We start from the raw sequence: 144,179 nt of genomic DNA on the forward strand, positions 1-144,179 counted from the left end.
GAAGGAAGGTGTTTGATACGGTGACTTTGACTCCTGAGGGTTCTGTTACAGAAAATATGCATTGAATACAGTTTCTTTGTCTTGGTCTTGATTTTCTGTGTCCAAAGACTGTTGGAGACCCTTTGGTAAGGAAGAATTTGTAGTAGAGAACAGTTTTCATGTTGGCCTGAGGTCAATCTCTCAGTTGGCATGTTTGCAGACAGCACCAATAAAAGGTTCTTTATGAAGTTTAAATGACAACAACGTTCTCAATATTAAACAAAACCATAAGTCTGCTCTTTGGTTCTTTCTGAGGATCAATTTTCCGTTTTGAGAACAAGAGCATAAACCCACCAGAGATATCTCTTCTCCTGTATGCAGCAAAGGAAAGGGGCCTATGATGGGCACATGCAGAGAAGCCCTAGGGCCACTTCAAAGTATGCCAACTGGTTACTCCTCCTTTGGCTCTGCAACCATCAGGGGACTGCCAGAGCACAGCAGCTGCCAGATGTTCTACTTTATGACTCTTCTCTTCGTCAATGTATTTGTTACCTTCTGGACTGCAGGCAAATCCAAAACATCTGGGTGCCTCCCAATCAGGGACTTCTCCAGAAGTGACCTAATGTAGATGGGCAAAAGCTTCAATCTCTTTTGCATCATTCAAGTGTCCTACAGAACTGGAGCAGGACTGAGTTTCTGCCCTGAGAATTTTCACTTTTTAAACTGGTAAGGAATTCCACTTTTGGTAGAAGTACTTACAGTGCAGTGCACAAAGCTATGCTAGTTCAGTGCATAATGCTACACTAAAGGGTCTGACAATATACTGTAGTTTGAACACCACTTCCAACATTTTTTTTCCACAAGAAAGAACAAGTCACCTTATTTAGGGAACCATTTTCTGCTGATCTAGAAAGCTTGTCTGAGAAAACACAGCTGGATGCCAACAATGTTTAGCCCAGGATGTGTCTAAAGCAAATGTATGTTGAGATTTAGACGTTTCCATAAAGTATCAGATGGAAGAAAAATCTATATGAGATCCAAATTTTCTGGTTAAAATGTTTTTATATAACTGTAGATGACAAGAACACTCACAATTACATTAGACAGGATGATAGCAAACTTTTTGAAGTTATAACACCACTTAGACACACAACTCTTGGCAAAGACTACGAAGAAACTTCGAACACATTATTCCATGGTTAAACATTAAAATACTCTATGAACCCTCCTCTCAAACCTGGTACTGCCAATCCACAGACCTGGCCTAGATCAGGTCCTGTCTAGCAATTCCCAATTACTTAAGGCAGTATTTAAAAAGAAATCACAGGAAAAAAAAAAACTGGATAGTGCATTTGTACAAAGCAGAAGAACACTAAATATCAGCAACCTCCTGTCATGTTTTTTCAGACAAACATCAGCCATCATCAGAAAATGGAACAAGCTACTGCATTTATGGCAAAACCAACATAGAGATTTAAACTGTGTTCTCAGACTCTTCATTGAGACTCTTGTGCATCCAGCCACTGATCACAATGTGCCAAAAATGTTCCATTACCCTCAGTTCCTCTCTTCACACTTGATTCTTTCTGTAGTCCAAGCAATAATCACTCTCACTTTCTAAAAATATCAGTGTATATCACAAAGCAGACTTAATTAAATACTTAAAAACCAAATTCCAATTAATAACAAATAAGTTATATGAACCACATAAGCTGATTTTCTGAAACACATCTGTTTCATGTCACCAACATCTAAATTTAAGTGTGCTGGTTTTGGCTGGGACAGAGTTAATTTTCTTCACAGTAGCTAGTATGGAGCCTGTTTTGGATTTGTGCTGGAAACAGCGTTGCTAACACAGGGATGTTTTAGTTATTGCTGAGCAGAACTTACACAGAGCCAAGGTCTTTTCTGCTTCTCACCCCACCCCACCAGCGAGTAGGCTGGGGCTGCACAAGAAGTTGGGAGGAGATGCAGCTGGACCCCAACTGACCAAAGCGATATTCCATGCTCTATAATGTTACGCTCGGCATATAAAGCTGGGGGAAGAAGAAGAAAGAGGGTGATGTTCGGGCTCACGGCATTTTTTTCTTCCCAAGTCATCATTAGGCATGATGGAGACCTGCTTTCCTGGAGGTGGCTGAACACCTGTCTGCTGATGGGAAGCAGGGAAAGAATTTCTTGTTTTGCTTTGCTTTGTCTGTGAAGCTTTTGCTTTACCTATTAAACTGTTTTTTTCTCAATCTACGAGTTTTTTCACTTTCACCCTTCTGATTCTCTCCCCCATCCCACCAGGGGAGAGTGAGTGAGCAGCTGAGTGGGGCTTAGTTGCTGGCTGAGGTTAAACCACAACAGCATGCTGGTTTTTAACATTGATGTAAGGTATTTTACATTAATGTCAAAGACACAGCAGTACAACAAATGACTGAGATATTTTAAAATTAAAAGTAAGACAAACTAAAATTCAGCAACTGGTGAGTGCCGGGTGATACAAGAAGAGGTAGTACAAGTTTAGAAAATTTTAAGTAAAAAAATAATAAAAGAATCAGCTCTAACCTTTTTTTTTTTTGGTTGCTAATAATTTTCCTAAATGTATATATTCTGGTATTTCTAAGCCCAGTATTTTTCCAGAAGTAAATTATTCTATTTGACAATCTCCACAAAAATGCACAGAAGCTATCCTATGAATTTCACCAGGGGACACTGAAGCATTTGAGCTACTTCTGAAACATGTTTATTAAGAAGTGAGCCTTTGTGCCTCTGGCACAGGGACAGCCTTGGAGTCTTTACTTCGTCACACACCTCCTTTACATAATTTAAACAAGTTTATAATTCCCATATTTCATGTTCAGTTGTATTTTCTGAGAAAACACCAGAATCTGTCTATAAAATCCTTTCAATTTCTCATTATTTTTGGTCATATTAACAACATATTCTGAAAAATTAAATAAACTCCCAGTTTGTATAACTTGCTGTCCACATAAATTGCAAGCATATAGAGCTTGAAGCAGAGTCCATTACAGATCCTATCTCCAGACTCTGGCACCGTGAACAGACCGCTGAGGGGGGAGAAGGGGCCCAGAAGGGCGTTGGGAGGCATGGACATGCTCTCCGCCTCTCAAAATGAGGGTCTGAATCATTCCCATCTTCTTTACAGCAGTGGCTGGGAAGCAAATCATAGTTTGGCCTGTTCAAATTCAGTCTAGCTACTTTGTCACTGACAACATATAGTTTTAAAGATCTTTACTCAACAAGTGAGCTAGGAAACCCACTAACACACTATGAGGAAGGAACACGTTAAAAGAAAATACTAAGACTGTATTGCTAATTTCAGTCACTATGCAAGTCTATATATTTCCCTTCCGTGCATGTTAACAGCAGAATAGACCTTATTAAGTAATAAATGAGTCAAACAATATAACCGACGCACAACCAGCGGCTTTGAGGGAGTGCATGCGTGTACGCAATTTCGGTAGTCCCACATCTGTATCATGACATGCCAAAATCTATGACAGAGCTTTAGATACGAAATATACAGTGAAAGAAACCTGCTAACACAAGCCTCTACCTTTCCACCGACATCATCTAAGAACTATTTTCTGAATGTGTATCTGTGTAAGGTATGAAGACTTGCTATTTTTGTAGTTTTGATCAGTGCACCGTATCTTTTCTTTCTTTCAAATGTTCTCAGATCAAAAAATCTGCTACTACTGATGAATGTTTACTGGGCAAGTACAAAGTATAATTTAAACTTTATATTCCTGATGAAGATTGGTTTTGATTTGCTAAAGTACAGTCAAGAATTTTGGGTACAGTGCCATGGCATAACAGGCCTTTTATAGCATGCACTTGAGGTAACTAACATAATTTATTAATGGAGGAAAGACAAGATTTGTAATGCTATAAGTTTTCCTGGAATTAGTGTACTTCAGAAAGAAGAGATAATAAAAAAGCAGTTTATCACATTATGAAGCAGATTGTTCTACTGTTGGACACTATTATCAAACGGCCCATAAATTATATGGCTGTGGTAAGTTACAGCAGAAAAACGTTAACAGAATTTGTTTAGTGTAATCTTTGATATCATATCTCACTTTTGACTTTAATAAAAGGATTATCCCTAAAGGATGTTAATGAATGACAAAGTCATACACAAGTGCAATCTAAAACGCAGATGGTAAGATCTCTATTCTTCAGCACATTAAAAATTTTGTGCTAACTACATCTTTTACAGGAAAAAATGACTATAAAACATCTTAAAGAGCTTTTAAAAATGTGAATTGGTCGGATGAAAATTTAACTTTTTACACAATAAAAAGGACGCATTCACATTGTGGAATGTACCATTCCATACGTCTATGAGAGGGAGCTGGAGAAAGAATATTGAAGGACTACATATTTGGGAGTAAGAATGAAAGTTCATTGCATTGTAATTTTCCAAGTTATAATTTTAGCTGGTGCATCACGTTGAAGGCTGCTCAGGTGTGGAATGCTAGAAATAGTCCTGATCATGCTGAAGTTGGTGGTACAAGATAATTCCATGGATCATAAGACTTCACAATTGATGATATGGGTAAGACAATCATTTATGCTGCATTTGCAGCTATTATAAAAAACCCAACGGAACAAACACAGAAAACCTACAGTAAAATGTGTCGATTTTGCAAAGTTCTCCAAAGTCAAGAAATGTAAATCTAACTTGTGGTCAAAAGCACATAGCATTTCTCAAGAAAACAACGGAAAATGTTTCAGTATGAGGAAAACAATACCTTTTAAGTCTACTCTTAAAAGTGTTTAGATGATTTCAAGCATCCAAGGTCTCTTGCTGAGGCACAGCTCTGCCAGATGCAATGACCTGAACTGAGAGTTGCCAGACTCACAGAAAACACAATTTCTGGCCTTCATTTCATGTAATCGATATCTAAAATCTGATCCAAAATTTTCCTGCCTTCAGCACCTTTAATTATTCTTCTCCCTTCTAGAAGACGGCAAGTCAGAATATTATTCATTGAAAGACCTGTGAAATTTTTTCTCATGAGACAATGTTAGTCATGCTGTGGGTTCCTTTTCAGACTTCAACAAGTCACAAGCCTTTTTGCCTACTGATTCTACTGATTATTATTCTTTTACACATTTGACTAAACATAAAAAGATCAATAAAAACGTATTTGTTCTTGCAGTGGCATCTCACAATGGCATAAATAACTCTCTTGTAAGTGAAGTCAGGTGACTGAGTCAAATGCAGCAGATAGAAACACATTCTCTTTTACATTCATAAACACTGTTTTCTGACAATCTTATCCCTTTTGTCCATAACAACTTTGGTCAAAACATCCATTTTATTAATAAATGTTGAGGTAAATTGAGTAATTAATGGTTCTTCTGGCCTGGTTATTGAAATGATTGATTTAGAAAATAAGTCTTGGTTGAAAGACATAAGGTATATGGCAGTACTTGAATTTAAATGTCATTGTTCCTCCACTAGCCTAAGTATTTCTTTCACCTAAGAATACGGAAACTACTCTTATTTTTTTTGTCACAGAAAAATTAGTCAGTCAGAACAGTTAGAAATAAAAACTTAATACCTTCTTTCTTCCTTTCATTAAATTCCCTGTGGATTAAGAACTACCATTGTATCTTGTCTTTAGCTGTTTTATCCTCAAAAAGACTGAGAAAAATCTAGTAGATTATCGATGTTGAGCTGTTTGAAAGAGCAAGAAATACTGTTCTATTATCACAGCAGGAATTTCCAAAGTGATGAGTTCATCATAGGACACAGAGACATTATTCTGGAAGGTAGGATAAAGGCTGTACCTGAAATTCAAAGCCAGTGAATCCCGATATTGAATTGGTGCCAGGTCTTGTTTTGCCAGACAAAGATATTAAAAATGTAATGCCAGCACTAACGAGAGATTTGGCACACAAAACATGAAGAATGTTACAGATTGTGCTGACAGTGTGACACTATGTTTTCCTGGATGTAATCTGGGTATCATGAGAGTAAGCTTGGAGCACTAATGAGAAGAATGATATTGAACTGGAAGAGCTGCTAAATATGCGGTAGCCACAGGGTTCCTGAAGTTAACTGAAACTAAAATGAAAACTGTAGTACCGAAAGTAACAGAGGGTAAACTAGGCAGAAATACAGAAGGAAGAGAATCTCAGCAGGCAGAACTTGTTTCTGGTACCATGCTTGCCAGGACATAAAAAGCTTTTCTAATCATACTCTTTTTACCCTTGAAGTACTGTTAAAGAGGAACATGAAGCTTGAGCTTAAAGGAGCACATATCGTTTCAGGGCATAAATGAGTTTCACAACTGGCGGGAGAAAGAGATGTACAAAAGTTGAACAGAAAACTTCTTCGGGTGCAAGAAGTAAAATACACGTTGAAGACAGAAGGATCACTCCATCTCTTTGAGGCTCCTGTTGTTTTTTTTTCTGTTGTCGTTGTTGATTTTTGTTGGCCTCCTATTTACATCAGCTACAGCTAATGATCCTCACATGAAATGCATATAAATTTCCTTGGCATTGGATTCTTCTTTGACCATCTCTGTTGCAATTCTTGGCATCTGCACTACAGGTCTAGAAATTTACTATCCCTTGCAGGAGACACGCACCCAATTAACTCTGCTAGCCAGCAAAATCTGTGAGTGTTCTGGATATTCACTTATTGAGGCAAAAATCACAAATATATCTAGTAATTGAAAAAGAAACACATTTTTGTCAAGAAAGAACTGCTCTGTTACCATCACTGGAACCCTAAATGGAGTGCAATCTAATTTGTTATCTCTTCAGCATGCCAGTGAATGTCCTCCTATCACAATTCTCAGTTGCTTCCAGTGTTGCCTCTGGTATCCTGGCTCTTGTTAAACAGCTAACATCTTCAATTACCAGGCTATTAACCACTTAGTTTATATATAAAATTAACAACTGAAGTTATATTTAATCGTTTCAATTCTATGAAAGGAAAAGATACAAGAGAAAACAGCAGACAAGCAGTTCTTTGTCTCCGAGAGTATGATAACTGAGGGAAGTTGGACACTAACTCTGAAGCTCCATATCATGACTTTGCCCCAGCTGTCATCTATTTCCAGTGTACTCCAGATTCACATTCTCCATAGGAATGAAGAGAGGAAAGTTTTATGGTGGAGTAGACTTATCCCTTTTCTTTCCCCAGTACAATACAGTTTAAAACTATCAATACTTGGAAATATAGTATATATTATATATATACACTATATATATATAGTATATTATGTACAAGTATATATAATACTTGTACATATAGTACAGGGGAAAAAAAGTAAAGAAAAGTTAATCCATGAAGAAAGAGGTCTACTCCACACAAAGTCCTCCTCTACTCTTTATCTGAGACAAGGAAACACAGTGAAAAAATCATAGAGTTGCTTTTTTTTTTCCTCTCTCTCGAATGTCAAGTAAGGATGCCAAAAATAAAACAACGTGTTCTTCTGAATTCAGAACTACGTCTACTATGTCAAGCAGAAATTACTTCTTGCTTTTAATAACAGGGAACTTATTCTTGGATGTACTTGAAAAACTGACTGCAAATTAAGATTATTTTTTTTTTCTTTAAAGATTAAAATAATGATAGTTGAGTAAATGAATACATCACTGTTTGCCTGTGACTGTGATGTTTTGGAAAACAGCACTGAAAAAAGTAAGTTACCATCCATAGCAACTACTACTATCTGTTTCTCCCTGCTATATTGTATTTAAACCTATTTAATTCAGCCTTTAAAATAAGCACACAAAGGAGCAAATCTAGCCTCCAGTCAGTACAAGGATTAAACCCAGGAAATAATTTAATAAAACTCTACAAGAAAAATGACTTAACCGTTGAGGACAATACAGCACTAATGTGTTTCATAACCAATGTCTTACCGACTGTAAGAGGGTCAGTGCACATGTCACTTCTGTTCTCCTTCCATGCCAGCAGGTACTTGAGGCTGACGGGATCTTCTCTTTCTATATGGCTGTTAAATGCCACCATCAGTTTATGAGCCTTCGCAATGCCACAATAAGTCTTCGTTTCATCCACTAAGGGCAAATCATTTAAAGTTTTTGCTGCCTCAGAAGCTTGACTGAAATATTCAAAAGCTTCATCATAATTCCCCTAGTAAAGAAGAGGAAAAAAAGAAAAGAATGGTAAAAACTACTTGTAGTCATCTGTATTGTACCTTGACATTAGTGCCTGCTCCTCCAGCCCCTCAGAGATGTTGCAGCTGAGAGGCCAGCCCACAGAATGACTCACAGCATGGTATTAAGCAAATCACTCTCCCTTGCTGTTTCCTAACCTCTAAAATCCAGATAATCCTGCTCGTATCTTTCTCGTATCTTTCTATCAGGAACTGAATTGTGTTTCGGTTGTCTTTGTGGTATTTTGAATATACAAATCTAACTGCATCAATGCTAAGTATTAATACTGATTCCAGCCAGGTCATTTAGAAATTATCGCTATTGTTTCATTAAGTTTAACATCTTTGTGGAAGGAAAGGTCCTCATTTACTATTGTGATACTAAATTTTACAAAAGAAATCTTAAAAATGGAAAAAAGAAGATAATGAAATGATGCACCTAAAGAACAGAAATTAAAACCTACAGAATTATGGGGAAGAAGGGGTATACCAAACCCCAGGGATATTCCTAATCACGAAAGGGGAAACAGTAGGAGAAATATAAGCCAGCTGTTGCTAAAAAGAAAACCCCAAAAATTTATCTCTTTATCCTGCAGAATACAGAATTCCAACATTCATGAATCCAGTAAAAAGGAGTATAAACTACAGCAGGTAATACATTCAGAGGAATTTAAAAAAGTATAACAAGAACTATTTTTTATGTGAGATATAGAAAGAAAACTCCTCAACTTCTTCATCAAAGAGGAATAAAGAGAAAACTAGGGAAAATCATGATAGGCTGAAGGATACTGCTGAAAAGCTAAGATACTTCTTGGTACATTTCTTCACCTTTTGCATATTTCTTCTTTGCCATGAAGCTACTTTGAGTTACCATCAGAGACGGAGTAAAAGAAGAGTTGCAGGAGCAAGGATCTAATTTAAAAAGCAGCATACCACCAGACCTAAACAGAGATTTGAAGATTTGAAGATTTGAAGAATTCTAAAGACAAAGAAATTGAATTGCCGGGAAATAAATTACATGACTCATTAAAACTAGGTAGAATAATCCAGGCTTGAAAGGTAGTACATTTTGTGTTGGTATTATACATGGCAGTGTGCAATAACTTTATGCTCTAGTATCAGTATTGTTTAATGTTTAATTATTATAGAAAAAGAATCAGATAACTATTTTGCCAAGATTGTCGAAAAAAGTAAAAAAGGAAGGTTTTTGCAAGGCATTGAAGAATTTCAAAAGGGACCTAATAATACTACCTGAGTGGTTATGTGATAGCAAATGAAATTAATTCTTTAGAAAATGAGAGGTAATTCACAATGCCTGAGCTATTTGTAGCTGTTAGTGGGATCTAATAAACTCAGGCTTTGGAAGGTGGCCTTGAAATAAAATGGCGGCTCTGCAGCGGCTTCTCCTAAACGCAAAACAGCTCTAATATCTCGTAAGGTTAAACAAAATATTAGGATGCATCAAGAATGCAGTGGAGAAAGCTCACAATCAGCGTAAATAAATGGTATATTAATAAAACTGGACAACGTAAATATATGCCAAACAGCAAACATAAACCAGGAATAGACTGAAAATTGCTACCAACTACAATAGAAGAATAAGGATGAATTGGATATAACTGAAGAGCAAGAAATTTGAAATTAATTACAGACAGCTCTCTCCTCTTAATGGATAGTTTATGGTGACAATCTTGATCACAAGCCTACTATGAAGAAAGTTGGACATCCTTGTGAGAAAAAAAAAAATCAACAAAGAAGAAAGCTGGACATCACATTTTTGTGGAGAAAAAAAAAAAATCGACAAACAAGACAAAGCAAAAAAGGTCTTCCTGGGAGCAAGTCATTATGGAACTGGTCATCCTTTACCTTACTTTGAAGGACTTAGTTCTGGCTATTGTTAGAGCTAGACAAACTTCTTGTGGCAGTTTCTATATGTCTACCATTAACACTAATTATAGCCTGCTTGCTTCCTGGAAGGCACTTTCCATTTCTCCCATTGGTGTGGAATTCTACTGCCTTGATGGCACAAAATTCTTGACTGAAAACAGTTTCAGAGCTATCTTATCCTTTCACTCTCAGCTTGATTTAGTAAGATTGACATTCCCTTCTGCATATAGAGACCAGGAGGAGAGACTCTAATTGATACCTGTTGCACTCAATACCACTTTGTGGGATCAAAATTTGTATAACTGCTAAAATGTGCCTGTAATTAAAAAAAGGAGAAAAGAGTAGTAGAAATTCAGGTAGTCTTTAGGCTTTGTTTAATACAGCAGGACAGCAAAATTAGGTCTACGAACACACAGAAACAGATAAAGAATGATAAGCAGTAGGATAATAGATAAAAAGCAGAAACATCTACCTACCATACTCATGAGAGCTATAATAGCTTAAGTGATACAATTGGTGAGAGGAACGCAGCAAATCAGACTAAAAAACTTGAGAAAAGTGAAATGAGAAATGACAGAGTGTGTCACGCTAACTCCATCAGAGTTTGCATATTAAGTAAGCAACCTGCTTAACAAACTGGGAAAAATTAGACCCAGTGCTCACGCATAACACAAACCCAGGCGTTCTGGGAAATGAGAAACGTACGGGTAAAACAATCATGACTAGGAAGCAGAAACTGAGTGTAGAGCATTAAAGACAGACAGGGATGGTGATGGAATAGTGAGATGACAGAACTGTAAAGCTACAACAACTGCACGAACAGAGCTAAGTGAGTTTGGTCAAAGTCACTTTGGGAAGAACAGTAAAAGTTATATCCCTGGTCTACTAAAGGTCCCCAGGGATAGATCTGGATATAAATAGAGATATCTTTAATTCGATGAGAAGGACAGTACTACTGCAAATTGTATCACCAAGGGAAGTACAGAGCTGAATAAAAATACCCTAATAATGACTTAGAGAATACCAGAGATGACAGCTGACACCAAGCAGGCAGTGATCCAAGAGAGGAAATGTTAATTTAGACTCAGTTTTGGTAAACATTGCTGACCTTGCAGAAAAAATGGTCTAGAAAATAGAGAATTGTACTACTTAAAGAGATTTTTTTTTTCTTCGTAGATTTACATTACATATTTTATGTAAGTTAATAAGATTAAGTCACTACATTTCTTTCCTTCTACACCACTATCCCAGTTTAAGGAAGAAAATTTCAAACTGAGAAGGAAAATTTAGTGAGTAACCAAAACCAGGTAAATTCTTAAAATATCACTTCTCATAGAATTATTAGCAATGGTGGCAGAAATGGTGAAATAAAAAAGTAGTTACACAGAATTTAGTTAATTATTTTTCAAATTTGGAGTGGAATAATTAAGCATGGCCATCACACCCTACTTTCTTCTAAGCTTCAGATCCCTTTTAAAGTTACTTCAGCAAGTTCTCAGAGACTTTAAAACTTAGTTTTCAGTAGAAAATTCAGCATTTATGCTAAGAACATATGTAAATAGAAGGCGCTCAGGCTAATTTAGAAATTACAGAGTAAGAAATTTTTTCAGTGCTTATGAAACAAAAATGGGCCACCAACTTTGGTAGTGGGAGTTCTCTGTAAGAGGAATCCAGAAAAAAAAAGGCGTTTGGGGGTAGTGTAAGAGAAAAGGAGCAAGTAGCCTGTTCGATATGATACACATGGAAATGAAATTGTAAGAAAAAAACAGGCAACAGAAGCTAGAAAGGGTGATTTAGAAAGAATATTTCTACTTTTTTTTTTGTTCCTAGTGAAAAGTGCTTCCTAATTTCCACATTGCCCAGTCTGCAGAGTGAATTCTTTTTATTACTTATTGTATCTGAATAATTTCATGTAGCATTTAAGTTCTAAAATAGGTTCAAAGGGCTCAACATGAATCTTTCACTTCTGTGGTAATGATTTTAACCTTTCTGATTTCAAAAAGCAAATGCTACTGCAGCTCAAGTGCTGCATCTCTAGATGTGGTAAGGGACAGAGCAAGCGTGGAAAACACTACCCAGAGAGGCAGCCAACAGAACTGCTGCCTTTGAAGAGTCCACCCCAGAGAAGCAATTCAGAAACGGGCACATGGATCAGAAAGAAGCACCTCGAAAGACCTTAGAAACCATGATAAAGGGAGTTTCTTAGTTACCTCTAGCTTAATATTGCCCATCACTACTCATCTATTGATTTAAACCGGCCAAATCGAAGCCATCAGGCCAGACGGGGACACACAGAAGAGGAAGCTGTCCCACTACCAACACAGACCTTTGCCAAACTATTTGCTGCTAGCATCTATTTCATAAATTTGGCTGAGAGAATGTAGAGAAGAAATCAACCTAAGATTAAAAACTGCTTATTAGTATGCAATATAGTATATATTCATTTTTAAAAAGAACAAATTTCAATGTATAGTACAATAAAATCTCATTTGTGTTAACTGATGACTCATTATTAATTATAATTAATTATGGTGTGAAATTTTCACCTTTCCCAAAAACTTAAGGCACATTTTATTTAGTCACACAGTATCTTCTCCTTTGGTAGCTCTTGTAAGACACAATGCCTAGATCAAATTCTTCTGGGTCATCTCACATGCAAAAACAGATTTTTACCATGAATTAAAACCAAGTGTTTGACATCATTACTACAACCAGTACTTACTCTTTCGTTGTAAATATTCCCAAGTAATACACACGCATCCACCAGGCTTTGGTTTAGATGAGCGTTCTCAGCAGCCTTCATAAACTCTTCCAAGTACTTGATAGTTTCAGCCACTTTTCCCTGACTGAAGCAAAGGACAGGGACAAAATTAAATATTAACCCAGATGACTTCTCCAAATGCTGAATATTTGCCTGCCAGTTCTGAACTAACTTTATTCTGTGATGACTCATCCTTGACTGGACTTTATTTCTAAGATGGTTGTCTAAGCATCACTGTGCCGAGACCAATGAGACTAGTCCACACAGAACCTCTGAGGGCAGAACTGGATCCTTGGAGTGAAAGAAAAAAAAATTCTTCTCAGAATATTACACTGTATTTTAAGGCCAAGAATGAAAATAAAGGTGGTGACATTACAGGAGTTTTGGAGTTTCCATTGTTTTAATATTTTTTCTGCTGTGCAGCTGATAATGTTTTCAATACCGCAGGACCTCACATCCTGACCAAACAGGGGCTGGAGGTAAGAGGCAAGTTCTTGCTCTAGAACCCCGATGGTGCAGCAGCAGCAGCAGATCCATAACAGCGCTGCCTCTAAGTTCTGGGGGTGACAGCCTTTCCCTGAGTGTAACTCTGCACTTTGGCTGGGTAGATCAAAGGTTGCTGGAGTCACACAGGCAAACCTATAAACTGCGGATTGCAGGTGTCACCTCCAAATCCCAGTGAGATTGGAGCAACCTGAGGTCACAGCTGACTCTAAGTTGAAAATTGGTTAATGTACTTTGACAATAACATTTGCAGATTTCCTTTTTTTTTTAATAAAGCCGGTCACACTTACAATATAGGATCTCTGCAGTATGATTACAAGATATAAGATAGACATCTGGGTTTGCTTGTGAGTAAGGCGCTGTGCTCTTTTTCCCTTTAAGGCTCAAGTGTTACTGCAGCTGACCTCAATATTAGCCATGAACTTGAGCCAGTAATGTAGGAGTGTAGCATGCTAAATGTCAAGCGACCAAGCAAGACGGAAAATCCAGTCTTAATTAAGAAACTCACAGAAATAGAAGTTCCTGTAAGTGATAAAGAATTGTGATTTATTTTCTTACCATTTTAAAGCACCTTCAAGTTATATTCCTGCAGCAAACCACTGACTAGGGTTTTTTTTACATTACAGTTTTTATTATAAACTGTATTAGGGATATGTGCTTTCAAAATCTGGCAGAAGTCTCCAATTCCCTGTCTTATGCTATCAGAGTAATTATTACAGGGTAGAGCCTGCCACGGAACAGGAAACACAGCAAAGCATGGCCGCAAATTTACAATATTGCAGTGACTATCTGTATGTGACTGAGATGAGCTAGATTGCTACAAAAGGATGCTAAAACACTGCAAACTAACATGCTTGAAATGTTCAAGTATATGCTACTGTAAAGCTTATTTGTCAATAAGCAGAGTTGGATTTACCAAAGTTTCCTAATTTAAGCATTTTGATATCATGAGAATACTCAATATACTGTACCGTAAATATTTGCCAAATGTCAAAAGGCTTCTAAATTTCAGAATTAGAAATACATTTTTTAAACCTATTTTTTTTTCCTCAGAAGAGAAAATCAAATGTTTCCCCATAGAAATACAGCGTATGATTTATATAAGTTAAAGGACAAGGTTAAAGTGTTAGACAAATATTAATTCCAGTTTTTCTAGTTTTCTATATGCAGTGCACAGGTGCAACTTGAAGAGCATATTATATGGTATAATCATTAAATCCATTCAACCAGACCTTTGAGAGTTAAAAACATATATTCTGAGGAAAAGGACTCCTCGGTCCAAGGAATGAGAATGAAACAGTGCAGAATATTTGTGTATCAAGGTGATTCCAGTTTCCAATTGGGAAAACAGGACTGTTAACACCCACATCCCCTGACAACTGTCCAATTATGTATATCACACTTGGCCTACTGTTTGCAGTAGAAGTAATCAATAAAGGATGTGGTTGAGTGAACATAGATTTTGGTTGAACCAATGCATGAAAACTTAATCATTTACTCAGAGTGGAGAAATCAAATAGAGCAGAGATGAAACAGCCACTAAGGGGTTTGTTGATTGTGCCACCAAGTTTGTGGGCTAGAGGCTGAAAGTAATAAAGCAAATGGAATCAGTGACAGGAGAAAATGTAAAAAGGTTTTCTTAATTTCATGAATTAATAGAAATGTTTTGATGTATTTTTGGCCATTTTTTATATTTCACATAAAAACCTATGCTCCACATACAGAAAATATGAAAATTGCTAGGGCATATAACCTCTTTCAAGCAAACAGAAATCAATTTGATACATATCAGAAAGATATTTCTCACTGTTAGAACTTCACTTATGCCAACTAGCAATCGGTCGGTACAGTTTAACAATTTTTCAAAGGAAGTACTTTTAAAAGCACTACAGCTCGAGATATTTAAAGTATGCTAGGAGGATTACCGAAACACTTTATCCTGCACAAGACCTGATAACATGATAAACAGCTCTTTCCTACTCAAAGGGCTAATATTTTATAGTTCCTTCCAAAATCTACATGTTATTTTATACAGCCATATACTTTCTATCTCTTTAGACATCACCTTCCTAAATGCATAAAATGTAATTTCCTGAAGATGTAGTCATTCATGATCCCACAGAACAGTTATGATGACTTCAGCAGAGATTACATATCTACAGCAACTCATTTTCCAGTTTCATGCTAAAATGCCCTATGAGATTTTTACCCCTATTAGACTTTTATGAAAATATGCACCTTTTATAGGATTGCTCATGTGATTGAATTGGATGTATAAATCATGTGTCCACAAGAAGTCATTACTATGGTGGACACTGGCAGAATAAGTCAAGAACATGATGCTATTATGTCAGATTTTCCCCTGGAAAATGACATGCCTAAATGTACATGATAGAGATTTTTGGTTTCCCATGGTCTGTGGAAACATCTGCAGCAAAGATTCCACAAAAAAATTTCAAAGCCACGGACAAGTTCTGAGTGATTCGGGAGGGCTCAGCCACTTTCTCCAACCTGTCACAAGGCAATCAGTGCAAATTCTCACAGACATTATGATTATAATGAATTCTTTTAGAGAAATAGTAATCTTTACTTTTTAAAGACATTATCCATCAAATTAAAATTATTTACACAAGTCTAGTCTAGATCAGGTAAAAATACAAGTAAAGAAAAAGTGATCAAGCTGAGTATGGAGATTCTGTAACCAACAGTAATTATTCGTGCATTTAGCCAATATTTTCTGAACAGGCTTGCCAGAAATTTTCTTGTTTGCTATACATCAGAGAAGTAAATATCCAAAAGTTTGGTGTGAGAGTAAACAGAAACTTACAATATTTTTTTAATGTCTCTCTTTACATTGTCTTTTCAAACCACTTTTCTATGCCCTTTCCTCCTCCAAGGAAGAACCGGTAGAGCTGGACCATAAAAAATTCTGTTTCTGAATTTCGAAAAGTAGGTTTGTCTGATATATCCATCATACTGGGTTACAGAAAGTGTTCTATTAGAGAGCATTATATGGCAAAAGGGAATTTATGTAGAAGGACTGCTTAAGACAAAGATCACAGAATCACAGTATAGTTACGTTTGGAAGGGATCTCTGGAGATAATCTCCATCCACCTTGCTTAGAGAAGGGCCAGCCTGTGTCCAGTGGAGTTTTGAGTGACTTTTGAAGGATGGACACTCCACAATCTGTTCTAGCATTCACCCTCACAGTATTTTTTTTCTTCTTCTTGTATACAAATGGAATCTCATGTATTTCAGTTTGTGCCTATTGCCTCTTGTCCTGTCACTGAGCACCACTGAGAAGAGCCTGGCTCCCTCTTCTCTACTGCTGCCTAAGTGGTATTGATAAGATCCCTCCTGAGCCTTCTCTTCTGTGGTCTCAACAGTCCCAGCTCCCTCAGCCTCTCCTCCTAGGACAAATACTCCCAGTCCCTTACTCATCTTTGCAGCCCTTTGCTGGACACACTCCATTATGTCCCTCACTTTCTTGTACTGAGGAGACCAGAATTGGACGCAGCACTCCTGGGGTGACCTCTCCAGTGCTGACTAGAGGCAAAGGATCGCCGCCCTTGACTGCTTGCAATGATGCAGCCCAGGATCCCATTGGTCACCTTTGCCATGAGTGTGCATTGCTGGCTCATGGGCAACTTGTCCACCAGGAGACCCAGGTCCTTCTTTGCCAAGCTCCTTTCCATCCAGACAGCCCACAGCCTGGGTTGGTGTATGGGGTTATCCCTCTGCAGGTGCAGCACTTTGCATTTCCCTTTCCTAAACTTCACAAGACTGCCATCAGCCTGCTTCTCCAGCCTGCTGAGATTCCTCTGAATGACAGCACAGCTGCCTACCTGGTAGATCAACCATTTCCCCCCTAATTTTGTGTTGTCTGCAGACACACTGAGAGTGTGCTTGGTCACACCATCCGGGTCGTTAATGAAGATTTAAATCAGTATTGGTGCCAGCATTGATCCCTGAGTACCCCACTAGTGACTGGTCTCCCACTGAACTTCATGCTGCTGCTTACAACCCTTTGAGGCCAGCAGCTCAGCTAGTTTTCAGTCTACCTCACTGTCTATTTGTCTAAGCCATGTTTTATCAGCTTGTGTATGAGGATGTTATGGGAGACAGTGTCAGAAGCCTTGCTAAAATGGAAAGAAACAACATGCACTGCTTTCCCTTCGTCCACCAATCCAGTTGCCTCATCCTAGAAGGCTATCAGGTAGGTGAAGCACGATTTCCCTACTTTAAATCCAATCATTTTCTTGTCCTTAACATGTTTGGAAATTCTTCTCAGGGATTGAGGTGAGGCTGACCAGCCTGAATTTTCCTGGATCCTCTCTCTTCAAGACGGAAGTGATGTTTGCAACCCTTCTGTCCTCAGGAACATCCCACAGTTGCCACAACCTTTCAAAGATAATTGAAAGCAGCCTTGCTTTGGACAGCTCCCTCAACATCCATTTCAAATGTTGCTTATGCTGTTCTCTCATGTCAGAGATACTTTATGGTCTAGCTAGGTATTTTTGCTCTTTGTCATACAGTAAAAGTAAGCATGGAATCTATCAATTTCTACTTAAAACAATGAATAAATGAGTTTTATGGAATGACATCTCCCCACCTGTGAGACCTCCTTACAAAATTGGCCTGTTAAAACAATGGATAAAAACTTCCCAAGTCCCTATGACCCTCAGTCACAGAGTTCACGCATTCACAGATGTAAGGCCCACATACACAAATAGATTTATATATCCTACCTGAGATTTTTTGAAGGTTTTGGAGCATAAATCCAGAACTATGATCCTTTGAATTTTTGGACGACTGAATGTCAGAATTCAGTTCTGACTAAACTCTAGTTGTCATTACTGAAACTTGGTGAGACAAATCCTATGACTGGAGAGTGGCTATCGATGTCTACAGGCTGTTCAGAAGGGACAAGTGAAGAACCCCACATCAAACCATCACATTGGGTTGCCCACTACATCAAGAAATAGAGTGTGAAGAGCTGTCTCTGAAGGATAGCCACTAACAGATAGAAAACTTATGAGTAAGAATCAGACACCAAGGCAACAAAGAAGACCTTGTGGCTGGTGTCTTCTAGAGGCTGCCCAATGAAGGGGAGCCTACTGATGAAGTCACCTTACTCCAGCTACAGGAGACATCATGCTTGCAGGCTCTCATCCTGCTGGGGGACTTCAACCACCCTGATATCTGCTGGAAAAGTAGCATGGTGAGCTGTAGGCAATCCAGGAGACTCTTGGAGTACACTGAGGATACCTTAAGCCAGGTAATAGACAGCCCTACCAGAGGGGATGTGATACTGAACTTGATGGTCACCAATGCAAGTGAGCTAATCAGTGATGTCAAGATTGGAGGCAGCCTGGGCTGCAGTGATCATGCGCTGGTGGAGTTCACAGTCCTGAGGGATATGGGTTAGGCAAAGAGTAAAGTCAGGACCTTGAATTTTAAGAAAGCCGAATTCCAGCTCTTCAAGAAGTTAGTCAACAGGACCTGCTGGGAAACTGCTCTCAGGGACAAGGGAACGAAACAGAGCTGGCAGATCTACAAGGATGCTTTCCATAGAGCACAAAAGCTCTCGATCCCCAGGTGTAAGAAATCTGGAAAGGAAAGCAAGAGACCAGCATGGATGAGTGGCGACCTGCTGGTCAAACTAAAGGGCAAGAAGGAAATGCATAGGCACTGGAAGCAGGGTCAGGTGTCCTTGAAAGAGTATAGGGACGCTGCCTGGCTGTGCAGGAATGGGGTGAGGAAGGCCAAGGCACAGCTGGAGCTAAATGTGGCAAGGGATGCAAAGAATAATAAGGGCAAAGAAATAAGAAGGGTATGTCAGCCAGAAAAGGAAGGCCAAAGAAAGTGTATCTGCCCTGATGAACATGACTGGCAAACTAGTAACAATGAATGAGGAGAAAGCTGAGGTACTCAACAACATTTTTGCCTCAGTCTTCACTGGCAAACCCTCTTCCCACACTCTCGAGTGGATGGGCACTGGGGGAGCCAAGTCCCTCCCACTGTAAGAGAAGATCATGTTTGTGACCACCTGAGGAACCTGAACTTACATAAGCCTGTGGGATCTGATGAGATGCATTTCAGAGTCCTGAGGGAATTGGCTGATGTAGCTGCCAAGTCACTCTCCATGATATCTGAAAAGCCATGGCAGTCAGGTGAAGTACCCAGTGACTGGAAAAAGGGAAATATTGCACTCATTTCTAAAAAGGGTAGAAAGGAGGAACCTGGGAACTGACGACTTGCCAGTCTCACCTCTGTGCCTGGGAATATCATGGAACAGATCCTCCTAGAAGCTATGCTAAGGCACATTAACGACAGGGAGGTGATTTGAGACAGCCCGCATGGCTTCACCAAGGACAAGTCCTGCCTGACTGACCTAGTGATCTTCTACGATAGAGTGACTACATCAGTGGACAAAGAAAGAGCTACAGATGTCATCTATCTGGACTTCTGTAAAGCCTTTGAAACGGTCCCCCCACAACATTCTTCTCTCTAAATGGGAGAGAGATGGATTTCATGAGTGCACCGTTTAGTAGATAAAGAATTGGTTAGATGGTCGTATCCAGAGGCTAGTGGTCAACTGTTCAATGGAGATTGGTGATGAGTGGTGTCCTTCAGGGGTCCCTATTGGGACCAGTACAGTTTAATATCTTCATCAATGACATAGACAGTGGGATCGAGTGCACCCTCAGAAAGTTTGCAGATGACATCAAGCTGCGTGGTGCAGTTGACATGCCTGAGGGATGGGATGCCATCCAGAGGGACCTGGACAAACTCAAGAAATGAGCCTGTGTGAATCTCATGAGGTTCGACAAGGCCAAGTGCAAGATCCCACACATGGGTCAGGACAATCCCCAGTATCAATACAGGCTGGAGGATGAAGGGATTGAGAACAGCCCTGCAGAGAAGGATTTGGAGGTACTAGTGGATAAAAAGCAGGACATGAGCCAGCAATGTGTGCTCGCAGTCCAGAAAACCGACTGTATGCTGGGCTGCATCGAAAGAAGTGTGGCCAGCAAGTTGACGGAGGTGATTTTGCCCCTCTACTCTGTTCTGGTGAGATCCTACCTGGAGTACTGCATCCAGCTCTGGAGTACTCAGCACAAGAAAGACCTGTTGGAGCAGGTCCAGAGGAGTGCCACAAAAATAATCAGAGGGATGGAGCACCTCTCCTATGAAGAAAGGCTAAGAGAGGTGGGGTGGTTCAGTCTGGAGAGGAGAAGGCTTGAGGGAGAACTTATTGCAGCTTCCAATACTTAAAGGGGGTTTATAAGAAAGATGGGGACAAACTTTTTAGCAGGGCCTGTTACGATAGGACAAGGGGTGGTGGTTTTAAACTAAAAGCAGGTAGATTTAGATTAGCTACAAGGAAGAAATTTTTTACAGTAAGGATGGTGTAACAGTTGGCACAGGTTGTCCAGAGAGGTGTTACTGTCCCATCCCTGGAAACATTCAAGGTCAGGTTGGATGGGGCTCTGAGCAACCTGATCTAGCTGAAGATGTCCCTGCTTATTGCAGGGGGGTTGGACTAGATGACCTTTAAAGGTTTCTTCCAACTCAAACTATTCTATGATTCATAGGTGCCCAGACTTTTCTACATAAAATCTCAAAGGGCTGTAAGGTGCTGAGGATCATCATGATATTTTACAGGGCTGAGCAGTTTATGCCTATCACGTACCTAAAGCTCTTCAAAGCCGGCACATGTATAAGGTGTTTAATTTGGTTAACGCTCTCAGGGTATAACTACCAGATGGGTTCTATAAAAAATACCACAGCAGCCATTTTCCAGAGGAAGGGTTTATGGTTGTGTCTTTACCTGTGCAATAGATTAGCAGTTAAATTCCTGATCCTAGACATGAGACCGAATTCCTCCTTCCCTTGAATCAATCAGAATGTTCCCCTCTTAGGACAATGACTTAAATACTGAACTGGGGAGTCTTATTGCTCTTAGTTTCTCCTCTCATTTTTCCTTTCTTACTGGTTTTTCTCTTTTTCAAATTGCAACAACCAGAAAACAGTGAGACTGTCCACTCCCAGATAGAGAATGCTCCCTGAAGGTGTGAAGCATAGATTTAACACAGAAGAAAATCACTAACCACTTTTCTTTAGCTCTGCTTTTAAGAAAAGAATTTGCACTGGCATAGTCTTTCAGATGAAGGGTTTAGCGATCTGACTTCAGAAGGATCTTCAAATCTGTAACTTCTGAGTAAACAAGTGTATGTGCTCTCATTCCAGAATACCTAAATCACAGAGAGAGGAAATTAATATGCATGGTCTTCTAGGAATGTCCTCTTGGCCATCTTAGGCCACCCTCTACTCAGACTCCTGCTTTTTGTGAATACAAGGAACCTATGAACACTACTGAGAGCTCAGACACCTTTGCAATCATTGTGAAGTCACTCGTAACAGTTGGTGTCCTAGCAATTAAATCTTTTTTAGCTGGGCTTAAGACAGTTTTGTAAATGGGACCTGGTATTCTAAGTCTGTTCTGTGGCTCTCTGAACATCTTATCCCATGTGCTTATTTAGGGTGCTGAGAATATGAGTAGCCATGAATTATGTATCAGAGAGGTGAAGAGAACTGTGATTGTTGCTGCTCCCCATATGCTCTGAAAGTCAAGAGACCTGACTCAAACAGGAGAATTTGCTCCACGCACTGAAATAAACTTGGTGACAAGTCCTCTACCATAAGCTATTTGCCAGCCTCTGTCATGCATCATATGCACTGAAGTCCCTAAACACAGGATGAACCAAGGATAAACTGCAATGTTCACTTTAATCTCTAATTTTTCTGCTTCATATGATAATTGTATTAGACTATTTTATGTCAAAATTATTTGTGTAAGAAGTTGAAGGAGTTTCAAACTAATTCACCTGGAAGGAGATTCTAATTCTAGGTGCTGAAATGAAAACATTGAAGATAAGCATCGTATTTGGAACAAATTTTTATCTAGTTACACGTGCACAAACCAGAAATGCCTCCACAGAAGAAATGAGTTGAATAAATGGAAACTTATAGTTCAGAAGAGATTACACTGAGACACTTACCGAAGCTTGCTACATTCTAAAAAAAAAAAAAAGTTTTTCTGTCTTTTTTTAACATGGAAAATATGTCTGGATTTCTGTTTTCCAGTAAAGTCCCTCCCAAAATTGTGAAAAAAAAAAAAAAATTAAAAAAGCCCTCAAAACACAGGAAAAAAAGGACATATTATAGTTTACAGGTAAAGAAAAGCTTAGATCATACACTTTAAAAAACGTGTAGCAGTTTAAAATAACTCTTGATGAATGGGTCACTTACTGCAAGAAGGGCACTGCTTAAAATTTAAGCAGTCAGTAATGGGAAGCGACAGACCTCTAACAATTTAAGTCTTTCACAGTTGGATGAATCTGCACTGACAGTCAGACAAGGATGTGCTAACCTACCTTACCAGGATCTTGGCTACAGCTGCATATGCTCTGCCTAGGCCAGCAGAATCACAAAGTGCTGTGAAGATTTTTACAGAGGTGTTCAAAATCTGTGAAATAAGAAAATAAAACCCAATAAGTACAATATTAAGAATTTCCACTTTTTTTTCAGTCTCTGTATTCATATGAAACACAAAATTAAAGTTTTTCCGTGTGTATATTTCTTCTTTACTTAGCTGTAATGAGACTAGGTTTTTGATCATTACTTATAGTTGTTTGAAACTACTCAATAATTACAAATTAAAAAGATATAACTTGCATTTAAATCCCTATATTTTGGCACTTTGCAAAAACCAAAGAGGTATTACCCAATTCAGAATATAAATATCCTTATCCATAATTTAAAAGATTTTAAAGGTTGTGCTTTTATGAATTTCTGATAATCAATACCTTCAGATGATATCCTTTGCATTCATAATCTTTTAGAATGATAAGCTGAAATATAACTCTTTCTTTAAACTGTCACTATGACAACTTTTCTTAGGACAATTCAGATGCCCAAAAAGTGAATAAATTATAGGTTATACATTTAAACTATGTTGGCTTAAAATATTGTAGATAATGTTGTTATTTCTATGACTAACTGTTCATGCACACAAGCAATTTGTTAACATTCATTCGGAATGTACTCTCTTATCATGACCCCTCCCATAACCAAAGGCTTACAGCTGCTGCATAAAAACATATGATCTTAATTTAATTTAACACTGACATCACCTGTATTGCATAATTTCTCTTTTCATCCATTTTTTTCCCAATGGTGACGATGGGAGAGTGCATATAAAATTAAATCCTATTCTTTCCTCCCTCCTCTCTGTTGCTTGACCCAACCTATTACACACATGAGAAAACAGGAAATCTCCAAAGACTATCTATGGAAATCCTTTTTGCACATTTCCAAGACAGGAGTAGCGAATGTCATTTACAAGCTCTGAAGGGGGAAGGGAGATGCCCAGGGACACACAGTATCTTGCATGCCCCAAGATGCTTATTTATACTGAGGCAAAGATAGGGCATTTTCTATTAAGACCTGTCATTGGCAAACTGCATGGTTCAAAAGAAGACAACCTGTGTGTGCCAATGCTATGGACGTCACCATTTCTATCATCACTTCCACTACTCAGATTTCCTAGTCCTTGAATGAGTTTTACTACATGCAGGAGTATCCCTGGGCAAGGCTCTTAGTTTTCAGTTATGTAAGTTCTATCTGCACAAAAAGTAGCATTTATTAATGTGCACTGCACTATTTATCGCCCCTCAAGTACTTTCTTATCAGTTATGTTCTCATGTACATCAGCGTTGCATCCTGGACTTGAAGGTCGTTGTCAATTGAGTTATCAACGCATAAGATATGACAAAAAGAGTATAAAGGCATCTCAGTTAGGAAGTTGTCACATCAGTTCAGAACTCACCCTAAACTGAACACAAAATTGTCAAGGCCTCCAGAGCGTCCTTCTAAATAATCCAGGATGGTAACAGAAACGCACACAGGTGTCCAAGAAAACAGTTTTTGGGTTTTGTATTTAATTCAGAGGACCTACAATGTTTATTGGAATAATCGTGTCCGTATCAGAAAACCTGCCTTAAGAACATCAGGATGTTTCAAAAATTTTATGTAACGGACTGAAATCACTCCTACTTTAAACTGGCTTCTGCAATATTAAACTAGGACACAGGGCCTCTCGTGGTTACTGTCTAGCACGGAAAGGTTACTTACGCACCTAAGGCTTAGGCTACTGTACTTTTTTTCTACCAAAGATCTCACAAAGCCTAAAAATTACAGATAAAACCAAGGAAAAACCATAGACAGAGCAGCTAAAGTAAAAAGTTGGTTCACTGCATCTCTGCAACAGCTGCTAGAAAGAAGTAAGAAACTAACTAACTAAAGCCACTTGTTCACATTGATGAAAAATGCTCATTTTGGTCCCAGGTTACTACTACTTTACACAAATTGTATGTTTCATTCTAAGCAATGAAGAAATAACAATAATTAAATCATCTACATGAAAGGGAGGAAATCTTGATAAACGACAATAGGAAATATAATCTTGGTGTCTGTATTTCAAATAACTCCTCCAGCTTCAGATGCTATGTAGGGACCCAGAAAGGGACACATTCTGAATGGAAAGGAGCTGTGTAGTGCCCCTGTATACTACAATTGCCCATCCATTTATGTGGAGGATGCGAAGAGGGGCCTCCTCGCCTATGGTGCATGCCTTACCTTCAACATTCAGTATACAAAAAGAGGAGGTAGGGCAGGATAAACCGCTGGATTAACACATAAGCATTAGAGGATTTTACCCAAAGCCTCTTGCACTTAACAGAACACTTCTAATTTTCATTTAAAATGAAAAATTATAAAGCTTGTGTGCTGGCAGATCAAGAGGAATTGACACAGTGATGTCTGCCAGAATCTGTAAGCAGCCTGAAAACAACATATGGACATGAAAAAATTCCTCTTTATTTTCATAGGATATTAACAACCAGTCAATCTAACTGGGTTCCTATGAATACCACGTAAGAGAAGACATGCACGTGGCAAGAGGGTGTTGAGTGGACATGGCTGGGCAAGTCATCTATTAGCTCACTGACAAGTGGATAAATGTTGGGAACACTTATCAGTTGGATCTAATGGAATTTATAAGTGCTCATGAAAGTTTTTCTACCTTTAAACAGAAGTATAGCCACAAACAGGTCTTTTACATATATTTTGGCCAACATGTGCAGAGGACAGTGACATCCAAGGAAGAGGTGGGACATGTCAAGAATTAATACTGAAAACTCCTACACAAACGTGCATTTTTGCTGCTTTTGTGGTCTTAGAGAATACAGCTGTCATGACACAAACAAAAAGGATGGAAATATTGTTTCAGATGACAGAACAAAAGTCTTATGGCAACATGCTTCTCCTTCAGTATTCTACGGCAAATATTGTGCATCAAAACGTCATCTTGGTAATTTTCTTCATTTACATTTCCAGGAAACGTAAATAAAAATAGATAACATTGAGTAAAGAGATTGAATGGGACTACATAAGAATCTATACTGATAACGTACATTAAAAAACTGGGTTTGGGTATTACATGAACGTGGCTGAATTTTGTTCTCAAAACACAGAAGTTTTCAGAGATTTAGAGTTACTGAAAGGGTAAAATATCTCGGTTTTATGTTGCTGTTGTGTGGGTTGTTTTTTTTTAATTTTTGTTTGTTTGTTTTTTAAATTTGCTAATTTAAAATTTTTTTTAATTTGCTCTCTTTGCTCAGAACGAAGAGTTCTGAGGAAGGAAGCTGTTGCAATAGATTTATCCTGATCATGCTAGGCTCCATTATAAATTTTCCATACTGTTTCAAAGAGAGTTTGAAACTCCTAGCAACTAGTGGAAAAAGATCATTGTATATGCAGTTGAACAGATTAGAATAACATACAATTCTTTCTACCTCTGAAAAGAAAATGTAAGGTAAGTTTAACAAAATAAAAAGTATAAAATCTGCACTGAATCTGATCACAAATTGTTTTTTGGCACTATATGACCAAACACACTGACTGTCTCAAACTTCCTACTTCTTTGGTTCCACAGTAGAAACATTGGTTAAAAAAACCCAAATAAAATGAAAATCAAAGTCTAATACAGAAATGAACAGTGGGTTTCAATCACTTGTTCTCATTTGTGCAGGATGTGGAAAGGTGGCAGAGTGAAGACTTCGTCTTCCACATTGCTGACAACTGTCCCACATGCCATCCACTGTTGTTTTGGTGTATGCAGGAAAAAAAAAAAAAGTTGGTTTTATGGTTCCAAAATAGAAATTAAAAAATTCCAGATGCATTATACGATTTCCCTTATTAGACTCAGGTGCACCTGGAAGGAGGATAGCTACCTCGGGAACATTACAAAATCAACTCTATTCCTGGGTCTTTGAAAGTCTGTTGTGGCTACAATTAATTACAGTGTGAAAATAAAGTAACAAGCTCTGATTAAATCCTCAAACCAGAGCCTGTTTGGGGTATAGCTCTTGCACTAATTCTCTAGCTAGTGGTGAATCTCATGTTTACCTCCTTTGCCAACAAAAATACCAATGAGATCTCAGGCCCAGATTTGCTTCTCAGTTGTCTCAGCATTATGTCAGCGTGACCCTCCTGGGGTTATTTCATTTATATTACACAGATACACCAGCTCCCCCCCTGCAAGACTCCCCCCTCCCAAAATCTCACCCTTTATTTTTTGTTGTTGTCACACCTGTGTATCTCTCCTATGCATATAAAAACATGCACACTCCTCATTGGTGTACACTGAGGACTCAGAGAACAGGACATAGGCTGTGCTAAACATTGATACATGTGGCGATAATGGACAAAAGAGTAAAAATCAAATGTATGAATTTATGTTGAATAAAGAGTGTCTATCCAACTCAACACAAGATTAATGGTACTAGCGGTATTTCATTATTTTGGTAAAATACATTACTCTGACAAAAACGTGATGGGGTAATATTGATTTATAATACTGTAACTTTAAAAAACACAAAAGCATAGTTCTGCTCTCAGCTTTGCACTTGATATTGTTGTCAAACTTTATTGGAAATACATTTATTTTGATTTCGGGAAATCTAGCTGCGTTTAGCCATTTCACAGCTGGTGAGCAGTAAAGATGCTTCTGCCTCATTTACAGATCTTGAACATGAATCAGACAATCAACTGGAACATTAGTCAAAGAGATCACCAGCTAATGATTTCTGACAGGCGCACCGGTAACAGGCTAAGGCCCAGCCTGGCTAGCAGCATCTGACAATATTTTTCTGGAGCCAACAATAGGTGTTGGTAGACAGACAATGCAATCGAGTGAGACTGCTTGCCTCATACCACTTAAGTACCTCTTAAATACTTTCAGAAAAAACACATAGCTCTGACAGTTGCTAAATAATCACTTCCATACAATTCAGTGAAAATAAAAGACAACAGAACCGTATGCATAAGCATTTTGCAGTTCAGTGAACTCTACGCCATAGCTCCCCAAAAAATGTGTATTTAAAAATACCTAAACAGTGCAGTCTTTTTTACCATAATTTCAGTGGTTACATGCCTGTGGCCATTTGAGTAAGGTCAAAAAAAGAGTTTCATAATACAAACCCAGATGTATTCTTATTTTGGCCAAAACACAGTGTGAGAGAGGTTGGACAGCAATAAGAAAATGGTATTGTTCATGTAATGTATTGATTACAATGAGCAGAGCTCATTGATCCCAGGAAAATAATACATCAATATCAACTGAATAGCAGGCTGCACCTTGCTAAATGCTAAACAATATTTAGGCATAGTGAGCACCCAGGATAGAAGCAGTACAGCATTATGTACAAGCATCCCTTAATTGTGAGCGTGCAGAAAGTGAGTGCCACGCTGAGTAAAGAGGGAGTAGTCCTTGATTTGCCAGAACTGTTAGTTCTCCCTCTTTTCCCATAACTGAAATTCATTGACTCAAATTCTGTAAATGTGAATGCTAACTTCTTGCTCTTAGCCACATCCAATTACACTAGCCTGCACTGATTTGACAAATAAATGGAAAAAAATAACCCAGAAATGTACAAATTTTGTCACTGTTTCTACAGAGTCAGAAAGAATGTCTGGAATTGGCCAATCTGGTCTGGTCCAGAACTGCTATTCCAGAGACTTCAATGTGGGAATCTGGATAGCGCATAGCATAAGCAGGCATCTTGGAGCAAGGGAATCAGGGGATGAGTAGGGATGTAGAAGAATCCATCCACAAGTCTGGTCAAGTCAGACATCAAAGTGAAACACCCTTGTTCAAGACCTTCCACAGCCTCTTGCCAGGACACGGCTCTCGCTAAGGCGTTGCTTGGTTGACACTCCCTGAGGGGTAACTGCTCCATCCAGTTCACAGTTTCCCCTCTCCTGTTGTACTTGGCTGCCAAGTGCAATGTTTACTTTGAGGCTCTCTAAACTTGCATGGCAATACATGCTTCAGGTTACTCATATCTGCATCGCTTTGAAGGATTAGAGAAGGGAAGACAAACAATTCCCTCTTTCCTTAACAATCTATCAAGAAGATAGAGTTCTTTGCCTGTATCAAGTCTTACTTGTATGCTTTGCATAATAGAGTATGTATATTTTGCTTTGGTTCTGAATGGATGATATGTAAATACAAGTAATTTATTGAAAAAGTTCCTTTCCCCAGAGTAATTTCAAACTTCTGTTGGCTTCCACAAGGTCAGGAGTTCACCCCGTATGCTTCATTTTGCTGCACAGGAACCTCAAAAGAGATGAAATGTATAGGTGGTTGAGTAAACATTAACTTTTGTTCCCATCCTTCTTATTTCTTCTGTATTAAGCTTCTGTATTACTGTTCTTAATTCCAGCCTTCTGTGCCACTAACAATCTATTAATTTTGATTCTTCACACCTATAGCTTTGTAGGAATGCAGTCATCATTTTATTATTTACTATGCCTAATAAAGAGTTTTATTCAAATAATAAATTAAAAAAATCAGCCTGGTCCTTTGGAGCAAAAACCTATGCAAACATCAAAACCAGGTATTTTAGTTTGTTATTATTGTACAATTTGAAATCTTTACTGCAAGAGGCATTACTGTACTAAAGGTCATTGCAATCATTATTTAGTACAGGAATATAATGTTTTCCAAACCAGCCATTGTTGACATATTTCTTCAAAATAAAGCATGGCTTAACAGTCTGGAGTGAAGAAGCTTCATCTGTTACCCTTTAACAGCAATATAAGAGGAAAAAACAGTTTATGTATCCTTTCCATCCTGACAGATGTGACAATAGCTGGAAACACTGTGCCTGCCAAGAGCTTTTATCAAGTATGTTATAACAACTAGTAATAAGTGTAAATAATAAATGGCTACGATCTTATGGGAAACGGTGGCAATACTAAACAATTTTTGGTGCTTGCTGATGGGAGTCTGCTAGTCTTGGAATTCCCTGGCTTCCCAGTAGAGTTTTGGCCTGACAATAAACAACAGTTTAATACTTTATCTAATCCCAGCCAGGAGGTAAGTTCAACAGCAAGCTTTTGCAGATGTTCACATCCAATAATCTATCCATAATTGATGAAACAGGGAGGTCAGATGTAATGGTTGCTACTATTCCAGCAACAAATAAATGGTTATTGACAAAACAAGGCAGTGTGGCGCTGAGTGCTGAGCAGCGACAAGCATGAAACAGTGCTGAGACAGAAGTAGTGATGTGAATACAGCCCTTCATCTTGAGAATTCCTCGATGTGATGTGTGGCACAAGGGCCACTCTGACACATAAGCAGATGGAGGTGACTTGTAAAGGAAAAATGAGATTCCACAAGTACATAAAAGACAAAGGCAGAGGTGGAGAAAGAAACAAGGAGAAAGGGGCGGACAAGACTGGAAATTTGGGTAAGTGTAATAACGTGAATTGTTCGTAAATGTTTTTGAATAGCAGCACTGTGATCCAGATGTCTGGACTGCTTTTATCATGCTGTTGTGTCTACATGAATGTACCTGGCTGTCAGATTGCTGTAGCCTTGTAAGACATTAATATCATACTATATGCATGTGCACGCTTAAATGCCCATTACTTCTTAGACAAAGCACCTATAGATATTCTGCTTCATGCTTATTAATATCTTTAGTCCACCCATTAACTGATATTTTTAATTATGCAAAGTTTTCCTAGCTAAAAACAAACCAGCCAACCCTTAAATTTGCATAACACAATGGAAAAAAATGCAGAGATAAACTAGGAAGGTACACAAAAAATTTAAGTCAGTTAAAACCTGCACACCTATATAGAAGTTAAGGAAAAGTTCTCATTCAGCTGAAAAACTCATATTCTTTAAGTTTTAACCCATGTAAGAAATGTAGTAAAAGGATTAATAGACTGTTTTTATTGACTGAATAAAACTTGAGTCATTTACATGCAAATAGACACTTGAAATCTTTTGCATCCATTTCAGTGCTAAAAGATAGTATTTTTACAATGTTTACTGTGTAATATTCTAATATGAAAAACAGCAGAATGAAATGGTAGCCATTATTGCTCTATGTAGTCATAAAAAGATTTCAGACAGAAATATTTTAAATATTAATATTACTAAAATCACTTAAAGCACCAAGGAATGTTAAATCGATTTATTTAGAAGTACAATTTATTTCACACTTTGCTACCAATTCTTTTGATCAGCTCTGAAATAATACATAAGCTGAAAGCAAAACAGCAAAACAAATTGCTTCTAGCAATGAAGCAGCAAGCTCTAGGTTTTATACTGGCACGCTTCAGTGTTTTAACTTCTCAGGTTATTTATCTATCAAAGAATAAATTTTAAATTCCTTAATATCTGATGTCTGAATCAAGACCTCCTGTTCTCCAATCTAGCCATCGATGGTTCTGATCAAGCAAAGCCATTAAGCATTTGCTTACACCTGAATATATGAGTTGTCCTCTTGAAGTCAATGGGAATAACTAAATTGAAATTTAAACATGTATTTAATAAGTAAATTGCTGTAGCTTGAACTATACCAATTTGAGAAACCAATCTAATTTTAAAAGCCTTACTTCACAGAAATTTTTAAAAGCCTGTTCATTTGAACTAAACTATACAAAGGAAAACAAAACCTCCCTGATTATGAATATATTTGCATTTAAGTACTGAAATTCCTGAGTTTGTACTGCATGGGTAGAAATGTTTCATTTCTCAAAACACATAAAAAGTCTGACTTCTGTAAGTATATTATCTAACAGAATTAGAAAATTACTTATATGATTTTTCAGCCGTTTCCTATGGCCCTGGGTGTAATACGTGCAGTTTCACTAACGGACATACTACTGACAATTCTTAAGATCTTTCACACTATTGTTTCTCAGATAATATGAGCTATGAGCTTAGACATGCTGTAATCATCTCTTTCCCTCAGTTATATACAGCATTTAGGTTCCAAAGTTTAGCACACACAAGCTAGAAATCCAATATAGTCTATATGAAATAAATAACCTCTATAACATACAGCTGTACTGCTTTGTCTTTTTTGTTCCTAGCCTGTGGGAATGAAATGAGTGGAAATTTGTATATTTGCAGTTATTTAAATAAATAAATATTTTTATTAGCTACTCTACAAAAAAATTTCAATACAGTAAGTAGAAAACGTCTGCCTCATCACATCTTCTAACTGACAGAAGACAGTTGTCAGAGTTTTAGAAACCTCAGTCAGGGCCAGTGGACTAGTTGTAACCTTCTATCCCATCAAACACGCACTGTATAGCTATGGTCACAATCTGGCTCCTACCTTGCCTGCAAAAGCAGAAGGAAGAGTTGTCTCCACTGGCCATACCCAGCAGAGAACAATCAGAAAATAGCAGAGACTGTTGCATCCCATCAGCTATATCAAAAGGCAGGACCAGAGCGAAGGCTCCATGATCACCAACTGCTCTGCCCTCCACTCCTTGGTAAAAAATAGATACACAGATATTTTCATTCCCTTCCTGAGTAGTTTAAGGAGTTTGTATGGCTTTGTCCTCAATGCTTCAACATATTAGAGCTAAGCAAACCTCCAGTAAGGGACAATTTGCTTCTTTTGAGTTCAAACATAACAGCTAGAAACAATTTCATGGAAATGACTCAGTCATACAATAAATTATCTTGATCTTAGGATATCTATTGTTATTGCTAATGCATAAGCATGTAAATATTATTAATGTTGCACGGCAGCTCCCTCCAGTTCCTTTGCAAACTCATACAGAGAGAGTGTGTGTGTATATGTGCAAGTGCATGTGTGTACAAGGTAATAACAAAACTTGTCGTTTTGTAATAGATATCCTGAGTCAAAATCTTACAAACCCAAAAGAATCTGAAGTTTAAGAAACCACATTTGATATGTTAAATCTTAGGACTTCTAAATTCAGGATGTTTAATATATATATTTTAAGTAAGGCTACATAAACCTTATAAATATATATAAACCCAGCAACTTTCTTACTGTTTGGAAACTAAAAACAAACATGCAAATAAAACAATGCCCTCCATGCGTAGCCCCCAAAAATGGGCTTTTAAACTTTTTGTCACCTACTCATATTCAGAAGCCCGAGAACACCAGTGGTCAGATAGTCTTAAAATTCTGAAAAGGTACTATAGATTTGTCCAATGGAACACATAATCAAATCTGCAGTGCACTGTAGTTGTCTTGCTCTTTTGGGATGCATGAATGATTAAATTTAAAATTGTAATGGATGAGATGAAAGTCCACCCATTTATGGTGTTTTCGTAGCCTCTCTTATGGAACATGAGACTCCTGAATGGTAAAGTTGATATCAACAAGTTATTAGTGCATTTATTTTCATTGTTGCTATGGGAAAACACGGAAATCTGATAATCTGATTTGCTTGTCATAAAGGAATAGATTTTTTACATATTTAATATTTTTTGTTTCTGATGGTCTATTATTTTTGTATAACCTGACTACTGTAATTCTGCACCAGTATTGCATTTAAGAGTGTTTTATTACAAAGGGTATTCTTGTGGTACATTTATCTTGACAAAAATCCAGTTTACTGAGGAGAGTTATGCTGACGCCATTAACCAAACCAAACGCAGTTTGAACCACAGACTCAAAAGGAAAATGATACCATGTTCCAAGGCAATTATAGCAGACACTGTGTCACTAAGGCGCAAATTTGTATGGCATATAGAAAAGTACTGAAGCAAAATAGCATCATTACATCTTAGGGCTACTCAGAACATTTTTCCTGTGTTCCTTCAGTTTTCAAGAAACTGGCTAAGACAGGAAAATGATTATCTAAATTAAACCAACAGAAGAAATCCTTCTGTCACTAAGAGACTGTTAACTTTCATATCCAAATAAAAAGTTAGATCTTTCTTTCACTTTAAGGATCAAGTGCTAAAGTAACAAGAAAAATGATCAGACATTCACCTCTTTCCTGAAGTTTCAGGTCTTGTTTAAGATTCCCACCACAAATAATGTCTTAATTCCACCAGGATTTGTGTCAGTATATTTTGTTAGGGCAAAGTTCACTACCAGTACTAATTGTTCTCACATAATTTTGTTTGTATTATCCTCACCAATGCCAAGCAGCAGGGAAATCTTTCAGAAATATGAAATTTAATCAGTTTCGGAATTGGCTCACTAATTCTAGATCTTCAAGAAGAAAATCTTTCTCTGTACGTAAACCATTGTCAGTGTCAAGATCAATCAGAAGTGCCTACCTTCAAAGATGACTCACAGTTTCGTCCTTTTTTTATTCCTTAAACATAAAAATACAAAATTTCTATATGAATACAGTTTTAAGAACAATTTCAAGATCACTTCAATAAAAGTGAAGCCTCTAGGAATGATGAGACCTTATCTTAAACTGGTATGCTAAAATTTTTTTTTTTAATCATGTGGAAACATTCGCTAAGCTGAAAATGTTACACTTCATTACTACTGGCTAAATATCACTTGTAGATTAATAAAGCACTATCTGTCTGATTTAAAAGAAGAAAGTTTGAAATAATTTCTATTGTATAGTATCTTTTGATGTGTTTTGCAAGTCTCCATGTAAGTGTTTCTTTTTGTAGTAACAGTAATAAAAGCTCAACCCTAAACTCAATGTTCTACCCAGACACCATTGACAGAAACGTGTCTTGAAGTTCAACCTTCCAGCAAAGCACTAGAACAGTAAGCAAATCTCAAAGGAATAATGCTCGTTCTTCTCAACTACCTTTCAGTGTTTGGGAGAAAAGAGGATAACATTCAGTCTACATTTTGGAGTTCTTTTACATGACAAGATCCTCGACTCACCAAATTCATACATACATATGGGCATAATCTATATAATTAGATATAATAGATATAATTAGCTAAAATACACTGTGCATACTAACCTCAGAATATCTGCATCCCAGATACATTTACTTATATTCTGTAGCTGCATTTGTTCAGATAAAATTTTCAGTTGTTTTGATGCAGACTTTTTCACAAATTAACTTTATGGTCATAAATCACCTCTGATTACTTTAATAGGGTCAATTTAAATGTGAAGATGTCTTTGTAAGTTCATAAATTTTCTTGATGATTTTATGCCTGTGGCCTGTATATCGTAATTCTGACAATTCATGCACATAGCATTATGTCATAAATTACCACGTTTATTTTGGCATGAGTCTCAGTACTCATGAATACTGCCTCTATTATTTAAATATGTAGCATTTCTGAAACACAGGATTCAATATCCAAAAATAAAGGAATACTTACAAAAAAACTTTAAGTGCAGACAAGGGATGAGGTCTGGAATTTTACTAATGATTTGAGGTGCAACTCTAATTGAAAGAAAAAAAATCCATGATATCCAACTCTTTGAAGCATTCTTCAAAGTCCAGTTTAAAAGAAAATTCCCATATGAAGGACTAGATTACGCCACCTTATGCAAGATTTCTAATGACACAGAAGTGTTTCACTTAATACTTAGCTTGTTATACAAGCCTGAAGAAAAACAAGTAAACAGTAACTTTTACTTTAAAATTAGCCTAGACAAAGACCTCTCCCTTACAAAATCTACAATGTTTAAGATAAAATCTATGTAGTGTGAACTACTAATATTTTGTGTCATATTTTGTGAAAAAGTCATTAGGCTTGATTATAAACCAGATGATATGAAAAATATTACAAACATACCACACTGATATTGAACATAATTAGTTCTCAGGCTTTTGAACTTGCACACGCTTATCTTTTTACACCTGAGTGGGTCCACTGAAATCAATCATATATATCAAATAAAATTAAATTTATACAATTTATACAGGGTATATACCAAATCAAATTATGTTAGATTAAACATCAAGTGCCTAGCAAATAAAAAAACACCTTCTCTAATAAAACCATCCCATTCGATACAAAGTGACTGCATATTTTTGATATAATAGGCTGCAGCTTAATCATTTCAACCTTTAATTACTGCATCAGATAATGAATATTTTGAACATATGCTTCTCCACTCTGCTAGAAGACATGAATGAAAGAGAAACAAGTTTATATGCATGCAACTGTGTGTGCACGTTGGGGGAGGGAGTTGCAGGCTAAACAGCAAAAGGAACCAAGTGGCAACAATTGGAGGAAATGGTATCTGTAACAGCTGCTCCTTTCAGATTCCCCTAGAAGGAGACTGCCTGAGGTGGACCACAGCACAAAAGGATAAAGAAGATGAAAACTGATGCAAAGCAGGAAAATAACTGCTGAGACCCCTGAGTCTACATCCGAATAGTCCCAAGCTGTGTGGCAAGACCTCTTTAGCATGCTACAGAAGCTGGTGATGAACTACATATTACCATGAGGCAAACTGGCTCCTAGCAGTATTGTCTGCACGTTATGTGTAATGATAACCAGTAGTCCTCTGGGAACAGGATGCAATGATTTCATCTCTGTAAGCATCTGAGCTCCCCTTGGATACAGAGACCATTAAACTCAGAACAGAAGGGTAAATTTTAGGCAATGATTTCTAATTGGAGAGCGAAGACAACTTGTGCTCAACAGTACTGTCAACCGCTGATGTTTTACTGCCGTCTATATTGATCACTGTTAAGGACAAAAGGAACTAAAATTTTACCCCTTTTTCTTAGTCCCATAACACACACTGTATTTTCTGAATGAAAGTACTTCATAGTTTCTTACGCAATATTATCGGAAATGCTGTTATATTAGGAAATGCCACTATACTATAATATTATACTATTTACACTGAAAAGTATTAGTATTTTCATTACTGTTAAAATAACATTTTATACTCTTAACATAACATATCGTTCATGTTTTGTACTACAGAGACTTTCTTTGCCTTTTAACAAAAATGCACATTGCTCTTCTTACCTGTCAGGTGTTTTTGTAAGATTAAAACTGACAGACATAACCTATTATGCATATATTTTAAATTAACAGTAGGGCATTACAACATCCAAAGTTTTGGAATCTTCCTTAAAAATAATAATTCTACACCTGACAAAAAGAAATGGAACTTTCCAATGATTGCAGTAACTTTTTGGCAGGTGGCACGGGGGAGCAATGAAGGGAAAGGAGAAGCTATAAAACGTAAGCAAAACGGATCCTGAGGAAGCAAGGCCAGGACCTCTAATATTTTTGTCACTTGCAAGGGTAGTTTGACCCTTTGTATATCACGGAGACTGTGCAGTCTTGTTCATTAATTAATTTCTCCTGCGATGGAGAGATTGAATATGCATGCAGATATTTAGCACATTTGTTTATCGTGCTGTTCTTCATCATTCACACAGTTTATTGTGACTCTCACAAATTTAACAGGAAAGTTCATCAGGTAAGAATGCTGGCACACTTGTTAGTCAAAAACAACACAAAAACTTCAGTATAAAAAAATTCTAGTCTAATCTGTCATACTTTATTCTTGGAAGAGATTAAATATCCTCTTCTCATTGCTGTTGCAACTATTAGATATAATCTTATAACATTATATGTAGCTTTTTAATTTTGAAATATTTTCACGTTCAGCTACAGACTTTGACTGCAACTGATGTGAGAACAGTCTCCCACTTTCCAGCATTTGGCTGATTTATACAGAAGATAGACCTATCAGCAGTGAAGAATTATGTATAAAGACGGTCAATAACTTTTGGAAAAATCATATCACAAATCATTAAAAGCATATAAGAGGATATTTCAAGACAGGAATCTAGAACCACTCCTACACTGCAGAAGCCAAGCAAACAATATTGAAACCCACGCTGATTTCACTCTGTGATTTCCATTGGTCTATTTTCAAAAAAAATAAACAACCACAATGAATAATCACAAAGCATGACCTCTATGAAATATGTTCATTAATAAAATACTGAGTCGTTCTGCAGTTAAAGAAACAAACAGAAATTGAAATAGTAAATATCCAGCTGATTAATCACAATAATCATGGACAAAATATTCAAACAAATTAATTTTCCACACAACAATTTTAAGATGACCATATAGGACTGTGAATTCTCTGATGACTGGCACAGACAAATCAAGTTGCTGTTGATCCTCCCTCTCACATTGACCTATGATGAACTAGAGGAACTCTCCTTCCAGACTAGAATTCCACATGTAGAATTCTCATTGTCTTAGAATTATTACGTACGGGAGGCTCAAGAAAAACACGAGAAGAGGAGCTTGAACTCGACTATCAACAGAAGGGATTGCGCATCAGCATTACAGCTTTTCATATCAAAAGCAATTCGTATTTCTTCTAAATTCCTGATGTTCTGAAAAGCTCAATACATGAATGCATAAATTTTAAATTGTTGCTCACAAATATGCTGCATCAAACCAGTTTGCAAAACTGGTGTTTTATAGAAAAATCTAACCAAATAAAAACTGTTTTATACATGTATGAATACAGGAAAACTAAAGCTTGTCACATATAACCTTAATTGTCAATTTATATTATTTCTACAGATTCAAGCACAGAAACCTGGACTCCATCCGTTCTGAAATGATTGGAATTGTAATTGCTTAAACCACATTAATTCCTGTGTACACAAATAGGTATAGTTATAAAAGATCTGTGAGCTGAGTCTCTCTGAGTCTTTTCCACTCTGCAAAATGCCTAAGATGCCAAGAGGGCAGAGAAAGGTATTGGGAAAGCTAAAGCAACTTTAAGATAAACTTACTGATAATGCGGTCTGTTGTTCTCCAGCAAAATGATATGCTAAACTTAAGCAATAAGCAGCTTCTCCTTCCATCTTCATACTACCTCCTAAAGAAAGGATTAAAGTTAGTTACCAGTGTAATCGGAAGAAAACTACACTAGTACAGACAATTATAGAATCATAGAATGGTTTGGGTTGGAAGGGACCTCAAAGATCATCTAGTTCCAAGCCCCCTGCCATGAGCAGGGACATCCTCGACTACACCACGTTGCTTAATGCCTCATAAAACCTTGCCTTGAACACTTCCATAAATGGGGCATCCACAACTTCTCTGGGCAACCTGTTCCAGTACCTCACCACGCTCAAAGTGCAAAATTTCTTTCTTATATCTAATTGAAGTCTACCCTCTTTCAGTTTAAAGCCATTGCCCCTTGTGTTATCACTATATACCCTTCTAAAAAGCCCCTTTCTTGCGGGTTCTTAAATAACACACAGATGTTTAAATATCGTAGTACGCTTTTTCTTCTCCTTATCCTTGCCATTTATCTCTTTCCAAAAATATATAGTGGTAAGTAAAAATAGAGTCTACGGATTTAAACAAAATTCAACAAGAAAGTTCAACAAAGTCAGAGAAAATATCTTCCGGTAAGTAATAGAGTACAATCAATTTAACATGCTGTAATGTTCCCTGTCATGAATTGTTTAATAATACTCATGGTGTCTTCGCATTAGAAAGTCATAGTAGCCTCTCTCTATATATTAATACATAAAATAAAAGTAGCTACAAATACGTAATACACTCCAACATACAAACACAAAATACATGGACTCATACACTTTGCTAATGTGAATCTTAGTGGAACACCAAAAGAGAACTATTAGAAGACCAGGTTCACATCTCTTATTCTCATGGTTATTTTGTAAGCTACTGTAGGCTAGAATAGCTAAAAAAAGGATAACTTTTACTTGCAAGCAGAAGTCATAGAAAATTCTGCACAGGCAGTTGCTAACTAAGGTACATCACACTTTTCCATACCAGGTTTTATTTCACTAATATTGATCTAACAAACACTGCTTGCTAGTCTTTTTATATTGCTCCCTCAAAAGAAAATCATCTAGTCAATACTGAAATTTATATAAATTAATTATATAGATGCTTACTGTATCACACTATAGTCAAAAATTTCCCTCCAGAAATGAGTATCCATTTAAAAAACCGTAGATTAAATCATATTAAAAATAGCCCAAAATCCAGTTTTTCTATTGCTCAATATCCATATGCTCCAACACAACAAAGAGTGGAAAATCAACCTAAAGTGTAATTGCATATTGGGATATTTTGTAAAATGCATAAATAAAAATAGTGGCAATAAACTCAGAGATTATCTACTTACAATTATCAGGCTAGTAAATTCTTTATGTCCAAACACACAGAAACCTACATCTATTCTGAAACTCTGAGTCTTATAATTGCTGAGGCCATAGCAATGCTTTATCTATAGCACTTAATATGCTACTTAAAATTAGGAAAAGTCTGTTACTGAAAAACCTCATGTTCTCTTCCAATATTCAATAATCCCTTAAAAGGCTTAATGAGGCAAAAGGATACAGAAATAGTGTTTCACAGAGGAATAATAAGTGAAAAGTTGCTAGGGATATAAAAAACTACCTTCCTCACTTAAGAACAGTCTGAGAGTCTGAAATGGATACTGAAATGGATACTATCTAATCCTAATTCATAAAATACATAAACACAGATGACGGTCCAGAAGGACAGAATGGATATTACAAATGGCAGCCAGAGCTAGTATGGGTTTAACAAAATTGTTAAAAATGGGCTTCATAGGTCAAGGCTATGGTTCTGGAAAGGGGACTGAGGAATACATCCATAAGAGGCTTCTAAAGCTTAAATTTAAAGAGAAAAATGAGAAGTATGCTGTGCATAGTAATATTTACTAGGTGTCTCAGGAAGCTATGAAAGTGATTGATTTGAAGTAACGGCATTGGAATATCTGCCTGGTCAAAGTAACTTTTGGAAAGGCATCAGATCTATTTTGACAATCTTTTCATTTCCAGCAGTTTTCCCTAGCCACAGGAAGAAATTGATGGGAAACTTCATCAGCAGCCCTTCTAGTTACTACAGCAAGTATTAGTAGCAGCAGTTTTACCGTAGATGTGACTTAAGCATGTATTATAGACAACAGCTGTAGAAAAAGCTAAAAGCTTGTATTTGATCAACAGATGCAGCTAGAAAAAACGGAGAAATTTTTGGGTACACGTCTTTCTTCAGCTGACTAATTGCATTTGTATTCTCAGTATTAAGATACCTACTACCAAGAGAAAAGATCTAGACAAGCAACTCACAAAACAGATCTACTAATATAAATTGTAGATAAAACCAAAATAGGTTACTTAGTGATTTAATTAAAAGAAAAAAAATAGCCAATACAATCATATACACTCACAAATTAAGCATTTGGAAAGAAAATAATTGAATTCTTTCCCCTAAAGTCCTGTTTGGTTTCTTCCCCCAAAATTGCCACATAAAAGCACTTAGATTTCAAATGTGTTTTAAACTATTACTCTTCATGAGATTAGGTAAGATGAGAAATTCTGGTTCTTTAGAATTAATAAAACTCAAAGACAACATAATAAAAAACTTGAAATAGAAATACTTGGCTAGTACTTTTAAAAATAATAAACAGCAAAGTTCACATGGGCTTAGATGCCTGTAAGCTTGTTCAGTTTTTTCAAGAGTATCTGCGGGTCTAAGAGATATGCCTTGGCTTCACTGAATACATTTTATATTTTTTTATAGATTGCTATGTTATACTATCTTCCCAAATAGTTATACATTTATTTGTGGCAAAACTTATTTTAAAAACTGGATTATTTTTTTTTCCATTTTTGATAGTTTAATTCTATCTATCCCAACTACTATTCAAAGACTGGCTAACAGATTAATGTTGGGCATATATTATTAAATTTAAAAAACCTAACGTATCTAGTGATAAATATTGAATTAATATTATATATTAATTGTATGTGCAATTCATATGCAAAATATGCCCCTTAAGGAATACCATGAAAGGCTCTTGAATTGCTGTGCATGGAAAAAGATGATTATTTGAGACCTTCTATTTCACTTCTGAGAAGCACTCCAATAATCATCTAGGAAAAGTAGGCCTGTAGAAGTGGACATTTAACAGCATCTTTTGAGAAACAACTGTTATTAAGATTTCTGAAAAATCTGGGAAGTCATAGGTATTTTCATAAAGCCAACTTGTAAGCTTTGCCTTCTCTTTTCTGTTCCCTCTCACGTGTAAGAAATGCTCCAGAGCGTGGTATTTCTAGCTGATCAACATCTCGTGTTATATATTACATTCAAATACTACTGTAATTTCACCCAATTTTATATTCACACACAGACAAAGCTTTGTACAGTCATTATCTACAACAGAAAGGCAATCAGGATTAGTCAGCATGGATTTAAGACAGGAAATTCAAGCTTCATCACCCTGATAGCCTTCTAGGATGAGGCGACTGGATTGGTGGACGAAGGGAAAGCAGTGCATGTTGTTTCTTTCCATTTTAGCAAGGCTTCTGACACTGCCTCCCATAACATCGTCATACACAAGCTGATGAAACATGGCTTAGACAAATAGACAGTGAGGTAGACTGAAAACTAGCTGAGCTGCTGGCCTCAAAGGGCTGTAAGCAGCAGCATGAAGTTCAGTGGGAGGCCAGTCACTAGTGGGGTACTCAGGGATCACTACTGGCACCAACACTTATATCTTCATTAACGACCCGGATGGTGTGACCAAGCACACTCTCAGTGTGTCTGCAGACAACACAAAATTGGGGGGGAATGGTTGATCTACGAGGTAGGCAGCTGTGCTGTCATTCAGAGGAACCTCAGCAGGCTGGAGAACCAGGCTGATGGCAGTCTTGTGAAGTTTAGGAAAGAGAAATGCAAAGTGCTGCACCTGCAGAGGGATAACCCCATACACCAACCCAGGCTGTGGGCTGTCTGGATGGAAAGAAGCTTGGCAGAGAAGGACCTGGGTCTCCTGGTGGACAGCAAGTTGCCCATGAGCCAGCAATGCACACTCATGGCAAAGGTGACCAATGGGATCCTGGGCTGCATCATTGCAAGCAGTCAAGGGCGGCGATCCTTTGCCTCTAGTCAGCACTGGAGAGGTCACCCCAGGAGTGCTGCGTCCAATTCTGGGCTCCTCAGTACAAGAGAGTGAGGGACATAATGGAGTGTGTCCAGCAAAGGGCTGCAAAGATGAGTAAGGGACTGGGAGCATGTGTCCTAGGAGGAGAGGCTGAGGGAGCTGGGACTGTTGAGACCACAGAAGAGAAGGCTCAGGGAGGATTTAATCAATATGCCCAAATTTCTAATGATAGGGTGTAAGAGGAGGAAGCCAGGCTCTTCTCAGTGGTGCTCAGTGACAGGACAAGAGGCAATAGGCACAAACTGAAATTCCACCTGAACTCAACAAAATATTTCTTTATTATGAAGGTGTTTGAACAGCAGAAAATGTTTTCCAGAATGGTTATGGAGTCTCCACCTGTGAAGACCGTAAAAACTTGACTGGGCAGCCTGCTCTAGCTGATCCTGATCATCTCTAAAGATCTTTCTTCCTACCTCAGCTATTCTGCAATTCAGTATTTTTTTTTTACTTCAGATTTAAATGTATTTACATGTATTAAGATATAAGGAAGAAATCTTATTTGATATGACAGAATACTGTTTTTTTGCAAGTACTAAATAACTATGTAGAGTGAAAAGGTAGTGTCCAGCAGATAATATCACTGAAAATCCACAGTGACTAGCCAATCAAAATCAGTGAGCTGAGCTTCCATCAGTGACCGCCCTTTCTTATTATTGGTTCACTGTTTTATACTATTATTCTCACAAGGTTGTTTTTTTGGACATAAAGCTTTCAGGAGTCTAAAAAGATTCTTTGTTGTCAGCAAGAAGGCATTTCTGCTTTAGCGAGATCTGGAAGTGTATTGATAGCATTTGTCTTTGAATTTCATAGGAAATAATCACCCAGTCAAACACTTGACAATTTTCACTTTACTCTTGGGAAAATCATGGCATGCACATCAAAAAGGAATGTGAAAGCATTACTTTCCACCTACCTTCTTTTGCTGTTTTTAAAGCTTTTATTAGCGTTTTGATGGCCTGTTGGTGTTCTTTATTTTCTAGCATTTTGTCTGCTAGTAATGTATAAATTCTCCAGAGATGCTCACATGCCAGTGAATTGTAAGTGTGGCCTGTCTCATCCTTCCATGTCGAACCCTCTGTTAGGTGATAAAACGCTTCATAATGCTCAGCGGCTTCCCTGACATGACCTGAAAAACATCATTCATAATTACAATCTGTGTAATCAACAAAATTTTTAAAAGTTATTGAATTTCTCTTTAGACAGTAAGTTGCAGCCAATCATTTCACAGATTTTTTCAAGAATCTTCAACATGTAACTTACAGGTCACTGGAAAATACTGCCAAATTTCAATTACCAGTAATGCTGCAACTTAAACTTACACATTTTAAAGTAGCTTTCCTTTGTAGATTCACGGTTATGGGAGGTCACGATCCCAAGGATGTCAAGTCAAAATTTTATAGAAAATACATCTATTATAGATTCATGAGATCCAAAAAGGCAATATTCATATTTCAAAATCACATCTATACATAAATAATCACAAAAAAATATTGCAAAACCTGTGCTGAAAGATTTGAAATGTGGAAGATAGTATCAAAACCGTGTGGGGGAAAAAAATATTTATTCAAGTAAATTAATTGATAAAAAAATAATTATCATGCAAAGGAATTTATTCAACAGTTATTACGAGGCCAACTCTGGTGAGTTTATGTAGTAAATTTACTGGAAAAGTATTAACCACTGATAGATTAATTTGTGAGCCTGAAGTAATACACTTAAAGATGTCTGAGTAACTTACATTTGAAGACCTTTAAGGCAAAGGAAAGTTTGAAGATAAAGTTCATTTCATTTGAACATGAGAGTAGTTCCTCCCTCCCCCTCTACCTTTAGCTAGATTTATCTCTGTGTATACATGTAATCTAGGAGTTTTCCACACTTTTTGAACAATAGAAATTCAAAGCCCCTTGAAAGAACAGAAAAGCTTTTCCTTATACATAAGAAAAACTGCTGGGAAGCAGGTAAGATGAGACAATTTACATTAAAAAAATAAAACAGTACCTTGTTTTTACCAATGTTCTACAGCAAGGAGAACCATGAAAGTGACCTTTCCTTCATAACTTTGTGTGTGTGTGTGTGATGAAGGAATCTTGTCCCATAGATCATCAATATATCAATTGCTATTTCTATTAAAAGCTGAAACAAACCATAACCTAAGTTTGTTTAGATGTGTTTGCAGTTTATATCTCTTCTGAAACATGATTTGTAGGGAACGATTACTGTTTTGCAGACTGTTTTTACAGTGCTGCATTCAAGTTACAAAAAGAACCAGGAAGAAGAGTTATTTCCCAATTGTAGGAAAGGAATGGAAAGAAGTTTGACAAGGACCTCCTTTAAGCATTCCAAGAGAAAATGCGGATAGCTCCCCAGGCCTCCAGCCAACCTAGAGGCAGGCAGAACAGCTATGACAGATTCCTTTTATTAACTAAATTTAGATTTGTCTTTTGCATATGTTACCCTTTCATAAGGATGCTTTCAACTTTGCAATGTAAAACATAACCCTTATCTTTATTAGAATTAAATTTATTTTCATATTAAGCTTCTCTGATGATTAAAATGAGTTCAACTAAAACTGACAAGCACAAGAAACGTCTCTTTCAAAGCAGCAGCTAATTAAATGAGACAAATCATTTTAAGGCTCTACAACCTGCGATTCATGTCAGAGTCCCAGAGGGCACAACAAAGTGCTGAAGAGTAAAGTGCCAGGTGAGAGGGGAGACAGTAGGTTTTATTCAGTTCCGCTCTAGCTAGGGACGGGTATCGGAGATGGCCTAAAACACTGAAAAAAGTCTTATTGCCAGAGTAGCTATCAGACCCTGTAAAAAGACAGGAAAAGATCTATTTATTCTTTCCAAACTATCACATTCTTGACATCAGACTGAACAAACAGAAACGTAAAATGAAGTTACCATGACCAGTACAAGCTGTTGAAGGATTCACTGACAGTATATGTAACAGGAAACAGAGATGCAGACTTGCTAAACTCAAATGAAAATTCTTGTCCGTTCTAAAGAGGCTTCCAATTTGAATTTGAGTTTCTGCCTATTCAGTCCAGCTAACTTCTTAGGGAAACTTCAACTCAGAAGTCAACAGAATTCCAGTTATTCAAGTTGCTAAAAGCAGATTTAAGATATTAATTGAAGAAGCTGGTGTTGGCTTTGTGACAAATGACAAAGTTGAGTTGAAATTTAGTATTAGTAGTTAGATCTAGCCTTTTATTCACTTGGATACTCATAAGCACATACTGACTGCTTCTCAGAATCTCCCTAAAGTTTATTAATCAACTGATTGTCCTTTTGAAAGAATATTGACATACATTTAAGTCATTTAGTTTCACTACATATGTAATGTATTTTTTAGAATAATAGATTTTTAACTCATGCGTAACTCAAAAACTTCTAGTAAGAATAGGAAGCAGCAAACAAATGAATTATCACCTGGATACATAATTTGAAGCTGAACACAGTGTCTGAGTTTCTCCTAAGACTTTCTAATAATCTCTTAACAGGATGCATAATTTAGGTAAGTAATACCTGCAACCTTCAGAACTATTGTTTAGATTGTTAGAACTATCAGGTATGGTAATTTTTACCCATGCTTCCTCACTTGCAGTATCCCCTTGAGAAAGTTTCTGTCAGACTAGAAATTGAACTCATATATTCCATGGACCCCATAGTTCTTAAGAGTTGACCTAACCATAAGAGCTGTGACCTGACATTCCTTTTGCCAGATCTCAGTGAAACCTCTTTAGAGACAATCCATCTACATCAAGCTTCAAAATACAAAAGTAATACAATCTTTTTTGAAGTATTCAAGTGGAACTAAATTACATTTGGCTTCACTGAACTACCAAGAAAGATTATGAAGTAAAAAGTAATAAAATCTTCTCACAGAAATACCAAAAAGATGACACTAAGCAAAAAAATAAAATACCTGTTCATTTCCTAAGTGAGGGAGAGATGGAATCCCTGACCTGAAAGCCGTTACATGGCTGGGAGTTTACTTGAAAGAGTCTTCAGTAGGCAGTACTAGCTACTTGTAGACCCCTCAAATTCACGGAAGGTAAAACATTTTAGATTTTGGAATTCATTCTTCTATCAAAATAATCTGACGTCCCTTGTTCCCATTGGCAAATGACATATTGACCTATCTCTTTAATCCATTATGTTTATGCGAACCTCAAACACTGTGGAAAAATAATGTTTTCCAGGGGTAGCAAGTTTATTCACTGACATGAGTCTGTTCAGCTGGAATTGATCTGGCCAGTGCATTCCAATTTTTAAACACTGAACTACTGCAACTGTTAGGCACAGACATAGGTATATGCTGTCTGAAAATCTTGAAAAACATTAAAAGAAAGTAATAAGCCAATTACAGAACATTTCTGAGAGTATTTTCATCTCACCTGAGCAGTGACAAGGCAGAGTCTTAAATGACTTTTATTATCAACTGAAAGAAAAGAAAGGGAGGAAAAAAAGCTAAACAAGAGAAAAAGCAATCAGTAGGAAAATGGCTTAGAATAGTTTGTAGAAATGTATCTTTTATATCTCTAGGAATTCAAAGAGAAAATGCAGAAGGTGTTTCTAGGAAATCTATATTTGAAAGATCTATTTGCAAAATGTTACAGAAAGCAGTATAGCTATTTTCAGTTGGCAACATTAACAGCAATTGCATATTTCTTTTCTCACTGCCATGCAGAAATTAGCTCTGTGTATACTAACTGGAGTTGGAGAATCTCTGATATCTCTTACGTGTTTATAAAAAATCAAAAAACAGGAAACTCTTACAACATATACACTACCACTACTAAAACGTTATAGTTTAATTTAGCTCAGGGCATAACAAAAGAAACCCCATCAGCAATAGTTTAATCTTAAATATGGGAGATAAATATTGTCACAATGTGATTTTGGGAGTAAAGAATCAGTTATAAACAATTATATGAACGTAAGACATTACTCTGCCACTAACAATATCAAATTTTAGAAACTACTCTTATTTTCATAGCAACTATATGTGTATGCACAAAGATTTGTGCTACAGTTTTCACTGAGTTGCTTAGAAGTGAAAAAAACAAATCTATTCATTCAAACAAAAGATCTCAATGTAATTTCGTAAATACTGAAGAGAAACGTTTTTACATTATCTAAAACTTCCTTTATAATTCCCCTTCCTAAAACCCACTCCAAAAGTATACACTTGTTATATCAAAATAGATATCAAACCAAAAAGGGTATATATGGAGACTCCTATTTTGCCTTTTTTTTTAAGTAGAAAGATTGACTAGATATTAACACAAATGGGTTTAAATGTGAAGCTGCCATAAAAGTAGGCACATAAATGTAATTCTCCCAGCCGCTATTTTGATGCACATTTTTGATTCCATGAATATTTTATGAAATGGCCCAAACTAAAGCCATATAACATTCCTGCATTACTGATGCTTGCGCCCGTAAGCTACAAACATTAGAGGCATGATTGAGTGCATTAAAATGAACTCATTCAGCAGTGCATTGATTACTTGAAGGAGGAAAAAAAAGTTACTCCCACTTAAGAAAACAGCACACAAATCTGAAGTTTTCAATACTGAAATTAAAGATAGCAAATTTGAATAATGTAGTATTTAATAAAGGCAGTGCAAACCTATCTAGAATTCTCTATACACAGACCTGACATTAATTAGGTGAGATGTTAATTAGGTCCACAGATTGCTTCCAGTAGTGTACAGGTAATTTAAAATGTCACAATCTGCAAAATGCAGTGACTGACCTGTTCTAGCTCCATGCCTCAGCAATACTGAGAACACATAATGATTTCCTTTTCTATCAGCTCCTACATTTACCAACGAAAATAATGACACAGAAACAATTGCAGAAGAAAGTGACAGGTCTGTTAGGTACATTTCTTCAGCAGCACTAGTATAAGCAGAAAGCACATTTAATTCTAAATTGTAAACAGTTGTTGAGGACTTGAGAAAACATTCCACTTCAGCTTAAAACAACAACCTAAAGGAATACTTTACGTATACTATAGTATATTTTAATCTAGAACTAGAACATCTTTTGTTATCAGTTATTTCACTGTACAACATGGACATAAAATCTGCTCGAAGCAACAGTTAATGGTAGTGAAAAAATAAAAATGTTATTGCTATTTTAAAAGATATAAGCTGACATTTCAGCCGAACTGCTTGAGCTCTTTGTATTATTTTTAGTTTCCCATGTTCAATTACAATAATTATGGTAGCGCTATTCATGCTGAAATAGCTAAGAACCATAGAATGGTTAGGGTTGGAAGGGACCTCAAAGATCATCTAGTTCCAAACCCCCCTGCCATGGGCAGGGAAACCCTCCACTACACCAGGTTGCCCAAAGCCTCATCCAACCTGGCCTTGAACACTTCCAGGGATGGGGCAAAGAATCTGTCACCGTTTCCAATATGAGCCACTATCTACCAAGGTAGTTATAAGTCTTTAACAGATGTGTTGGGAGGTGGAACAAAAAGCTCACAAGAACCACAAACCAAGGCTCTCATTCAGTAAATAGTTGAAGCACTCTGGACTCCTGAGATAAAATGAATTGTACAAATGTCATTGGGATTGATTTCACATGCAAGAACCTGAGGTTATATGCCATCTGCAAAAGCAAGACAAAAATTGTGGAAGAGAAATATTTAAGATAAAATTTCATGATTCTGTAACTTAAAGATTCCTCTAAAACACAACCACTCATTAGAAAACAATCAAGGTGAGTATTTTTAAGATAAAGAATTATTTTAATTCGCTATACAGGAGCTGATAATATTTTTCAGAAAGATTCCATGAGGAATTTTAACAAAGTGACATAGACAGTTCATAAGAATATTGTAATGAACATGCTGGCTCATCATGGAGTATTCTGACAATTTCCCCAATTTGACAATACACCAGTAGGTCTCTCCCTAGAGTCTAAGCTGCTCAAGGTCAACTGAAAGCATGCCTGAGAAGTAGAAGGCTTGAGGACATAAAGGAGAAGGAAGGAGATAAAAGGAAAGTTGAGCATCACACAAGCTGCAATATGGCATTGGTGGACTGAGATTGCAGTGCAAAAAGATGGTATTTTAGGTTCCCTTGACTGAGCCAAGAACTGCTAGGCTAATCCTTGGTATTGCAGTTTAGAGAATGATTTATTATTTCTGCTGACGTTAGTTAAGCAAGTATCTGTTGTCTGAAAAGAAAAGCATAACTGTAGAAATCCAATGAGCTTTAGATCACATATAGTTTTGTCCTCTGGGGACCTAAATTACTGCCTTGAAGCTCAAATACTCAAAACATTATGCATACAAACCTAAAGAGCAGTGCACATTACAATATGACCTATTACAACAGGACCCACACTAGGACTGTTCACAGTATGTCATGTTGCATTGTCATCACATCATGATACTAAAAATGCTCTAAAATGATGTTGCTTAAAGGGTTCTTTAAGGTACACCTTACAAGCTAGGGATAATACTAGTTTCTCTGGTCACTTACCTGTCTGATCCCTAATCCCTTCCCCTGCTGCTGCCAACACTACTGAATTGCAAAGAAGGAAAGGTTTTCCACAGGCAGCTGAAACGACAGCTGCTTTGGGGATAGTTTACTGTGGACCAGCAAGAGAAAAAAAACTGTAATTAACTGAAAAGCATGTTACCAGAAGAGAAACTGCTGTGAAAAATCTTCTTGTTTTTGCAAGAAAGTATGAAGAAGAGGTATAGGAGAAACGGGAACTGTTGTAGGGGACATTAGAACAAATATCCTACTCTTGCCTTTCTTTCAGTTACTGCACTGTACCCTCAAAATTCTGGGTTAGCTCCAGCCCTTCTGGCTCCATATAAAACCTCTCAGATCTTCTGTAAGAGACATACAGCTACTCTTTAAACTGATTGCAACTACTCAAAGTAACTCTACAAAGAAAATCTGGTATCAATTATAAAATTCCACCCCCCTCCCAGTTATATGCACACAGACCTCATATTTTACAAAGAGTGGTACAAAATAACATATAGACATACATGAACGACAATAACAAATCAAAGAGTGACCTCATGCTAAGTGTAACCCTTCACTCTGAAAGTTAGCAAGACAGTAATTACAGGGATGTTTCTATCTGAACTATATTGTATCACCAATTTTTCCCTTTACTTTAGACATAACTGTGGAAAAAACATTCATATTTCAGGCATTTTCACAGAAGTTTAGGTCTGAGGTAGGATTTAGAATCTCTGAAGGCTTTGCAACACTGTAATTGCACAAACTGGTTTAGCAGCATTTTGCCCATATGCAAACTAGAACAAAAAAATGTGTTCTTCCAAGATCAGTGTCCAACTTCAGGGGAAAAAAAAAATAAAATCTGACAACTGAACAGGTCCCATATGAAAATTCCACTAATTTGTCCGTCCTACATTCATATTAAAGTGAACCAACTCAGAAAATTTTGGTTTACCATTAAAATTCCTTTATCTTTTCAGGTTAACATATTTTATGAAAGCAACGTGTCAGATGCTTTCTTGATTTGCTTGATTATATATAAACAAAAACTTTTTGATATATGTCAATTTTAACGTAGAGGAGAACATTGCAAACAATGTTGAACACTAGCTGAATGACATCACAACCATTTTAAAGAGAACAGGATTCTTGCTTCATGATAACATTCAAACCTTCTCCTTTCATGTCTGTAAACCATTCAAGTGCTTTCTATACGTAAAGGCTCCCAAAGATGCAAAATGTATTCAAGAAGCTCACAACGTAAGGCTCCAGGCTCTGAATAAGAGCAGGCCCGTACTCAGTGGGATGTTTACACTTCAGGTCTCCCAAATATTTCAGTGTTTATAGGCAGATATCCAAATGCAGAGAGGTGAGGGAAGTGAAAATGCAGTGATGAATAGCGAAGAACAGTACACGCTTTGCAGTTCTGTTTTTCAGGGCTTGAGGGTCTTTTTAGCTCAATAGAACCAAATGAAAGCAAGTTATATTACTATTTAATCTCAGAGAGTAATATGATCATTATCTTCTAAATACAGAAAGTGACACTGAAGCAGATTAGTTGCACTAAATTACTTTTTTCACTAACTCATGTCTAACGCTTGCCTGAGTTTAAATAATTTTTTTTATAGTGATTACATTTTATTCAGATTCTATCCCATTCCCCTTACTTTTCACAGCTTCCAATAATAAACTTAATACTGGATGCAACATTCCAGCACTGGAGCTGTTCTGTTGTGCAGATAGCCTACTTCAGAAGGATGCTTTGAGTAGCAGGTTGGACTACTAGCCTACTGAGGTCCTTTCCAACTTCAATTATCCTATGATCCTCTGAAGAGTAAGATATATTTTTATTATTCACTTCATAATATTTGTTTTACCTATGACTCCTACAGATTATTGATAACGGCTGAGGACATGCAACCCCATCAGCTCTCAGTCTCACTGAGAAGGCACCTCTGGAAACAGTACCTCCTTTATCAAATACTAAAAGGAAACACTGCCTCCAGAAAAGTTTATGACAACTGCCAGTTCAGCTGCAGTAGTCCAAGATCTTGCAAAGCTTTGAAGCAAAAAAAATCTGTTAGTGAGCGGGCAGCTTTGAATGAAGCTTCATCTCAGTACTACTCATTAAGCAGTAAATAATTAAAATACCCTGGAAAAGACAGGTAAAATACAAGCAGCAATGTCAGTAACAGACATGAAAGAGAGAGAAAAAGAATTTAAAAAAGCAAAGAAATAATTCATTTGAAGTTTTAATAAAGTTTCATTTGCAGTCTTGTTTAAAGATATATCAGACTTTAGGGATGTAACCTAATTACATTTTTATTCTAAGTTCTATTCAAAGACCTTGGACTTTGAATCTTTAACACAGATCAAACATAGTATAATTTACTCATGGCTATCAATACTTTAAAAAGATCTCTTCATTAAATGTCATAGTCTTATGAACAAGCACATAAGGCAAACAGAGCAACATTTGATACCAAAAACATTACGAATATTATTTTTACAAAAGTGTGTATATAAACAGTTCACTTGAGTGCTACACATTATATTCAAGTGTACATAAAATGTTTTTTCTAGAATATTTCCAATATGATCTTTTTCATAGTTCAATGTAAACAACAGCAATACTTTTTCAGTAGTTTCATGGCATATTTGAAAGTGAACTTTACAGTCACCGAATACCTAAGAACATAAGCTATTTTTTTTTTGCATATGTTGCAACTTTTAAGTAAAATGCAAATTACAAGGTTTAGAATTAGCACTGCTAATTCACTGCTGTGAATATTTTTGAAGAGCTTCTCATGACAAAGTAAGAATATAGACCTCTCCCAGGTGTTATATCAGAACTGAAAGATTCTCCATTTGAAGAACTAGGCTAGGAAAGCAGCAGTGATGATGAAAGGATTAAGAAGGCTTTTGGCAAACCTGTTTACTTTTTCCTAGTGTAAAGAATATTATTGCTTCCCTGTGCTTAATAATAAACCTTGATTTAAATCAACTGAAGGAAAAGCATGAAGAAAGGTTTTCATTTTCACAGTATTTATTTTCAGAAGTGAAAATAAGAATCCCACAGAATTCTTCCCAACTTCTCTTACTCAAAACATCTTTGTCATCTACCAAGACTTTTTGAAAGATAAGAATAAAAGTAATTATATGTAGAATATTTTTTTTTTTTTTATGAACCCAACAGGCCCTTTTTGCTTTCATGTTTCATGTTCAGAAGCTTCTTTCAGACTTTCTTAACAATGTACTAATTTGAACTGAAAACATACCTAATTTCTGTAACATCGATTCAATACAGTACCTGCTACTTCAATACCAGGAACAGCCCTGTAATAATATGTCATTTATTTGGGAACTATATTCTGCACTTGCATGAGGATGAGCTCAATTATTTAATAAACCTTTTAAATCTGTCCTCCCCAAGAACCTATCTGGATTTACGGCTGCTCCTGTCTGCCGCTGACTGACAGAGAAAAGCATCATATCTGAAAACTTTCTCTCCTAGCAATTTACTCCTTAAACTTTTTAAATCATGCTCTAAAATCAAGTTTTTTTCTGAGCTAATTTATGTATTTAATTCTCAAGCAACCAGAAAAAAAAACCAACAACATGACTGCTTTGTGAAATAGTGTAAGTGCACAAGAACAAAGAAGAGTGAGCTTCAGTTGATATGATTAAAAAAAAAATAAAAAAATCAATGACTGGAAGTGTTTTAAAATGTCAAAATCAATATGCAGAATTCCATGTTCCATTAAGGAAAGGCTTCTTTCTGTACTTTAAAGTTCCGTGATGTGGAGACTCTTTAAGTATATGTCTCTACATGAACTTAAAGACAAAATTTAGCAACAGGTACATGTAGCCAAAACCACAGATTTGGAGAAACTTAAGTTTTCACGTTTGAACTATTTCTACACACATTTTTCTGAAAAAGTTGTTTGGAATAAATAATCAGAACTAGGAAAAAAAATCTTAAAAGTTAGCAATCTGGGGTGAGGGGGGGATCTCATGATAAATAAATGGTATTTGGTTACTACCGGATAGAGTCTGTTATATAAAGAAAAACTAAGAGAATCAAATGAAACATGCTACGTGTTTTCTCCAAACAATGAATAGTACAAAAAGACATTTTTAAGTTAGCCTCCAAAGGAAACAAGCCTATGTGATCATCCTGGCCTCCAACTAGATTCAGAGTGAACTTCAAGCACATTTGGCAAGAAGTGGTAAGAAGTCCATAGAACAATAAGTTCCCACCAATTTTTTTCAAAATGAGTAGCTTGAGAATAGATATTGATCCAAATTCTGAAGAGACAGACAGAACTCTGCTGTATGTATTGTGGAGGGCAGCACACTGCTTGACCAGCCAGCAACTAAGCGCTGGTCAGCCAGCAGCATGTTCACATCTAACTTTCAGTTTATCTCAGCACACACTAAACCTTAGCAAGTACAAGCGTTATAGAAGCATACAGGAAATGGTATTGTATAAACACAGAAGAAGATGGTAGTTCCTGCCTCAAAGGATATATAGTCTCTAAGTCTCTAGAACTGTGACTCTTATAGATCACAGTCATATCTTGACTAGCATTCAGGCTTCCTATGAAAAAATTACCCTGGCATTTAGATCTTTAAATCCCTTTTGTCTCTCATCCACACTATGAAAAGTCCCAGGATAAAACGAAATTACGAGCACAATCTTTTATAAAAAAAAAAAAAAAAATCACAAACTTATCAGGGTATAATTTTAAACCAAAGGAAGTTGCTTACAAAAAGGAATCTCTAACAGGCACAAGATAGACAAAACCAGAAAGGCCTCAAGCAGTTATTAGCTGGTAATTTGAGTTGCTTTTGCTCCTGAAGAGAGAGATGGGACCCATTTTAGCTTGCCTTCTTCCAGTGTCAGACTTGCGCTTGTGAATACAACAGTATGGAGACCTCTAGATACTGGCTATACACCTTATGGTGGAAACACAACAACATTAAATAGGCAGGTTGGATAGTTCAAATGCAGCAATACTGTTATCAGTAATTGTTCTGCATGAAATCTATCACTCTTCGCAAATGTTGTCCCACTGGTTTGTTTTATTTACCAGTTGTTTCTAATTTTGCTGTCAGATTGCAAAGCAGCCATTTTCATTTCTACATAATACAGTGCAATGAGGATTTGCTACTTAAGTGGGCCTGGCAGACTTACAACAGAGATAACAATATGAAGTTTTATTAATGTTGAAGGTGCATATGGGCCATCCATCCTATAGGTGAATTTTATTCTGGCTGTACTTAGGAATCTCCTAACAAAAGACACTACATGTTTATGTAATTAAAGTTGCAAAATGTGCACACACAAAAGCATAAGAAATTTCATAAGCAGTTTTAACTTTTGCCTTTTTAAACCTTTTTAGTACTTCATTTTGCAATATTAACAGTTTTTTTTTACTGTGAATATAAATTATTTCTGCCTGAAGGCAAACCAATTGGGGAAATTCTGCTTAAACGTGCATATTTCCTCTGCATAGATACTGATGAAATGTATGCTGAGTTTCTCTCAATTATTTATACATCACAGTTTTTAATTGAAAAACACTTGCCATAAACAATCCAAAATACGAAATCAATGATTTCTTAGCAATGAATTAAATAGGACCTGCTAAGAACAAGAAAATAATTAGTTTTGACTTTTTACGTTCCCAAACAAAAAGATGATGTTATGAACTGTCTTTAAGTTGTTGTTTATCAAATATATCTACTAATTAATACTTAAGCTTCAGAAGCTTGAATCAAATGCCTATTAAACTCAATAGGAATCTTTCCACCAACTTCTATAATGTCTTGATTAAAAACGTTAATTTCAACAATATGGTAAAATGATAGGTATAATCCTACTCCTTGGTTTTAGTCCAGATTGTCAAAGTCTATAAGAATTCTGTGGGTTTTTTTTTGTTTGGTCTGTGTTTTTTTTTTCCCCCCCAAACAAATTAATAAATTTTATTTACAAGTCCCTTGTGTTCAGTAGGCCTTTCAACCAGAAAAGTCTATGTCAAATTCTAACATATAAAATAGACTGTATTTTATCCATGATTACAGATAGAACAATTATACCTCTCTCATAAATTAGGCTTGATTTATTAATATTTTTGGGGTGGGTGCAGAGGGATCAGAAGTGATCAACTGTGTCATAACGTTGCTATGACTGAAAAGCAACAAGAACTTAACATTACTTATAATCAAGACAGAACAGGATTAGGACTAAACACTTAAAACCCCTCCATTAATTTCCAGAATATGGCAGATTTTCTGAAATGTCTGAGTTTATTTTAGAAAGCACTACGGAGATTAAGAATTCTTTAAGACTTGCAATCTAAAAAACACACAAAGACAGACAAAACTGAGTTTATGGATTAGTTGTACGTTATAGGAATTGGCACTGACACGGCTATTTGCTTTGTGTTCTCTCCCTTTCTCTTACTAGTTCTGCCTGCCTTTAGTCTTTCTGGTCCGTAAGCATTTCAGAAAAAGTATTACCTCCACTTTTGTTGATCCTTATGTGCTTGCAGAATATAAATCTGATGACTAATTCAAAGCGTTAATCTCACTGCATTGAGATTAACAACATAATTTTCACACATCTCACAGATTTCATACCAGGGGATATGCAGCTTCTAGCATGGCACTGATTTACATTTGGAACTCATTGTGAAAGTTTTATTCATTGAACTCTATTGTGATACTTCTATGCTTTCTGAAAACTAGTTATTTAAATGCATCCAGAAAAGTTTCTAAGCACTGCAACCAACAGGTGTGGAAAGGTGCGTCTATCCTAGCCAAATCCCTCATCCTTCAAAAAAAAAAGTGTGGCTGCTTGCAAACTGTCTGTTAGTTAAAGTCCCTGTAACACTCCTAATTAACAAACGGTGCCCATGAATAATTGCAGGGCAGGAAAGTCCAAGCTAGGACAAGTTAAAAGCATGTGCAGGACTACTAACACCATTTTAGCACTAGCCTGTGCACCAAGGCTCATAGACATCCCTGCGCACTGCTTAATTTACTGATGCAGGAAAGCAACCATGGCCTGTGAATATCTACCTTTGCTGCTAACATCTGGAAGGTAAGCATTAAGATCTTTGCATCATTCGAGGGTGGGAGGATAGATATTTTTATAAGGTTGCAGTGATAATGTTTTCGTTGCTTCCTCCAGAGTTCTCAATGCCATTCTTTCTGCTCCAGTCTCGCACACAATGTACCACTAACTTATCATTTTGTAAGGGTGTGCCTTAAGGAAAGAACTGTCGTGTATCTGTGTTAGAAAAAACCCACCAGATATGTTAATTACTTATCTTTAAGCTTCTCTCACAAATGCAGAATTGCTTGACATTAAGATTGAAATGTTGGTATCTGAAGTACTGCCTTTAAAGCACTGGCTATATTTGAAGGTGTGTGTACACATATATGCATATACGTGTCTTATACAGATGTGTATGTATCTATCCATGTACATACATACACACACATCTATATACAAACATATTTATACAAACACCTGTTATACTTGCAATGGCCTTGATGGCTGCTTTTAGAACAAGTACATTTTCAGGTATCTGTTTTCACTATGCTTTTGAGTAATATAGAAATATATTCTGTCTAATTTGGTTATAACCTACTCGAAGCAAATAGCTCCTACAAGTACAAACTCCTTGTATCCCCTGGACCGCTTTTGTTACTGGCGTAAGTTATCTGAAACTTTGGGATGCATATATTTAAGGTCTACATCATTTAATGCATGATAGATGTTAACCATTTGATACAAAACAGAAAGCACTCAAATATTGTAATGATGAGTGCTGGCAGTGTAAGAATCTATACAAACTTGCACTAGTCATTATGTTTATCAAAACTCTCAAACTTTGTTTCTTCTGCAAGATATAACAGTATAAACCTGAAGTTAGTAATTAACTTCGGCAGAATTTACACTAATGTAATAGAACTCTCACAGACTATGATAATGATCTTATTCTCTGATATGCAGAAAAATACATACCTTTATCATGACTGATATTACTTCTAAAAACACATTAAAAGCAAAGAAATAAAAATGTTTTTTAAAATTAACTTTTCTTAACTGAGATTCTGTCACAAAGCTTGTGCTTACTTGGATGACAAGTAACACAAGTAACACTGGATTTAATGTGAGAAAAAAATACTAAAACATGATTTGCTTTTTCAATGCGTATAAAGTGACATCGGCATGTTGAATAGCTGTAGGAGAAAATGACTAGTAACTTAACTAATAAAACAATTTATTATCAGTGCCTTGAGGAAAGACAAAGGGGATATTACAGATAATTGAACAGGATCATAACCTGAACACTCCTACAATAATCAATAAGTAGCATCTCATTTGGGTAACTTGAAAACAGAGACCTTATGTTACAAGAGTTTTTTTAAAGAGGAGGTTAAAATCTCATTCTGCAAAGAACTGGCACTAAAATCATGTTTGCTCCAAGCAGAATGTTCCATTTGTGTTTGTAGCAGGCTACTCAGTTATTATTATTTTCTTTTCCTCACGTACTCACAGCCACTCATCGCCTGCATCCAAATATCCTGACTGAAGTCTACATTGCCAACACCTCAAATATTTAACTTTGAAGATTAATGAACATCAGATTATATCCAGCCTTTAGGACAGGGACAAGGTTGAAAGTCAACGAACTTTAGATTTGATTACACAAAAATTACCCAGCAAATTTATTGATTTGCTTCCAAGGCAAACAACAATCTTTACAAGTACACATTTAACTTTATACTTTCAAGCAATCAGTCCTAAGCATATATAGACAGCTTCCATTCACAAGTAATAAAAAATACATTATTGGGTGAGAGAACTGAAAAGAACCGATACAAGATATTTACATTTACACATGAATGTCTGTAAGACTAGCTTCTCATTCTTGTAAACTCTCCTATCTTCCTGGCTGCACTATTAATCAATGCAGTTAATATAGATACGATGATTTAAATCAGATTAAAGTATCATGTAAATGTTAGGCATCGTTCACATACCTACACACAGTCCTCTATTTATATAGGTACAGATACATATTCCTAGATGTATGCATTAATGCACACATACATGTGTATCTATTCCTGTATCTATCCCCATAGGAAGTGGGCATCTGACTCATTCAGTTCACAAACAAATCAGATTACAGCATTATGAATAACTGAACAAAAAAAGACAACTTAATTTACAAGTTATATCTATCTGTTCTAACATCAAAAATAGCATGTTTAGAATTTTACTTCTAACACCACTAATTCCCCTGCAATTTTATACAATGCCAACTAAACATCTGCTCTTACACTTTTTCTGCAATCAGAACTTGTGATCTAATTTTTCACCTCCTGAAAATAAAAAGTGCACGGAATACATCTGCTGTCTTTTTCTCAGTGGTCCTTCAAAGCAAATCTTAAGCTTACTCACTCAGCTTCTTCATTTTTTCACCTCTCTCTATAGAAATAAAATATTTGAAAAAGACAGACCTTACAGATTTGGTGGAGCTTTACTCTGGCCAGTGAAAATGCACCTTGCTTTATCTCTCATTACAAATGTCAATAAGAAGCCTCTCCTCTCGAAGTTTCTATTTTACAGCAGGAAAATGAAGTTTCCTCTCATTTGAGCATCTCAAAGTATACTTCATAACCTTATTTATGTGCTTTTGTGAAGAGCTTAAAGGTATTCAAGTATTCAACAACTTTTGCTTAATAAAAAAACTCCAATGACTTCAATAATTTCATTGTACTGAGTATCAGAAAGATAACCTAATTAAGCATTTTTCATTCAAAAAGAAAATGACTTGGTTGTGACTGGCTGGGCTTTAAGTAAGTACTATCTTATCTACGGGGAATCTGGATTTAGCTTAACTTCAGTTCCTAGAACAATACTGGAATAAATAAATAGTCAAACAGATTATTCTCAAGCATTTAGAGAAAACATGAAAACATTATAGTCAACACCAATACATCAAGAGCGTATGTCATGAAACCAATCTTCTATTTAAGTTAGTACATTCTTTCTCACTGTCATATGACTTTCTTGTAAAGCATTAGGGAAGCATAGCTCCCCTGCAACTATCGTTAGGTGAGTGCAAATTGGTCAGGAAATCCTATATAGACATTAGTTATCAGTAGTTCACTGTCAGGATGGAAAAAGCTACTCAGTGAGGTTCCACAAGTGCCTGTTCTAGGTCCAATTTACTACTTAGTATTTTAATTAAGGATCTGAACTTCAAGATAGAAAAATGCTTTTTAAATGTTCAAATAATACCAAACTAGGAAGAAGGAAAGCCTGTTGAAAGACAACTTCAGAATTATAAACAATCTTGACAGTTTCTAGAAACCTCCTACAAAACACAGGATGTTAGTAAGTACAAAAAGAAAGCAACATTTACATTTAGGCAGAACTAACCAGTGATCCCAGAATAGGGAAAAGAATAGCGCGTTAACAGTTCTTCAGAAAAGAATTTAGAAGTTACTGAACATCATGCACTGAATACAAGTATGCAGTTTATGCTGAAACAAAGAATATAGATGTCATACCTAAAAACACAAATAAAAAGACAACTTCTAAGAAGAGTAATCCATCCATTTTATTGATAATTGGTCTGAACACAAATTTTAGAACAAAATCCATCTCTAGGCATTGTAGGCAAGAAAGATATGGCAACAGTTCAGAGGAAAACAGCATGAATGACCAGAAGTCTAGAAAACATGAGGAAATATCGAAAAAGGTGTGATGTTTCAGTTTTAAGAGAACATGGGGAAAAACTAGGACAATAACCTTTCAATTAAAGAAAAAAGCTGCAGGTTTTATGTTTCATATCCAGTTTTTTTTTTTTTCTGGTAAATTAGGCCATCTTTCAAAACACACCCATTCTGTCAGTTACTGGAATTACACTATTTCACAGAATCATAAAATGGTTAGGGTTGGAAGGGACCTCAAAGATCATCTGACATCATCTACCTGGACTTATCCAAAGCATCTGATACTGTCCCACACGACATCCTTGTCTCTAAACTGGAAAGACATGGTTTTGATGGATGGACCACTCGGCAGATAAGGAATTGGCTGGATGCACTCAGAGTTGTGGTGAACGGTTCAATGTGCAAGTGGAGGCTTGTGATGAGTGGTGTTCCTCAGGGGTCAGTACTGGGACCAGTGCTATTTAACATCTTTGTTGGAGACATGGACAGTGGGATCGAGTGCACCCTCAGCAAGTCTGCAGATGACACCAAGTTGTGTGGTATTGTGGACATGCTGGAGGGAAGGGATGCCATCCAGAGGGACCTCCACAGGCTGGAGAGGTGGGCCTGTGTGAACTTCATGAAGTTCAACAAGGCCAAGTGCAAGGTCCTGCACATGGGTCGGGGCAATCCCAAGCACAAGTACAGGCTGGGCAGAGAATGGATTGAGAGCAGCCCTGAGGAAAAGGACTTGGGAGTGCTGGTGGATGAGAAGCTCAACATGAGCCGGCAATGTGCACTGGCAGCCCAGAAAGCAAATCGTATCCTGGGCTGTATCAAAAGAAGTGTGGCCAGCAGGTCGAGGGAAGTGATTCTGCCCCTCTATTCTGCTCTCGTGAGACCCCACCTGGAATACTGTGTTCAGCTCTGGAGTCCCGAACACAAGAAGAACATGGAGCTACTGGAGCGAGTCCAGAGGAGGGTCACGAAGACAATCCGAGGGCTGGAGCACCTCTGCTATGAAGACAGGCTGAGAGAGTTGGGGCTGTTCAGCCTGGAGAAGAGAAGGCTCCGGGGTGATCTTATAGCAGCTTTCCAGTACCTAAAGGGGGCCTAAGGAAAGCTGGAGAGGGACTTTTTACACGGGCGTGTGGTGATAGGACAAGGGGCAATGGAATCAAACAGAAAGAGGGGAGATTTTGATTAGATCTAAGGATGAAATTTTTTACATTGAGGGTGGTGAGGCACTGCAACAGGTTGCCCAGAGAAGTTGTGGCTGCCCCATCCCTGGAAGTGTTCAAGGCCAGGTTGGATGAGGCTTTGGGGCAACCTGGTGTAGTGGAGGATTTCTCCGCCCATGGCAGGGGGGTTGGAACTAGATGATCTTTAAGGTCCCTTCCAACCCTAACCATTCTATGATTCTATCTAGTTCCAATATCCCTGCCATGGGCAGGGACACTCTCCACTACACCAGGTTGCCCAAAGCCTCATCAAATCTGGCATTGAACCCTTCCAGGGATGGGGCAGCCACAACTTCTCTGGGTAACCTGTTCAAAAAATTTGGCCTCTCCTTCAAACCGGAATCAAACCAGCGACCTAAGGATTCCTGTGGGGCAGTGCCTCCACAATCCTTCACTCTACCACAAAATATTTCAATTTCTGTGAATCTTCTTTTTCTGAGAAAAGCCTTTCTGTTTGAGAAGCCAGCCACAAGCTGAGCTCACAGTTGGAATGGTTTCAATCTGCAAAGTCAAACTTAAAACCAAAAACATAATTACTATACAAATCACATTTTGAAGCAACGGTTAAGCATCCGGTACACTTAGGAATTAGAACTGGAACATAAGGTTTTATTCAACTACTTGAGGCTCACCCATCACTTGTCTTCCCACAACATGAAAGGATTTTATACAAACATAAGAAACCACTTTTTTTTTTTTACACCCAGATTGCTACACACGCACAAACTCCTTTGCTATGAAAGGTAGTGTATGTTTTTAAATATAGAAACAAGGTTCATCTTGATATAAGAAAGTAATATTTTTTGCAGTGAGAACAATCATTCACTGGAACAGCCTCCTCAGGGATGTGGTAGAGTCCCCGTCATTGGAGGTTTTCAAGATGCGATTGGACAGGGTGCTAAAATAGTCTAATCTAGGCTCCCTTTCCCATGAAAGGTTGGACCAGATAATGTTTCAAGTTCCTGGGCTGTTCCATGCTTCTAATTACTTCTATTAATATCTTCTCTAATTTCAGACACTCACAGTTTGAGGACACAGATACATGAACAGAGAAATGGAGCTTATGGTAAGATAAGTCTGAAGCAAACACCAATGAGACTGTCACATACAAACAAACAGGGTGTCATTTTCAGTCAAGAGAACCAGAAGGTAGTTTTTAAAAAGAACACGAAAATATAGGCTGTTTTATCCAAGTGTAAATGGGAGGATTAAACTGAACTATGTGTTTATATCTCTTCTAAATCAACCCAGTTTGTGTAACTACAGATGCCATCCTATTCAAACACCTGTGGCCTGAGGCAGCATTACCAGTCTCTTGTCAAAAACAAGCAAAAAGAAATAAGGTCAAACCCAAAGAATCTTTGTGCTAAACAAATGGTTCCTTTAAACTTATGTTTTGTTTTTCATCTGACTGAGTACTTTCAACCGTAGATGGAATGTCAACAGCGGAAACAGGTCTGTGAATAACTGTAGACTTCCTTGTCTTCCTATTTGCTGCTCCAAAAATTAAAATTGCAACAGTTTTAAGACTTATTTTAAATTATGGTTGCAAATCAATTTTACATTGAAATACTGTGCCCTCAGATGAAACACAAATTGCCAAATAGGACTGGCTCAATGCCAATTAATATAGCTTTATAATCTCAGTGACTTACCTTGTTCCTCATTGATGATGCCCATATTTGCATGTGCTTGTGCTTGTCTTCTCCCACCATCAATTTTTATTAGTTGAGCAGTGTTAAAGCATTGCTCATAGAAGTAATTACTCAACCATTTGTCCTCAGGGTCATTGAAACCGCAGGCCAAGTTAAGCTGGTTATCGTACACCTCCTCATAGTGCCCTTTAAAAACGAAAATTACAATCAAAATGTTAGATGATCAACAGCTTTCAGAAGTCTTACATATTATAGCAGTTACCATATAAATAGCTCTTCATTTTCCTTATATTTCCACTACTCAAATACCACCAAGTTCTCCTACAAGTCCACTCAAAGAAATATGGTAAGGGGAAAACGATAACCTCACAAATTAGGTAGAATTGTAAACTTATTTCAGCAAAACCACAATAAATTGCTCTAATTTCTGTATGTAAAAATCAAAATTCATTTCAATAAAACATGCAAAACCTGGATAAGATATTGGCTAGTCAAAAAGAGAGAAGCTAGAGTGAGCAAAAAAAGCACACAGTCACTGCTGGAGAAGCATTTGTCGGTCACTGAGAGCTTTCAAAATAGGTGTAAGGTAGCAACTGTGGTGATGGAGACAAAGAACCAAACAGAACATTCTGCAGACACAATCCATTAGTTCATATAATTTTAAATGTTCAAAGTAAGACTAACAAAAAAGGCTTTGATTTTTCATGTATATTCCCATTTTTAGTACCTCACTCTTGGAAATTAAGGACAAATTGAAATTTTACACCTTGCCCTGAAAAAGACAGTTCAGCAAGGTATTGCCCTCAGAACAAATACGGAAAGCAGGGGAGACTCAAAGTCAAAGTCACAGATCTCCTTCATGATCTGAAGAAAGAACACTCACGTTTAGTTCCCACTCTTATCTCAGACAGCTGAATGTACACACATTATCCCTAAAATTTAAAGGTATTGCAAGTCCCCAATCTAAGTAGCATTACAAAATTATCAACAAATAGATTATTCATAATTTTAAATTACAGAATGAGAGCTTCTATGGAATTAGATTTATTTCTCTCAGAAAAGCATATTTAAAAAAAATCCATGAAAAAAATCTGGTTTGGATTATTCCAAAACTGTATTAATTTTGAATAGAGATCTAAAACTTACCTAACAAATCTTATCATACTGCTTCTCCCTAAGAGAGGTTTGAAATGTATAATCCCTACATGATGCTGAAGAATCTATGAGATAATAAAGCACAGCATGAACCTATATGTTTCACAGTTAAATTTATTGCTAGCTAAACTAAATGAATTTTCTTTCCAAATTCCGCTTATGTGAGATGTGAATAGGAATAATTAGCTAAAATTCCATTGCAGTTTTGCAGGTTGGCTACTTACTATGCTTGTGGCTGTTAAATAAGCCAAACAGCCAGTTCTTAAAAGAATTTTCATGTAGTTGGATAAAGGAGGAGTTGAGAACCACAAGTCTTGCAGCAGGTAAGAGACTGTTTGGTTAAGGCAGATGTGTGAACAGAACTGCTTTGCTTTTAGGAGTTTTGCAATTTGTAGGTTTTGCTCAACAAAGAGAGAAGAGGGGGAAACAAAAGAAAAAAAAGACCCTGATAGGAAGCACCACACAGAAATCAACTGGGGAAAAAGTCCGATTTCAATACAGGCAAGATCTCACTCAAAGTCCAGATCTTTTCAAGTGTTTTAAACCTATGATACCATATCAAAACACTTTATTCAAAAGATGCAGTTAGATTGTCTTCTTTTGTTATCTGCAGGAAGAAATGGTGAAAATTCAGCTTTCAAAAAGGACTAATTTATGGACTGTAAATTCTATCATCTATGTAAGTCACTTGCATTGTTTGGAACAAACAGCGGCAATTACTCAAAAAAGCACTTTGAATGCATCACTAAACCACACAAGAGAGTCTTTCCTCAGACTCATCTTTAGTATGTTCTGTCTCAAAATTAAAAATGACAAATTTTGTATGGCCTAACAGTAAGTAACCTAAATTTCTCATTCTTTCTCTTGCCATGACTAAGTTCCTTGACTTCAGAACATCTTGAGAAAGCTCTTCAATGTATTGCACAACATAGTAAGAACTTTATTCTGTCTTCTGAAAGAATCCTGTTACACCTAATCCTGTCACTCAGTCCTCAGAAGGTTTACCTAGTGTTTGTTTCTCTTCCCCCCCCCCCCCCCCCCCCCCCCCCCCCACCGCCCCATCTTGGCCATTTTGGAGACTATTATTTGACTCTTCCCTGCTTAAAATTTTCTGAAATCAAGCTTAAATGTCTTTTCCTCCATTCTTGAACACACTTTGGGTTTGTCTTTTGATTTATAAATTCATTCTTCCTCTTTAACGGTAACCAGTACTTTTTTTCTGTTGGTTTTGCTTTACTTATTATTTCGCTTTCCTATTTATTTTCTTTTTTCCTGCATGAAGTGGTACCTCATATTTCTACCTTTTTAACAATTCCCATTAAAATATGTAAAATTACAATTTTTTGAACCAGTTTTACATACATTTCCATTTCTAATATTTTAAATAACATCCTTTAGAAGAAATGATAGTGTTTCACAATCTCTTTAGAATCACCAAAATAGAAATATCCCAGAAATTACAGCTAGATTATCATGTCATCATTTGTATCTAAGGTTTGATACCAAAACATGCCAAAGCATCAGCTTAAGTTTAGAAATTTGATTTTGAGAGGAACAATTGTCAATATATAGACTTCATGTGTTCCTAATCAGAACGTTCTTCATGGCTGTGAGTTTTCATGCCTCTTGTTCTCCCTCAAGGCTGAAAAAGGACCTCTTAGGTGCCTCCTCTTCAGAATATCCAGAAGCGTACATCATATAAGACTTACTCATACATTAGAAATTAAGACTATTTTAGTACAACAGCCTGATAAAAACCTCTGCAAACAATACTGGAATGGAAGTAACAGAACTGGTTTGGGCTCAACATACATATATCTATCTGTATGTGTACGCGCATATAGATGTGTATATATATAAGCACATCTATACATATGTATAGATAAAAAAGAGAAGACATAGTTTGGACTCATACAAACTAACAAATTCAGATATAAATACGATTTACCTAGGATCCATTTACTCTCAAGGAAGAAAAGCAGATCCTTCTTGGCTACAATTTATCTTATTCCAACTTAAACATCTATTGCAGCACAAGGGAACACTTTTAAAGATTATATCAAAAGTAAAAGGCAGAGGTACATAAGCAAATTAACATATGAACACACAAACAGAGTACAAAACCTAATTATAACCACTAACATAAAGATAAAAGTACACATTATATATGGATTATAGCTAAATGAAAATGAACTTAGAAGATACCAGAGGATACATACAAATGGTTACAATAACACAGTAAGGAGAAAGATAATTGGATTGTCATTGGGGTAGAACACTAGACACAGATTTGTTGCCTTGAAATCTTTGCTACAAAGTATCAAGGCACTAATGCTACATAAAATTACGCAAATAACTTCAGGTAGTGCCCTACAAATCTCAAGAGATGGAACTGACCTGAGGCGGACTATTGCTACTGCCACAGCTTTGATTGAATGAACTTTAATGTGACCCTCTGATGACTATCCTGCCAGTGAATAACAATGAGAAGTGCACAAAGACGACCATTTCTCTGTAATTGTCTTGGACAGTCACTGACTCGATGCTGGTCATAAAATAACCCACAAAAGACAGACTTTTAAAAGCCATATTGTCTTCTGGATTCAAAGTCGGACTTACAAATCAATATATTCATTGACAGTATTCCGACAGTGGTAAAGCTAGTTTGACAAACTTAATAAAAGTTAACTTTTACCTCCCCAGGAGAAGAAAAAAAAATATTAAACCAGGTAAATACTCTCTTCTATAAAATCTCCTGTAGGTAGTTCAGTCATTAAAGCTTTGACACCTCTGATTTTTTATAGTAAGTTCTCTACAGCTGATAACAGAATACATGTAGATGAGTCATTTTTATGTATCTGTTGATACAAAAAGAATAATTATCTGTCACTTATTAGAGAGGGAATGACTGCACTGGAATGCGATATCGAATGAACCGGAAGAGAAGTTCTAATCACACAAACAGTTTTAAAATGGTTCCTGCAAGACAAATACTTGTTTTTAAATAAGAAACAATTAAGAAAGCACATAGGATAAAGGTTCAAAGGCTGATTCCAGTAATCTTTCAAAAATTACATGAATTTCATAAAACATTGGAAGCTAAATTCAGGTCTTCCAGAATATTTCTGTCACAGGACTGTGAGAACACTGTAAAGATGAACACCTACCCAAAATGGCAGTTACATAGAACCAACAGAACTTGATGGAGCAGATGGTGAGGCCTGATAGTTCACAGTTTTGGACTTAACTGAAGATCTGAAGCAGGGTTAAGAACATCTTTTACGGGCAATTATCCAACAGAACACATTTTCGATGCCAAATAACCAAGTTGAAGGCAGCAATATTTCACAAAAATTAAGCAGAAAAGTTAAAAGTCATTCCATGTTTCAGTATTTGTTTATCAATATTTTAATATTTTTATAGTTTTGTCACAGAACATAAATTACAGAAAACGGACTTCTTTCATTTTGTTTGATCCGACCTTTTCAAAATATTTTTTCACTGTCCTTTGCAAGGAAAAACAACTTTGAAATTGGGTGTCTATGCACAAAAGGCAAGTACCTCTATTAAACCTTGCTGAGATCTTCTTGTTGAACAAAGAATAAAAAAAATATCTAAACATGAAATCCCATATATTAAACACATACAGTATTCCCTGCTCCGCCTCAGGATCTCTCCAGGTGCACCTCAACTGTCAAGAAGGATCTCTCACTGTTATGCTCAAGTCATACTCCCCGAGAAGAGCCCAGAAACAAAGATACTGTTCAGTGGGCCAAACAGGAACTGTTCCCTTGGCAAGCAAAGGCAAGCATGGAACAGAGGATCATTCAAACCCATGATCCGCATGTTTGCGGTGTTCAGCTAGAGAACTACTAAGTAGTGCAACACACAGGGATAGTGAGGTGGAGTTTGAGAATGACAATCCCAACAGAGCTGAGAGAAAAGAAAAATATAGAAGATCTGCAAGCTATACTACTGCAATTTAAATACAAGTGCTGTCACTTCTTTATGATCACCTTCATGATGGGATACAGTGGAAGAAAGGAAAAGTAGTACAGAAATGGTCATTAGAGAACAGTTGAAAACATCACGAAGATATCATGGCTTGGTATTTTCCTTGAAGGAGAAAAGACTCAGGCTGTCGTTCTTGTTAAAGGAAAATAGAACTCGTACTCATTTTTAAAATACAGGTATCAAAGAAATTTTTCAACATCCATTTATGGCTCAATATTTTCCACTCAAAAAAACACTAGTCAGTCATTTGTTCCTGCCAGATGAAGGCCATATGGAAACTTTTCAACAGCTACTAACGCTCATCTTCCAGTTCACTTAGTTGTTTTTAGTGAGTATGACTTTATTATAAGTGACCATTCACTCTTGAAGACATATAAGGCAGCGGCCTAAGATCAATTAAGTCACCAGGAGTCATTTTTGACGTCAGAATGAGACACTTCGTGCTGGAAATTTCATTTTTTTTTCACTCTCAGAGAGATCAATACCAGTGACTTAGTAGCAAGACAGTTGATGATGTGAAGAATTCACACACAGAAAGATCCAGGATGGAGGCTGTTGGGCCAAAAAGAAGCATGAATAGCAATAGAATATGGTGCTGCAGTCAGTTTATTTCCACCTGGACTGCAAAGAATCAGTCCCATTTGCTTGCTCAGGACAATCATGCCTCTACACCTACAGGTAGAGGACCACCCAATCATTCCTTTTTGCAGAAAGCTTATCCATAAAATAAACTCATATACAAATGAAGAAATGTTGTTGTGAGTTAGCACGCTGACACCATCAAGGTCCAGGCAGAGCCACTGTTTCCTAAACATCAGGAGGCAGAGTGTACACAGAGCACACTCCCTCCGACACTGCTAGGTACACAAGTGGAATATATTCCATAAAAGTACAACCTATACAAAGATGCTAAGGAAACGGTCAGGATAGAGTTTTGCCAAGTAAGGATAAAGCCTATCTAATGATAATGATCTAAGGCAATCAGTTGGATCTGATTAGCATCTGGGATGCTAAAAGAGTACTCCAAGCCACTGCAATGAAAATACGCTATTGAAATTTTCTAAGAATCATAGAAATATAGAATGGTTAGGGCTGGAAGGGACCTTCAAAGGTCATCTAGTCCAACCCCCCTGCAAGGAACAGGGATATCTCCAACTAGATCAGGTTGCTCAGGGCCTCGTCCAACCTGGCCTTGAACGTCTCCAGGGATGGAGCATCCACCACCTCTCTGGGCAACCTGTTCCAGTGTTCTACAACTCTCATGGTAAAAAATTTTTTCCTAATATCCAACCTGAATCTACCTCCCTCTATTTTAAAACCATTACCCCTTGTCCTATCACAACAGGCCCTCCTGAACAGCCTCTCCCCATCTTTCTTGTAGGCCCCCTTGAGGTACTGGAAGACCGCTATAAGGTCACCCTGGAGCCTCCTCTTCTCCAGGCTGAACAGCCCCAACTCTTTCAGCCTGTCCTCATAGGAAAGGTGCTCCAGCCCTCTTATCATCTTCGTGGCCCTCCTCTGGACCCTCTTCAACTGGTCCATGCCCTTCTTATGCGCTGCTTCTGTTGAAGTCAATTATAGTTCTACAATTGGCTATATTTTGAGAAGGTCTGGCTTCTTTCCTGGGCAAAGTCACTTCACTTTTTGTAAGATAATCACAAAAATAATTAACTCCTCCATTGATCTCTAGCAACTGCTGCATTTTTTCCTGTAAAACAACATTAAGTAGAGGACAACAAACCTGCTTAAAAAATAAAACCATGTTCCTTTCCACATCCCCTCAAAACCAAACAAAACTACGCGTCCTTCAAGCAAGTATTAAAAGAGGGTTTAGTTTGTTTATCCTTTTTCTTTAATGTATAACCTCTTTCCATTTTTTTTTCCCAAAATAGCATGGGTAATATGGTTATTGCAATGTTTCTAGCCCAGCCTAAGGCGTAAGTGTGAAATCTTACAGAAAAGCTCTCCACTGTAAAATGTTAAACTCTCTTTTCAGTCTCAAGTACTTCAGACAAAGAAAGATTTTCCAGTGCAAACACATCAAATACTCATGTTTGCTTCATATGCTTTATGAAAAGTCATCTTTTACAACAACAACAAATGATAACTCATACTGTCCAAAGGTTTTCTGCACTGAAGTGAGGAAAAAAGAGCCAACTTAGCACTTCCTTCTAATTCTGTGTCTCTGATATTCTCTAGAACAAAGCTCAGCAGCATGTAGCACAAGCACAGATTCAGCATTTAGCATACAGCACACCACAAAGGTTGCATGGGGTCGGGAACCAGGAGCAGATGGAATCTGAGAAAGGCAGCGGCTTCCAGGTCTGAACTCCTACTCCCCACCAGCTGCCCCAGTGATGAACTGATAAGAACATCTTGCCCCTTTGAAAGCATGGTCATATCCAAGTACAGGCTTTAGCACAGTGAACACAGTGATCTGCCACTATAGTGCTGACTGCTCAATACACGTTGCAGCCACCGAACTGTGACACTTTCCAGGGTTTTGCTCCCCTTCTCTGGCAAAGTAGAGCCCAAGGCTGAGACATCCCTCCCTTTAATGGTTCTTGAGCTTTAACTTGCCTTGCATTCCCTTCAACTTGCACAATACAAGTAAACCAGCTCCCTCTAGCAAGCACCAATCTTACAAGCACTTCAAGGCCTCTGCTTGTCGTAGGTAAGGATTCAGTTAGGGTTCAAGCCTACATTTAATATGTAATTCAGACATAATATCAAGAGCAACACTTTTCAAGCCCTTCTGAAATAATACTGGGAGAGGTGACCTCTAATTTGACAAAAAACAGACTTGGCACACTATCACTGAGAGGCTGGCATCAGTCTAAAACACACAATTGATGCTTCACAGTATAATCTGCATATTATCAATCATTCTTCTGGTAGGTTCAGTGCTAACTAACCAAATAAAAGTAGTTATGCAATACTTCGGCAAGATGATTCAAAGAAGTCGCTTAGACTAATGATCATACAGAATCAAGAAGAAAATTAGCAATGCATTTTAAAACAATAAGACTGTATCAGCCAAGCAGTGATTTAAAGAGTCAGTTACATTCATATGGTAAAAGCTGTGTAAATATCAGCTTAAAGGTTTTAATTTCACTTTTAAACATTTTTATCTGAGGAACAGTAATATTATCATTACAATAAATCGTTCTCCCAGGCACACATTACACAGAGCTGTTAGAAAATTCCAAAATACAAGTACAAGACTTCTTAGTTGGATTTCCTTTGCTCCTACTTCTTCCTCATGACCCACACGAACACAAAGAGATACAGAGTCAAATTTTATCCAGGTCTTAGACGGACAAAAAGAATTCTATTCAGTTGGCACGCCTCTGTAGGGTACAGTCATCATTTGTTCACAAGGTACCAGCAGCCAAAGGATATTTAGTTAGCAACCCTCTATGTCAGACAAGGACAGACTGCGGCTTCAAACTCACAGAACAGTACTGAGTAGGTGCTAGGGAGCTATGGCTCTTCAAAGGGATTGCAACAACAACCTGCCGGCACTGTATTACACCTTCTAAGGACAATTATACCTCTCAGTGAAATTACTCTGAGCAGTACAATCAAGCAGGCAATTGGGCAGGTCAGTCCATGGCCTCTAAATAACTTTCATTTTGAAAAAAAAAAAAACCCCAATATTTTCATACATGTGCCATGAAATAACTGTAATACATCAAACGCTGAGCTATGTATATATATTGCTTTGGCATTTATCCTGCATTCTTCTGTTAAAAACCCCTACAACTATACGTATTTAAACAGCTAAACTACCTCCTTTTGGTTTTTTAAGCTATCGAGACCAGAACTAGTAAAAAGAGATTAGTCCATGATAATGAAGGAAGATCAAGGAATAATTAGAAACAACTCAATTTTTAAGTCAGAAGGGTATAGACTATTTGCATCATAAAAGACTAAAAAGGAATGCAGTCAAGTATCACCAATATTTCTGCCACTGTTTTGGGGATAATGCTGTACCTAGGGCAAAATAACTCTGTCAGCTATTTTTCTGAGAAGCTGCAAGGATTAATGCTAACTCTATTTTTAAATACTTGGGAGGTATTCAAATACAATAGCAATGACATTCAGTTGGACAGAAAAAAAGATTTTTTCTTTGTACACAGTGTAATATCAGTAACAGCCAATTAAAAACAGAAAAGGCAAAAAAAAAGGCTCCAGTATGATTTGAAGTTCAGTCAAAATGTTCCACTAAAAACGAAATCAGAGAGAACAGTCACTGGTGCATGTAAAGGTAAACAGTCTGTACAATGTAACTTTGGTAAACAACACTTCACTATTTTCAAACTCAGCAGCAAAGAAAATTTCTCTTTCACATCAGTCTCCACATTGTGATAGATGGCACTGATCCTGTTCAAGTGAACAATTTATGTCCATCATTATACTGTCCTATAACTACAAACTATCAAAAAAAAGAAAACATTAACATTGTCCAGCAATAAACATGGAAAGTGAATGAGTACCTAGCTTTCTCTATACACTATGGTAACAACCATAAAACTCTAAAGGTAGGAGGAGCAGTTCTAAGTTATATTCATAATTAAGACAGCAACACTTCTAAACACAAAAATCATAAAGTGAGAAAAAATAAATAACAAATAAAATTATTTGCTGACATGGTAAGTGAAGTTTTGTTCTCCACTTACCACTTCAGGTTCAAAACCAATTTCTTCATAAAGTTTAAATGCATCAAAAAACTTGCAAGTCATGACAATTGTTTTTCATAATTTACCTGCTATCTCTTCAACACAAACGTTAACTCGGGACAGCATGCGTGAGACAGGTAAACTTTCAGCAAGCCTAATATTAGTAACATCAGCCACACTGTGAAACTCTCACAGTCTGCAGCCCCAAATATTACTTTCAGCCTTTTAAGCTTGAACTGTGGCAGCTGAAGAGCAAACGCAGGTCAGCTGCTGTTGTGACTGTTACATCATGTTAAGTTCCAGCTGAGGTGAACTGCTGAACACTTCTTAAATGGTGTCAACTAGAGTGTCAGGAGATCATAAGCCAGAGCCCCAAGCAATTTCATTAGAATCAGAGAGTAACTGAATTAGATGAACTACTGAATTAGTATTTGAGGAGCTGTATAATTCATATGTTACCTTCACGGCTCGACTGGCTCTAACACCTGCAACATGAATTAGCGTCCACTCCTTCATGTGCCAGGTGACTCAAGCCTCACTTAATACAAACAAGAGATTTGTGCAAAAGTTTGCATTGAAACCGGTGAAAAAAATCAAAACTAACTATACCTTGATCTAGCAATTCAGTGAAGATGCTTGCCAGCTCTATTGGCACGTTCTCATTTTATCTTCTTTTGTTTTAAACAACTTTAGCAGGCAAAGTTGGGAGATATTCTCTCCTAGAGTCAGGCAGTGGGTGGTATCTTGTCTCTGTGAGAGGTGAAAGACTTACAGAGCCCAGCACACAATGAATGTTGGGTTCAGGAGAGGAAGAGCCCCTGCCTTTCCTAGGGGCAGGAACTCCACAGTCAGCAGTGTCTTGACTCTCTGGGAACGTGTTTGCCAGCTCCACTGTCACATTTGTTTTCAGTTTGTAACACTGAAAAATATCATGCACTAAAGGAAGGCAAAATGGTCTCCTCAAGCAGCTGCAGGAAGCAGGCCCACCAAGAAAAGCATATCTATTACTTTTTGAACATCAAAGTGTTGGCAGTATGCTTCTGAAAGGGAAGTCTTGGAGCAAAACTTCTCTTGTACTCCTGTAAGCTACAGGGGTGACTGTTCAGGTTTTAGTCATACTCCAGACAAATCTGAAGATTCCTTCCAATCATGGGCTGGCTAGACTTCCTGCCTAGAATTATAGGGAATTACATGAAGAAACATAACTTTTGGCTTTCATAGCAAACTTAAAATAAACATTTTAAATGAACATTTTTTAAGTGTGGAAAGGGTTTTTTTTTTGTTATTCCTTTTTTAAATGAAGTTGTCTGTTTCTAAATTTCAGTCAAAAAGCTCAGGTTCCAAACTCACAAGCTTTACTGTAGATTTTCGTATTTGTAATGATCAAAATGTAACTTGAAACAAGCCAACTATAGTGAAATCAGCTCAGCCATGAAACAGGACTGGAGTTAGGGCTTTATCTGCCTCCATCCCTACAATTATTTCAAAGGAGAAAGACAGACTAAGTTATGCTACTATTTATAGTAAAAGGAAATGATAAATACGAGCACTTAGTAAATAGTAGGCAATAGAGAAAATACAGTAATTTGGAGTTATGTCTTCACTAATATCTAGTAATTCACAGGTGGCATGTTACATCTGTGTGCTCTATTTTATTTGACATGTTCACAATCCTTTTTAAGTCAGTCACAAATCCAAACACAGTTAGCAGACAGGGTATTTAATAAAATCAGATTTATAAAACTATTACTGTGTGAAACAGCATTTCACCTATTAAATTTTTCTAATACAAAACCAGCTACTCAAATCAATAGAGAAAGAAAAGCAATAAATAATGGAACTATGAGAAAATAATTGAGATGTTATCAAAGCTCTAAATACATCAAACATTTCTGATGATATCATAAGGCACTCTACCTGTTTTGCTCTATATTTTTTCCCCTTCACAAAACCTCTCCCGATATCTGCAGTTTCTAATCATATATTCCATAAATACAGCTTAGTTGACTACGGCTGAAATGTGCTAAGATGCAGTAACGTTTCAAATTCACACATGAAACAATTTGGAAGCTTCCCTCAGGCATTGGCGGCTGCGGCTCCCGCTGCTCTGCTACCCACAATCCCCCCATTTACCTGCTCGCTGGGCTGCCTCAGCCCTGGTCAGGAAGTGGTAAAGCTGATCCAGCTTATCAGGCTGCTCCTCCAGGGACTTCTGCTGCCATATGGCTGACCCAGGCCCTGCGGCCTCCCTCAAGGCATTCCACTTCTGTATCAGAGTGAAGAGCTCGGAGAAGGACTTGTGATAACCCTGTCGCAGCATGTCTATGCAGATGTTCTTCTTGTATGAATTCCTGTTCCTGGGAATAAGAAAGGGAGATTTTAAGCCTTTAAACCTGTATTCTGTTCTCCACCTTACCAAATAAGCACAGATAACTAAAACAGCTTTCAAGAAGAGACCTCTGCAGTTCAGCAACAGGGAAGGGGTAATTTTTTCCCCTGCTCAAAAAGTGTTCTGCTAAAATATGATTATGAATGTCATACCCTAGGGAAGTAAATATGGCAATAATGAAAAAATACTTCTATACATATATCAAAAACATGTTTAAAATACACTAGTACTCTTTAGCTAGTATTGGTAAAAAAAGCTGACTTATGAGAAAAAAAAACATGTTTACATTAGTTCACGAAACCATAATGAACTCTTAGTTTTCTGTAAAACAGTGCACACGGAAAAATGAGGCACATTCCACATGTCAAAACAATGTACATATTAAATAGTTTTGCTGTAGGATATGATGGCTTGGTCTAAAACGTCAAACAAATGCTATGCCAGAAACATTATCATTAGATATTATTTTGCTTCTGTTTAGTGTATAACTTCAGCTGGGACTGGTTTACTGATACAAAAGTTTGATAATTTCTCCCTAATTTTAAAATCAAATGATGCAATGATGAACTTATATCAAAATTACCTCATTCATAAACTCTGATAAGAGTTTAATATAATATAATAATATACATCAAGAAGTTGTAATAAAATATTCTCAAGAGGTAATATATCTTTTGAGGTATTATTTACAGAAAAAATCAAAATATTTCTTTTACGTGGCATGAAACAATCATTGTCTCCTATCCTGGAGAAAGCTATGAGTCCAATGGGACTGCCTGCAATGCTAAAGTACAGATGTAAAGGTTTGCAGGCGTAAGTATCTAGTGTGAGAAAAGAAACCTTTGTCCCAGTAAAATGGCACGGACCCAGATGTTTTAATTTTATTTTGTATATTCCATTAAGTTTCCAAACTGTTTTCAAGACTGTCTTTTTAGATGAAAATCCATTTAACTCCAAATTCTCAGCAGCTTTACAATAAATATGGAATTCTGAAAACTGAGATTTATATAGCATATGTAATAAATTCAGATGACTTCATGCTAAACAATAGTCTAACAAGACTAATACTTCTAGCCTAAAAAGAGCTATTGCTGTTCTTTAACAACCCTAATAAGACAGAAATGATGTAAAAAATTTAGCTAGATGTCAATAAAACAAACAGAAATGCAAGAGATAAGAAGTAAATAACCTGCAGTATTTTGTATTTCATATGATTACAATAAAATCTACTAATCACTACATATATGTACCTTAATCCTTCATACGTATTTTTTACATTTCTGTTGCAGAAATGAACACAAAAATATTACAAAATCCTGATACAATTTAGACTAGACAGTACTGAATATTTGTTTAACATACAAATAGGTGGGTTTTGAGCTTGAAGAGCACACAATGTTCACAGACAAGGAAAAATATTTAACTATTCTGTACCAAAAAACATCTGCAACATTTATTCTAGAAAAGTAAATGAGAAATATCTTTAAACATTTAAATATTTATTTGCCAGAATACGCTATATTTTTCATATATCAGATCCACAGTATATAGATTAAAAATACTGTAAATATATTATGTTAATACAGTACAATGTGTTCTCTACTCTGTATATAGAATACTTTATTTTTTCTGTTTTAAAATTTTATGTAACTAAATAAAAATTGAAGAATATAGGTAAAAAATTCGTACCAACTTCCAAAGGCCTAGGACTGAATCCTAAGGAAATAGAGCAGTGGAGTAACAATCTGTACAGCAGACACACATATATGCATATTTATTTATATAATGTGATCTATATATGTGTATATGTGTCCATGCATTAGGTCAATAGATGTATTGGAAGTAAGCAAGAAAATACTGCTAAAAGATCTTAACAGTGACCAAATGAAATGTCATTCAGTTAATTTTTAACACTCACTGCGTACTCACTGAGCACAGTACCAATATTCGTATAAATAGAAAAAAAACGTGTCCGTGCAACATGTTATTTCCTGTAGACTGATGCATTTTGCTTGAAGTCAAAGCACATTTTTCCCACAAGACAGCATTATTAGCAAACCAATACAGGAAAGCAAAACATACAGTAAAATGGAGCAGTTAAAAAAATTAGCGTCAATATTCTTTTAATAAATCCCAGTTCATAAAGAAAGTGAAATAATGCTGAAGTAATCATATGATTCAGAGCATGTGTTTTTCTTAGGCAAAGATAACTGATTTTAACTCACAAGCAATGAAGCTATCTACTATATAACCATTCAAATTTTAGAGGCATAAAGAGAAAAGTTATCTCCCAGTTATACTTAGAAAATACACACAGTGCAAAACAATACTACTATTATTTCCTTAAGTTTCTGCAATATATAAGCCACAAGTGACTGATCACATCCAAACAATAAAATAGGGCTAGAAATGAATAATATTACGGGGATGAACGGTATTTGTGACACCTGAGAGAGCTTGACACTGCAATGAAATCTGAAACTGTTTCAGTTATCAAAGTGGTTCCAGATGAAAACGCCAGTGTCTTCTTCTTTTCCTACAAACAGTGCTTTCGAACAGAGGAGCAGCATAGGTGACGGAAGTAAACTTTTCCTGATATCTTGAGATAAACTATAAACCCTTAATCTTCAAAACCCTTTTCATACTGCTTTTTGTGATGTCACGCAGCATGTAAAATGAGAGGTTAAACAGGACATCTCATGTTTGCCATAGCAGAAGATGACTTGATTTCTAATATCAAAATCAAAACCTGATACCTAACTAAATGTGCACGACTTATTTTATAAAATCCAACTATTTTAACAACAGTATGTTTCTCCTGCATCAATAAACTAGCTCACACTACACCTTTTGAACCTTGCTACCTAATAAATTATGATACATTATTAACCAAGCAAGTTTGTTTTCCCGCATTGCGCGCACGCCGATTCGAGGTTTCCCTTGAACAATTATGTTACTTCAAGAAGCAAAATGAACAAGGACTGGCCTGGCGTGTCGTTGAAGCGGCGACGTTCCAGAGGTTTAATGGTCTCTGGGGGCATCTACTGGAAATCTGGAAAACTGCAGCCGGCACGTGTGTATCGGGCAGCTGTCAGCGCAGCGAGGCCCGGCCGCGGAACAAAGGAAGGAAGCAGCCGGGATTCACGGCAGGGCGCGCAGCACCGCGGGGCCGCGCTTCTTGCGCTGCCGCGCTTCTTGCGCTGCCGCTGCCCGACCGGAGTCGGCGCCGCAAAAAGCCGAGTGCCCAAACAAACCAGGCGGACATTGCCTGCAGAGGTGCCTGCAAGCAATTAAACTGGGCGAATCGGAACGAGCGGGCAGCGCTGTAATGCTGGCTGTGTTCAATTTTAAAATTGAACCGTGATGTGAATACCAACCTCAAGTCCTCGTCCCCCTTTGAATGATCATACGTGCTTGCTAGGAGAAAAAGATTTCAGGTCTATTTTTAAAAACGTATTGGTTTTTAATGAAATCCAGAGCATATCTATGCATTTATGGTCAAAACAAAAAGACCAATTAATCCGTTCTTAATTTAAAGAAGATTTGTTTTTTTATTCTTTAATCCATGAAATTCAAGAGATGAAAACCACAATACTTAACACAAACACAGACGATGCTGAGAATCCGCTGTCCTCTGACTGTAGGCTCATCTCCGTCATTACTGAAACCCTGCGGACGTTGCCGGAGGTTTGTTTACACAAGCTGGGTGAAACAGTGAAATGAAGTCCACTTCATGGATCTGGTTGGGTATCCCTCAACTCTTCTACATCAGCAGCTACTGTGATGCAGTATTTTATACATGAGGTGTCGAAAAATTCTGTCTGCTTCTGTGTGCGTGTGGCGGTGGGGAGGGTGTGGGGGCACGAGTCAGAAGAATTTTCAGTACCAGATAAATAATCACCAGAAGTTAAAGTTACCATTTTAGTAGCACTATGTTACAGATGGTGGTTTCATGTAGTATAATATGACACAGGTGGAAGTGGCTACTCATTGAATACGGGTCCGCGAGCTTGAAAAGGCACTGCTATTGTTAACACTGTGCTTTAAGCGTACCTGGATATTGCTACAGGCATTTTACTTAAATTCTACAGCTACTTATATAATTTTCTTATATGGATTTATTTTATTATTATCATTGCTATTCTAAAACTATCTAGAGTCATGCTGAGGAATCACAGAAACCGCATTCTAATCTGCTGTTACCAGTGCAGAAATCATAAACCCTAATCTTCAGTGGGGCTAATGAAATTACGCTGTCGTTGCAATATCAAGGACTTCCCTAAGTTATGGTATTGTACTTTTACAAGACTCTTAAGCAATGCTGGGAGATCAGGACAGTACTTTTCTACCTTTCCTATAATTTAAAAGCCTGCACAGCAAGGCTATTTGTATTCTACCTTTACACTGAAAGAGAGGAAAGAAAAAAAGAAATTCAGAGGCCAAGAGGCAGGTGCTAGAAATAATCAAAATAGTCAGCATAACATAACAGAATTATTTATCATGACCTTAATTCTCCATGCCTCCTGTCTGGTCAGGAGGTCAGATATACAAAATAAGTGCGAAAGTCTATGACTTTCAAATGACGGATTTTAATTTTTTTTTTTGTATCAGAGTTCATATCTTTAGATTTTGTAGGATTTAATCAGCACTACGGGTTAATGCCAGCTGCTGATTACAATACAAGTGTACTGTAGCAATCCCATTTTGTAAAGCACAAAATGGCATGGATTAAACAACAATAGTATATAAAATATTAAAGTGTACTTCCAGTGTAAAGTAATTACTCTACCAATTATTATAATGTTTAAAAACTGTATTCAAATAGGTTCCATCCACTTGGGATTTCCTTCTGCAGTTGGCAAGTCAATGACTGATATAAACGCCTTAGATAAGGAACACAAAATTATGAAAAAATAATCAAGATATTTGTGCTTAAGTTTATTTAAATAAATACATTTTACTTTGGCCCCCCACATTTCCTGTCTATGAATCTAAAATAAAATTAAAATTACATCAAGTTTGTGAATACTTAGCTACTTTGTTTTTAACCTATATGCAAGCAAACACAGCATAAAAAAGGAGACACCAGAATTTCCTCAGTAATATTTGAAAAATATATGCATTAAGTAAAACCAAATATACTATGCAAACCACTAAGATGCCAAGCATGCTGTGAGAGTTTATAACTTCAGGCTGCTCTGCCTAAGAATCGAAAGAGGTATTATGATTTAGTTATTGCTGGACAGCCACATAGCAGTTTTGCAGCACTGTTAGTGACCCACACCTAAAATACAGTTAAAACTTCTGCAGGGCTTTGTGAACACAAAAAGCACTTATGCAAATACTTATTAAATACGGAAGCTGAAGATTTGCCTATCGCATTGAGCGATGCTACGATCCAGGTTACAATGGCATAAAGCCATGTACTCACACTGTTGAAATCGACATTGTGATGTGTCTGGGCTGCAACCCACTGAAGTCAGGCACAGAGCTAATTTGAAAACATATCCGAGGCGTCTGAGTATCCACGTTCAGTGTGAAAATTTATATATGTAAGTACTTTTGTGAGTCAAGCCCTCAGCTGATGAAGGTATTCAGCACATTTTCACCGCATACTGCTACTGATACAAAGCTATTTAGCACAGCCCTCTTTAATCCTAGTTTAAAGACTGTCCGTTTAAATATTTTTCTTTTAATTAAATATTTACTGGATGGTAATATGTTAAATTGTAGACTACAGTAATCTCATTCAAGAAAGATATGAAAGTATAGTAAATGCCCTTAAGTAGTAATAGATGGTTAGCTTACACATCAGAAATTTTGATTACTAAGGCTGAGAATTAAATCATATTGGTGTGGGGTCCATGTTTTTTAATTCCAAAAGATAAAGCTGAAATAGCTAATGTCCTAATACAAAAGGCATAATATCCATCAAACCCCCAAATGTTATAAAAATAATTCCTTACTCTAAATAGTAAATAAAAAATATTGCATGACAATTTGTACATATCACGAGAGGAAGAACATCTACTTGAAATTGACTTTTGTGACATATCAGATTTTTTTTAAAGAAGAAAAGGTTCATGGAGCTATGTATTCAGAACTATTAATAGAAAGATGAAAACAAAGCATATCAGAAAATAAATATATAGGTACTTTATACCATATATATACAGGTACAACAACTTTCAGCATAAGTAATGCAGTATTTTTCATCTACTGCCTCACAGTCTCCGACTGTTGTCAAACCACACTTTAACCTAAATCATGCAATCAAAGGTGGATGCACAACCTGTCAGTGGGATCCCGCAAAGAACACGTATACTGAACTCACTTCCTTTTGTTCAAAGCTGCACTGCCACTTTAATACTACACAAAATGAAAAATTAATCAATTATCAACATCAAAGGATGACACAGAAAAAGTATTTTAAAATGAATGGAAGTACTGTAATAATTAAGAATCCTCATTAACACAGAAAATGGAAATATAAATTTAGAAACGAACTTTTGGAACATTCTGTCCCTAAACATAACTGCAAAGAAAGCACTAAAAATAAAGATAAAAGTGCTACCCTTATAAAAATGTTCTTCATACAAGAACACACACACCTGTGATTATTTCAAGCATAATCAGAAAAAAACTCACATTATCTTCATTAATCTTTCTGCTTTCCTTTCTAAATTAATTATGTTCATTAACAAAAGTAATTCCAGCCATATTTTATGGACTATTATTTATCAAAATGAAGTATTTCTCAACTTTCCTCTTTTATTTCAGAGCTGACCTAATGGACTGAGAGCTAGAATCATCTGAGTTTGGAACTCTTTCGATTTGACTTGCATGACATCACAGAAGTCATTAAATTTCTCTGCAAGTTTCTTCCACAGTGTGCAAAATTATCTTTAGAAAAAGGTAATCATAATTATTTACTTTTGGTATCTTCTCAAGCTGATGCTATGAATTACCATAAAACCCTCTGCAAGGCTATGCATTTATTATACCATTGCTATGAACAATTCCCACAGTATTTTTGCTTTTGTTTATGATATCTCATTCAAGTCCCCGACAGAACTTACTCAGTAGTCTAAGGACAAACAGACCACACAGAGATTAAGAGGAAAAGAAAAGAGAGGATTTTACACAATTCAGAAGGATTCACTGTGAGAAATACTAGCAAGTCATGATCGTAACAAGGCAAATTAAACTGACTTTCTTTATTTCAGACTCTTTTTTGTATGTTAGAGATGCTTCACCTTTACAGAGTGTTTCAAAAATAGAATTCAGTTGTGTATTGCTTGTACATTATCTTCAGTATTAAATATTGTTGAACTATTGAGAAATGAAAGCACTAGAAAACCATAAGACCAAACTTAGTAAAAACAACAAGTTACATAAAAAAAGAAAAACTTCAGCTCACTGTGTTCTTCTTTATTAAAGTATGTCATGCATTTTATCTTTGCAAGAGTTTGATGAGTTTTTGCAAGTAAAATTCTGTTTCCTCTATACTTGCTAATAGTCATGAGAATCTGTAGCTTGCACCTTCCCATTAAAAATGTATTGTATTTTTTGAAATTATTCACCCCGCCTTTTATCCAGATCATGTCTTTGAAAGGAGGAAGTAGATAATAAATGGAATAATTCATGATTTCCCATTAAATATGAAACTTTCTTTTGCAGAGTTTAGAAAATGAAGTTCTACATAATGTACAGAAGTTGATTAGAACTTTTTTTAACCTTTTCAAGAGAAACCTTTCACATTACACAAACGCATAGAGAAGTTTCTTTAGGAAAGGAAAATCTTTCACTTCCCACACAGTTCTGTTCTTTAGATCACTGCCTAATTACACTAAATAATACGTTTGTCAGGCCCAAAATTCGCTGAGATCATTCATTTGACCAAAGAGAATGTGTGTCTCTAAGTGCTAAAATCTCTTTTTGAAAGTTGTTTAATAAACATTGAATCCTGGTCACGGCAAGCAAGATTGTTAGGAATTATTCAGACAGAAAAAAATACATATTTAAATAATATTGTGAAACAAATTTAAAATTTATCGTCTAGCTCAATAAGTAAGTGACTTGTGCCATCTCCCTTTCCACAATCAGCAGGGAGTTTGGGATAGAGTGCCTTAATTTAAAATTTCTTTTACTGTGAAAAGATACATTTCTTTGGTTCTGATATATCTTTTCCTATATTTTTTAGTATTTAAAAGTAAAGAAATATCCTCATAAAATGTAAATGAGTTGACACAACATTTCAACAGTTCTCAACCAGAGTAATGTGAACAAAGGGAGTGCTCACAGGTCATATCCAAAGATTCACATCAGCAAGAACAGTAAAATCTTGCTAGGACCTGAACATGAAAGGGAAAGAACAGTTTATTGTTTTCTCCTTTGGCTGCTATGTTCTTCTTTAGCTGCCTTGAGCTCTCCTCTCTCCCTCTGTCCTCACAGCGTTATACACAGAAGAAACAGAAGCAGATCAAATCAGTACATCAGTAGAACACAGCACTGTGCAATCAAGGACTGAAATACAAGGGAAAAGCAGAATCTGCACCTACGCGTTACCTGTCTGTGTCTGAAATCATCTTTTGGAAGCTTTCTAGTAATAGCAGCTGCCCCTCCTCCTTCCTTGTCATAACCCCACATCAACAAGGTGTTTTCCTAACTCTTATTCTTGGCAGTGCCCCTCCTTTGTCCCTTGACAGCCTCACTCTGTAACACAGAAATGGTCAAATCCACCTCAGAAGGCAAAATTCCCAAGACTAAATTATACATGTTCAAACTGGGAAGCCCCAGTAAAGATTTCAGGTTGTGAAAAAGAGAACATGGCAATATGATAAGCTGTCAATGAAAAAAGGTCCCAATCTATTTGTTGAGTAAAAGATTTCCCAGGTCACCTATGAAGTCACCTTACTAATTTATTTGGTAGAGGTGACAGCTACTAAAAGGTCTGGATTAATCAAAACTCCAATCAGCTATTTGTGTTCAGCTTTCTTAAAGAACTGGTTCATCAATGCAAAAGACTAGAACAAGGGCAAATAGAAAAGCAAATCTAAAACTGAGGATCAAAACTCTCATGATTTAAATAACTTACAAACAGGTGACAAGATTAGAAGCAGCCCAGTCTACTAGTAGGGCTTACTAGTCTGCCATGGCTATGATGAAAATAAAGAATAAAACACCTTTCAAGCTATGTCTTCTCCTCTCCATCAGCCCACAAACCCCATTCTTCTCCCTCAGTGGACTCTCCAGGTCCTTCTGGCCTCTAACCAGGTGAGAAAGTTTTTTCCTCTTTAGTCTCGGAGGACAGATGGGGTTGAATATTCAGAAACCAACTGATAGAAGAAGTAAGGATGTAGGAAAGAAATCTTTTATTTCCTTCCACAAACCAATTTTGAGCAGTAACACTTAATGCCTCATTAATTTTCTGACGTCTTCCTAGCTGATACTGTCACTGAAAACAGCATAAAATTGGCAGGGAGGGTAGTAAATAATTTGACCCTTTTAATTCTCTTACTGAAGAATGGAAAAACGTTCTTCTATCAGATGGCACTAACAGAAGATTTAAAATGGATGCCAGGTCACTCTTGTTCAGGACTCGCCAGCTTCTTGTAGAAATGCTGCCTCAAGAATTAGAGAATGTAACTCTCTAAGACTTCTACCTGATACTTTTCACAGCTTTCAAAATTCAATAGTTCTCCAGGGTGGGATTCAGTGGTAAACGTACATGTCTACATCTGAACTGGTCACCCTAAGCTATCCATATAAGCAAAGAAGAGAAACAAATGCTTCAAAAGTATAATTCACCTTATTCTAAAGCAGTTGTCTGAATCCTAAAAGATCGGGCTCAACTAATCAAATTACTTATTCCTAATTATTTCCATTGTTTGTGTGGGGTGATTAACCCAGTCTTCTGGATTAGTTAAACTTAGGTGAAAACCCCTTTGCTCTTTTTGCAGGGAATGAGAAAGGTTTATGGAAGCAAAAGTTTGCGACTACATTCACCAGTCATCACTCCTAGAGCAAAAATACTGTATTCCAGTTTGCAGTACACAATGCAAAGCAGTTTAATGATTGATCTTCCCAGTTTTAGCTGAGATAGCTGACAATTGCTCTGGGTGTCACGGCCCACCTGACAATGAAAACCTTTGCCTTTTTGTGTTCCAGATAATCCTAAGTAGATCGGCCTTCTGGCGAATTCTAAGCAGAACAACCCACTGTATCTCAAAAACACCTGATTGTCTGCGTATAAGATAATCTTGTCCCCTGCCTGAAAAACTCCTATCAGAGCACGCCTTTACTGACACAAATGTATGAAGGCAAGCTTTCCATAACACACTGATCCACCACTTACAAGACAGAAAACACAAATACAAATTGTCTGCATATCTATGTCGGTCTGAACCATCACTGTATAATAATTGAGATGTCATCTGTCTACCAATGAGTCTTGAGTGAGGACACTGGAATTCCATCATCTGATTCACAGAAATACATCTAGTAAAATTGCTAATGTAATTTTTTTTGTTGTTACTACTAAACAAAGCTGTTCCTCTCATCAGAAAGTTTTCAAAGTCTCTCTTTCTAGTCTTTAACACTTTTCTTGATGATATGGTTTTCTTCAGACAATTTTCATTTGTATGAAGAGGAGAGAACCGTTACTTGATCTTTCTGGCCTTGACAAAAAGCTCAGGAAACAGGAATGACAATATCAAATTCTGGTCCATTTTATGCTCCAAACTCATTTGAAGATTCGACCCTGGTATAAATCTTATGCCTTATTTCACAGTTCATCATGAACTTTTCGACTCTCAGATTAGACATAAGGACAATTTTTAATTTTTACTGCAGCCCGATTCTGAGCCATTAATGATTTGATGAGTCAAGACCAAGAAGAGAAAGTATCAGGGAAAGCAGACTGAAGGCCAGTGGAGTCAGCCAGTCTCCTCATAAGATTATAAAAGCCTAATTCTGTGGCAAGAAAGCACTCACATTCTACATTGATGGAAACCTTTACTTTTTTTCCATTTCCACCTTCTTACACCACATTCACTTATTATTTCAAGTTAAAGTCTTAGAGAAGGAAACAAAATAAAATCAATGAAAAAACCCAAAGCAATATCCTGTTTTAATATAATTAAAGTACTATCTATCTTAAGCACTGTTTTTCCTTCCTCTTCTATCATATCACCCTGGGACAAAAAATTATTACAAAGAAAAAAAAAAAAGAAAAAATCTCCACATTTTTCCACAGAAAAACGAGATTATAACATCAGCACACTTAACAGAATTCTTTTCATTTGCTGAAGTTTGGAACCGAGTACAATACCATATAACAGAAGGATAACTGCAACCTTTTTTCCTTTAACTATGAAGAAACTAGCTTATCTTAATTTTAAAGAATATTATGAAGGATACAATTTTAGGGAACAGTTTTAAAGAATGTTGCTTGTTTCCATAAATGTGATACTACTCATACATTCCTTTATTTAGGAGGTAATAAATTTGTTATCTGCCTAAAATGCACCAAAAAAAAAAAAAAGGATATTTAATATTAAGCAGGAGTGTGGCTAGAAGAATTTGTCTTGACAAAATAAAGACTGACTTATTAAATTAACCTCCATATTAAAAAAAACTACAGATATTTAGGTGGCAAAAAAACGATATCCTGTCCTTTTATAAAGAAGTGCAATAACCTACTTCTGGAATGGAAACAATATTTTAAAAATCACACAGCATATTATAAGCCACTTCTCACATACTTTTTTTAATAAAAACATCTGTTGTCTGCTGAGACATACAAAGCATAACTTTCATTTCAGTAAGATCATTTACATTTATGGCATTGCCTTATTTTGTAAATTGGTTTAAAATTACAGTTGATGCATTTAGTTTTTTATTTCTAGATTAGCATAGTACTAATATAACTGTGTAGCTGCTAGTTTGTTACCATTTATTTGCTCTCAAATGATTGTATCAGGTTTATGGAACATCATTAGTAAATTACATACTATAGAAATTTCGTAACTGCTGAACTATTATCAAAAGATAAAATTAATAATTAAATACACAGAACATGAATGTAATCTTTTAAAAGACCTGCTTTAAAAATCTCCATAGAAATAAAACAGAATATATATGATATTTCAGTTTCATCTTCTAAGAGCCTTTGATAACTTTGAAAAACAGCATATTACAAAACAGTAAAGAAACACCCCACTTTGTGTAAGTATCACAGAACAAATGATAAAATTCTCACTTCATTGTGGATTTCCTTGCTCATTTCCTTTTCCACAACCTCCTGACTCAAAGTTTGGATATAAAATGAAAAATTGTATAGGAGGGCTTTTTGGGTTGTGTTTTTTTATTTTGTTTGTGGTGTGTTTTTTTTTTTTTTAAGAGCAGTAAAAGGCTGACCTGATCAAATCAGAGCTGCAAAATGCACTTTCAAGCACCCAGACCTTCGTAAAACAGCAGTGACATCTCATGTAGTCACAGAGGGAACACTTCTGTCCCCAGCATGGCGTTGAGTACTGCAGAAATCCACTGGGGCTGAAGACTGAAACAGCTCACTGGGAAGGCAAGTCAGCCTGCGACAATTGTTGTAGCTTAACGACGACAGCAGCAGTGTGTAGCTGGTACGGAACGAGGGTGATAGTAAGTGAATGTGCTTATTTCTGTGCTTGCTCCCCGAGGTCAGACACTTCTTCCTCCCTCACAGAGCAACTACGCTACCCTTAATTCAGGGGACAGGACCTCTGTCAACACAGCATTTGCTCGGGAAGGATCTGTTCCTTATGTTGGTCCAGCTCATGCAGAACCTGACCGAGTCACAGACCAATCTTGATTTCCTTCTCTTTAAGCAGGGAATATTTAAACCAGCCCTGACACCTAGCACAATTAGTATGACAGTGTGATCAAAGGTAACTGTCCCACATCAACCAGGTGTACTCACAGAGCAGTAACATGGCACTTCCCACTGCCTCCCCTAACTCACTTTCCTGTCACTCTCCTACAGACTGTGACCATGATAAAAGAGACTTTCCTGCAGAAACAAGGGAACAAATCAAACTTCCAAACCCTAGGATGACATATTGAGAAAGTCCTGCCCAGTCCCATCATTGAGCTAATCTTTAGTCCATCATCTCTGAACCTAACCTTAATTCAAATAAAAGAAGTGGAGTGTGAGTTTGCTTTAAACAGATTGCTCTCCTAGATCATCAGACCAGATAGATTACAATTTTTGTACTGACAGTTGGAACACTTACTAGCTTTATCATGTTGCCATTGTAAAAAATAAAGGCGAATCAGACATATGTCACAGGAAAGGAAAGTGTGTCTCTGAGTATTACGTGATAAGGCTTTAGGACACTGCTGAAGTTATTACCCCTCAACTCAAATTTAGTAATTTTCCAGATTTCATTTAAAAGTTTCTAGGGAAGGTCTGCAGGTACATTCTTAGGCTAGGAAGGAGAAAAGAAGCATATTTTGCAAGAGACGAGCTGGTTGAATTCCTGTCTGATTGATAGAATGTTTTTATGCTGCAAGGGTGATCTTGAAATATTCATTGTTAAGCCGCCTAGAGCCCTTGTATATCCCTCTTTTTGTCATTTAAATATTGAAATAAATAAATAATCTTACTTAAGCAACCAGCAATTCGGATTTGTTCGAATTCTTTCATTAATTTTGATGGTGCTGAACCCCGGATCTGTTAAAAGACTCCAGAAGAATAAGTCAGTAGTAGTCTCTTGTAACTTCTAAATGTAAATATCTCAGCTGTAAGAAATCAAAAGTTATCTAGATTCCTTTCATTCATCAGGTTTTTAAATAACTAATGGTGTAGTAAATGCTTCACTGCAGAAGTCAGCACTTGGGCTTGGCTAAATAATAATTCAAAATTACAAGAACGTGTATGTCGGTATACTAAGCTTCCACCCCAGAGGAGATATTTCACAGAGGCTCGGAAAAAAACCAAGCAAACAGAAAACAAACAAAGAAAACCCACACGAAGCACAATTTCAAATACGATTACTGACACAATCCTAATAATAATGTTAGAAATGTGATATAATACTTTGGTAAATACACAAATTAGTAAAACCAAGGAATTAAATGCTTTGATATATTTAAGATCAGGAGAAATGAACCATCATTATTTAATATCCACTTCAATTTTTAAATGCCAAGTTCCACTAAAAAGGGTAGGGCCTAGGGAACTTTAAATTTAAATGATTATGATGACTAGAAACAAAGGAAACAATAAACTTATGGATGTTAAAATGCCTCAAAAAAGCCAACTTACGCAGCAGCTTCTTGTTTTGACAACCCTTTGATATTCTTCGCCAAATAATCATCTATGCCATCTTTGTCTTTGATCAAATGAATCCTAAATTTAAATGAAAAAAATTAAAAGAAACACTGTGAGGTGCTAACACAGACTTCTGCAGCATGTATAATATATTAGAATTGCCAAGTAGAGCTAAATACTGAAATATTGACAAAGTAATATATCAGACATTTTGTAAACACATACAAATATCTTTTTAATTTTTTGGTCTGTAGTTATTTCATATCTTTATTTCCGGAAGAAAACAGAGGTGGTATTAGCTTTCAAGGACCTGGTTATCTGATGTTTCTGTCTAAACTAGAAGAAATTGTGTATTAGCTAAATCAATAACAATTGATTAAGAGATCCATATCTAAACTGTTTTCTAAACCAGAACCATTACATTTTTGCATTATCAGCATGGCCCAGAGAGGTCCAATCTATTTTCTATTTAATTTTTTCAAAATTAAAAAAAAAGAAAATCAACAGAAAAATTCCCAAACCCAACTCAAAATGTTTCCTTTAGTGCAATGTAGACTTTTAATAGTGCTCTCTGTTTTCCACAGTTTGAGCAGCATATTGCAAAAGGTGGTCCACTAAGGGGGTAATCCAAAGGGCCTTAAAATAAACAGCAAATTTCGGGATGCATGGATCTAATTTTAAAATTTGAATGGTACGTCATTTCACCTTTCACTTGAGCCATCATCTCTTTGCATCTCCACTCTGATACACAAGAGATGCCTTGAATTTTAAAGGATAATATGCACTTACTGACCATAAAGTGTATTTAAATAGATTCTGATATCCCAACTGCAGAGAATGTTATCTTTATAAAAGTAATGCAAATTTATTTTTATTCTTCTTTAATAGAGCATAAAGATTGTCTGGTTAATCACACAAAGATAAAAGAAATTCAACATCAGTGTTCCACATAAATCTATTACTTCCCTCTTTCTCTGTCTGTATTACCCTGCTGTCTTTCATTACAGGGATGAGAGTAAATTCTTTTCAAAATGCTAGCTAATATAAGCGTCATGCTCCTTATTGCTCTGAGAATACCACAGACACTTCATGAAGTTCATTTAAATGATAACAAAACAGCTAAGCAACGTAGAGATATTTTGACATGTCTGTATTTAAAACAATGTAATAGTGAAAACTTCTGGCACAAATAGGGCATTTAAATTTGTTCCAGAATTTACTACTACTGAGCTGCACCAACAGAGGCTTACGCTTTCAAATGGTACATAACACAATCCATATGAGTTGCTGCTGACCATGTGAAATGTACACGTTATGGATATTGCCATAAAAATTCAGCTATAATCAATACACAAATTTAACCCATATCAAAAATTTCACACCAAAATAGTAACAATTTAGGAAGACACATAATTTCATTAGGACAATGAAGATAAAGTAATTACTATATATTTTAAACTGATGTAAAACATATTTCAAGATACACTAGGTCTACATGACATAATAGAAAAATTGAAAAATAGTATATCGGGGTAATTAAATATGAAGTATTCAGTAGACAACACAAAAAACTCTGACTGACCTTTGTACTTTAAGACTCTAATCTGCACATCAGTAGCCCATAGAGAGCAAAGTAGTTATGGGGAAGGGGAGGTGGGGGGGACTGGGGAGAGTCCAAACCCCCAAACTGAAACAGTCAAGTACAACAAGCAAATTCCTAGGCATCACTATCAGCTTGCTGCAATATAATTTACACTGCAGTCAAAAATCATCTTAAACTGGAACAAAAGAAAGCCTGATCCCTTTTCATTATCTTCTCAAAGATATTTTAACTAAAAAAAATCAGGGGAAAAGCCTCTAGAATCATACACAATTTAAAATGTCACCTGCCCTATAGTCAAGGTATAAATTTCTGAGTTCTGTTTGGTAACACCCTCTAACTCACAGTCACCTACAGCCAAGGGAAAAAAAAACACAAAAGCAAAACCTTGCAAACAAATTACTGTGTACCTAAGTTCTGCAACACCCTGTATTGGACTGATGCAACTACACACACAGTCATCCATCACAGAGAATTTAAGTCACTGAAAATAATAAATACTTACCTCATCCTGGCTGTTATTATCAAGGATTTTAATGTAGCAATAACACAGAAAAGACAGGCAGATGATACATAAGAAAAAATACATAGCAGAAAATAACACCAACTCAAAAAAATCATTATTTTAAATGGCTTTTTATATGCAATGAGAATTAAAACCAATAAAAGTAATTAATGTGAATAACTGAGTCTGAGACTTGGAATGGGCATTGTTTCTTAACGGAGAAATGAGGTGAGGATGGCACCGGGTAAGGGATGTTGATGGTTGTCACTTGCTTTTTCCAAACTGTTTTTGCCTTATTTTTCCAGTGTTTCCATGATGACTCACTATATTTCACAAATAGTTTATAAAACAAAAGTCTACTTCACCTGTAAATTGGCTCCTATTTAATTTTAAATCACTCACTTATTAAAGACAAATATATTTTAATCCAATGGACATCTATCCCAGAGTTAGCATTTTATACCATGCGTTCCTGCAACTATTTCTGTTACCAGTCCACACAGCAAAAAAATAGCTACTGATTTTTTCCCAGATATAAACTTCATGACAAATACACCTGGCTTTTTAATCAAACAACAGAAATAAGGTGTGTAAAGGAGCAAACCAATTCTCACATAACTTGCTATCCCCACTGCCTATTCTGTTAGCTCAGACCCCAGTTTTCTCAAAATTTCCTATTGAAGAAATGGCAGAGCTTGTCTTGCTCTCGTCACTAGGCATCTACAGGTCTACACGGAATCACACATGTCTTTTCTGCAGATAGGCACAACTTCTATAGGACTGCTGCAGAATGATCTTGAACGTGAGTGAGTGAATACCTATCAGCATAAGCCCCTCAGAAAGACTGGGCCCAAGGATACCAGGTTTCTGGATCCTTACTGCTTTTAGACATGGACATGTAGCTGCTGAACTCTGAGATGTCCCAGACCTTTCAGCCAAAGGGCTAAAAGGAATGCCAGGATTGGGGCAAAAAAAGAAAAAAAAAAAAAAGAAAAAAGGAAGAAGAGGAAGAAGAAAATAGCCAAATTCTTTCTGAAATGGAGGCAATTCCAGGAAGAAGAGCACAGTGGGGCAGAGTAGTAACTGAGAGACCAGTACTCACTGAGGGAGACAAAATGTATGGATACAAGCAACTAAGGAGAAATGAGTGCAATGGAATGGAAAGCCATGTAGGCATGTGCAGGAAGAAGATGGCTTGAAAGTATTATGGCACTGTTGTTAATTTCCTCAGTTATTAAGTACAGGATAATGCTTTTCAAGCCAGTTTTACGCATTACATTTTCGGACACACAAAACGATTTTGTGTCTGAAGGAAAAAAAAAAACACAACTTTGTTTTTCATCCAAGTAAGTACCTTTTCAATGACCTACATTCGTATCAATGCAAGACAATGTCTGCTAATTGGAATTAACTTCTTGTGGCTCTTGAAGGGGTTTTGAAAAATTGGGATGAAATATCTACCTTAAACGGAACACATTTCCTGTTTCTTTTTTTTTTCCCCTTTTAATTATGAAACTCTCCTAAAAGAGACTTTGCTTTTCCTCTGATTTTTGCAGTTTTAAATATTGCAAAAAAGCAAACATAACTGTCACCTCAGCAAAGCTGATGGAAGCTATTCACAGTAAAAAGGACACTCTGAAAGAAAAGAGGTACATACCTTGCAAAGTCTAATGAGGGGCAAACAGTCTGCTCTATGAACCTAGGATGCTCCTGTGGGCTTTGCAGGATTGCTTGAGGCAACACATTCATTTTAACTAAAACAAACAAACAAAACCAATGTTACTTGAAACAATGTCTTCAATGTCTTCACAGTGATGCAGTTTCTTATCCTTCTTGTGCTGCTTCCCAGGCAACTCTCTTTTATTTCCAGTGCACTACTGTAAAACTGGACTCCAGTTCCACACAAATCTCTTCAGGCCTCAGCATTACTTCAGTAGGACATAACGCATAGGAATGGTCATGGTCTTACTTTCAACTGTTTTCTGTCTTTTGTTGGAGTGCTTTTGATTTGCACAGGGGCAACTGATTCAGGAATCTTAATTGCATGCGATTTCCTGTGCTTTCTCAAGCTACCTAAGTCCAGGTGTTAATAATATTTTAAGTTAATACATAAGGTGGACAAAAGATTCAACATTTAGCGTGCAATGCAATGACAGGCACTGTATTAAGGTTCAAAATAATACATAATCATAATAGTAACAATCCTTTGAATAAAAAATGTAAGTAGTGTTATAGTTACAACTCAGGGTTTGACTTAAAACAAAAGCTGAAAGCCCCACAGTTATGTAGAATCGTCTAGCTCGTCATTTTGAAGTACATAAATGCTAATAGGACTTTTTTGTCATATAGAGCTACTATGTTTTTTCCCCAAGTATTCAGTCTACACTTCCTACCATTAAACTTTCAGCTGCCAGTTCCTTCATTTTGCATGTCTGTGATCTGAGGACGTTAGCAGCAGGAGCACCCTTACTTTTAAATTTGGTTTAATGTAGGTATTGCATGCCCTGCTGGTAGGCCTCAAGGCACAAACTTTTAATAGGGATGAGAAAACAGAATATAATAGGAGGGGGGGAAGAATTTAACTATTTGCTACGTTTGGTGAAAGGAAATTTATTTTATGGGAAATAAATGTTAGATATGAATCAACTTGATACTGAATGATCAGCATCAGACTAGCAGATATTTTATGTATCAGCCCTTCTGGGATCAAAAGCCATTTCATTGATGCAATGTTTTGCTACAGTTACAGTGAAGTAATTTTTAAAATTGTGTTACTTAGAATGTAATAACAAAGACAATTATAGACTGAAAAGATGACAGGATATGATGTTTCCCCTAAGTCATTCTTTTAGGGCTTAGCACTAACGATAAGATTTGTTACAGAAAGAAAAAAAATATTATTTATAAATAAATTAATCAGAGAAGAATCAGAGGCAGCAACATTTTACACAAGTACGTCATGGAAAAAAAAATAAATCAATAGAATAAAAACATATGGGTAATTCATCACTATAAAAGATTATACCTCTTACAGAGAATGACAGGTTTGTATCCAGAAGCAATATAGGAAAGAAAATCTCTTTTTAGGAAGATGCTATTCAGTGAGAAATAGTAATTAAAGTTTGGAACAGCAATATCGAAGCCCAGAGAAGACGCAAAGCTTCTACAAGCCTCTTCATTTTGAAGCATTAGGTGAGAAAAAGCAAACAGACCATGTCTTAATGGCATCTGTCAAATTTGGCAAGGCAGGAGAGCTGACCTTCTGCAGCAATGGGGCAGAAAAGGCAGGGGTAAACAGCTGAATGGAGGCCCTGAAAGCCCTGGTAGAGCTGCTGCAACCATGAAAAGCTATCGATGAGTAGGTGTACTTTGTGGCATGCCACAGGTCTCTGGCTCCAGGTTGCACAACATCTCCTTGCTGGCCCACATGCTCCAGGTTCCCACCTCACAGAAATCAAGTATGGGATAAGGTCTCACGCTAACATGGGGCCCATATGCAGACATTTTTCTGCATCTATTACTGCCTCACAAGGATTAAAACTATTGCCTTGACTTCTAGTTCAAACTCAAAAGCTTGGCAATGAAAACAAGAAAATGTGCTTCATAATAATGTCAATTTAATTTTTATTTTAGAGGTGGGAGGTTGCTTTCACCATGAAATAGAAGGTGGTTTTCCCCGTATTTTCAAGGTACCTGTAATCCTTACAGGTAAATTACAACCAGAGAGACATATGACAGAATGTATCAGCAACACGTTCTTCTGAAATGTGTGCTATTACATTCACATAAATTTATTTGCTGATCCTTGAAGGACTGCTGACCCCTTTACATCTCACTCCTGTATTATAAGGCCCAAGCCACATCTCATTTACTTAAACAAACACCCGCAGAATTCAGCGACAGACAAGGCAGTGCAGCTGGTTTCTAATGAAGCGCTACATTTAATCCCATAACCAAGGGAACCTCCCCACAGGCTGGAATTGCTCCAACGTGCATCGAAGATGAAGGCAAAACGCCAACTCATTGCAATGGCCTTTCCCGGCACATTTCATGAAACCTGTTTGCTGCCACATAGCTCTTCCTGACATTTCCCGAGGCATGCACACACCTGAGCGGAGGCCGAGGGTTTCCCAGAAAGGTAAATAGCCCAGGAAGAGTCACAGCTGCATCCAGCTGCCTTTGTGGATGTATTTCCTGCTACCTGCCACCTCAGAAAATAAAAGGATGCCAGAGCATGACAGGACAGACTCACAGCCGCATCACTTTATTACACCGAAAGTGCTGATAAAAAAAAAAAAAAATTTTAAAATCTATAGCCAGCATGATAGATGTAATTTGTTCCCAGTAACCTGGCTGAGGTCACGGCCCCAACCAGCACTTGACCCATATTCTGAACCTCCTCCGGCCTTGTGGCTGTCCAGCCCCGGCTGCGGGAAGACAGGGTTGGCCTTCCCGGAGCACCAGCCAGGTATGCTTTATTTTGTCCCCTTCACCTGTAAACCACCCCCATACCCTACATACCCTCTACCCTTCACTCCGGCACTGTCTCAGCCTCTTAAAAAGACATAAATATACATATATATAAAATATTAGTTGAACTTTCCATAGGAACGGACCTTTACTCATGGCACGGCGGCAGGACGAGCTCTTCACCAGCGCGCCCGCCGCACCCGGCGCCTAACAGCTCCGCTGCTCCCTCCCCCGCCGCCCGAGGCCAGACGGCGGGCGAGCCCCGCGCGGGGCGGGCGGCAGAAGGCGGCCGCCAGCGATCGCGGCGTTCGCGGCCCCGTTCCCCGCGGCGGCTCGGCCCCCGTGCCGCCGCCTGCAGCCGAGCCGAGCCGAGCCGAGCCGAGCCGAGCCGAGCCGAGCAGGGCCGCTCCGCGGGACGCCCAGGGGCTCGCCATGGCGACGGGGGCGGGCGGCGCGGCGGGCCCGCTTCCTTCCCGCCCCGCCGCCTGCCCCCGGCCCGCGCTGCGGGCCCCGCCGCCCCCTCGCGGCCGCCACGCGCCGCGGGGCTGCTGTGAGGCGGTCGCTCGGCGGCGTGTGAGGAACGAGGGAGCGGTTCGCTCCCGGCAGGGGCCCGCGGGCGGCTAAGCCGCAGAGTCCGGGTTAGAGCATGGAAAATGCGGAGAAATCAGCACAGCTCGAGGTGCTGAGCCTTAACGGGTACTCCAGCTGACAGAAAGCGCTCGTTTGCTTTCTTGGAGCTCAGGTGAGCTCCAAATGAGCTTATCTCAAACGGGAGCACCTCTCAGAGCTAAGTGTCTGAGGTTAGCAAGCAAAGAATCAGTGACAACATCATGTCGATACTTAAAGGAAAGTTTGTGGGCAGTCTCTTGGATCATAGATGAACACTTGCAGTGAGCAGGCTTACTTTTTCGGGACCTCTGATCTTCTCCGTCGTCCTTCAGGACTTTAGAGCAATGGAAAAGAGCAAGTAGAAAAGACTAGACTCAATCTCTAAGTGAGTGACATAACATGAAGGCTTTTGGTTTGTGGAAAATTATGTCACTTTCTGTTGATGAGAGCCTGCTGCTTAATTTCCTCTAACAAAGGAACTGTTCTTCTAAGGGACTGACGGCCTAGGGAGTCTGGAAGCTTATAAGAAATGGAAAGAGTGAGAAGGAATCAATGGACTTTTGGTAAGTGCAAATGAAAATGGTAAAAGAAACCATAATCGAGATGCTAAAGAATAGAAAGAGCAGAGATTTTTCAGTAGCCTCCTTTTATTGTTGGAAACTTGACACCAGCAGAAGAGGTCATTTTTTAGCACGGATTTGACCTAGTTTTTATTGCTAAAACCGGTTGGAAAACTGGAATGTCAAAATCAATTGTTGTAATCTATTTTGGAAGGATCAAGTGGACAGAAAGCACTTCAAAAATGGCATTGCCTGTGTCTGAGTTGATGGCAATCGGAAGCAAATGATCTTGAATGTTTACAGGTCAGTGTTCTAACGGATAAATCAGAAGTTGACAGGGTACTTAGCTGATATCAAATCAAACTAGAGAACAGCGTGACCTACGCCTTAGCCACCTACAACGTATAGGGAAAACACTGTTGTACTGCAGTGAATTTCAATCTGAGTGACATATGCTGGAGGTCTCATGCTGCCAGTGTTAAAATGTACTTCTAATTTCAAAATATTTTAAATGTCAATTTCCTAACTCAAAAAGCATTGCATCCAACACGGGGGAATTTTATATTAGACCTCATCTTGTCAGATGAAAAGGAATTGATCACACAACTAAAAATTAGCCATAGCTTAGGTGTAACTGATAATGATTTGATCACATTTGTTATGTGCAAACAGAATTAAGTCCAAACCAATAATATGTATACTTAATGCTGTGAAAGGGCTAATTTTATAAAGGTGAAAACTATCATAAGGTAAGTCTGTTGGGAGAAAGAATTTAATCTGAAACGGGAGAATGATAACTGACAACCATTTAAGGATGTTAGCCCAGATATCTGGAAAGCCATAATCCCACAACTAAGGAATACACTTGCTGAAAAGCCGGGGTGGTTTACAAGGAAAACATCTATGAAACAGAAGAAGGAATGTGGTATCATACATGTACACTGGAAGGTAGGAATTGTAGAAAATTACTGTGGGAAGTAATAGGTTATAAGGGAAATATTCATATGATCAGCAGAGTTAAAAGGAGAAAAATGAAAGGGGTTTTTTTAAGTATATAGAAAATGATCTGAATAGTGAGACGATCCTATTAAGGGATGAAGATGTCAGCTTTAACCATAATTAGTGACAAACTTGGAATGTTAAAACATATACACGTTTCTTCTGTACAATTAGGAGGATGACAGCTGACGTAGTTACGTTGTATGGTATTGAAGAGTTGTTTTCTATTCAAATGATAATGTAGGAGGACGGTTCAACTTCAGTTACTGAAAGAAAACTGGCATTAGAGAGTTTTGAATGAACATGTCAGGAAGTTGTAGGCACTATCAATGTTCACACCCAGAAGGTCTTGGAACATTAAGGCATTTACATAAAGAGGGTAAAGCTAGTATTGTTCTAATACGTTAAAAGAATAATTGGGATAATAGTTTATCTATGTGACATTCGTCACAGGCAAAATACAGAATAGCCATATAAAACTCAGTTAACAAAGAATTTAAAAGAAGACAGATAATTCCAATTAACAAGGGCTTCTGCTAAAAATATATATATATATATATATCCTAGCATAAAAATAGAGCCTGGCAAACAGAGTTTGTTTTCTTCATGAGGCTGCAGGTTTCACATATCAATGTAATTTAATTAGATTTCAGTGAAGCATTTGTCTTATTATGGCTATTTGGATGAAGCACTTCTATGACACAATTATTTGTATCCTATACGGAAACTTATAAAGAAAACTTGTAAAAACTGAGAAGATAAAACAGCAGATTTAATATCATTGGTAATATTCTGGAATGATATCTGAAGTACTTCACAAGCAGCCATTTTACACCATGGCTACATCTTCTGTGTTAAGCATATATAATTCATTTGACTTGGAAGCAGAGTGAGAATTTTTTTATGGAGAGGTGTTCAAAGGCTCCTGCATGCCAAAAAATGCATAACTTAGAGAGGACACTCTTTAGCAAAGAATCAAAGGCAGTTTACATCTGTATAGTAATATCAAGAGGCAGTAGCCTTTCTGTGGTTAAGGATGAAACCAACTCCTATTACAATGCTGTATTGTAGCACCAATATCATTGGTCTAGAAATGTTTGGCCCGCAAGTCCTGAAGGGAACTTTTCCTGTCTGTCGATGGAAAAAAAAAAAAAAATTCACCTGCTAACACTTTTTGTTCCTATCATTGAAGTAGGTTGTCTTCCAATTCTGTATTGTTTTTCATACCAAGTGAAATACACAAAAACTAAGAAAACCAGAGAATTTCTGGAGACAGATCCTGTGAGATTTTGCAGTCAATACTTCTAACCTCAGTTTTCAGTGTTTTGTGTGAACTTTCTTTAGTCAAATAATAGGAAACCTATCATCTCTCAAAATGGATTGTCCTTCTGTAAAATTATTCATTTTGCCTTATACATGTGAGAGGTAAACAGCACGTCTACTTTTCTGATGTTCCCATGTTAGCGAAACGTGTGACGTGCTGTTCTAGGTTATCATAGGCCAAGTACCACCAGAAATAGTTTTCTTTTATATACACACAGGACACTTCCCCAGGTACATTATAATGTTTTTCTTTCACAGCAGACTCTTCAAACCCATATTTAAGTACCTTAATTGTAATCACTCTCTGTACGTGATATTCCTTGGGTTTCTTTAGAGGTGAGCACTAGGAGTTTGTGGACCAATCTGCTAGTATGGAGCCCAGTTCTGTCATGTGTTGATCAGCTGCTTCGTTGGTAGGTACTGGTGATGCTGCAAAACTTCCTGGTCAGGTACCAGCATGACGCTAGCACATGAAGCAAGCTGGGTAAATACAGAGCCCTCTCAAATAGAGTCCTGGTACAAGTAGTAATTAGCCAAGGAAGGCTATGCCAGGCAAGACCTGGTACTGCTCTTTTTGACAGCAATAAAATATTATAGAATATAAAAGTTACTTTTTCCTACAAGAGCCATCTCTTTTAATTTCAGAAGCAGTTGGAATACACACCTAAATTGGAGGATTTGCCTCTGATATTTTCTTTATGGCAAACACATATTTAGATCTGAATAAGTAGTATCATACTGACTAAAGATTTCCACTGTTTTTCTAATGCACCACTTCCATCCCATTTAACCAACCTCAGCAATGTCTCTACATCATGTATCTCCTTGTTGAGCTTTCTATTTGAGTGATGAGATGGAGACAGCAGTGCTGATGAAAATCAAACAAACTTACAGTGTAAAATTTACTATGAGGATCTCTAGTCCTGCTATTCATTATACACATATTATGCATCGATATACTAGATCTTGTCAAGTTCCGTTGCTGGAATAATAGGCCCAGGAAAGAGCCAAATATTTGACAGAGAACACAAGTCTACAAAATCTTTACTTAACGTTTCTTGTCATGTTTCATCTTGCTGTAGCTTGTAGCTGGTATTTAGATGGAAGTGTTCCACAGCAGCATTAGAGCAAAAGGATTAGGCACCATAAGCTTTAGTTTTATCAGGATTTCCATTTCTCTGCTTATGCCAGTTTAAACACTGTAATGGGAAACTAAGCAAAACAGGACCACGTTAACACTACTCTAACGTGCTGACGAGCATTTATTTACATAAGTTGTTCCCTTCACTTCAAATGGAACCACTCGTACGTCTAAAAACTTGCTAACATAAGTAGCAACTCTTCCCAGTTTAGCTCTGAGCAAATAGGTCTAAGGATTGATATAGTTAAAAGGAGGATAAACACAATTATGGTTCACTAAAACAAGCTATGGTTATTTCAGTAACAATCTAGTCTGAGTGTTTATGATAGAAATAGGTACTAGGGAAGAGGATATGCCAGAAAAAATGAGAAAAGACATTTATTTATTTATTTTTTACAAAAGTAACATTTCCTCAGCCATTGTAATAAGGGCTAAAATGGACAAAAAATTCTCCTCTTCAGGCCATATTGTTCTGCATGCCTAGAAATTTGAGTTTTGCATTGCTAAAAAGAGGGTAGCAACATTCATTTGTGGTCCTGAAAGGTCCAGAGATACTGCACTTCAATTCTCTGGCTATTAGAAATGATAACTGGATTCAAGGTAACCTAACACATCTCAGGAATGTCTAAATCAGTATTTCTTTAAACTAAGAGACATGCATAGGACATGAAACAAAGGTGGTATTGTACGAAGGTTTTATTGGTGTTCATCTGAGATCACCTAATAAACTTATTCATGAATGGAATGGAGTCACAAGTACTACTACTTTCCAAAACTCAGTTGTTAAGCCTTTTCTATCATGCCATTGTAGGCCCTTTATTCTATATGCATTACAGAGAAAACTGCCCCAGCATGCACTTCATATGTTTTCTCCAGCTCCTTTGCTCCTTTTCCCACTCCATCTCTTTGCAATAAACTGAAATTTATCCCATTAATACTCCTCCTGGTTTTGTGGTAATGTTTACTTAGTTCAGGTATTAGTACTCATAGATTTATAGGTCTGCGCCAGATAGATTTTCACCTGCTGAAACATTTGGAACATTATCAACTTATTTGTTTTGCCTGCTTTTGAAAGCTGTCTAGAAAGATTTATATAAAAAGTTAATCAAACTACATCACTGACTCGGCTCATCGGTACAACTTTTTCATCACCATAACAATATCTATGTGACATCTAGCTTATCATCATGAATTATGGGGGAAAGGATAAACAACCTATTAAGAAATTAAAGGCCCACAAAGGTGAAGTTTGATAAAGGATAAAAAAAACCCACGGGGTACGTATAATAAGATCTCTCTCCCCTGAAGAGTGATTGTTATCTTTCTTTCATGAGCGTCAAAGACCTGGAGCTTCTCAGTGCCTCAGGCAAGTGAGTTTGAAGGTCTCCTTCATGACTGAACGGAAAATAGTAATCAGAATTAGGTTAAGACTGTTTATTCTATAGAGCATTTTTTAAATTGTTTTCATGTGTAGAACTGATATTAGTAACTGATAGAAACAGCTACTGTAATCACAGTTAGAAAACTTTACTGTGTTTTGTGTAGTCAGTGTGTCATTGTTTATTCTGGTATATGTTGGGACAAGCTTTGTTTCATGGAGAACTGAGCTAAATAACTAATACATTAATTTGTATAGTCTTCACTCTATAATAAATGGAAGCTTGTGTAAAAGAGCTGGGACTTACAGATAAAGATGTCTTTACAACCCCAAGAGAAATAAGTTATTCTTAAATAAGTTTTCATTTCCTGAGCCAAAATATACAGCCAATATCCTCACTGTACTGTAATTAATTATGCCTTTATACTAGTAGAAGACGGTAGTATTTAGAGTCTTTCAGAATCCTCTGAGTCAATTTCATGATTCTGTAAGCAGTAAGACTTGTGGCTGAACGAGAATCTATCTAAATCAAAGGCGGTGCAATCAAAATGAATGACTTAAAGCATGACAATAGAATTATGCTGTATAGTTCTCTTCCTTGTCTGGTAGATTATGCTTAAATCGGTGAAAAAATCATTTGAGATAATCAGAAAGACTGCCAGCAAAAAGTGCGCTGATGGATAATTTTTTTCCCCAGTTATTTGAAACTGTAAAGTTTTGCACTTGGTCCCTAAAGATTGTTTATTCCTAATTGCTGTTAAACTCTTCTTCCATTATTGTTTTCTAGTTCTGGTCATGCCCATTGACTGCCTCTCATCTTAAACACTGATACGGACAAGTAACTACGTATAATTTACAGATAACATGTCATGATGGAGCCTAGCCCTGAGACCTTTGTGCACCACCGCAGTGTAAATGATAAATAACAACATGTTAACTACGTAGAACAGATGTCTTTTGAGGTCAGGAGATCTGAAATTCTCTTTCTAGCTGACTTCTGGAATACCATCAGTGACAGCCAGCATTGCCTTTGGCCTCTTCTCTGTTAGCCCGTGATTTATAGTATATATTCAGGTGGGAGAACACCTAGCAGAGGCTTATCTACATATTAAATGCTTACCTATTGAGGATTATAACTTAAAGGTAAAAAAGGCATGGAAACGCCTAGGAAAATAGTGTGTTGCTGTTACATAGTCCTAAAACAACATTTAGCGTATCATGCCAGTGATAGTTCAAATCCTTTGGGTTCAGTATGTCTGGTGATTAATGGACGTCTTTGCTTTGCTGTGTAAACTCTTTTGTATCCATACGGCTAAGAAGTGTTGCTCTTTTTAGGTATAGCGGATGTTTAAATGGAACTTTGGAAACTCTGGGGATGAAAAGCACTTTGTAGGCATACACTTCCACCTTAAGTACTCCTAGGCACTTGGTACTCCTCCAAACTGAACTTAAAATTACACATTGTGATAAAAACATTGCATTATATTAATATAATTTTTATCTTAGTGTCCTTACCAAATTATTTTGTACAAGTTTCTGATACATTAGATTGTTGTTATCAACCAGCCACAAAAGTGATACTGAAATTCTAATGGAGGCCATTTTAACATTCCCTATCAGTGACATGAATATAGGCTTCATTTATTAATTGTAGCTGATTAGCCACAAGGCAAACATTTAATTAAACCTTGAGAGACAATAACATTGCACATAAATTATCCATTTAAGAGCACATAGGTCTCTATATTTCATTAAAAATTGTTTAACCAATAACCACACATCTTAAGCTCAATCTGTATTTGCACAGATTTGAAGTCAGAAAATCCCCTAGTGCATTACAGTTTTTTTCAGACATTTATTTCTTGATGCATTTTGATTTGTATTTACTTACCACTTGTTCGTGCTACTTTCCCGATTAGTGGGACTGCCACTCAAATAATAGATTAACAATTGATTAAAAAGTCCTATCAAATTATTTACTGTTAAAATTATTTCAAAATAGTCTAAAAGATACATTAGGTGCTCCTGGGACTCAGAAAAGCAAAAATCAAAACAAATAAAATGTTATATTGCTATATATCGAAGGCTTCTGCTTTGAATTATTTTTGTTCCTATGCAGCTATTTTCTGTTCTTCTAGTACTAAGATTTTTTTTTTTCCTAAAAGAATATATGCTTATTGTTTTATATGTTTTTCTGAACACCAGCATGATATTAAATGCATGTTTGAGCATGAAATGCAGATGCAAGCAGCACGATGACTGCTTAAAAAAATACTATATGGGTCTCAATACCCAGTTTTCCCTAAAAGCCCCCATGCTTTCCATGAGTTTGAACAGATCATTATGTGCTCTGTGAAGTAACTTTAAGAAGTGGGAACACCCTTAAAACACTTGTGGTCAGCCATGAGCTTTGTGGGCATGTAATTTTTCTTCAGTGTATGTTTTCTACCCACTGCATTTTCTGAATAATGTAGACTGAGGCAAAGACATCTGACAAGTAGGTGAGGAAAAAAATTACCTGATAAAAAGAAAGATGGTTTTGATAATGTAGTGTGCTAATTCTTGTTTGTCTTGATTTTAAGACTTACAGCCCAATCTCAAAGTTACAAGAATTTGATCCTAAATTCTATTGCACTACCCTGCGATACTGTATAAGGAGCATAGGGAAGCACAATGTGAGGTGTACTTGATTTTCTTTCAGTGTATTTATATTTATGTAAAAAAAATACACAAGTATCCAACACATTTCTGTATATCGGACATTGCAAATATTTTCTAAAAATAAGTCAGAGGAGATTCACACAAATGTCAATGCCAGTCCATATGCCTGCTGCCTTCTTTACCTGGCTTTTGTCTATGTAGGCAATACTCTTAGAGCAGGGATCTTGCCTCTCTGTTTTCAAACTGTCTTATTTTTAGGAGTACTGGGAAAACAGCTTCTACTTAATTGTGGGATGAAAGCACTTCTGAAAATCAGTCTAGTGGGCTACTACCAAAGCTTTGCGAATAATTGTTGCTACTACTAAGACATTAAAACCAGACAAGTTACTCTTTCTTGTAATAGACATTTTTAAATGAAATTGCTGAGCTTAAGTACATGAACTCTACCCAGGGAACCAGTATGACTAAACCTCTTAGGGCAGATGTGCCCTCTAATATCCCAAGCTAGCCTCTTTCCCTTCGGGTTTAGGGATAGGCTTTGTGACTCCTTTCCTAACCTTTTTTTCCCCCCCTTTTCCCATTTTATTTTTGTTTTAGAAAGCAGAGGAAAAAACAGCTAGAAATCAATTATCAAATAAAAGCAAGCAGGCAAAAAACGCTCAAAACCCAAAAGCTGAAATACAGTAGATTTGCACAACTCTCTGTGAAGTTAAATGTAGGTTACCCCATTCATGTACAAAGATATTTAGATGGCAAATGGAAACTAGCTGCTGTGAAGCACATCACATTCATATATAATTGAAGCACCCGAGAGTAAAATACTGAGGCACAATAGGTGACAACTGATAAAAACAAGAGAAGAAGTATAAAACAGGATATAAAACTCTGGGGAGTACAGAGAATATCTAACGCAGGCTGAAGAACCTACAATAACTGTATCTAAATTACCAGATAATACAAAAACAATAACTGAACTAATGAAGCCAGAGAATTCAGTGAAGTACTGTCACGGCACAGAGCTTCTGTTGGAACGATACATTACTGGAATCAGTAACATTTGCCTGATTTTCTTGGCTACTGTGCACAGAGAAGGAAGATTTTTAACTTTTTGCAAGATGGCCAGACACAGGGAAGCAGGAATCCCCCGGCATAAGCCACTGTCCCTATGTCCCTGGAAGAACAGCTTCACTTATTTTGGATCTTCCCCAAAACAAAGTGTTTGGAGATGGAGATGACATTTATTGTCCCTCAGTCTGCAGGGACGTCTAACTGTAACCCGAGGCAATACTGGTCCAGTCTAGCCTTACCTTGCCTATCTGGTCAAAGTAACATCTTTTGGAAAACAAAATTGAAAACAGTGGCTGGCAATGACAGTTCAGGACCATAAATCCTGAAAAAGACATATTGCTATGGTAACAGCTGAACTTGGATCTAGTAGGCTTTGACGTAAACGCCTTTGTCTTGTGGCAGCCACATGGCCAAAACTGTTGAGTCACATTCTTTTCTAAATGTGAAACAGAAGTTTGTGTTAGACAATTTCTTACGAATTAGGCTTTGGGAGAGCACGCTTTTTATTGAAAATGGATGTTCTTGGCATTGATTCTTCTGCGGACAAACTTCATGCCATTGTAGCTGAAGTACACATATACGTAGCAGTTTCTACACCACTGTTTCCTCAGATGCAAAGAATTAAGGCATATTGTCTACCTTGCTCTATCCTGACCATCATTTTCCACAAATATACAGGCATTCTGAATTTTAAATCTCTCAACCTCAGAAAGAAGAGGGGAAGATAGTAAGAGCTCCTTTTCTTGGGACTTGATTGTGAATTCAAAACCTTTGTAACAATTTGTTACTTTTATGTCATAACAACATTAGTCTTTAGCTTTGCCTTAAATATTGCCAGATGTATGTTCTTACAGGGTGATTAATGATAATTTGTCTGAACAATATTATTTAAACAGTTTCAGCTAAGTACCTAGTATTTCTGTCTCGAAACAAGCTGAACTGAAATTGTAGTTTAGTAACATGGCTCAGCTGGGAGATAGATTATGGCAGTATTCAAGAAAATGAGTTTACTGCAAGAAAGATTAGAAGCTAACATCCATAATGAAATTCAACGTTATCTCCTGCTGGATGATACACTGTGATGTCAGCGCCCATCTGCCTTTGATCTTGGATTTGTTGAGAGGAATTTCTGGTCTCCAGAATCCAGTATAGAGGATTCAGCCAGGACGTGCCTATGCCTCTGCTCATTGAAGGTCAGTAGCAGCTGGTAAAGCCATAGGACAACATCCAAGAAAATGGAGTCTCTCATTGCTGGGGACAGAATGGAAAGAGCTAGCTAGAGATGCTCAGTCTGATGCGGGAGATGCATATTTGGAACTGGCAGCAGCATGACTGCATTGCTGAACCAAAGCTAACCAAAGAGGAAGGAGAAAACGGTAGAATTGGCTTAGGACAGTGGTGTTGGGTAACAAGTTTAGAAATCAACAAAATTTCCCCTATCTTTTTTGCAGAACCAGCCTTTTCTGCTCTAACACCTTGAAAAGGTCAGGGTTAAGAATCTTGCATAATGTAGGTTTATAATCACCTACACTGTGATTTCATAATGACCTATTTTGGTAATTTTAACTGCCACCTTCTTGTCTACCCTGTAAACTTTGCATCTGAACTCTCACAAAGGCCTCTTAGTGAACCCTCGTCCTTTTCAGCCTGGGCAGAGTTTAGGCACTGCCTTTCGGTCTCCGTATACAGTCCTAGCATGCAGTTTCCCTGTCACGCACACTCCTGAAAGCTGAGTCCTGCTATTCAACCAAGGAGGACTCGTGACTCAAGAGCCTTCAGGAATTTAGTATTTCTCTTCTCAGTTGCGAATTAAGTGGCACAGGTTCTTAAAGTACCATAGCAGAGAAATGTGAGGACTGAAGTGTGTGAAATACTGGCATTGCAGAGATCCTATGCTTGATTGTTTTTAATTTTAACAACATACTGAGCTGGGCAAAAATGTGTGACATACAGATTGTTATCTGTCTTGTTTTCAAGTCTTTGCAGAGTATCTGCTTCATTTATAAGTGAAGAAGCTCTAATCAAACCTGCCATTGAGTCTTAAAAGATTCCACTGTTAGTAGAAAAAATCTTGTGTTTATTTTAAAAGATGGAGTAATCCCTCACTATTATAAGGCCAGTAAGTGGCAGGTTAGAAAAGCAGTCAACTAAGTCTTTAGAAAAATTCACTTTCTGTTTATCTTTTTGACGCTGTCAGCTGTATTTTCACTGATTGATAATAGTGTATCCCAGAATAAATAGAAGTGCTACACTTTTATATGTTTGCATAGTTGAAGCAGAAGATAAATGGAGCTCATAATTGTATGTATGATTTGAAAGTTAAACTATTGTTAATTTTCCTGTGCATTAAAACAGTTTTGGGAATGCAAATTATATCTACCTGCACAAATCAAGCATTTCTCCTCTTTTCTAAAATATTACTACAGGATTTCTGTAGCAATGATTTAAGACATATGAGTAACAATAGCAATACTACAGTTTGCTGTAATTACTGTAAAAGAATATCTTTTATAAAGGTGACACTTCTTTCACTCAGTAAAACTCAGTTTTTCATGTTTTAAAATTAATGTGCTAAAAACCAAACATGTAAATATTCAAGTGCACAGTTACTGTTATGCAGATAGAGAAACAAGTGTGAAACCCTAGACTTTTATGTCTATGTTTATATATAATCTGCACACAGTAGCAATTCTGAGAAATAGAAATGTATACAGGTAAGAATATGCAGATCCAAACTGCTATATGAAAACATCCAGTAGAGCATTACGGAGTAGTTTTATTCTTTGATAGACATCTGAGTTACAATCCAGAATTAGTAATTATCAATCTAATTACTTTTGAATGGCTCACAAACACACATAATGCACAGCTTTCTATGCTTCCCCTGTTATTTTTACTTGCTATTACAACCATTGTTGCAGTGAAAGTTGTGTTGCTAGCAGCCAAGTTACTTCATATAGGGATAGATTTTTCAAATGCCATTCTGGGAATAATACGCTGGCCTCACTGCATATTTTCCCTCCCAAGATTAGCTGATGTTTGTTCAAATCCAAATCTAAAATGAGAAATGCGTGTTCTGATTGTGAGTTGGACTTGGTCATAATCTTTACAGAAGATAAAGCGCTTGACTGCTTTAATGTTTCTTGATGTACCTGATTGTTTGCATCTTCAAAGTAAATCAGGTAGTAAAGACTGCAGCCGTGACTCACTTTTGAGTGCATGTGACACGATTTAAGTTATCTTACCATCAGAGTTAATGTTATGGACTGTAAGTTTGTGTAAAATAGTGTCCTGGATGTCTTTATAGCTAAGAGGTTTGTATGTTGATGAGAGAATTCTTGAACACACATTGCTTGCTTTTCCATGCAATTTTTTGTACTTTAAATCATTCTCCATCTTTCCTGCACATATATCCATAGTATTTTAGTCCTTATTTTCTTTTCAAGCATTAGCATCATAAGTGGAATAAAGAGCCAATGTCAGGTGTCAGCTTGCATATCCTTTTCGGATGCCAGTCTTGTGCTCTGATTCAGGCATTCCCACTGCTTATTCCAGTTACATCTTTTGAACTTCCTGTTACCATATAGATAATTGGGTATCTTGCACGGTCTTTTTCTATACAGAGTGAAAATGCCACTTCTGGGTTTTAAGTACAATCTATGGTCAGTTCTTATGCAGTATTTATGCATGTCTTTCCAGAAAGATTATTTTGATGCTAATTTAGGCCACTGAAGAGCAGTGAGCCATCACTAGTAAATTAAAACCTGTAGACAAATCAGATCTGTTATTTCCTATTTTTCAAAATGATGACAACAACTAAATGATGTGTGACTAACACATCTATCTCCCTCCCTCCACAAATCTATCTATCTCTCTCCTTCTCAAATCCTGTCAGTGACACAGAAGTTTGCAATTTTTATGGTTTCATTTCTGTGAACTTTCCCAGGGTTCGACTATTTATGAAGTGGCAGGTAGTTCTGGAAAGTAGGAGTTAATGTAAAATGTAAGAGTAAGAGAAAAGATCTTGAGACAGACAACTTTTTCCACTTTGTTTGCCAGAAACATGCAGACACAGCTTGTAGAAAATCTGAAGCGTTATTGATTAAATATATTATTTGGCAAACGCTATTGTGTGTAATATTTCAAAATTGCTTCAACATTATGGACCAAAATATAATTTAGAATCATCCCATAATCAGAAACTGTTCATGATACTATTACTGCAGCACTAGTAAAAGGAAGCAAACTGTGGCCGTGTCATAGAATGTTAAAGTTCTGGGTTTGTTTGTTTTCTAAGGACATCACTGATACAGCAATGCAAATAACTCCAGTAATGTGGCCATGCAAACCTCTCAATTTGTTTTACTTTTTTTTTTATAGTTATGTATTATTCATGTTGCATTAGTATATGCACTGTTTATTTCCCTAATTGTAACAAGCACTTAATTAATTACACTATAACCTCTTGAATCTATAGGCCAACTGTTGCTTCTTTAGTTAATATTTTAAAGTCTCATCTTTTTCCGTTTTTCCTTGTGTCTTTGATGTTTTGTTTCTTACCCTTCTTGTTTGGGTTCTCTGTGGAATAGTCTCAGAATAATCCTGCAGTTCTCTTTTATGACTGAAACTTTGCATTTTAACAGTTGTCTGGAGATAGTTTCTTCCTTGTGAAATATCAGTTTTAATAACAAGAAAAGAAAAATGCCATAAATCTGCACTAACTACATAAAGCTGAAGTCTCTGAGAGACTGATTAACATTGAGACTCTACACAGGTTTTTCAATAATTAGAGGATGTGCTTGCATGGAGCCATGACTGCTCTGGCCTTGATGCCAGTTCCCAGGGCAGACAGCAATTATTACAGCCCACAGTAAATTTCCTACATTCTCTGCCTCCAGCCACTGAAGATCTTTTTGGAGTAAAGGTCTCCTAATTTTCTACGCTCTCGTCATCAGCTTGAATTAGCAACATGTTCTACTTGTTTTCTTCAGTTGGTTTAGAAACAATTGACAGCTGCTTTTCTGCTGTAGTATTTTCTTTGCACCTGAGGTGGGAGAGATCGTGATTGTAGCTGTGATTGTATTAACATAGCAGGTAACAGTCCTGGTATTTTCAGCAGAGCAGCTAGAACCAAACTGTTTCCACTGTCTTTGAGCTCAAGTGAGTACCCTCCCACTCAGCACTCCCAACCTTTTGTGGTGTAGATTATATTTATTTATTATTCTCAGATTTTTATCTCCTCCATGGTTCACAAACGCATTATTCATTGAGGTAGAGGGCTCTTTCTTCTGTGATACAGTGTCTTCACCTTGTATATAGGTTCAATGGTTATTTTGACTAGAACTATCTTGTATTACCAAAACACAAACTAGGAAACTGACTCACCAAATTTAACATTAAAACCCAAAATATATAGTCATGGCTAGTAAATGTTAAGTGGTTAAATTTAGAGTGTTTATATTGCTCTTTAATTATACAGGTGAGATCCTGCTAGTTAATTAGTAGAGAGAAAATGTCCAGATTGCTTTTTGTAATATAACGTTGGATCTGTGTAAGAAATGGGGCCGTTGCTATATCCTGCAGAGCTCGGACCTGACCAGAATAATGGGCAGATTTGTGTATTATGCCTTTATGGGTAGGCAGTTTCACCCCTTGTCACCTGGCATACTTCATAATTCACCTCCATATACTTTCAGAGCAAATTTGTATACGTTCATCAATGTTTTGAGCTGGCGTGAAACTCATCATGAGGTAGACAAAAAAAAATGTGGAAAGTGAGAGTCCTTGGCATCTCTTAGTTGTTTTTTTTTTTTATTTGTTCCCAGCTGAGTCACAGCATGTAAACATACATAAACAGCTATGTAAAACAAAGCTCTAGCTCTCCCTGGTGCAACTACAGAAGTAGAGGCCTGGCTCCTGGCTGCTTTATGCCTCTTGGACTTCTTTAGCAAACATGAAGATGTTTTACATGTGGATGCAAGGAGCATTAGGGTTCTTATTGCTACTTGGATGTCATCAACACGTATGCATAGGTTTGCCCTGAACAACTAATAGCTGCTGGGTGGCTCAGTGCAGGCTGGGTGTAATGCAGACAGACAGTAAGAACAACTGAACAATGAAGAATAATCTCCAAAAAGAAGGAACATAACTTTATGGATTAGCAAACTGGTTAGAAATCCTTTGGAAAAGGAAGTATGTGGAAACCAAGAATGACTTTTCAGAAAAAGATAAAGATTGAAATAAATATTGAAATTAAGATACAGATTGAAAGAGGCGGAAAGGAAGAATAAACTTTTAACATGAAACAGGTAATTCAAAGAAATACAAATGGCTAGTGAAGAAATATGAAGAGGAAATATGTGTGGAGGAGGATGAAAGATTTAAAGATAGTTAGAATGTGAAGAAAAGAAGGCATAATTAATGCTAGTGGAAGAGGGTAAGTTCTGAAAAACATGTTGAATAATCTTCTGGAGGAAAAATAGAGGAAAAAACACTGTCAGGCCAGGTACTGGCTGAGAAAAAAAAGAGTTAAAATGCAGCTAAATACAACTGGATATCCAATAGACTTGACAGCAGTGTTGCCACGTAGCGTGCCTGGTAGTTTTGAAGAAAAGATGAGATGTCCAGGGCAGATTTAACAGATAAACAGACTTTTCATTCTCAGATAGTTTCAGTAGGACACGTTTGAGTTATGCAGGGAATATCAGTACGTTCTTAGTTCTCTATGTTAATGAGATCTTCAGTCAGGCACCATTTAAACAGAGCAACAATTTTCTCTCCTGTTTCTCTTAAGGGAGGGGAACATAAAGTATCCTTTTAGCATACCATCTCAACTGCAAAAAACATTAATAGTGATGGCTTTGATTTACATATTTGGGTAGTACAGAAATGGTGCTGTGTTAGAAGCTGCTTCTTCCTTTTCTAAATAAAAATGGAAGAAGCAGACTCTGAAATGGAGAAGAGTGCACTTTCTAAGCCACTTCAGAAAGAAGAGAAACTAGCACTGTTACATGCAACAGAGATGAGAAAAGAGATCCAGTACTAGATAAAGAGAAGGCCACAAAGTAGTGCTGCTTAGAGCTGACCTTTACTATACAGCATTGCAATAGCTGAGATAAGGGAGTGACTGATGCTCGAAGAAGAATTTCTATCTGAGAAGGAAATTCCAGAAGAGCAGACAGACTTTAAAGGAGAAGAGAGGATTTCTGTTTAAGAATCCCCATGTAAGATTTCGGTGTGACAAATATTTTTCTAAAATACCTCATACTGATGATGTTTCTAATAGGTTATTTGCTATAGAATACTATCAGTTATGGCTGGTAGAGGAATTAAGCAGAAAAATTAAAATTATGACACCAATAAAGAATATTTCAGCAAACACTCAAACCCAGTAGCCAGATCTGTAGCTGCAAAGCAGTGGCTGCTCAGCCTGGTTCTTCAAACCTGTTTTGCCAGGTCAAAGCAAGCCCTACAAATCTCATGGCATTAGCTGGCAGAGCATGGCATTAGCTGCCATGGCATCAAAGGAAATCTGACAAGCTAGCAAATGCAGAGGTAACCTGTTTCTTCCTGCTAGAGATGAGATTAGCAGAGCTGAAGGTGACTTAGAAAAGCGGAAATAATGTGACACTGATAAATCCTTTCTAGTCCAAGACCTGGAATGAGATTCCAGTCAGAACCCTGTTCCAAGTGGAAGGAACTTGTGCTCCTGCACCACATGCCCTGGACTTAATGCCTCCAACGTTGTCACTAAAAGTGTCATTACCATGTACTGCAACTTCTTTCTCCACGCTTTAGATATTTACGTAACAATAATTCTGAAAATTCAAGCCACTCAGGAGTTTAACTTGATATTGCAGAAACATTCTCCACATTTAGTCTCTAAATATGTTATTTCGTATTCTGTACTTCTAAATTTCATGCCATTGAAATCAGTCCAATCTTCAGAGTGATTTTCTTCTCTGGATATTTGGATCCTTCTCTGTGTTTAAAACTTCATCTCAGCTTTGACTCATTTATTCCTAATTGCCAAGACCATTTTTGAATGTATTACATGTGATTTATACCCTCACCATTACTTTACGAATCCTATACATAGCCTCTTTTTAGCTTGGCTATTTCTTCTTCAACGTAGTACGTCGCCATCTTCTCTTCAGTGAATTCCCTACATACTTTCTTGTATAAATTCCACTGTAAAAGCTACTCTCATGTAGCATTGTATTAGGCTCCGTTCTAAAGCACAGATAGGAAATTCCTAGAAGGAATTCTGGCTAGAAGGAATGTTGATTAACTTAGCAAAGACTAATGTTAGGTATTAGTCTGACATTCATTTCTGTAATTACAGGCAGCATGCTTCACAGCTTTCTGTGTATATATTCCGAATTGCATTGGCTCTTACTTTTTAATCTAAAAATATGTTTTAAAATAGTAAATGAGTAATGTTTAGAAATGTGGGGCTAGATTCTCAGCTAGCATAAAGCATTTCTGTTAGCTATGTCATTTTTTGCCAACTGAGAACATGACCTATGACTTCCTTTCACTTATTTTATCATGTGATGGAAATAGAAACAAATGAAATTAATGAGATTTTCAGACTTAGTCTCTAAATAAGTAAAGTCAGGAAAACAGATGTTTCAGAGTTTATGCTTGTTATAGAATATTTTTAAGAAATAAAATATTTTTACTTTCAGAATAGTTCATAGTACATTGCTTTTTAGTTGTTTTGTAATTGTTGAGATTGTAATTAATAATACATTCCCTAAATAAGGAATGTTCTAAATGGATTAGCATATATAAATATATATGTGGTTTTATATGCACATAATAATTCTAGCAGCTCATCACTGTACTGTGTTCCCGATTTTAATAGAAGTTTAAAAGGGAATAGACATTTTCATTTAGGGCGCAACAAATAGTAAATTAACAACAAAAAAAAAAGCTTAGTATTCCACCATAGAACTCTATCTGGCTTTGAACAGGGGTAGAGACTTCTTATAACTGTTTCAGAGCGTAAACCAGGAGTAAGCGGAAGCATGAGAAGGAAACATCCAAACGCAGAAAACGGTGGCATAATTCTGCACTGAGATGTCATATGCTTTTTTGTAGGTCAGAGAGATGTTATCGCAAACAGAAGACACCTGTTTCTGCCTGATTTGGCAGGTCTTATGTTGTGCTCTTATGAGGATAAATAAGTGATATTACAGAAACTGTGCAGAAAATGTCTTAGTAAAAAATTATGATACTGCAATGTGGTATTTTGGGATAAAAATAATTATTAACAAAGTATTTGACCATACCCACATCTCCTGCTTTTGTTTCAGGATAGTGAGTGGGATCCACACAGTGGCAGGGACAGTGCATGAATTAAATACAATTAGGAATAAAGAAGTTTTCAGACTAGAATACTGAATAAAGCCCTCGGGAAAGTGTAGTTCCTCAATTTTACATGGTCAGATCAAGCGCTGTGCTGGCCTTCCACAACCAAAGCACAACGTTTCCAAGGGTCTTGGGAAAAGGACCCTATGGACCTCAGCCTCACAAAGCTCATGCTGCACCCTTCTTTGTGGGCTATTGTTTTCAGTGCTAGCTGGGATTATCTAACCAGGGATGCTGGCACACAATAATGAAGTTATGTCTTTATTTTACTCGGCAGACAGCTGCTCTGAAGTTAGGATGATATGGGATTCAAGGAATATTTTTTTTTTTTAAGGCAAAACAGGTAATGATAGAGTTTGATGTTAAAATTGATGAAACAGACTATCTAAATAGACTTGTTCAGAAATATGGGCAGGAAAGAAAACAATACACTGGGGTAAAGCAGCACTCAAGACAGATTGATCAGAGGGAGAAGAAAAAGATATAGTTAGAACTGAAGAGAAGACTGAATAAATTCTCAAGCTGTTTAGTATTATTCTTGAAAAGTATGGCTGATTGTGACAAGAGTGTTCTGAAGACTTAACAGAAGTAGGGGTGATCAAGGTCGCATTTGAGACACTAGAAAAATATTACATTGAAAGTAGTTGAGTTTTTGCCAACAGGAGGAGCAGATAGAAAGACAAAAAAAAAAAAAAGGTGGCGGAGAGGGAGAGATATCATTTCACAGAAACAGGCTAGTTATATTTTTCAAATTTGAGTTAAATTTTGAATTTACCTCAAAATGTACACAGACAATTTAAAAATTATGAATAAAAGTTAATGGAAAAATATGTTAAATTTCTTCTACACTAAGACATGCACTCTCTCAAAAATTTAACATCTAAAAGTATAGTTTCTGTAGATGTTTTTCTCTGTAACTTCTATACTGTGTTTGCTCAGTTTACCAGCCAAAATAAGTTTGTGATCTTTTCAACATTGTAGATCTTATCTAACAGATGCAAAGCTATTTTCTCTTGGTTTCAGAAATAATTTTCAACAATAAAGAACAAAATTCAGATCCAAGAATGCCTTTTCTTTTTTTCTTTTTTTTTTTTTTTTCCTTTTTTTAACTGATGCTGCCAAAAGCACAAAGAATGCAGTCAGCCTCTTGAAAGCAAAGTAACTCCCAGGGCACTGCTAGTCAACACTCTTCATAGCATTCTCTTCTGTGGATTTTCAGACACCTAGGTCTGGCTGTCCATTATTGACAGTGCTGTCATTGCTCTGGAGCAGAGGAACTACTGGGAGTGTGCATCACACACACTTGGACCTTTGCTAACTGCACGTAAGTAACTTGCAGTGTCTTCTGCTTTACTTGTTTTTGTGACCAAAGTTACCCTTGCAATTACAAGCAGCACTTTTGTTGCTCATCTCTGCAGAGATTGCTCTTTATGTCAGACTCACATAACCTTTGCAGAACATACACTTTGAAGCACTTTTCTGAGCTGTCTAAAACGGTCTGGACATGCTCATGATTGGTGCATGAGGGGTTTTAATCCCTACTAATGCCAATTCGTATGTTTTGAAAAAAAAATCAGGTTATAAATACATTTACATAATTTCCAGAATTCTTTCAGGATGTTGATAAAATAACAAATTAAGAAGAAACAATTTACAATTTAATACAACTTCTAAAATGCGCTCTCTAAAGTCCTTAATGTTAGGATAGAATAAGAACACTCTTAGGATGGCGAAGAGTAGCAGTATGTAAAGAAATGGGTTGAAAATATAATCAAACTTCTTTAAAAAACAAAACATCCCTACTTAGAATGCAATAGTCATATCTGAAAAGCAGATTTGAGGAGGATACACAAGATAAAGAGGGACTCTTTGGAAGGCTGAGAAAATTATGTCTTATTGCTTTATTGTTCCCTGCTGTAGCATCTAAACCCCTTCAAATTATTTAAAACTGAGACTATCGCTCATCATCTGTAGAAAAAGAGCTTATTTTTTCTCCCTTAGATAGGCTTTGTGTTTCTAATTCTGTTGCTAATTCCCAGAGTAGTATTGAGTGTCATTTGTGTTTTCTTGTTAAATATACTAAGGAGTAAATATGAAAGTATCTGAAGTTTAAATTTTATTAATTTTATTAAGTTAAACAAATAATTTTATTTTAAAATTCTTAGCTGTATGAAAGGTTTTTCTCCAAGACTCCTTTCTTGGACTTTTATGACTGTGGTAATTTTACAGCTTTACTGAAGGTAGGGTCTCCAACTTCATGCTTTCAAAAAAAAAAAATCACCCTTGAAAATGTTGTTGACAGCTTGCTAAAGAAACAAAAGGGCAAATAGCAAGAGGCTGTAATGATATGTATGTGTTAATATTTATGTATATATAATTATAGTTTTAACAAAGTATTTCTCTATGGCTTAGATTTATGATGCTGTGTTTATGATAGAGGCTTTTTCTAAAGGAACGCTCCAACAGAAAGGAGAAGAATCATTTTACTGAATCCAGTGAGATTCAGTATTTATTTCTGTTGCTTGTGACATTAATTTTGTAACATATCTGAGTATATGTGGTGGGGACTCAACCCTTTCTTTTGGTTAAGAGCTCCATAATTTTAAGAGTAACAGTTATCGGTGAGATTATTATCATAGAAAAAATGAGATTTTTCGTAGAAGCTATAGCCATTCACATGAAGCTGAGCTCCGTTTCAGGATATGGCAGCCTCCACTATTTAGATAAATGCCACTTGGCCACCTGCAGGCTTGTTTGAAATTATTGGAAATTTATTATTTCAAAATATTATTTATTATTTCATAATCTTATTTCTTTATTTCAAATAAATTTGAAATAAATAACACTAAGCTTCTTATAATACACTAGCTTCTGTCAATAGCTGCTGTACAATTACTTGCTTTCTAGTTTCCAGACTACTAGGACTCTTACTTCTAACTGGCCATCCATGTCACACATCTTTTTGTTCCCTGAGTGGATGAGTGTAATCTCTTGAACTGGCTATCTTTGATTCTGTTCTCTGCTCTAAGCTTAAATTAGATTGTTTTTAAGATAGTTAAAAGAATGTTTCTTCTTTTTGGTTTTGGTATCAGAAACATTCTGAACCTTCACCGTTAAAACAATATCTGAAGAAAAATCCCTTTACGAGATTACTGTAATTTGTCTTGCTAAAAAAAATTGCAGAGTCTCTGTAATGTGTCATACTGTGCTTTAGTTTCTGGACCAGTATGTTTATGAAACTTCGCAATTTTATATCCCTAAGAGCAGGACAGACATCCTGGGCGTTCATCATTTTTCAGGAGACTAGTACCGTATATACAGTTCTCCTGTTCTCTGTGACATTCCCCCTGAAAGTCCATCCTTGGACCCATGCATAATCTAGACAATTGAGGGTAGAGAATAGTTTCTGTAAGAGAAAGGCTTACATAAACTAGAAAGGGTTGACTAAAAGAAGAATAGAAGAAGGCCTGTACAGTCATTACTAGTAAGAAGAAAGTGGTCAAGGAATGATTGCTCATTGTCTTTTTCAGAACAAAAATTAGGGAAAGAAGAATTTCTTTCGAACATTAGATGTAATCTAATCTGCTAAAAAGATATAGAAATCACCCTCATTCATTTTAAAACATCTCATAAATTTGGGGATATTTTCTGAACTTTCCTTTTTAGCCCTACTGCTGTCCCCATACAGAAATTTGTTTTGAAAGGATCCATGAAGATGACCCCGACAGATTCCATTGCACTCATCACTGTATGTTGTTCCATAGCACAGTATCACATTAATTTCTTTTTTTTTTCCTGCATTATTTGACTGATAAGAATATAAAGCGTGCATAAAATCAGTACCATCTTTCTTAAGGGAATCATGTACACATAAATATTATGTGCACTTTTTCTCTGCTATTTCTGGAGCATCCCAACTTTATATGAGCTTAATTGCGTTATTTTATTATTTGCATTCTATTTTGTTATTTAGTAAGCTTCTAGTTGGCATGAGAAATAATGAGAAGGCTTTCAGAATGCACATTAATGCAAGAGTTTTTTTTCTCTGGCTGACATTTCCTATAGACCTACTGTACAAGTGTCATTTGGGAAAATGATATTTGTCACAAATGTATTAGCATGAGGAGTAAAGTAGAAAAAGATTTTAAACAAAACCAAGTTTGTGTTTCTCTGTGTTTTGTTTGTTTGTTTTGTTGTGGGTTTTTGTTTTGTTTTTTTTTTTTTTAATGGAAGAGCTGTATTTCTCACACCATTGCTAATCTTGCAGAAATCATGGTAGAGATGACTTCATTACTGGCCACTTGGGCAGTATGTTGCCAAAGCTTTGACAGTACAGTCAGTGCAAAGGGTCACATAATACTATGCAATTCTGTTTGAGCTTGGAGATTTGAAAGGAGCATCTGCCATGAAATAGGAGGTCTTTTCCCGTGCTCCATCATCTCACTGAGACTTAAATAAAACATTGGGAAGTGAAACAAGTTGAGAGTTCTTTGGAGAATGTAAGGAACAAACCAAGTAAGCAAAGAATCGCTGCTTTGGCACCAGCCAAGCACTTGCCTGCCAGTCTTTCTGAGCAAAAAATTTCCTGCAAAACAACTGGTAGGCAATACAGTCATCCTTATGGCAAAATAGTCTTAAGAAGTAACTTTAAAATGTTTATTTTTGTACCTGGCTGTTTGTATATCTCTGTAAATTGCCCTAAAACTGTCAAACACTAAATCCACCAGTTAAAATTTCTTCAAATTCCCACTTCAGTCATTAGCTGTTGCTCTGTCATCAGTGGAAGAAAACTGTTTACAAATCAAATCACTATCGCCAGTCCAGCTCTTTCTACGGAGGCTATCAGAGGTAGGAACTTTTCCTACATCACATCTTCTGTGCTGTATCTGATGCAAGTTGTCAGCTTAGTGCGAAACAAATACTGCTGCATCCAAAGTCATAGCACAATCAGGATTTTACAATTATTAATATTTCTACAGCCAAAAGAGAAGCGCCCCAGCTTCCGGGTGTCTTTCTATTCAAAATGAACACAAATTGATTTATTTCAAACAGAGATGATCCAAACTGCACAGAAGTAATTCTGCTTTCAAAACATCCAAATCAGACACCACTGAGTCAGCTCTGTTGTCAAGAAAATACCTTTCTTCTCTCTCATCTCTTTCTCTTGCTTTTACTCCACTGTCTTTTCCTTCCTCTGCTCAGCTCGTGATCCGAGAGTCCCTCAGCTCAAAGGAACTTGCCTTCAGTTTGATGTTTTGAAACCTTGCCTGGCCTCAGACAAGTGAATGTAACAGCTCAGCCCCTCGTAGAGGTTGGAGATGAAACAATGTCCAGTGGAGCCCAGATTTCCTCCAATCCCCTTCTATCCAAACAGAGCGCTTAACCTATACAGTCACCTGAATGACGAGGCCCTTTATGTTTAGCACTTTCTCTGGATAGTTTAATATGAAGTAATTCCATTAATGTTTCATACTCTTGTTTCATTAATTTTTTGAAGGAAGAATGTATTATTAAATGCTCAGTCCCTTCTCTCTTATCAGTTCAATTAAGGTACAGGAGGTACATCCACAAAGATGTCCTCCAGCAAAACCAGAATTAACATCTGCTAGTTCGAGGATTAAGAAGGGTAGGAAATCCACAAATACCAAAAGGTTTTCAAGCTCCTTTTATATATAGCATACAAAGGAAAAAAACGTGCAGTTACTCTTATTAAAGAAAAATGTTTCAACTTGTAATTGTAAATTGTGTGACACGAGATCCCCTCTTTAAGTAGCTTTCTTGATTAAGGCCTTTCCCAAGGATATCCAGCTTTTGCATCCCATGAAAACCTTTGTCTCTGCTCTCAAAGCATAAGCTCTTCTCTCCAGTTCTTGCTAGTGTTCTTCGTCCCCTTCTTGTTTCCACTTAACTATATCAAAATTCCAGTGTTGCTATCTAATTGTTCCATTACAATCATTTTTAATGCTGCTTATTACCACTATTTACTTCAGGCATTTTATGACTGACTTAACTGCATGAACAATGTGTTTCCAACACCATGTCCATTTATTTCTAAATTTTTGTGTGCGACATAGTTCATTCTACTCGCCATAATTAAATTGACTTTATAGTTAGATGATACAGTTAGAATTAAGAGCCCACCTCAGTACCACAATGCAGTTTTAAAACATTGATAGTTCTGTAAAATGATAGTCTACTGCACATGGTAGTTATGGTAGATCCAAAATTGCTGGGAATAGGATTCTTCCTGTGGTGGGTGGTAGAGAGACCAACTGCTCGAGTGTCTCACACAGGCTGTGCCCGTCCTGCCAAACCCTCGTATCAGCCTCCTGCACAAAAGTAACTTCCCTTGGGATTGTGCCATCTCTAACCTTTCACCAAAGCTGTAAGGCAGGTTGTCAGAGTTCCCCAGAATGGGTTCTTTTTTTGTGCCAGGACTCCAGAAACCTCAAATTCTCTCCAGTCACCCCCACTTCTCTACACGTTATGCATGGTTCTTGTCTCTATCATTCCTTCATCCTATATTGCGCAAGCAAAGATGTATTTTGTTTTGGGTTTTTCTAATATGCTGTGCCTAATGAGACCTTAATTCCTGTGTGTATGTTACAGAGTGTTCTGTGTAATGCCAATCATTCCTTTGACTTCATTGCCAGGCTCAGGAAAAAGTTTCTGATTAATGAGTCTTTTTACCCAGGCGAGCAAAAAACGAAGAGATACCATTTAAAGTCAAGTGAGTTGTGGAGGCAGGCAGAGGAATCAGCATAGTGTTGTTTATGTGTCTGAGTGACTTACAGCTTGTTACACAACTAAAATTGTGAAGGAATATTCTTGCTTTACCTTTTAATAGAGCACTGTGCTGTACAATATTTTCATCCGCTGCAAATGTTTTTTAGAAAGTATAGATAAACCATGTATATTTAAAAAAAAAATCCCACTTGCCTAAGCCTGTACGTCAATGACATAGTTGGAAGCACTTTATGAAACAATGTATTAACTCAGTAAAATACAAATGAAAACCGTATATTAATTGTTTTATATGCCGTCCTGTACTCATGTTTTATTAACTTTTTAATATTACTAGGTATCACGCTAGCATGTGATATTCTTCCAAATAAGGTACTATTTTTACTTGGTTTATGAAAATAAATGAGCATTTCAGATTAGCATTTTGATTTTGCATGAAAGCACATACTGTTTTTTCTTGTATTCCCTGACTGATTCAAGGGCATTGTATCATACCACGAAGCTGAAGACTCTTTCATCTTTCTTCAGATAAAGGTGCTAATTACTTTTAATTTTACATGATATTTAAAGACTTTAAAATTTATTATTACTATCAGTACCAAATCCTAACATCATTTGGAGTAGTAAGACACTCAATAACTTTTTTTTTTAATGTTTCTGTTACAGAGTACAGTGCTGACATACTCCACCGCCGCCTCATTCCCTTCCCTGACTAGAATTTTATCAGAGTACAACTGCTAGGAAGCTCAATGAAAATACAGTTTAATGCAGCCAGTTAAATTGCCTGAGAGGAAACAGTGAATACAGCTTTTTTAAAGCCTTTCCCCTCAGGCCATTAACTAAGAAACTGGTCACTAACTGCTGGTAACAAACCATTTTGGAAGGATTATTGCTATAGCCAGTATTCAGTGGTTTATGGCTACATTTTGTTAAAGACTTTAGGAACTGTAACATGGATGGGCCTACAGTATTGGAAATATCATTCTTTTCCCTTGTGATTAACAACAGTGTTTCTTCCAGTCTAGATGTCTTGAATAGTGGGTTCATTATTTGTCATATCTCTCAATGCTGTAAAAAAGACTTTTCATTATGGCCAGGATTCAAATGAAAAGAGTGAAACTAGAATACCGACTTCTGGGAAAGTATGAATCATGTAGAAACCACCACACGTAGACTAGATTTCAACTATTTCCAAGAATTTTAGCTGCCACTGAGAACTGCTTGACAGAACAATATACAGTAGCTTTCCCCTCCTGTGATCAGCTGTTTTTTGGTGAAGGCATCAGCACTGCTGAAGAAATAAATAAGGTTATATATTCATTTTATATAACGATGTAGTGTGAGTTTAGACATAAGAAAAGAGTTTTGATCAGTATGTTTCTAGCACTCTACAGTTAGTTCCGTTTCCTAATTATTACAACTTACCTAATCTATAGTATTAGTCAAGATGGGTCAGCCTTAGGTGTAATGGAAAGTGCAGAATCGTAGAAAGTTCAGTGCTTAATAAGGAAATGTTCTGTGGAGGTCCAAAAATCTATCTTTTATTCTTTTTTTAAGGAGCTCTATCTAAGAAGATGTTTTGACAGCTTAGTTGTATAAATGATATTGTTGAGTTAGAATACACACACATTATTTGCATGGGAAATGTGTTTTTTCCACTCTATTCTATCCCCCTCCATCTTTTAAATTTTTTTTAAAAAACATAGATCAGAACATATCATTAGTTATGCTTCTTAGTGAACCTGACTTTTCTTGAGAAATTTACATCTTTCTCTCATTTTCTGTTAAGGTTTCTTACCCTGTTTTCTCACCTAAAGAATTATAATGAGGTAGAGTGAATGAGATCTATGGGGAAAGCAGTGGACCTAGAGACTAAAGGTAAAAGGATGATTGATGGTATGAAATTACCATAAAAGTACAATCAGGATCAGATTTTAAAATGAATTTTTAAGCAGCCTAAGAGATACTCTTTGATTTGTAGTCTGGTGGAATGGATAATGTCTCATTCAGTGGATAAAGTTTCTCACTGTGTGACTTGAGCTTTTTCTGATCTTTCTGACTGGGAGTAAAGTGGAACCAAAGCATAAAGTGGTTTTTAATGCTGAAAATATCAAACACAATATTCCTAATGTCAAAACCTAGGTGTAGCAGGTGAGAAAAGAAAAATAAATATAAGAAAATGATAGTGTTGGTATTATTGTGTTAGATAAAGACACTGTCTTCTTAAGCACCCTCTTGATCTATAAAAATATTTTAAACGTGAGGAAAGGGTCAGATCTTTATGTTGATATGAAAAACCCCTGAATCTGTAAACAGCTTAAGATTTAAGTAGTTTTGAATTTGTTAAAAAAATAAATCAGTAAAGCCTACCAAAATATTCAAATACAAGACAAATACTATAATTTATGTCTGTTTGAGAAAGGCGTGATGTAAGTCTTGTGATCTCGATATAACTCACAACAATTTACAGTGCATTCAGTGGGTCAATTAAAACAGAGCTTAGAGGATATTTAAGAGTGTAAACTATTCTGTGAAATTATTCCTATATAATTGCATCAAATATTAAATTTAGGAAAGTTTTAGTTTGAAATTAGGATATTTTTATCTTTCCAATTTAGTACATTCATTTGAATCAACTAATTGACTTTGTAGGATTGATGTTAGAAATGACTATGTTGTCCACAAGATTTTTCATTAAACAAAATTCTTGCAACTGTGAATTCTTGTTTTTTCTCCCCCCACTCTATAGCTTTATTTACTTAATTTAGAGGATTTAAATACGATGGCAACGTTTTAAAATAAGGATTCTTTCTTGTAAGCTAATTCACTCTTCCTTCATGTAAAAGGCAATTTATGATTAATTTCCTTTCTACTATACATGTAATAAAGAAGGATGTGTATATCATTTATGGTATAACCTCAAAGTATTTCTTTTATTATATGGATCCTTATTCTATGGCTGGATATTGTGATATTAAAATTACAGACAATATTTTAAAATAGTTTAGCATTATAAAAAAATTCTAAGATTTCCAACAGTTGCTTCTTATGACAGTTTTCATTTTTTTTCCTCCTACTGACAGTTCCTATAATGACTTTAATCATATAGTCTGGAAATGGAGCAGGTTACTGAACAGCAACAAACTCACTGGTCAATGTCGGTGTCACTTTTCTGGGAGCAGGACTTTTTGAGCATCAAGGAACTAATTTTAACAGCCTGCTGGAAAAGTGTTAAGTGCATTAACTCCCTGTCAATCACATTTTAGCATGCTGGCCAAATTATTATTATTTGGCTCGAGACATTCTATTGAAACTTATTTGTATGGTATTCTTATCTGTGTACCTTATGTGACTAATGATGATTGTTTATGGAGAGGTGCCTGTCCAATTATTTTTGAAGGAACACAAGAATGCAGAATGACTGGAAGCATCAGGTTTTTGCCAGAGAATGCCTCAGGTAAGAGGAGAATGGCTAGAGGCTATAAGGAATCACAAGAGACAAGTCAGAGTCGTAAATTGGGAAACTGACATATCTCATCTAATATACTTGCTAACTAGGCCTTTAAAAACCTTGACATTTAACTAAGTTTGTGGAAAAGTTATAGATTTTGTCCTTTTCTATTGGCTATAACTCATTAATATGATGAACTGAGGTGTTTATAATCATTACCAGCATTAGCAGACTAGCATATGGGATCATTTAGAGATCCAGTTAAGCACCTAACAACGGCTCAGTTGTTTATGTAGGTTGTGCCTTTTTCAAAGTCAAGTCAGTCAAAAATGATACTGCAAGTTATTTACCCTTTTGGTACTTCAGTGTGTGAAATGGGATGAAAGAATGCTGGTATTCAGCTGAGGCATTTAAAAAATGCTTTGGAAGTCCTGGCCTGCTTAGAACAGACTGCAATCTTTACTGTAAAACAGAAATTTCTGGTGGTTTCAAGGAAAAAAAGGTAGTATAAAAACAAACTTTGCAGTGAATGCTGCCTATTAACTCAAATAGATTTAAATACATTAGGGACTTAAGTTGGTTTTTTTTTTTTGTGAAAATAAACTTTGTCTTTACCTATTAACATTTCAAGGATACTGTGTAATTAAATACATACCCTGCCCTGATTCTGATTCTGTGTGTACAGATTTTTATGTGGTTAAAAAAAAAATAAAATCTAACTTCTGAGTAAAAAATAAACCAACAAAAAGTCAAGCCATAGAATTCTGTGAAATGAACAACAAAAGGAACTCACTGCATTATGAAAAGTGGAGATGATCACAAAAAAAAGCAGGAGGAGGCACTGTAGCACAATAGCTAGAAAACAGTACGGTTTAATTTCTGAATAGCTTTCTTGTCTGAAAAATTAATTTAAAACAATATATTTTGCGAGCAAGCATTTTTATGCTTAGGAATTGCTATAATTATTGCAAAAAGTAGGGAAAATGTGAAAGGAGCTGGTCAATGGGGGCGGGGGGAAGCTATTAGGGATTGTTTTCCCAGGGTAGGAAACTGAAATTCAGTAGGAAATGGCATTTTGACATGCACTTTGTATTTCCAACCGAAATGTAATCTTGCTCATTTAGTGAAACTGGAAAACAGTTAATTGAGGCAAAACTTGAACCTTAATCTTACATGTGAGAAACTGTATTGAATTTTATAGGATTTAAGTTAACTCTTCCAGCGCTAAGAATTCATTACTTTTACCTAATGTACTTTGGAACATGAATAAATTATACTGTAACATATTACAGTAGGAGAGAAAATGATTACTACAGTTCAGGTGGTGTGACGTTTTCCATGCTACCCCCATTTTCAGCAGCTCATAACTTTCTGAAAACTTCTGGTTGCCGGGTGAAATTTTCGTTGTTTAGGTCTCTGTTGGATGAAAATTATTTTTTGAAAGTTTGAGGGACTCGTTCCATTATTTCTGGGTACACTTGAATAAAAACATACAGAATGTCAGACAAACATTCTTATTTCTTCTGCACTATCCTGTCATCCAAACGGAGAGTGAAAAAGAGATCATTTTATGTGAATTTGTGGACTGCAAATGAATCATAGAATCATAGAATCATAGAATCGTTAGGGCTGGAAGGGACCTTCAAAGGTCATCTAGTCCAACCCCCCTGCAAGGAACAATTGCACCTCTGCATTTGAGTAGCCTAGTTACCTTTGAAAATAATGAAAATCTTGGAGGAATTTCCGTATTTGTCCAATGTGCTGCTGATCTCCCTAAACTTTTTGTCCTCAGCACATTTTTCATGTGATAATCACACAAACTGTTAATATAAGTGTTCTTTAACTGGTCGTTTATGATTAACGATCACTTGGCGGTATTTTGACTGGTCTGAGATTGCTGAAGCCTGTATGTTGGGTTATACTCAAGTAACACTTCAGATGTAGTGAAATGAAATCTCAATGTTCCAGTAGGTGTAAGTGCCTTGAAATGCTACATTCCGTGATGAATCTATTATTAGAGCAACATGTTCAGATAGGGTGTTAATTTTCTTCGAGTTACACTGGAAGGCATTATCTAATTAGTTAAAGAAATAAGTATAAGCAACTTTGAAAAGATATTTATGCTTGCAAAAAATAAAATCTGACTGTTTCAAGTGTTTGTCCCACCCTCTTCAGATGAGGAACTCAGTTCCACAGGTGTTCCGGTAGGAACTTTCACAGAGGTCACAGAGTCCTAAATATTAGTATTTACACCAGAAACTTGGCTACAAATTATTTGCAGCCAGTGAAGAAATAGTAAGCACATGATCTCACTCAACGTCCACAGAAAAAAGGAAATATTTTAACAAACTGCCTGCAGGTAATCTACAGGACAAGGATGACTGTAAAAATGATTTGGTATATAAGCGCTTTAGGTAAGAAAAGAAATAACTTCTGTCTCAAGAGGCTGCAAATTAGGGAAGCAGTCAAGGCAAAAGACACACGAACATATACATATAAGTGTGTGTCTGTGCTACTGTTCCCTGTAAATTTCCCTTACCTTTTTTGTGAACAGAACATGCGAGGTGTGTGAGGACAACTGTGAAACCTTCAGGCAATACATTCTCCAACCTACGGATATCGTGTTAAAAGAAGAAGAATTTTACTCTGAAGAGCAATATATAGCAGTAAATAGACAATATATAGGCCTCTTATTTCTGCTGTACTCGTCTCTGTCACTGAATACTCTGAAAAGACCTTGGCAGATCTCACAACTTGTTCCTACTTTCTTCTGTCAGAACATGTTTTCCTGTTACTAGTAACTCAATATGAGGAACTCTTAGTTCTTGTTCCACATAATTCCTTCTTTTTCTCCTAGGATATGTGGGCAGGAGAAGACAGGAAATGACTGGTATCCCAAACGTACTTTGCTGTGCTGTTTCCATCATTATATCATCATCCTTCACAGACCTCCTCTAATTCTTGATTAGATCTTCTCCAGACATCATTCTCATTAGCCTGAAATTAATCTATCTATTCTATTTTGGTGTCATTCAGTTGGTGTTTTACTTATCCTTCCTAGTAAGATCTTCTGGTGTCATTTCCATATAAATCAGCAGGTATTATAAAGTGGTGTTAGCACCGTCTTTTGGTAGATTTTCCGAATCAAAAATCTCTCTGAAAACAAAAGGTCTAAGCATCATCACTCCATCTGCCACGATCTTCTTTTTCTCATCGGTAAAATAATTTTCTTTGCCAGTAGAGACGTGACTGTCACAATCAGCCCCTCTCCGAGAACCTTTAGATCATGCAGATACCACCAATATTCTTGGAGGGAGCTCTAACAGATAACCTATGGCAAATTTGGACTGTGGTGGGCTGCCCTATCTTGTTCTTTTAGCTTTCTGCGCTTGGTTTAATACCTCGGCAAATGGGTAGCAGAATAGAATATTTTGGTGGGCATCAGTTCACAGGTCAACGTCTTAGCATAAACATTTTCACGTCAGTCTTTTAAGATAATGTGCTAGTCTAGGAAACTAGGCCACTGAAAAACAGACTCAGAACTTGATCTGCTGCCCCAGCAAGGTGTGCGACTGAACAAAGGGATGAAATGCTGCAAATTGCACCAGAGCTTGTAGGATAAGTGACATACGCTTGGGCTTTCTTAGTTCCAAGTGCAGCAAGGCTGCTTTATCCTACCAACTTAATGACACTTACTCTGGAGATGGGATCATTAATTTAAATAAGATGACTAAATAAAGGTGTGTAAGGGAAATATCGACTACAATCACTAGAAATAAGCCCTTCTGAAGAGACAACCTGGAAGGAAGGATATCTCCCCTCCAGAATGAAAAAAAAAAGATGAGGAAGAGTTGCTTGCTTTCCTCCTTAACAGAATTAAGCATCTTAACAGATGATGCTTAATTGGTAAAATTGGACAAGAGATTGGGAAAATTGTTTCTTGGGAAATTTGTTTATTTTAAAATTCTATATGTATTCTCCCTTTCTGCATTTACAAAGCAAATGTATAAAGAGAAAAGAGGAAAAAGAATATTCCAGTTCCTGTCAATTCTTTGTGTTTGGATTAATTTTGTAAAATACATCTCCATAAATGAGAACGGATTGTTACATCTTTCCCTGGGAAGTCATGTGAACCACACTATGCCAAGTTTTTTATGCTGGGTCTAAACTTGTAGTTAGCCTTTTCTTTAATGCTGTAGACTAAAATGTCAGTCCTCAACTTGACCAAAATTCTAGCTGCGGTCCCAAGCTTCATTGCTTAAATAACATATCTTGCTTCTGTATTATTTTGTTGCTCTTATATCCTGCTTTCTGTTGGTTAATTGATAGGAATAAGTGAGTAGAAGTTAATTATTTGAAGTAATAGCAGCAGTAATTTAAAAGAGAGATATGAGATGTTTTTGCTTCAGTATGAGGTCTGTTATCGTGAAGGTCAGTGAAGTTAGCAAAGAAAGTTAATACAAGACAAATACAGTATATTAGCTAAATTTTTAAGAGCATTTTCTGGAAAGGTCTATGTACAAGTGTTCCAGTAGAAAGTATTGTTAATAAAACAGCAGCTCGCTACATTCGAACCCTGCGAGTGTCTAAGTGCTCTGAATGCGTTGGGCTGCCTGTGTTGTTTTCAGATTGGCTGTTCCATTCGGCATGCAGGCGTCGTGCTGTGCGTCTGACCGCTGCTGACTTCAGCGGGGCCTTTAATCCTACACAGGAGTGTAACTCCTTCTGCTTTACAATTCCAAAATTTATTTAATCAGATCTGAGACATGCGCATCACTGGACATGAATGGAATGATTATAGAGAAGGGACAGGAACATTCGTATTTTTAGCAAAACAACACTTGAGGATACACTTTACTACTTACACTTACATTTTCTTGTCTTACTAGGGTGTATGAGAAATGAACAACAGAGCATAACCCGTTCTCTCTAAGTGTTTCGTAATTCTGTCATATATGAACGTTTAAGAGTGAGGAATGGAGGATCAGCAGCCATGGCCCGCCTTGTGGCATTGTGACTGCCTCTCCAACGTCCATGCATCGGTAGAGCTGTGGGTTGGTGGTGTGACATGGGAGAATGAAGAGACAGTGCTGGAAGCTGGGATTAAGCTCTATGCCTCCCATCTCCTTTCCCAACAATGCCTTTTTTGTACCACTGCGCTATGTCTTTCAGTATTTCGGGTAGGGAAAGAGGGAGAGTCCTGTGGAGCCTCAGAACTTTGAATATGGTGCAGGGAGAAGCATATGAAGGCACAGACAGGAGGATGGAACTAGAGGTGAGATGGAGAGTGAGAAGTGAAGACAATGAGAAAGACAAAACCTTTGCATCTGCTAACAAAAAGAAAAAAGAACTTCTTTTGTAGTAAAGGGTTATAACCAGGAAAGAGGCAATGGATAATCTAATATACCTTTCCCCATAGAAAATTTCTTGATCTGAGGTTCCAGACAGTTTGTTTTGATAAAATACATGTTACTATTATACAGTTTGATCTTGACTCACTTCAGTCAGTGAGCATTTTTGCTCACTTTTGTTCTATATATCTAAAACTAGCATTTGTGTTAAGCAGCTAATCCCATACATTAAAAAAAAAAAGTGACAGTCCTTGCCCAAGGGGATTCAACATGGCGGAGGGGGAGTAGTATCAAGTTTGCTTCCATTCCTGACTCTGGTGGACTCTGTCACTAGCTTGCAGGACAAATTTATTCTAATCACATAACATTAAATATCTTAGTTTCCTCATCTGTAAGACTTGGATAGTAACTTTCATTTTATTTGTAAATATATAAGACAACTTTAGAAAAATAGATGTTATTATTTTTATTTGAATCGATTATGCCTGAATCCCAAGGTATTTACTAAGTCTAGGCAACACTTTTCACTGGATGAATGAGGCCACCAGGCTAGACCGAACATGTAAGTCCACGTGAATGGAATCGTTAATTCAATCTACTTATTTTTATCTTTTATTCTTCCTTCTCCTATAATGGTACACCTGGTACTATTGTGCTCAAGAAATCTAGGCTTGGCCTTTTAAAGTAACTATGTTACTTTAAATTGTAAATTTAATTTAAAAGTAAATTGTTTATATGCACAGAAGCATCTTTGCAGTATCCAAGACGAGAAACATCCAACTTCCCTTATTTTGTTCCGGTCAGTTCTTTATCTCAGTGCATTCTTGGCACACGTGCAAGTAATCTGTCTGCTTTACAAGAGGGTACATTGGTACATTGTCCAATTTTATTGGTGAAAATAGTTTTAATAGTCTTTCCTTCTGAAAATAACTCTGAAACTCTGACATCTCCATTAGATTCATGTCCATTTTACTGAACTGATGTTCTTCCAACAGCCTGTTATGTTGTCCTTCCTTTTGTTCAGTTATTGCTAATAAAGCAGCCCCAAGAGTCATTTTAGCCATGTCCCAAATTATCTTTAGTTGCATCCACAGTATTATTTAGATCAGAGTAATACTTAATTACTTGCGCAATTTTATTTTTATCAATGCTTAAGTGATTCTTTAAAAGGCAGTTGTTACATCTTCAAAACTTTCCATCAGCATTTCTGTCTGCAGTCTTTGAGATACCATTGCCTGATACTCGGTATACCTGGCTGTAGGAGGTAGCATTTATTTTCACTATTGATTAAAAGTAAATGATTTCTGAGAAAAGAATTACAAGGAGCATACATCACTTTTTTCTCCTAGCAGGGGTTGCTTGCAGCAGCATCAGGGACAGGGTAGCATTTACTGTCTTTAAAAACTGCATATCCCTTGCAGGTTTAATTGCAACAATCTTCTGGTAATTGAAACCCTCTCTTATAGCTAACTTAATTCAGATAGGTTGAATAGTTATAGCTAACTTAATTCAGATAGGTTAGGATAAATTGCTCAGACCAATGTGTAGCTGATATTAAAAAGCACAGACTAATTTTAGGAAAGCAGCTGTCCTCAGTTTTCCTTTAAATGGTCGTATTTACCATTCACTCTTTATTAACTATTGTTTTCATAATTCTTATTTGCAGCTTAGAATCTCCCCTGTCCCCTAGTTTACATTTTTCTAAAAATCTCTCAAAAAGAAAAAAACAAAGACGATGTTCCCACTGCCATACTATCAATAAACCATCTGTTACTCATTTCCCAGGATCATCCACACTAGCAAAGAAGGGAGACCGTTTTTACAGTACATGCTTTTAGCCTGTATCAGGCTTATCAGTAAATTTTCACCAACATCCGTCTGTTGTCAAACGCACTGTTATCCCCATTTATCAATGCAGAACTGAAGTAGAAGAAAGCAGTTTACTCCATCTCGTATTGAAAGGTTATTACGGAACTAGGACAGAGCCTGAATTCCCTGATCTTGGTAGAAGGCTTTAACAACACATCACACAAAATTGCTAACTGAAAAGATATAAATTTGGCAATTGAATTAATAATGCCTTTGTCATTATACGAGGAGAAAAAGAACAATTTGTCTTACTTTTATTTTACGCTTCTTATTTTAAATGTCTTTAAAATTCTCTCTTAAATTGCATATGTTTTGAGGTGTCTGATTGTATTGGGGTTGATTTTGGGGGGGACAGGCAACTTCTGGAATACTTAGAGACTGTTAGAAGAGCTTTAAGAGTGGCAGGTTCCAGTGTATTTCTGCTTTATGTAGCCTGTTTGCAACTATCACTAAAGGTCTGTAGGTCTATTGGAAGGACAGAGCTGGAAAAGTAGTTTGATGGCTGCAAAGCAATTTGTGTTGGATTATTTGTGGGTAAAAAGAAGCTTCTCTTGTCTAGTGCTGCTAGCACCTTTCATTGGATTCTGGAGATTGTGACAAATTAAAATAAGGAACAGGTGGTCATTTTTCAAAACAAATGCTAAGTCTATAAATAAAACATAACCTGATCGCAAAGTCATTATTTTAGGGAATTACTGTGTTGCCACATTCATTTCAACCTACAATAATATGTCCATGTTTGTAAATTTATCTTATTTGTTCAGTGGCATAGTTGTCTTCCCAGGCAAATTTTAAGCCTTTGTAAATTGAGTTTTTTTCTTAAGTCTTCAAATTATAATCCAGGTTTTAATATTCACCATCGTACTGCTAATGCATTGCCTATGGTAAATACAAACAAACTTACTGGAAAATGAAAACAGTTTATTTGTTAAAGGTATCTGGCAGATTAATGAGATATCATTGTTACTATCTTAGTGGAGGGCAGAACATTTAAGTCAATATTTTGTCAACATATTTGGGCCAAATTCTCCTATGTCACTATTGACAGGTAGATAAGCAGTGTAACACATCTATGATGAGAATCAACCTATCGTCTTTGGTGGTCTAGATTTTATGCTGTGTAATTTTTATATCATATGAGATGTTCTGATACAGGGTTGCTTGGAGTAGACCTTTTGTCTGGTTCTTAGAGAGATGCAAACAGCTCTCACTGAAAGCATTGTTTTGTGACTGTTCATATCGTGAGGTCTGTTTTTGAGGATACTTGAGAAAAGCCACTGACAACAGCAGATTGTTTCATCGTGTTGGCCCTTCTATCCTCTGACAAGGTTGACAGTGAGCAACTGAATATGCAATGGCTCTAAATACTATGAAATGATTAGCCAAAGGCTATCATAATTCATACACTGCTAAAGACTGAGAAGTGTTTTACCTAGCTGGGGTGCCTTTGCAGGTTTAATTCAAGTTACTCTTTGAGTTAGCCTAACTGAAATAGAACAGCCACTTTGCAAGTGAAAAAAGCCGAGCCTGATACGTGTGTCAGTTTTTAATGTTTGTAGGCCTAAACCTACTAAAAACTTTGAAGACCACAAAGGATTAGAATATATAAGCATCGCCTTTATAATAAATGTTAATAAAAACGCAGAAAATAGTGAGCTGCAACTCCTGCATTCCCTATTGCTTTCTGCTCAATCTAAACATTTTTTTCTTGTCGTTGTAGAGCTGGGCGATTATTAAAAAGCTGTAGCAAGTAGAAAGTTGCTTTTCTTTCCCACTAAAACGGAGCAGTTAGCAACAGGTAACTACGGTCAAATGACTGCAGTTTTTCTCAGCATGCACTTTACAGTTGGAAAGAAAGGCAGTAAGTAACTTTTAAAAGCCACGTATAATACTGTACAGCTTTGGTACTTTAACTCTTTGGTTTTTCTATCTGGCTTACGAGGTATTTAGAAGATTTTACTGGCGTTCATTGCCACGAAACTAAGCATACTGAAAATCAGAATCAACACAATGTTTTAGAGTTATACAGCAACAGAGTCGAGTTAACACTTCTGGCTTCTGCATCCAAAAGCCATAATACCAAACAAGTGTAGAATTGGACTCTTCAGAGCATATTTTTCTCTTCCTCGCATAGGAGTAAAGCAAGCACTTCCAGCACTTCCATGAATTATTCTGTGAGAATTCTTCTGTGTTTTTTTCACACATTTGGAGTAATTTGGAGGAAGCAAAGGAAGGCAACTAGAACTTCAGTTGAGCTAATCTGCAGCCATGCTATTGAATAGTTACATTAACAACTGATGCATTCACTGAAATTCTGGCAAACATCTTTCTGATGGCTATTTGGAGTGAAAAGGGCCTCTGACTGCCCTTCCTCCCCCCGCCCCCCCCAATGAATTGTATGCTAGACACTTGTGTTGGGACAATATTTAAGAAATTGATTGAAACTTTTTAATGAAAACACACACAATGGAGTTAAATTATATGATTTGAAGATCATTTTGCCTAGGCGATTTGTCACCCTCACATGAATTTTCACCTGATGCATCCTTGGGGAAGGCAGAGAGATACGAGCCCAGCGCAGTGAGAGCTCTGATAGTCCTGTAGTCATTCAGCGCACCATCTCATGAGGCTGTTGGGGCCTGAGATCAGAAGTGTAATTTAAAATCATCAGGCACAGGTATGTGAGAGTCACCAGGCCAGATCCATTTCAGGAATCATTTTACTGCAGTCAGTGAACAGACAAGGCTGGTGAATGTTGATAATTAATTGAAGTTTACACTTCAATGCAATTAACACTTTTTCATGTGAATGAGTAACATTTTTAATGTGAAGAGGTTACTGTGTAATCCCATTTTTATTTCATACTTATTGCCATATGCTGTATATTTTGTTCTTTTAAATAGTGTTAATATTCTCTTTGACTGCATTATATACAATAGCACATCTCCCTTTTGATTTATAAAATATGCTTATGAGACTAAAAGCATGTACGATATTAAAATACATCAGACTAAAAGAGACACTGTCAATTAAAAGACTCCTTCAAAAATGCAGTTTATGGGCTCAACAAAGTCTCTTCAAAAAGATCAGCCCTTGAAGCTTCTGGGGGAACAATCTGGGACTTTTTTAGTCAGCAGGGAGCTGAACTCTGAGCTCTCACTGCTCAGCACAATTCATAGCTGCCTAAATAGCTTTATAATTCAAGAATTTCATCTCATCTGAAGTGTCAAAGTAGAATACAAATAGAGAAGTGACCTTTAATCAGTAACTCAAACCATAAAACTCATGTATTTGGAAACAATCTGAAAGCAACTGCAAGCTTCCCTGTGAGCAATCCCACCACAGCAAGCAAGCAAGCTCATCCCGTACTACATGAAGAGACATTGGATTTAGCTCAGCTTGAATGCATTACAGGGTGGAGATGAATCTCCAAAAGGAAAATCTGTGTTTTTCTTTGCCAAATAAATCTATGTATGGCTTCTGATATAATTATTTGTCCATCAAAAATAGCCAAAATCCTGGTTTGCATAGATTTCCAGCACAAATATGTCTTTTCCATCAGGTATATTTTACCAGAAGCCATTTCCTCATAATAAAAAACAAACCCTCTAGCAACCATTAGAGCTTTTGTTGTCTCTCTAAAATGCACTTAGCAGCAGTAGCTTCGACATGGGTTTTATTGATTTTCATTTAAATAAAAGATTGATTTTTTTAAAAACAAAATTTTTGATGAAGAAAGCAAATTCTTTTAACTAAAAGATTGAAAAATATCCCATTCAACTAATGCAACATAAACTACTTCGAAATTATAATAAGAGAAGAGAAAATTTTCTATTCATTTTTCAGACACAGTTCTCCCAAACCAGATATACACAAAATAATCCTTTGTAGCTGTTGCTTAAAGATACCCCTGGCTCCAAAAAATTACTGTATACTGGACCAAAGTATGCACGCAGTGTCTGGTAGCTTTATTATACTTAAAAAGAAAGAAAACTACAGAAGGATGTGCAGCGCAGTATGACGAGGAGAAAAGAGATTTTTAGATTTTTCCATCTTTTCTCTGTGAGGCTGTGTTGGTGATGTTCATATTAATTTAATTTTGTGACTGTGTTTCTTCAGTAAATATCCAGTCCTGCTGTAGCAGATGATTTGGGATTGCGCTGGCAGAAGCTTCAGCTTTCATTTTCACATTCTGCTGTTGGTCATTTCAGGCAGCGTTCAAGGAACGTGCATATTAAAAGAAAAGGCACTTCAAGAACATAGCTGCTTTTGCTTCTCGCTACTGCATGAGGGGCGCCTTCATTTACATCACTGGAATGTAGAACTAGTTTCAGAAGAGGAAGAGGAGGCCCATGAGGCCCGAGTCCTCGCAGGCTCACAGACGCATCTAGTTATTCATCAAGGCCAACAGGTTCTGTGTGCACAGAGAGGTTCAGAGAGGACACTTCCACTGCATAGACCCGAGTAAAAGAAAGCTGAACGGGAAGACTCATATTGTGCGAGTAAGGGTACAATAAATAAAAAAGGCTGATCTGTAATACATATCTCCATTTGGACATTTCTAAACGGGGACTCTGTTCATCAAGCATCTTTTGAGTAGTGGATACTTTTGTTTAAAGAAAGGAAGCCTGTATGCTGATGGCCATATTGCTGCAGATAAACAAATCCTCTCTACTGGCTTTAAGTATCAGAAATGCTTGCTGAACACAAGTGCTGTCCACAAGATCCAGAGGCACAAAACTGTAGTTGAGTAAGAATCCACAGCCTGAGCACGGGTTAATGTCAACGTTCAGGTGAATCAGAAGATAGGATATTTGCCCAAGAGAAAATTCTGGCATTTCTGAATTTTCGTCTTGAACCAGAACAAGAAGGCAGCATTTCTAAATTTGCTACTAAATTCCGCCAAACCTTAGGAGAAAAGATTTTGAACAATTCAACATAATATAACAATGCAGAAGAAAGCTATAAAAATAAATGCAAGTAATAAACTTTTTTTTTTTAGAGTATCAGCTATTTGAAAGTAATTACTGGAACTGTGAGTATATTGACATCCAGAAGAGCTGTGCAAGGTAGTTCTGAGAGAAGGAAATCAGAGATGTATTTGAGTAACACTCAAACTAAAGCCTCATTACCTACAGCTGTTGCTGTTCTCCTTCCACCGGAAGTAGTAACAAAATAGAGCTCATCTTTTCCTTATGACATTTTTTTAAATGTCAGTTAAATGGAGGAGACTCCAGTTTCTCAATGGAGTTTCTTCTGCCAAAACACATAGAATCACAGAATCATACACACAGTCCTCACAAAAATCAATATTAAAAAGCGAGGAACCAATCATAAAAGACCCCTACAAAAAACCATGGATGCTCAGTTCCACATTTTATTGCGTGGTAAACTGCTGCTAGAGTTTCTCAGCAGGAATCATCAATATAGCCCCAAAAGACCAAATGACATCTATGCGACTGGCTATTTGTCTCTATCTCACTTATGTCAGGAAAATTTGTACTAAAAGCATAACAAATGATTCTTGAATTTGTAATATCTAATTCATGTGATATAACTAACTGCTCAGTGATACATTAATGTCAGTCTCAGTTAAACTGGTCCAATTTTGTTTCAGTTGCTACCAGAAATGAATGTCACCCTTACAAACTGTATTCATTTTGAATGCATTGAGTGTGATGCATTACAGTGTTACCTTCCAAAACCAATTTATGATGGTTTTAGTACATATACATGTTAGTATGTTAAGCTGTTTCAGCCCTTCAGCCAGTGAGGAATTAAACCACTAAGATTAAAAAAAATAGATTTTAAAAGCTTTTCTCTTCAGCTATATCAGTGTAAGAACAGAGGATGAGGCTGCAAACCTTTTGTTAAGTGGGGGCAGTTGCTAATACAATGCAATAAAATAGAGAACACGACTGCAGCTTGAGAAAGAAAGGAGAGGAAAAATGGTCAAAGCAAATTTCATTGAAGAAGAATAAGCAAGAAAAGGCCTGAAATGGCCATATCTTCCTGGCCCTTGTATGTCATTCTGGTTCATATGTGTTTAGAGAGTTCTGTCATGAAATGAATAAAGAACACATACTTTGGAAGAGTAAAGTTATTTTCTGAGGGAAGAGAGAGGGAAATGTGTCCTGTGCAGGGGTTGCAGGGGAAATGTATGTAGGCAAGGAATGAGGAACACCTGTGGAGAAGAAAGTGGGAGCCATGAAGAAGAACTCAAAGGCTTAAAAAGAGACTGTAAGACGTGTAGCTTGAAAGAGGGGAAAAGAAACCTTAGGGGGACAGGCCAGGCCAAAGACTAAGAATGAAGGACATGGTTTAGAAAAGGGAGAAATGAAGCATAGCCAAATGCTATTTTGGGCATATGAAAAAGAAAATGAAAATAGGTAGCAAATACGATGAATGAAATTTAAAAAAAAATATTAACAGTCAAAGGATCCCAGAACAGTTTTTTAATCAAGATTCTTGTATAGAGCATGGCTCTAACTACAAGCGTAAACTATGGGCTGTCTGGAGAATGCCCTGCTGTGGGTAATTGTCCCACCACTCAGAAGCTCTCTTAAGCAGTCTTTGTGTGTTCTGGTTTAGAATTATGATTTCTAAACAAAAGAATTTCCTAGTCTTGAGCTTGCTAAATTAGAGGTGTAAACGAAGCAAAATGTTATCTCTTTTATGAGACTTAGAAGCTGCAGGTCAACTTCTGTAAGATTTTGGATTTGCTCTGTCTTGGAGACAGATGGAAACTATTAAACATCATTGTTAATTTTGAAAACAGGACTTAGGCACTTCTAAGTTTTTAAGCAAATTGAAATAAAACTGAGGTATATGAATTTTTCTTGCATGTCTTGGGCAGGTGTTACTTCTGAGCCTTATTTAATGCTTCAAATATATGCATGACATTTCAGAACTGACTATTTAGCTGAAACATCGAGTTAAACACACATATCCAAGACAGTGCAGCATAGTGACTGGTTTAGGACCAGGTAAACCAAGGATTATTAAGTGCTGTCAAGATTTTTCAGGAGAGTATAAAGAAAATTTCAGCCTTAAAATCATCTCCATCTCTTCCTCAAAACAAGAGAGATTTCCCAAGTAACTAGTACAGTTTTCCAACGGCCTTGCAGATTGCTGATATATGGTAAGCTCACTATAGCTTGTAGGGTAAAAGAAACCGGCCACCTCTGAAAAAGGTTGGTCCCTGTTTCACTATTTGAAATAAGATAAATTAGTTGTAGGTAGAACACTGAGATACAAAAGTTAAGTTTTAGTATCTTTGTCTTAACATGAATATGCCCAAACACAACACCCAAACTCTCGTCATGGTGATTTCAGGAATGATGATAGCACTTCATAAACACTCTCTGCATCTGCAGCCTTAGTTTTCCTGCAGTTACTGTCTCTACTGTCTTATGGAACAATCTCCAAGGCTTTTTGGCATAACTCATTTGCATGGTTGCTGGTCCAATATATCCAAAATAATGCTGGTTACGTTGTGTACGTTTCCTCAGTATCTTAGTTCGTGAATGATTATTTGCTGAACAGGGCTTCCCAGGTTGTTGATCACAGTGTGCAAATGTTTACAATCAGTGAGGGCATACAAATATAAAGAATTGCCACAGTTTATTAAGTGAAATTTAAGTGACTTCTAGAATCAGATCAAAAATATTTTCCTCTGTGAACATGATGCAGCTTATTGATGCAGCTTATTGCGTCTCCCCAGCCCCGCCAACTGCAGAGAAGCTAATTTTGTTTTACATTTTATATTACATTTCAGGGAGCATATAGTGACTAAATGTCTTTTGTAGTTCGTGCTATATGTTTATCTTGTGAATGTTTACAGAGAGTAAGAGTTGAGCAGCTATGTGGCTGCTCCAGCAAAAATGTCAGAGTAAGCAAAGGAAATCTTCACTGTCCCCAATCAAACTTACAGTTTTGCAGATGTGTCCCCTCAGACCATAGGTTTGCCACTAAACTTTGCACGCCAGCCTTGGATGCTTCCATTCTCAGCTCACATTCGGGCAGCAGAATTATTTAGACAAGCTCCAATTTTCCCCATTTGGAATGGGAGGGAAAAGTGTATGGTGCTGCCAGGCAGAAGATTATATCTTCGTTTTGGTGGAGGTTTCAGGCTCTTTAGAGAGCCTGTGGTTGTGGCTGTCACTCTCTGCCACACTGAGAGGCTTTTTTTATTGTCCCTGTCAGTTAGCAGCCCAAGGTTACTGCCAGCTCTCTGTCAGTGCTTTGATTTTTGTCAGCTATGGCCAGGTCCTTTTAGTTATCTGCTATCTTTTCAGCTTTGTTCAGCCTGAGCTCTACTTGTCTACTAATTAGCTCTTTGGAGATTTCCCTTTTAAAACTCACTATCACAGAGGACAGGAACCGTTCAAAAGTTTTGTGCTTCATAGAAATTCCATATTCATCCACATCCCATACAGCCATCTTTTTAAAATTAAAAGTGGCAGGTCAGGCCAATTTAAGGTATATAAGCAGCACAGCCTGTAAAAAGATACCTTTAGGTTCTTGATCAGGTATGTAGATGAATGACAGAAAAAGAAAAAAGGTTTCCACTGAAAGGACCAAGGTGTACAAATAAAAAAGAAACTATCATTCTGTGTAACGTATTCCCATTTTCTTTATCTTCTGGTGTGCAAATATTGTGCTAGCTGAATATAAAAGTAGCACAACTTTAGGGTACAAAAAAAAAAAAAAACCACACTGTAACAACATCAAGAGTGGTCTTACATCAAGGAGGGCCCTGAGGATGTCTTTGTTGTCAACTTCAGAAGAAAAGAGAGGAACAGAAGAGGAAACTGGCAGAAGGAATAGATGCCAAAGAGAACTCAAAGGATTAGGTCCGGGTGAGGTGATCGGTATTCGAAAACAGTCTGCCTTCTGGCTCTGATCTAAGGGAATAGGCTGGCAGCAAAGCCAGAGGGCATAACAGCACAAACACACCTTCAGCACACTGCTGGAGGCTTGCCTCAGTGCCTTAAAAATTGTGGCAGCAATTAGAAATAAGGGTATATAGGAGCAATAGGCAAAAGTGCTCTATTTATGAATAAAAGTCCTCTTTTTACATAATACTCAGTCTACTTGTGTCTTTTTTTCCTTCTTTTTGCCACTTAGTACGGTTTTTTTTCGTGGTATCTCATCGATGCTGTAAGTTGCGCCTACATTGCACTTACATAGTGTTAATGCCTGGAAGATGAAAGTAAAAACCTTTGAATATATTAATGCTATAACACAGATGTCTTACTTTTTATACTCTTTTTTTAGAAATATGGTGTGGTTAATAATGATGCAGATTGTGCTGGATGGATGAGCAGATGAAACAGGGGAATACAGATTAAATAAAAATTTCTTCAAAGCTTACGTTTGCTTCATAATTTAACTTCTGTACTTGTCATGATAGTAGTAGCTAGGTGCAACCGTGCATAATCACATTGTTCTAAAATATCCTGGTGAAACAGAACAAACCTAATCTAAACAGCACTGCCACTCTTGTTCAGAGAATTGGAAAAAAAGTAATTAGGAAATGTTAGCCTGGCTCCATGGTTGTTGATAACTAGAAATCTATGGCTACAATAAAAAGTACACAAACAGTTTTACAGTTGAGAACCAAACATTTCTGAATGAAATAAAGGCAAGGCTGCAAAGAGAGAATGGAACGATCTGTCCAGACCTCCTTTTTTGACACATCATCTCATGTAATTTGTGTCTGGTTTCTTATTTTTCTGCTCTCATGTTTCCTTATGCACTGGAAACCAGAAACGCAGATTTGACAGCTTGTGCTTTGCTTATGAGTAAGCTCCCTTCTCGGGTCGCTGCTAACCTGGGTGACGTTTGGCCAGCATGTGGTAACTGCCTCCTCAGAGGACTCGCACTTCTGAGAGCTGCTCTCGTTCTTCAGAGCTCAAGTTCTCAATGACTCAGGTATTACGAGGAGTTACTAGTACAGAGGATCTCATTCTTTGAACTCACCATGGAGTCCTTTGCTCTTGATGTCTAGCCAGACCGACAGAACAACAAACATTTAGTTGTTTCTTGTGCGCATCTTCAGACATTTTCAGCCTGTCTTAAAACTGCTTCATAACTAGTCTGGTTGATAGATTTGAAGGCTTTATACATTTTTTTCTATTTCTTGCAGATCAAAAATTTCAGACGTGTTCTATTACAATATTAGAATCCTGCTGTTCTCAAGGTTTGATGTATACCATAATCTTTTCCTTGTTGCATTAATCTAAATTAGGGTGTATTAGTGGTATAAAAATAACACAGGTAATTTAGCTCCATGCACTGAAAGCATTTTGAAGCCACTCCTACTGGTTTTAAGAAAAGTTCTGGCTAGTCATGCTTATTTTCAAATTGATTCGTAATCTTCAAATTGCAAAATCGAACTGGATGAATTTTGCATTTAAAAAGTCAATTCATGACTTTCATAATTTGCATTCCATTGACAACGGCAGACTTGATATGAAAGCTACCTGGCATCCTTTGTGGAGAAACAACAGCCCAGATACTTTCTCATTGGCATCACATTATTTGTTTGTCCCTACTTTTTGAATCCAGCATTTGTACACTAAACAGCTCATCCCTTGCTCCTGGAGTTACATACCAGATACATCAAGCTGAAGCAGTTATGTCTGCATCATGTCTTTGTTCAACTGACACCTTAAATGCTTGGAAGCAGTTTAGTTCAGAAAACTTACAGACGTTAATAGTC

At 36.9% G+C, this 144,179-nt stretch overlaps 1 protein-coding gene across 1 annotated transcript; it reads right to left on the reverse strand.

Annotated features, from left to right (window-relative positions):
- Nucleotides 1-6,569: 6,569 nt before the first annotated feature.
- On the reverse strand, nucleotides 6,570-94,203 carry TTC29 (tetratricopeptide repeat domain 29). Its single transcript, XM_086611996.1, has 10 exons — nucleotides 94,112-94,203; nucleotides 90,344-90,427; nucleotides 75,783-76,006; nucleotides 63,799-63,984; nucleotides 43,569-43,781; nucleotides 38,436-38,521; nucleotides 22,726-22,817; nucleotides 12,742-12,865; nucleotides 7,879-8,110; nucleotides 6,570-6,670 (listed from the first exon to the last, which is right to left on the reverse strand). The coding sequence occupies exons 1-10, from the start codon at nucleotides 94,201-94,203 to the stop codon at nucleotides 6,570-6,572; spliced, it is 1,434 nt and encodes a 477-aa protein (XP_086468122.1).
- Nucleotides 94,204-144,179: the final 49,976 nt, after the last annotated feature.

The sequence above is a fragment of the Tauraco erythrolophus genome, chromosome 5 (assembly GCF_009769465.1).
Source record: "Tauraco erythrolophus isolate bTauEry1 chromosome 5, bTauEry1.pri, whole genome shotgun sequence".
NCBI lineage: Eukaryota > Metazoa > Chordata > Aves > Musophagiformes > Musophagidae > Tauraco > Tauraco erythrolophus.

What these genes read in the sequence shown, in the direction of transcription:
- TTC29 (XM_086611996.1), bottom strand. Translation starts at nt 94,203, where the DNA reads ATGAATGTGTTGCCTCAAGCAATCCTGCAAAGCCCACAGGAGCATCCT. An exon ending in GTAGCCAAGATCCTGGTAAG is followed by an intron (nt 12,866 to 22,725) that starts GTAGGTTAGCAC and finishes CCTTTGCTTCAG; the next exon opens with TCAGGGAAAAGTGGCTGAAA. An exon ending in CACTGACCCTCTTACAGTCG is followed by an intron (nt 6,671 to 7,878) that starts GTAAGACATTGG and finishes TTCAATTACTAG; the next exon opens with ATATATTTGTGATTTTTGCC.